General features: G+C 49.6%; 4 protein-coding genes, 1 long non-coding RNA gene and 1 other non-coding gene across 13 annotated transcripts; 5 read left to right on the plus strand and 1 right to left on the minus strand.

Moving 5' to 3' along the window:
• The first annotated feature begins 522 nt into the window (after positions 1–522).
• Positions 523–41,357, plus strand: PITPNA (phosphatidylinositol transfer protein alpha). The gene is made up of 12 exons (XM_022596190.3): positions 523–633; positions 4,893–4,923; positions 9,921–10,066; positions 14,336–14,427; positions 19,734–19,741; positions 20,841–20,915; positions 23,415–23,498; positions 25,577–25,654; positions 25,818–25,928; positions 27,258–27,380; positions 37,649–37,717; positions 38,773–41,357. Exons 1-11 carry the CDS (start codon positions 614–616, stop codon positions 37,691–37,693), a joined length of 813 nt encoding a protein of 270 aa, XP_022451898.1. The 5' UTR covers positions 523–613; the 3' UTR covers positions 37,694–37,717; positions 38,773–41,357.
• On the plus strand, positions 17,424–17,526 carry LOC115803611 (U6 spliceosomal RNA). The gene has a single exon (XR_004024369.1). It is a non-coding gene; the product is annotated as a U6 spliceosomal RNA (small nuclear RNA).
• Positions 33,706–42,490, minus strand: LOC149744824 (uncharacterized). The gene is made up of 2 exons (XR_016388894.1): positions 42,043–42,490; positions 33,706–41,445 (listed from the first exon to the last, which is right to left on the minus strand). It is a non-coding gene; the product is annotated as an uncharacterized LOC149744824 (long non-coding RNA).
• On the plus strand, positions 41,472–60,439 carry INPP5K (inositol polyphosphate-5-phosphatase K). Of its 4 annotated transcripts, XM_022596187.3 has the most exons (12): positions 41,472–42,683; positions 44,486–44,593; positions 44,925–45,033; positions 48,191–48,307; positions 48,658–48,833; positions 49,400–49,511; positions 50,222–50,331; positions 58,162–58,348; positions 59,217–59,354; positions 59,626–59,709; positions 59,879–59,983; positions 60,175–60,439. In XM_022596187.3, the coding sequence occupies exons 1-12, from the start codon at positions 42,637–42,639 to the stop codon at positions 60,232–60,234; spliced, it is 1,353 nt and encodes a 450-aa protein (XP_022451895.1). In that variant the 5' UTR covers positions 41,472–42,636; the 3' UTR covers positions 60,235–60,439. The 4 variants fall into 4 exon arrangements, with proteins under 4 accessions (XP_022451895.1, XP_022451896.1, XP_022451897.1 ...); XM_022596188.3 differs by lacking the exon at positions 59,626–59,709; XM_022596189.3 differs by lacking the exon at positions 48,191–48,307.
• A 3,452-nt stretch (positions 60,440–63,891) lies between these two features.
• Positions 63,892–87,625, plus strand: MYO1C (myosin IC). Of its 3 annotated transcripts, none has more exons than XM_022595624.2 (32): positions 63,892–64,001; positions 71,153–71,308; positions 71,424–71,539; positions 72,085–72,283; positions 72,365–72,445; positions 73,704–73,883; positions 73,964–74,062; positions 74,779–74,892; positions 74,978–75,049; positions 75,476–75,595; positions 75,708–75,790; positions 76,012–76,117; positions 76,230–76,310; positions 76,590–76,681; positions 78,382–78,476; positions 78,557–78,603; positions 78,718–78,798; positions 81,378–81,483; positions 81,589–81,706; positions 82,320–82,433; positions 82,509–82,585; positions 82,920–82,988; positions 83,076–83,160; positions 83,245–83,404; positions 84,059–84,142; positions 84,981–85,074; positions 85,164–85,219; positions 85,340–85,475; positions 85,554–85,624; positions 85,717–85,814; positions 85,890–85,989; positions 86,388–87,625. In XM_022595624.2, exons 1-32 carry the CDS (start codon positions 63,927–63,929, stop codon positions 86,412–86,414), a joined length of 3,192 nt encoding a protein of 1,063 aa, XP_022451332.1. In that variant the 5' UTR covers positions 63,892–63,926; the 3' UTR covers positions 86,415–87,625. The 3 variants fall into 3 exon arrangements, with proteins under 3 accessions (XP_022451332.1, XP_022451334.1, XP_022451333.1); XM_022595626.3 differs by lacking the exon at positions 63,892–64,001 and adding an exon at positions 64,785–64,921; XM_022595625.3 differs by lacking the exon at positions 63,892–64,001 and adding an exon at positions 69,162–69,779.
• A 6,669-nt stretch (positions 87,626–94,294) lies between these two features.
• Positions 94,295–127,041, plus strand: CRK (CRK proto-oncogene, adaptor protein). Of its 3 annotated transcripts, XR_016388893.1 has the most exons (4): positions 94,295–94,613; positions 105,436–105,971; positions 117,727–121,371; positions 122,205–127,041. XR_016388893.1 is itself a non-coding variant. In XM_022595461.3 (3 exons), exons 1-3 carry the CDS (start codon positions 94,373–94,375, stop codon positions 117,862–117,864), a joined length of 915 nt encoding a protein of 304 aa, XP_022451169.1. In that variant the 5' UTR covers positions 94,295–94,372; the 3' UTR covers positions 117,865–127,041. The 3 variants fall into 3 exon arrangements, 2 of the variants coding, with proteins under 2 accessions (XP_022451169.1, XP_022451171.1); XM_022595461.3 differs by having other exon boundaries at positions 117,727–127,041; XM_022595463.3 differs by lacking the exon at positions 94,295–94,613 and adding an exon at positions 94,637–98,692 and having other exon boundaries at positions 117,727–127,041.
• The last annotated feature ends 7,876 nt before the right edge of the window (positions 127,042–134,917 follow it).

Consider the following 134,917-nt stretch of genomic DNA (forward strand, 5'->3'; position numbering starts at 1 on the left):
AAGAAATAATACATTTCTGGTAGAGCTGTTGTAAGGAGCCCTTAGAAGAGCACGTGCACGTAAACTTGGGCATTATTAATATTTTTTGACACAACCTCTTCCTAGATCTCAAACCACACCACCGGGGAGGCCCAGCCGTACAGGGACATCTGTTCCGCCTGCAGAAAATCAGTCACCCCTAGGACCCTGCTGCACACCTCGGTGTCGGCCCCACCTACTGCCCGGGTCTTGCGCACGCCCCGGACCCACCCCGGACGCGGATGTCAGCGCCGCGGCCCACTTAAGGACGGGAGGGGGCGGGCCCGGGAAGGCTCCGCCTCCGCGCTTAGGTCAGCGCGCAGCGCTGCGCGTGACGCTCTGGTTGCCGCAGAGACGCCCCGCCCCCGCGCGGCGCTGCGGAAACTGGAGCTCCGGGCGGCGTCGGCAGCGGCGCGGAAGGCGGCGAGGCAGGGGCGGCAGGAGCCGGCGCGGCGACCGCAGCGAGAGCGGCGGGGACAGAGCAGACAACAACGAAGGCGCACAGGCAGCCGGGCCGGGACACGGGGAGAGCGGCCGCTGGGAAGCGGGCGGGAGGCTGGGCGGGCAGCGAGCAGCCGCCGAGCCGCGAAGCGACATGGTGCTGCTCAAGGAGTAGTGAGTGTCCAGCCGGCCGTGCGGAAGCGAGGAGGGAGGGAGAGTCGAGGATGACGAGCAGGGAGGGTGATGGCCTGGCGGAGGACGGACGGGGCCCGACGGGATGGAGAGCGCTGGATGGGCGGCCCAGCAGGGGCTGAGGGGACAGCGAGGGCCGGACAGGGCCCGAGGTGGGCCGAACGGGGATAAAGCGGGAGGGACAGCACCTGAGGTGGGGCCCAAGGGGCAGTGAGGGCCGAAGAGGCCTGAGGAGAGGCTGAGGGGACAAAGAGGGCCGGGCAGGCCTGAGATGAGGTCAAGGGGACAGTGAGAGCCGGACAGGGCATGAGGAGGGGCTGAGGGGATCGAGGGTGCTGGATGAGATGTGCGGTGGTCCTAGAGTGGAGGCTAAGGGAGGAAGGGGCCAGCCAGAGCTGCAGGACTGGCTGAGAGGACCCACCGGAGAGGGAGGAGTTGTCTGAGTGGCTGAGGAACGGTTAGACAAGGGCAGACAGGGCTGGGGAGCCGGGGAGCCAGCCAGAGTGGAGAGGGGTTTGGGGCTGAACAATACTAAGGGGCACTGGGAGATCAGATAAGACAGCTTCAAGAATGGAGTTGGGATGATGGGGCCGAGTGTTGAAGGCAACCTGGGGTGTGAGGAGTGGCTGCCTTAGGCATCAGGGGAAGGATTGTGATAAGTAGACACAGGAAAAGGACTAGGGAGTCAGCGTCAGGCTGAGCGACAGGGGAAGGGTATAAGGAGATAGCAGAGGGGACAGATGGTGTGACATGGTGCCCACGTGGTGGGGGCAGAGGACGAGGTATTTGGGAAAAAAGGCTTAGAATGATTGCTTGGGACTTGGAGACACTTGGGTGAGGAGTCCAGAATATATTGGGCAGGGGCTGAAGTGATATGAGGGAGTTATGGTGATGGAGAGAGCTAGGATGTTACCAGGGAGGAGAACAGTTTGGAAAAAGAGTATGTTTGTGAGTAAATATACATGTTATTGGAGTTGGGGTGGGGGACAGGGCCAACGTGTCTCTGGGGGATTCTCAGTCTTGGTGCAAAGAGATGGGGAAATTGCTCTGAGGCATTGATATTTTCATAAAGCCATTGACTGAGGAAAAATGGTGAAGAGTGAGGGAGTTTCTGAGTAGTTAATGGGTGGTGGAGATGAGTGACTTCTGGTAGGAGTTGCAGGGAGATGGGCTTGCTCGTGAAATCCACGGGACTGGATGACAGGTGGGGATGTTCGGATTGCTAATCTTTCAAATATGAGATGACCCATTCCTGAAGCTTATGGTTCCAAGTAATCATCTTAGAACTTTTTTTTTTCTTCTTCAAAGAGGAAAGATTGGGAGTTGGGGGAGAGGAGAGATTGGATGTGTACGTGCAGAACTTTCAGTGAAATTGTGCTTCCCTGGAGGGGAGGGCAAGTGGGCAGCATTCGGCCAGAAGCCCAGAAGGTCCGGAAGTGGGAGGTGTCCGGGTAGAGAGCATCTGGTGGAATTCACTTGGTAGCCAGGCAGGTGTGCTGAGAGCTGTTTCCATTTTGTCAGTGAAGGGACTTTGCCCCATCCCATCTGGTTTGCTCCTTGGAGGTGTTTAGGACTTTTGGACATAGTGTGGAGCTTTGGATAGCAAAGGGAAGAGACCCAGGTGTCATCCCAGCTTGACACCTCATCTGAAGAGTGTTATTTCAAAGCCCCTCCACCTCTATTTCTTTCTTTCTTTCTTTTTTTTGACCACACTGAGCGGCATGCGGGATCTTAGTTCCCCGACCAGGGATTGAACCCGTGCCCCCTGCAGTAGAAGTGCGGAGTCTTAACCACTGGACCGCCAGGGAAGTCCCCCCACCTCTATTTCTTGACATCCAATCTGATGCTGATCCAGCCAGAGTACAGAGTTTTGTGTGGTGAGGAGGAAGAATCTTGGGAATCCAACAAGAGGAGAGCATGCACTTTGGATTTTAATCTTGACTGTACAGATGACAGACTTTTCCCATTCTCCTGATTCATTTTTTTCTATTCCCAGTTGAATCCTAGAATCTGTAGAAACCTGTAGGTTTTGTAAAGAGGGTCAGGCAGGGAAAGGAAGGGACCTTCAGAAGAGATCTGAGTGAGTTTTGAAGAGAGGTCCTCCCTTCTCAGTCTTTGTTCTCCGCCCCTTGAAGCCTGCCAGGGAAAGGTCCAAGGTGCCAGGTGTGCAGAGCCTGCCTGGCATCTGCGTTTCCTTCCTGCCCAACTTGTGCCCTATGTGTGCTTGGGTGTGTGTGTGCACCCCTGGGCGGGGGACCAAGAGGGAGGCATCGGAGACACCTGGCTGTGGCTGCAGCGCTGCAGCTCTGGAGAGTGCAAGTGAAGGTCACACTGAAGTGAACACAGCTCCAGTCCCAGCCCCGCACTGCCTCTGTGGCCCTGTCCTTTGGAGTTGCACCCTATTGCTGCTGAAGTGGTTTTGCTCCCAAGGAGCCAGGGAGAAATGTCTGGGTGTGCAGCTGTCCTATAGCAGCCTCAGGGCATCCTGTCAGGAAGTGACTGATGCCCATCTCCTTTTGGGGGAGACTTAACTGCCTGCCCAGGGTCTGAAGTTTGTCCCTGTTGATTTTTCTGACACTTCCTGTAACAGGATTCTCCTTGATTTGATTTCTGCAAATTCTTGGATGTGATTTTTACTGCTGTTCTTGAAGATAAAAGGCTTATTGTTTTCTAGGAAGTTTCTCCTGAGGGTGCAGAAATTGTGGCCTCCAAGTTGGAAGTATTTTTCTGCACTGTTGGCTTTCTCTAATGGGAGGACAACATTAGTAGCAGCATCCAGTAACCTGCAGGATTTACATTATTTGAGTCATTCTGGAGGAAGGGGAGTTAGCAGGCAGTAGAGACTTGGAGCCCGTTTTGTTTTTCCTGCTACTTTTCTGCTCTGTGCCTTGCCTTGAGTGTGAAGTTTTTCTCAGATCCCTCTGGGTGTCTCTTGCTATCTGGGGACCTTTGTGGGACTAGAAGCTAGTGAGCAGGCTCTTTACCAGCCTGGAGCAAGGATCCCAATTGGCAGGACCAATGCATAGAAAGGAGAGCATAGCAGCACGTGCTTCACCAAGCATGCAAGATGCAGGAGGCTCCAGGGGGTTCCACCTAGGGTCTGGGAACTGAGAATCTAAGCTTGGGAGCTGACTTGATTCGTAGGAATACAACTAAGCGTTTTGTTTTTTGTTTTTTGTTTTTGCGGTATGCGGGCCTCTCACTGCTGCGGCCTCTCCTGTCGCGGAGCACAGGGTCCGGACGCGCAGGCTCAGCGGCCATGGCTCACGGGCCCAGCCGCTCCACAGCATGTGGGATCTTCCCGGACCGGGGCACGAACCCGTGTCCCCTGCATCGGCAGGCAGACCCTCAACCACTGTGCCACCAGGGAAGCCCCAACCAAGCGTTTCTGTCTCAGCTCTCTGACCTCACAGTTTTGAGCTGGGGGTTGGCCATTGCTCTGCATTACAAATGCAAGCCACCCAGAGAAGGGCCACTGGCCCTCACACCTCTGTGTGTGGAGTTCTGACCAGTGTGGGACTTCGCTGGCCATGGCTTCTCCATCAGGTGATTGATTGGTGGTACCTCCAACAATTGGTAGTCATTGAAATGGAGAAGGAAAAGAAAGTGATCAGTTGGGGTGTCTTTGGACAGCTTCTGGAGGTCAGGACATAAGTTAGGTGTCCTCTCTTGATGGCTTTGTGGTAGTAGCTTGTATTGTAATATCTGGCCCCGGAGCAGAGATGGTTGGTGCGTGCTCTTAGGGTGATTAATCCTCCAAGGAGCTTGGCCCCTCCCTAGCCTTTCACCTTGAGGGCTGTTGTTGGGAGGTTGGGTCCACAGAATTAAATCCCCAGGACCTGCTTCTTTGGGTCTGAATCCTCATCTTGGCTTCGGAGTTTGCAGGGGTGAGTCCTCCTGTATTAACCTCCTATGTTAACGGAGAGAGGTAGACCCATTGGCGAGTTTTGTTGGGGAAGATATGAGTGGGAGAGAGGGAGAAGAAGACAGCTCCAAATGTGAGTCAGAGGCCTGGGAAGTAGCTGGTGAGGGGACAGGTTTGCACCGAATCACAGGGTTCTAAATGAAGTGCCAGAAGGGACAGAGGGTCGTAGCCTTGAAGCACTCGGGGCCATTCTCTGCTGGGTTTTTGACAGCGAGCGTAGCGTCACGTGCAACGAAACATTTAATACCATTCTAAGATGATGCTTTAAGAGCAGGTTTCAGAGCCTGAAGTTGATACTCTTTTCCCTCTCTTGCAGTCGAGTCATCCTACCTGTGTCTGTAGAAGAGGTAAGTCCTTTTTCTTCTTTTTCTTCATAGTTGGATATACTTGCTTGTGACCCTTAGCTCAGTCGGGCTCCTGGCGGCCCACACTAGTATCTTCTTGTGGTTTTCATGTTTGTTCTAGCATAGAGATAATCAGTACTCGATGTGAATTTTCCTGGTGCAATTTTCAGTTGAAGGAGGGCGCTTATGTATCTGACCAACTATGTGCAACCTGCCTCAAGCTGTTGACCAGCGAGATAACTGAGTAGACACTAAACCAGCCCCTCTTACCTGCTAGAACTCAGCCTGTTTGGGGACATGTTACTGAGGGGATTAAGTACGTGCATTTCTGGGACCTCTGTGACTCAACAGGGAAGTGTGCCTGGCTCTCTCTGGTTGTGTGACAAACCAGCAGGACTGGAAATCTCTGAGGCCCTTCCTGGCCATACTCTAGGTGACTGCTAGGAAGACCGAGGCCCAGAACCCTTCTTTCACAGAGGGCAGGGAATGACAGATGGGCTTGGCTTGCCCTCTGTCCTTTTATGGTTCTTGGGCCTGACGTTCCTGTGTATAGGGATCTGGCAGGATTTGCCACAAGAAGGTTCATAGGCCGTGCTGACTCAGAGTTGGTCTCTGGGACAGCAGAAGACTGTCACAGAGCCTCCCTTGTCCCGCCCTTTCTCTGAACTTACTTCACTCTCCTCTCCCAGCTCAGCCTTGTTCTTTGCTCCCTTTGGAATCCACAGGTCCCTCAGCTTTCAGTTAAGCTCGACTTTGGGTGAAGCTGCTCAGCCAGTATGGTGCCCTCAGTCGCCCTCTTTCCTGCAGTGTCAGCTCTTGTGGTAACTTCCACCCTGTTCCAAATATGAAATGGACCTTTGAAAACTGAGATCAGGCCAACAGAGCCCGCAGCACACTTGAGATGAGACAAATGGCCTCTTGGCGCCCAAAGAGGGTGGGCAGGCATTGGCCCCCCAGAGGATTGTCTCTGGTGGTGGGCTGTACGTCTGTTAAGAGCTGTGGAGACCTGGGGGAGGGGTCAGGGTGGGCCTCGAACGTGATGTGGGAGTTCTGGGAAAGGAGGATAAGAGAAATGAGGCTGGGGAAGCTGGGGGAGGGGATAGCTGGGTAGATGCTGCGATCCCTGGAGGCCCCTGAGGTGTACATGGGGCCTGGGAACCATGGGCTTGGGCTGAGAGCTGTTGGCTCGGAGGAGCCCTGCTAGCCCATCTCCTTGGGGTCCTTGCTCTCTATGAAAAACAGCAAGTGATTTTCCAAACCAGGAGGCCAAGCAGGAAGGCCCAGCACGCTACTTGCCCTGAAACTTGGGGGTCCTATGCCTCTCTCTCTGCTGTACAGGAGGTTCCCACACCCCAGAGAGGAAGATGTCCCCCGGGAGTTCAGGAGCACCTCAAAGTGGTGTTTAGGGGTGAAGTGGATCATTTTTACAGGGAGTTTCTTTTTTTTTTTAATTTATTTATTTATGGCTGCGTTGGGTCTTCGCTGCTGCGCGTGAGCTTTCTCTAGTTGCGGTGAGCAGGGGTACTCTTCGTTGTGGTGCACGGGCTTCTCATTGTGGTGGCTTCTCTTGTTGCGGAGCATGGGCTCTAGGCATGTGGGCTTCAGTAGTTGTGGCACGTGGGCTTAGTTGCTCCGTGGCATGTGGGATCTTCCTGGACCAGGGATCGAACCTGTGTCCCCTGTATTGGCAGGCGGATTCTCAACCACTGCGCCACCAGGGATGCCCCTGCAGGGAGTTTCTTGATGGAATGACAGGTGGGAGTGTCTCTGAGAGGTGTGGCAGACCCAGGAGGGCCAGCACTGTCCGGGGGCACCTCTTGGCTGATTGCTTATGGTGGAGCCAAGCATGGAGGGAAAGGGGAACTCACCTTGAGAGCGTCCACAATTGGCGGTTTTCAGTTTGTGGTTGTTTGTTTTTGGAGCATTGACGAAATTGTGGGGTGAACTGAGCCTGAAAGCTGAAGCTTGGGAAGTAAGCACTGGTTACGATTCACCTGTAAGCCTGGTGATGGTCAACGCATTCTCAGCCATAAAACACTGATGAGAAAGCAGTGCTTGGCCTGTGCAGGGTTGAAGCAGGAGCTGCTCTTTTGATGTCTTGAACCTTGGTTCCAGGAGATCAGAAAATCTTGAATGCGGAAGCCAAAGAAGAGATAACTAATGACCAGCCTTCTCAGAGTCTTTTATCGATAACCCATCCTGACTAACGGTTCCCATGGGAACAGCCCAGTGTCATGTGGCTGTTGGATTCACTTCCCAATTGGAGGCCCTCAGAGCTTTCTGATTTGGAAGGGGAATGAAAAGAGAATAGAGAAGCCCCTGTCTTTATGACCATCCTGATGGCTTGAATCAATGTTTTGGGGTAAAATCAGCTTCTGGCTGGCCAGAGCCTTTGGCCTAATACTCACTGTGCAGGGTTTCTGGACGTTCTGCAGCAAAGCAAGAGAGCCCTGGCTGTTTAACGTGGTGTGTCCGCCAGTGGTTCCTTGCTCAGTTCGGGCCGCCTTTTCCCCCTACTGTGGGTAGGGCTGTTTTACTTCTCATTTCCAGAGATGCATGGCACCAGGCCCCTTTGGTGCCTGGGCTGGCAGGTCCATGGGGGTGGGACCAACAGCTGTGCTGTTTTTCATGACATGTTTCAGGTGCACCCACTACATCTTCCTGGGCTCCCACTCCCAGATTGCCAAAGTGGTGGAGTCTCTGTTTTCCTTAGCTGTCTTCTTTCTTGGGAACAAGGGAGCAGATCTCCAGGGCAGGGAGCACTGTCCTGGGCCAGAGGAGGCTGGAATCCTCGTCTCCTTGGGGCTCTTTATCTGATTTAATGTTCTGATCCCCATCCCCCATCTCTACCCCATCTGAGTCTGGCTGCTTTCTGCTTTCCCAGGGTGCAGAGCCATGGTGCCAAAGGGAACCCTCTGACATGAAAAGTGTCCCTCACTTGTAGCTTGTGGAGGCTAGTCTTATTCACCCCTTAGGATTAACAAAACTGCCTTACATGTCTCATTGGGATTAAAGGATCAGAATATCAAGAGAGATTAAAAGGGGAAGATGCCAGCCCAACACACTGATCCTCTTAGAGCCTGCCCTCTGATTCCTGCAGCTGAAGAGGAACCAAATGAAGGGGATTAGTCTCTGCTGGGGCCCCTCCCCAAGCAGCACCACCAGCCGGCCCCCCAGTCCCCTCCACCGGCCTGGTAAAACCAGCCTCCCCTTCCCTTTAGGACTGCTGAGTCAGTGGTTAGATGTTCTTATGACTCTTCTCTGAAACAGAATTACTGCTGCCTCCTAGGAACCCCTGGCTCAGCCAAACCCTGACCCACTTGATAGGGGATTTCATGTATGCCTCTGTTAGGGGGTGGACTTGGAAAGGCAGAGGGACAGCTTGGGGTTCCCTGGGGGCATTGAGGCAGCCCTGATGTTGCTCTGGATTAGCAAGGTCAAGGTGACTGGCTGTCACCCAGATGTTCCTCTTTACAGGATTAACCCAGCCTTGACGGTTTGCCTGGGCCTTTCCTTGGCATCCTGTACTGCGTTTTTGCTTCGGAAGTTAGGGCTCTTTCAGCTTCATGGTGAACAGTGAATTGTCCTGGTGTGCTGCCTCACCTCCTTCCATGTTTTGCCCAGAAACGTCTCTGTGGTGCTTAGGAGGCTGCCAGGTAGAGCAGGCCTCAAAGGGAGAAAGACCTTTGTCTTTCACTCCTGAGAGTACCAGGAGCTTGGGGAAGGGGCGTGGAGGGTGAGGAAAATCGATCCCCACCCCTCCCCAAACTATAATCAAGTTTCTTTTTCTCATACTCCCTAAACCGTTGTGCCTGGTGGCATTGGCCGTGATAGGGAAGATGCATCCTTTGGTATAGGCGTAACTTCCTGCTTTAATGGTTGCGTTCATTCTCTTTTCACCTCATTTTTCCCTCTAGACAGCTTCCCTCAGAGAGAAGGGAGCAGAAGGGCCAGGCCTGGGCACTGCCCAGGTCATTGGCCCTAATACTGAGTTGTCTTGAGGGATCAGAGGAGGCCAGTGATCTTGACTGGTGACTTGATAGGGTGGCATGTGACCCAAATAAAGGAAAACTAGGCTTTGGCCATCTAGTAAGTGCCAACATAGAGGGTGCACCCAGCCAGCACTGTGGGATAGGAATCTGTGCTATCTAATACGGGAAGCAGGGCGCTTGCTTCAGCCCCACCAGGAAGCAGGAAAGCATCAGGAGGTTTGGTTGCCTGCAGGACTGCTCTGGGAGCTGCTGTCAGGGTGAGGAGGGGCCCAACGCTGGAGAAGAAACAAGTAGATGAGCCAGTGTTTTTTGTTTTTTTTTTTTTCGGTACGCAGGCCTCTCACTGTTGTGTGTGGCCTCTCCCGTTGAGGAGCACAGGCTCCGGACGCGCAGGCTCAGCGGCCATGGCTCACGGGCCCAGCCGCTCTGCAGCACGTGGGATCTTCCTGGACCGGGGCACGAACCCGTGTCCCCTGCATCAGCAGGCGGACTCTCAACCACTGCGCCACCAGCGAAGTCCCGATGAGCCAGTTTTATAGCAGGGGTTGTGGATTTCACAGTGCACTAGGTACCTTTCTTTACAAGAAGTCATGTCTTAGGACCTGTTTAAATGAATGGGATAAAGAGATTTCTAACAACCAACCCAGATCTTGTTTGGGGATCTGGGACCAAAGGCAGGTCCAGGGTAAAAACTACCTTGGACTCTATTTTCTGGATAGTGGTGTGAGATTAAGCATATTCACCTGCCTCCTGAAGCCTTGAAGTAGGATGTGAAAATGGGAAAGATGAAATTAAACACACCTGATGGCTAAAGAGAGGCCACAGAGCAGCTTTTCTTAGTGGCTCTGGGTGGATTTGGGCAAGGCCACATGAGAAACTGCGGAATAAGCTCCCGGATCAGGGGGTCCCAGAGCGATCTAATTGGACACAGTTCCTGGCAACTGGACTGTGTGCAGCCATCGAGAAGATTCTGCGTTGGCAGTAACTCCCGTCTCTCTGTTTCTTCAGTATCAAGTAGGGCAGCTGTATTCTGTGGCTGAGGCCAGCAAAAATGAAACGGGTGGTGGTGAAGGTGTGGAGGTCCTGGTGAATGAGCCCTATGAAAAGGACGGCGAGAAAGGCCAGTACACGCACAAGATCTACCACTTACAGAGGTAGGTGGCTGCACGGCAGAGCGAAGGCGTCCTGGTATCAAAGTGGAGACAGCGGATCATTCGGGGTGTTTTCTGAGTTGTTAGCTGGTTGATCAAGTTGCTTCACCTGTGAGAGTAGGTAGAGGTAGTTCTTCTTTGCTCACTTAAAGGGTTGTTTGTTTTTATTATTTTTTTTTATTTTTATTTTATGTATTTTTTGCGGTACGCGGGCCTCTCACTGTTGTGGCCTGTCCCGTGGACACTCAGGCTCAGCGGCCATGGCTCACGGGCCCAGCCGCTCTGCGGCATGTGGGATCTTCCTGGACCGGGGCACAAACCCGTGTCCCCTGCATCGGCAGGTGGACTCTCAACCACTGCGCCGCCAGGGAAGCCCACACGTCGTATCTTTGAACAAATGTGCTAGAATTTGTTTCACCGGTCTTCTCTTGATGTATATTTACAGTCATTTCCAGATGTTTACATACAGTACTCCACTAAAACTCATTCTGCACAAATCTTTTGATGTACCCAATGTGTGTAAATCTATAGTAAATGTTCCTACAAGTAGAATTGTGGGGTCAGGTAGTATTTTAAATTCTGATATTGTGAAATCAGCTACCGGAGAAATTTTGGTACCTCTCTTTGGATCAAAGGCATAAGTATTTAAGAGTATGGCTTGAACTGATTGGTGTACCAAAATCCATTGCAAACCATACAATTGCTGAATCCCTAACCAAGACAGTAATGTTTCAGTAAACTGTAAGCTGGCCCAAAGGACATTGAAAGCCATGGTAAACATACACCAGCTTGAATGGAAATTGAATCAATCTAGTTTTAGAAACTACCCAGTACTGGAAAAAATAAACCTGCTATTTTTTTTTAATTGTGGTAAAACGTACATAACACAAAATTCACCATTCTTACCATTTCTTAAAAAATATTTACTTATTTATTTATTTATCTGGTTGCACTGGATCTTAGTTGCGGCAGGCAGGCTCCTTAGTTGTGGCATGCATGTGGGATTTAGTTCCCGGACCAGGGCTTGAACCTGGGCCCCCTGCATTGGGAGCACGGAGTCTTATCCATTGTGCCACCAAGGAAGTCCCACCATTTTTAAGTTCAGTGGCATTAAGTAACATTCACATTGTTGTGCAACTTAAACCTGAACCTTAATCTCTAGTCAGTTAAACTGAGCAAAGCAGTTTCATTTTCATTTGGTAAACTCGCTGATTTAATGTAGTCTGCTGATCTAGGGATGTAAAAGTGCCAGCCCAGAGGGGTCCAGGATTTTGTGAGTGCCAGAGCCAGGAAGAGAACAACACTGAAGTGGGGAAAAAAATCTCATCAAAGGACTTTCTGGTGGTCCAATGGTTAAGACTCCCTTCTTCCACTGCAGGGGGCACGGGTTTGATCCCTGGTCGGGGAACTAAGATCCCACATGCCGCGTTGTGTGGTCAAAAAGTTAAAAAACAAAACAAAACAAAAAAACTCACCAGGATCCCATTTCCTTGACATTGTGCTCTTTTCCCTCCATGCCTTCTCCTCGTCCTCCTCTGAGTTGACTGCCAACCAATCCTTACTGAGCCATTAACTGTTGATTAGAATAAGGCTTAAGACACACCTTCTGGGGCTTCCCCTGTGGCGCAGTGGTTAAGAATCCGCCTGCTAATTGCAGAGAACATGGGTTCGAGCCCTGGGCTGGGAAGATCCCACATTTGCCGCCGAGCGACTAAACCCTGTGCCACAACTACTGAGCCTGCACTTTAGAATGCGCAGGCCACAACTACTGAAGCCCTTGTGCCACAGCTACTGAAGCCTGCGAACCTAGAGCCCATGCTCTGCAACAGGAGAAGCCACTGCAATGAGAAGCCCGCGCACCACAACGAAGAGTTGCCCCCGCTCACCACAGCTAGAGAAAGCCTGCGCGCAGCAACGAAGACCCAGCGCAGCCAAAAATTAATTAATTAATTAAAAAAAGACACACTTTCCTCACAGCACATTTGTATTTTTTAAAGAGGACTTTGAAAAGAGATAGTGAGGCTGGTAGTAGGGGCCAGTTGGTTCCTCAAGACTCAGCTGGTCCAGCCAAAGTGGCAGAGAGGAGGTCTGTACATACGGAGGGTGGGACACGTCTCACCTTCTCCCTTATGGAGAGGGCGGAAACTTTGAACTGCTACCTACCACTACTCTTAACCCCAAAACACCCAGTTGCCAAGAAAAGAAAAGAAAACCAACAGTGCTGAATGCCATGACCACCTCCCCTCATGAGGACCAAAGCCGTTAGTTGTCCCAAATCGGAAACCATGGATTCACAACACCCTCTTCCTTATTTGTCTTATCAAGTCCTTTTTTTTTTTAAAGATTTATTTATTATTTATTTATTTAATTTTATTTTTGGCTGCATCGGGTCTTAGTTGCGTCACGTGGGATCTTTATTGAGGCATGCGGGATCTTTCACTGCGGCACACGAGCTTCTCTCTAGTTGCGGCGTGCAGGTTTTTCTCTCTCTAGTTGTGGCGTGTGGGTTCCAGAGCATGTGGGCTCTGTAGTTTGCCGCACACGGGCTCTCTATTTGAGGCTCAGGAGCTCAGTAGTTGTGGTGCGTGGGCTTAGTTGCCCCACGGCATGTGGGATCTTAGTTCCCTGACCACAGATCGAACCTGTGTCCCCTGTATTGTAAGGCGGATTCTTTAGCACTGGACCACCAGGGAAGTCCCTCATCAAGTCCTTTTGAGTTCATCTCCTTGGTTATCTCCAGCGTTTCCATTTCCTTCCATCATCTCTTGTCTGGATTACCACAGCAGCTCCTAACTGGTCTCCATGCTTTCCACTTCTCCGCACAGCTCCAAGCGTTCTGTCCAGAAGAAGATCTGTTGCTCCCTAGCTTAGAAGCTATAGATGGCCCTTTGCCCTCGGGATAAAGTCCATCCTCTTTGATGCAGCTACAAGATCTTTTATGACCCAGCCTCTGCTTGTTCTCCTGTATTCCCCACCTCATACCTTACACCAGCTACTCTGAACTTCTCTCTCTTCCCCCCAGCTTTTCCCACCCCACTTCCGTCCTCTTGTCTAGCTCAGTCCTACCCACTCGCTACTCTGTGTAAACCTTCCTTTCCCTGGGGAGCCTCCCCATGCACCCTGTTCTCACAGTGCTCTGCCTGGTTAGTTCCACTCCTCACTAGAACGGAAGCTCCCTGAGGGCAGGAGCCATGTCTGTGTGATTCCTACATGCATCCTGGTGCCTAACTCATAGAAATACTTACCTGAATGAGTGTGGCCAAGAGTGAGTGGATCTCAGTGGGCTGCTCTGTGTGTTCCCAGCTAGCTGTGTCCTGGAGGTAGCTCTTTTTCTTAGGCCTCAGGCACTAAGCTGATGAGGTTGTTGGAGCCTGCGAAGACTGCGTAGATTACCAGTTAAAAGCTGAGGCAGAGGAATACACATACCTTTTTTTAAACAAAAGAAACAAAAAGAGCTCATACGGTACCTGCTGCTCTGTAACCTGAGATAAGAATTGAATGGAAGAAAATATTTTGTCCTGGGAGGCAGATGGCCCTGAGGCCCTCCTGGCTGCCCAGAACTGACCCTAGGAGATCTAGTCATCTTGGATCCCATATTCCAGGTTAGTCAGCCAGTCACTGTGGTCCACTCTTGAAGACATCTCATCCTTGCAACGTGTAGTACCATGCCCTGGGCCCAGTGAGCTCTGGAAGAGTGCGTAATGATAGCGTAAGGACTGATAAGCCGTGGCCGGTAGCCCGGGGCCTCACCTGCTGTCCTGTTCCTGGCGGGTAGGGGGCCAAGTTGCGGGTGGATGTTAGTAGCCAGCTGAGCTGGTCTGAGGGGAACTTGCGTGTCAACTCCCCACAAAGAAGCTGGAGCTGCAGCCTGGAGAATGTGCAGTAGAAGCCCATTGTCTTCTTCTTTTTTTTTTTTTTTTTTTTTTTAATTATTTATTTATTTATTTTTGGCTGTGTTGGGTCTTTGTTGCTGCGCACGGGCTTTCTCTAGTTGTGGAGAGTGGGGGCTACTCTTCGTCGTGGTGCGCGGGCTTCTCATTGTGGTGGCTTCTCTTATTGCAGAGCACGGGCTCTAGGTGATCAGGCTCAGTAGTTGTGGTGCACGGGCTTAGTTGCTCCACGGCATGTGGGATCTTCCCGGACCGGGGCTCGAACCCATGTCCCCTGCCTTGGCAGGCAGATTCTTAACCTCTGTGCCACCAGGGAAGTCCTTAGCCCATTGTCTTCTAACTCTCTCCTCTGTTTCTCTTCGTAACCCTTTTCTCACTACAGCAAAGTGCCCACATTTGTTCGAATGCTGGCCCCGGAGGGAGCCCTGAATATACATGAAAAAGCATGGAATGCCTACCCTTATTGCAGAACAGGTGAGTGCAGAGCTGGAATTTGGGCCCCAGGGTGGATGGAGGGTGTGGTCAAGTAGGCCCAGGGGTGGCAGTGAATTGGGGTTTTGTGTCCCACCTTCATTTTCCAGATTAAGCCAGTGGAAGGATGAGCTTGGGGCCTCCCTTCAGGCCGGTGGTGAGTGCCAGTGTTGTCTAGTGCAATTTGGCAGCCAGCTGGGTGGGAGCCACCAAGTAGCCATGGCCCAAGATGGCATAGAACCAATCCCTCCTATTTGAGGATGGTATGATAATTTTGGTTTTTACTGATTACAAAAGTAATGTCCTCTGTCTTGGAGAATACATATAAACAAGAAGATAATCACCCATGATCCTTTCATTTCTAGTCACTGTTAACATTTTAGTGTCTTTCTAATCCTTTTTTAAAATGCTTTCATATACACGTGTATATAAAGTCTCCAGACACGTTTTTCAGCCAGATTTTGGGTCAAATCATACTAATTATTAAATTGTTCATTTTTACTTAGTAAATGGGAAACTTTTTCTCTGTCACTACATATAGTCTATTGTTTAAAATTTATTAATAGTTGCATAGTATTCCATTGTATGAATGTACTGGGATCTTTTTAAGCTACTCCCTTATTGTTAGATACTGAAATTTCCAGTTTTAATAGGATGTATTCATGTTTGGCTTGAAAAGCAGCAGTGAGGCCCAGGGACTTTTGAGAGAGGCAGTCATAAGAAGGGGCCTTGCAGGGTGACCTTCCTTCGCTGGAGAAGGGCCAGACCTAGACACCAAGGAAACATAGCAAAGAAAACCCTGATGTTGTTGGGGAAAAGTTGAAATAAGCCCAATGTTTGATGACAAAGGATTTAGAAACAGCTAGCCCCCAAGTATGTTATATAACACCTGCAGTCCGAGCCCTGAATCAGTGGCTTCCACTAGACCAGCATGGTGCATGGTTTGGTGGTCTTTTTGTTGTTTTTGTTTTTTTTGGCTGCACCATGTTGCTTGTGGGATCTCAGTTCCTTGACCAGGGATTGAACCCAGACCTTGGCAGTGAAAGCGCTGAGTCCTAATTAGCAGACCACTAGGGAACTTCCTAGACCAGCATGTTCTATAGTTGAAGGTGGGATTAGGACTGGAATTATTCTCTTAATCTTCCCTAGTCTCCTATCTGGAGTTTCTAGAAAGGAAAGATTTGAACCTTCACAGAGAACTTTCTACTCTAGACATTCTGGGATTCTAGCGGGGGGCCTCTAGAGGTCCCCTGGAAGTCGACTGTGAGCTAAGTAGCTTTTCCCCCAGCCAGTCTACATTTGTTGGCACAGTCTGCCTGCCAGCCTCCGCTTACACTTCTCTTACTTGTTGGGACCTGGCACTCCCTAGATTGTATCTGATGAGGAAGATACATGTGGTCCTTATCCCGTTGACTTTGGGAATGACTGAAGTCTAGATCACAGGGTCATTGCTCTCTTCAGTCCTATACAGGTTCAAGAACCTTGTATCAGGAGATGCACAGTCATTGGTGGGACCTGGGGTGTGTAATGCTTAGAGTTTTATTGCTGTAGCTGAAAATGCAAACATCACTATTCCCTAATCAGCAGGCAGGAAGCTGTTCAATTCTTGGAAAAGAGGCACATACACACTTCCTTAAAAGACACTGTGGGGGCTTCCCTGGTGGTGCAGTGGTTGAGAGTCCGCCTGCCGATGCAGGGGACACAGGTTCGTGCCCCAGTCCGGGAAGATCCCACATGCCGCAGAGCGGCTGGGCCCGTGAGCCATGGCCGCTGAGCCTGCACGTCCGGAGCCTGTGCTCCGCAACGGGAGAGGCCACAACAGTGAGAGGCCCGCGTACCGCAAAAAAAAAAAAAAAAAAAAAGTGTGCACAGTGGCTGGGTGTGTCTGGTCTAGGGCCAAAGATGAATTTTCTTGATGTGTAAGAGAGTTGCATTGAGCATGTGTCGTAAGAACCTTAGCCAACTTGGCATAAAGGAGGCAAATGGATAGGGTGGACTGCTGCATGCCTGGGGCGGGGTTCTGGGTACACAGCTTGTGCCAACTGAGAGATGCCACTGTCCTCTGTAATTCTGGGGAGAGTATGCTGCAGCTGACATGGGCATTTTTCTAGACACCACATGTTCATTCGCATCTTCTGATCCTTGGCCAAAAGAAGAAAAATGTAATTTCTAAATACTCCGTGAAGAGGAGAGGCAAGGAGCAGGGGAGAGGAGGCTGGCTTCTTCAATGGGTGCTGACTTCACAGTCACACCCCAGCTTCATTACAGAAAGAATGTCTTCTTTTTTATATATAAATTTATTTATTTTATTTTTGGCTGCGTTGGGTCTTCGTTGCTGCATGCGGGGTTTGTCTAGCTGCGGTGAGGGGGGGTTACTCTTCGTTGCGGTGCACGGGCTTCTCACTGCAGTGGCTTCTCTTGTTGCAGAGCACGGGCTCTAGGTGCACAGGCTTCAGTAGTTGTGGCTGGCAGCCTCTAGAGCGCAGGCTCAGTAGTTGTGGCGCACGGGCTTAATTGCTCCACAGCATGTGGGATCTTCCCGGATGAGGGATCGAACCCATGTCCCCTGCACTGGCAGGGGGATTCTTAACCACTGCGCCGCCAGGGAAGCCCAGAATGAATGTCTCGAATCTTAGATCTGTTCAGTTAGCCATTGCTCTTTTAAAAAGAGATATAAACAAGGAAGGCTATGTCTAGTTCCCTCTGGGGGCTGGTGGGAGAAAGATAATCAGTTCAAACTCTTAGGTTGGCCTAAGTAGATCAGAGTTTGAGGTGAGATGGATAAAGGAGTGTGGAGTGAAACTCCACATGCCTTTTGGAAGGCTCTAACCTTGTCCTCAGTGGAATGAAGTTGGCTGTGGAAAACTCTACTTATTATCAGCTCTTTCTATCCTCTTACCTTTTTTCTCTCTGTTTCTTTTCCCCTGATGCTCATGACTTGGGACATGAGGAGGGGGTAAGATGGGACTGGGTCTGTGAGTGAAAGTAGGAAGAGACACTTGCTTTAGTAGCACATGTACTAAAACCGGAACGATACAGAGAAGATTAGCATGGCTCCTGTGTGTGGATGACACGCAAATTCATGAAGCGTTCCATTGAAAAAAAAGAAAGAAAGTAGGAAGAAGAAAATAAATGTTTCTCCTCCTTCCTCTTCCTGTAACCTTAACCCTGGGCTGAATACAGTCTCAATAAAGCCATAGTTTGTTTGTTTGTTTGTTTATAGCAGTGCCACATGGCATGTGGAATCTTAGTTTCCCAGCCGGGGATCGAACCCTCGCCCCCTGCACTGGAAGCATGGAGTCTTAACCACTGGACCACCAGGGAAGTCCCAAAGCCATAGTTTTTAAAAAGTACCTTACTGGTCTCATTGGAGAGCCCTGTTTTCCAACTGCAGAGGGTTTCCTGAGACCTTTCCAGTGTACATAGGGTTGCAGTTTGAAGAAAAGGGAAGGCTCCGAATGCAGAGGTGTTTGGAGGCTAGAGAGGTGTTTGGAGGCATTGAGGCTAGAGAAGATTGGGAAAGATTGTTTGGTCACCCACATTGGCATTAAAGGCCAGGGAGGGTGTTCACCCTCGTAGGTTCACAGACCTAATTTGTCAGAACTAAATGGATCTGTTTCTCAGGATCTCAGAAAGACCTATATACGAGACCCCCAAATGCCAATATCTTAAGTTATATTGAGATACAAAATTACTAATGAAAACCAGGATATTCCTGTTTGCTGAGTAGGGCGTTCTTTCCTTGCGGACTCTTCTGTATAGAAAACCAAATTATAATCAGAAAGCCAACATGTAGTGAGAACATCCACTTGCTTAAGTGATCAGACCCTTGTGTCTGTGGTGTTTTGTTTTGTTAAACAAATTTATTTATTTATTTTTGGCTGCATTGGGTCTTTGTTGCTGCACGCGGGCTTTCTCTAGTTGCAGTGAGTGGGGGCCACTCCTAGTGGTGCACGGGCTTTTCATTGCGGTGGCTTCTCTTGTTGTGGAGCACGGGCTCTAGGTGCATGGGCTTCAGTAGTTGTGGCACGCGAGCTCAGTAGTTGTGGCACGCAGGCTTAGTTGCTCTGCAGCATGTGGGATCTTCCCAGACCAGGGCTCAAACCCGTGTCGCCTGCACTGGCAGGCGGATTCTGAACCACTGCGCCACCAGGGAAGTCCCGCCTTGTGTCTGTTGATTAGCACTTTCTGTCCCAACAGAGGCCAAACTAGGAGAAAGTTGCTCGGAGAGCATAGACTCAGAATCAGGTGGTTAGTGGGAGAAACTTGGGGCCTAGTGTCATCAAACCAGGCCAACCTGACACTGAGGATGGGGCTGCTACATGTGCCACGTACACAGCCCAGGGCTCTTGCTCCCAGAACAATGCTGGAGAATTTCTGCCAAACTGGTCTCTTTGGACTCGCCCTCGATGGATATTATACCCTTCATTTCCTTTTTTGTTAAACTAATAACAGGGCAGTTATTTCAATAGCCTTTTAGTTATAATCTTGATCTGGTGCTTTCTTGCAAGTATCTTTTGTTGGATTCAGGGAAATTACTGATAGTCTCTTGGGTTGTTTCTATACAGGGTGGATCTTATCCCTTATATTTCAAATTCTCCTCATCTCGATCTCAGAGGTAACCTTAGTTTCAGTTTTAGAGTTATGGAATTTGACTGTTAGCCCCATGTACTGTCAGATGGGGCAGTGTGGCATCCATCTGAAATTGCGATAACTGCCAAAGTCAGAGGGTACAGAATGATCTGGGCTGTGGTCAGGAGGAAGGCTAGTCTATTCCCCAGTGACATTAGAGCTGCAGTCATTTTCTCTGATAAATAATTGAACGGTGCTTTCCGAGGGGGTCTCATTACAATGATCAGGAGTGTGGAGGGTGAGAGGTTTGGTTACAGTGAGAGGAAGGCTGCAGAGGGCAGATAGACAGTGCCTGGCCTACAGTGCCCTGCTCTGTGCCCCGGGAAGTGGGGGTGGGGGGACACCAGGTGACACTCCGATGGCAGAGCAGCGGGTCTCCGCGCTTCAGCTCACCAGAACTGCTCCCTGTCTTTGCCCAACTGGGAAGAGTCCTGAGGAGCCTGTAGTGGCATCGCTTTAATTAAATTCCATATTTGGTCTCTGGGGACTTTGTATGAGTGAAACTTGAGAGTTGCTGTATTTGAGGTACCAGATGTACTCGCTGGGGCTTGGAGAGTGACTGGAGTGCCCCAGGGAGTGGAGAATTCTTCCGTGCTCCCTGGGGGTGAGGGGTGGATATTTTATTTATCCTCATTAATCTTTTTCTTTCTTTTTTCCATGTCCTTGCCTTGGAGCAGTTATTACAGTAAGTATTTTCAGGGGGGTTGGAACTGTAGATGATTTATAAGAAAAGGAAAAATAAAAATGGAACTGCCCCGGAGACTCCTGGGTATTCCTCTCTTTCTCTTGGGTGACTTTTGGAGCTTTTGAGGCTTAATCCTTTCCGTCCTAATGAGGAACTTGTTAATTGGCAAAATGGCTTCTTGCTTGAAGCTACATTGGCAGGTGGCTTTGTAGGTGCAGCAGTCAGGACTGTGGCATACTAGCCCCAGGTCTCACGTGTACAGAATGTCGCAAGGCTGTCCCCTGCTTGCCCCAGGTTTGGCCTTCCCAGGGTTGTACAAGAAGCTTCAGTTCAGCTGACCCGATTGTGACTTTCCCATTGGGGCGTTTGTTGACCCCAGTGAGCACTGACCCTTGGCAAAATTGAGAAATCAGCAAGGTTTCTTTTCCAGGCCCAGCCCCTCTGTCAGTGCCCCTTCTCTCCACCCTTCAGCATCCTCATCCAGGTGCCTTGTCCCTGCTGGTAAATGTAAGAAGTTTCTGGGAACCTAATTCCCACTGAGGAGTTAGGGGGTTAACGTTTTCCTCCTTTGAGTAGTTCCAACTTTTTAAAGGCACTAAGGGAGGAGGCTGATAATTAGCATGAAGGGTTAAATTAGCAAAAGGTTGGCTGGGGAGAACGGGCGCGGGTGGGGAACACGTTTGGTTGGCTGGGAAGTCTCCCCGTGCTCTTCCCACGCTGCCAGTCAGCCGTTACGCCCTGTGCATGAGGCAAATAGGAGAGATACATGGATTAAATACATGGATTTTGAAGCCGGACACAACTGAGTTTGAGGCCCAGCTCTGTCGTTATCTCTGTGCCATTGGACAAGTCCCCTCACGCCTTTGAACGTAACTTTCCTTGACTATAAGACGAGGGTGGTATTACTACAGCCATCGCAGGCTGGGGTGAGGATTGAACGAGATAACACTCACCCGGCGTACTGTAGGCTCCTGGTACAGTTAGCTGTTACTATAAGGCAGAGGCTGGAGTCTCTCGACTGCCCGTGAGCAAGTAGGGGGGATGGTTACTCTCCAACTTTGAGCCTGGTGACTATAAGGTATTTTTTTTCCCCTTCCAGAATGAATACATGAAAGAAGACTTTCTGATTAAAATTGAAACCTGGCACAAACCAGATCTTGGCACCCAGGAGAATGTAAGTAGCACTTCCCAGGAGCCCCGAGGACTTCCAGGCCCCAGGATGGGGTGTTGAGGCTCCATCCATGCCAAGGGGCCTGATCCATGGTCCCCTTTTTCCTGGCCAGGCAGGCAGTAGCCTGTGCCCAGATCTGTCCTACCAGGGTGGGATTGCTCTGTCTCTAATCTGAAAAATATGATCTCCAAGACTCTTTATAGGACCTCTCCTAGTGCTGGGATTGGTCTAAAATTGTAACTCCTGGCACAGAGGAGGTGAATTTTTAAACCATCAAAATTAGGGAATTCCCTGGCAGTCCAGTGGTTAGGACTTGGTGCTTTCACTGCCAGGGCCGGGGTTCAGTCCCTGGTTGGGGAACTAAGATCCCGTAAGCCGGGCTTCCCTGGTGGCGCAGTGATTAAGAATCCGCCTGCCAATGCAGCGGACACGGGTTCGAGCCCTGGTCCAGGAAGATCCCATATGCCGTGGAGCAACTAAGCCCCTGCCCCACAACTACTGAGCCTGTGCTCTAGAGCCTGCGAGCCGCAACTACTGAAGCCCGCGTGCCTAGAGCCCGTGCTCCACAACAAGAGAAGCCACTGCAATGAGAAGCCCGTGGACCGTGACAAAGAGTAGCCCCCGCTCGCTGCAACTAGAGAAAGCCCGTGCACAGCAACAAAGACCCAATGCAGCCAAAAATGATAAATAAGTAAAATAAATAAATTTATTTAAAAAAAAAAAAAGATCCTGTAAGCCATGTGGAGTGGCCAAAAAAAAAAAAGAAAGAACATTACAGCCTCTGTAGAGCACAATTTGCCAGTACTCTTTAAATTTAAAATACAGGGGCTTCCCTGGTGGCGCACTGGTTAAGAATCCGCCTGCCAGTGCAGGGGACACAGGTTCAAGCCCTGGTCCGGGAAGATCCCACATGCCACGGAGCAGCTAAGCCTGTGCACCGCAACTACTGAGCCCATGTGCCACAACTACTGAGCCTGCGCTCTAGAGCCCACAAGCCACAACTACTGAGCCTGTGTGCCAAAACTACTGGACCCCATGCTCTGCAATGGGAAGCCACCACAATGAGAAGCCCGCACTCTGCAGCGAAGAGTAGCTGCTCACTGCAGCTAGAGAAAGCCCGCTTGGAGCAACAAAGACCCAATGCAGCCAAAAATAAATAAATAAAATAAATTTATAATAAATAAAATAAAATACACCTATCCTTTATCCCAGCAATTCCACACCTAGGAATTTATACTACAGTTATGTTTTCACATGTATGAAATAGCTTATATACAAGGATATTCATCTCAGCATTCTTTGTGTACCCAAAGGTTACAAACAGCATAAAAGCCCATCAGTAGGACCCTGTTAAATAAATTGTTGTGCAGCCATTAAAAAGAACCAGTAGGGAACAGTCTTCCACATACACTGTTCAGTGGAAAAAGCACGATGTGAAGCAGTGTGTATACATGCTACCATCTGTATTAAAAGAAAAATCTCTACACTTGAATGTTTAGCAGTGGTGGTACTTGGGAGTGGACTTGAAGACAAGAGAAAGAGTTATACGCTTTATCATATCCTTTTGTGCCTTTTGTAAATTTATTTTTGGCCGCGTTAGGTCTTCGTTGCTGCGCGTGGGCTTTTCTCTAGTTGCGGAGAGCAGGGGCTACTCTTTGTTGTGGTGCACGGGCTTCTCGTTGCAGTGGCTTCTCCTGTTGCAGAGCACAGGCTCTAGGCGTGCAGGCTTCAGTAGTTGTGGCACACGGGCTTAGTTGCTCCGCAGCTTGTGGGATCTTCCCGGACCAGGGCTCAAACCCGTGTCCCCTGCATTGGCAGACGGATTCTCAGCCACTGTGCCACCAGGGAAGCCCCTTTTGTACATTTTGAATTTGTATCAGAATTTCGTAGTATGATTTTGTATCTGGTACCACCTATTTTGAGTTAGTTAATTTTTTTTTTTTTTTTGCGGTATGCGGGCTTCTCACTGTTGTGGCCTCTCCCATTGCGGAGCACAGGCTCCGGACGCGCAGGCTCAGCAGCCATGGCTCACGGGCCCAGCCGCTCCGCGGCATGTAGGATCCTCCCGGACCGGGGCACGAACCCGTGTCCCCTGCATCGGCAGGCGGTCTCTCAACCACTGCACCCCCAGGGAAGCCCTTGAGTTAGTTAATTTTTAAGAGCATCAAAATAAGCAGTATATGGCTAACCAGGCAACATCCCCATGAGACAAGTGTATAGTCTTTACAAAGGGGGAACATATGGAAACAAAATAGGTGCTAGGGGAGTCCTGAGAGTGTCTTGGGCTGTTGCAGTTGTACTTAGCTTGAAAAATCAAAGCATTAGTTCTCAAATGTATGTCCACTTAAAATCCATCCTCCCACTCCTTTGGATAGTTTTGTATGTACCAGTAGGAATCTCACATCTCTGGCTATGGGAACAGCTGCTGCTAGGTGTCCATTTTGGGTAAAGGGTGCTTTGTAGATGATAAAAACTACACAGTGGTCCTCCTTGTTCCTGCAGGTGCACAAACTGGAGCCTGAGGCTTGGAAACATGTGGAAGCCATATATATAGACATTGCAGATCGAAGCCAAGTACTTAGCAAGGTAGGAACTGTTCAGTGATATGGGTGGCCTTTGAGATGCAGAAATGACTTCTAAGTGTCAGAGAAACCAAGGAGCCATACCCAACTTGGCTCAAAGGGAGGTTCTCTCTTGGGTATTTTATTTTTTAAATGAGTGTTAAGAATTGCCTCGCTTTGACTCGGGGATACCACCAGGAAAATAGTGGCCCAGATGTATGTGTCCTGTTTGGTCTCTGGAAATTGTCACTGGATGACGCAGGTACTGTCGGTAGCCCTGGGGGTGATTTGCCCTGCTGAAGTGACACTTAGCCTGAAACTAGTTCTCTTTCTAACCTTGTGATTATAAATATATATTGCCTGCCTATTTTGTGTTTAGAATACTCTGTTCTGTGGGTTCCAGGTTGGGGGGTTGCCAGTTACATGAAAAGACAAGTCCCCTGCCCTCAAGACGTTGGTGGTCACTTCTCAGAGTAACAGACATGGCAGCAGCCACCTGGAAAGGACAGTCCACTGCTAGACCATAAAGTTGGAGAAATTGGGGACCAGGTCTGTCCTGCTCAGTGCCCAGGAGGTATTGGTTTAGGGAAGTAAAGGACTAGGTTTCCCCCATTCAGTACTCTTTCTATTTGACAGAGGCCTGTTGGAATCTGGGCACAGGAACTTGACTCTGCCCATTGGTAGGGAATAAGTGTTTGCTTTCTGTACCCCAGGGGTATGATACTTCTTTCCTGGAGTCACTCTTTGTGCCTAAGATATTTTGTTTTGTGCATTCCCAAATAGATACGAAAGCCATCTTGTGCTTCTTTGCCTAATATCCCCACCCTTACCCTCAAAAGATTAGTGGATTTTTCAAAAAAAATTTTTTATTGAAGTATAACATATATAGCAAAGTGAATAGATCATAAGTCTGCAGCTTGATGAATTTCCTCAAACTGAACATCGCCAGATATTTCTCAAACAGAAATACTAGCCAAAAGTATGGTGCTTTGAGTATTTTGTTGACTGTTTCATGTGAGTGGGGAGAAGCAGAGGCAGGGAAGATTTAATAAATAATCTCCTTAGCTTTGGGAAATGCTTTATGATTGTGTGTATGTGTGTGATTTGATACCTTCGTTATTTTTGTTAAGTAGATGCCATAAGGAGTTTGCTTTTCGTTGCCCACATTAGTCAATGCAGAGGAACAGCCCAAGAGTAAACTTCTGTTACTGTTAATTAACACACAGCTGACTGCATTTTAAATTAACACACTGACTGCATTTTAAATCAGTGAGGGGAGACTGACGATAGTACACAAGAGGATTAAGTCTGTACATTGAACATTTCCAATAATGATTTTATTAAAACAAGGCAGTTTAAAAACAAAAACAAAACAAGCCAGAGGGAGATGGGACTAGAAGATTTCAGGAATGACTGCGGCCAGTTGTTCTCAGCTCAGGCTGCTGTTTTAGAATCACCTGGGGAGTTAAAAAATGCATGCAACCCTCCCCTGCAAATGTTCTTATTCACTGGGTTTTAGGTGGAATGACCCAGAAATCTGTACAGTTGACCCTTGAACAACATGGGTTTGAACTGCGGGGGTCTACTTAAAAGCAGGGTTTTTTTCAGTATTAAATACAGTTCCACACGATCTGTGCTTGGTTGAATCCGAGGATGCAGAGGGACTGCGGGTACGGAGGGCAAACTGTCAGTTGGATTTTTGACTGCGTGGAGGGTCAGCACCCCTAACCCCTGCCTTGCTCAGGGGTCAACTGTATTTTGAAAACACCTTCCTTGGTCATATGAATGTTCACTCCAGGTTGCAAATCCCCACCTTAAACAGTGGAAATACGTGCCTGCTCACACAGTCTGGTAAAAGTGAAAACAGGCCCTGGCAGACAAAATCACAGAGAGCTCTCCTCTGAGGCAAATGTAAACAGTTCTGTATCTTGTTTATAACACCTTCCCAGATTTTCTGTGAGCCAGCAGCGTCAAGAATGGTATGAACTGTACTCTGGTGGAAAATCTGATCTGTTTCTCTCTCTCTCTCTCTCTCTCTCTCTGTCCTCCTCCCTCCCCTTCCCCCTCTTTATCCCTCCCCGCTCCAACTCCAACTTCTCTCAGGATTACAAGGCAGAGGAAGACCCAGCAAAATTTAAGTCTATCAAAACAGGCCGAGGACCCTTGGGTCCCAATTGGAAGGTGCAGTTCACACCCTCACCACCGGGTGGGGTGGGGGGTGGACTGGGGCCAGTGTGTGTGGGCCTCCCCAGTGGAGGAGGGGAATGGCCCGCCTGGGCTAAGGGAGATCCAGAGGTCTGCCCTCTTAGTTAACTGCTTGCCTGTGTGTGTGTTTCTAATACAGCAAGAACTTGTAAATCAGAAAGACTGCCCGTACATGTGTGCATACAAACTGGTTACTGTCAAGTTCAAGTGGTGGGGCCTGCAGAACAAAGTGGAAAACTTTATACATAAGGTAAGTGACCAGGGTAGGAGGCCTTCCCAGTGTGTGTTGGTGGGGGGTGTTTTGCCCGACAAGAGAAGATCATACAACCCACGTGGCATATATCAAACCACGTGGCTTGATATTTTGGTTTCATTTCCCAGACCCCCACTCCCCCTTGCACTGAACTGTCTTACAGTTTAATACTGTCCATCCAAGGGTACCACATGTGAAAGGTAAGGAAACTGAGGCAAAAGAAGGAAACAGGAAGGGGCTTTGCGGTGATTAAATGACAAATTCAGCATCTTTTTATTTATTTATTTAGTTGCGCTGGGTCTTAGTTGCAGCAGGTGGGCTCCTTAGTTGTGGCTTGCGGGCTCCTTAGTTGCGGCTCGTGGGCTCCTTAGTTGTGGCATGTGAAGTCTTAGTTGTGGCATGCATGTGGGATCTAGTTCCCTGACCAGGGATCGAACCCGAGCCCCCTGCATAGGGAGTGCGGCGTCTTAACCGCTGCACTACCAGGGAAGCCCCTCAGCATCTTTTCTTGATGCCAAAAGGCAAGAAGCACTATGAAACAAATTCTCCAGTGCCCTGAATTACTGAACTAGACAGACCTAAGGAGTTTTTTCCTCTTTTCTTTTTTTTTTTGCGGTACGCGGGCCTCTCACTGTTGTGGCCTCTCCCGTCGCGGAGCACAGGCTCCGGACGCGCAGGCTCAGCGGCCATGGCTCACAGGCCCAGCCGCTCCGCGGCATGTGGGATCTTCCCAGACCGGGGCATGAACCTGTGTCCCCTGCATCGGCAGGCGGACTCCCAACCACTGCGCCACCAGGGAAGCCCTCTCTTTTCTTTTTTTAACAAGAGAATCTCAAACAAAAGTATAATAACATGTAAAAATGGGAGACCCAGGAAAACTGAGCAACTCGCCCAAATGACACCTAAGGAGTTTCTATAGCCTTATCTCTGATGTGTGAGTCTGGTGAAACTGGGCAACATTCATAGCTGTTGGCCAGTTTTAACCTGGCTTTAGGCTCAAGAGACAAGGAGGAAACTTGGCACAGTTGTTTTGGGACCTTGACTTGTGGACTGCCTGTCTTGGTAGCATTTTGGGCACAGAGCCTCGCGGTGAGGTAGGCACCAACTCTCTCCTGGGGGCTTCCCCTACTTGAGGCCATACCCTTCAGACACATGGAGGCAAAGGTCACTGACCTGAGGGACTGGAGGGCTGATCCAGATCAGCCAGCCAGGTATCACTCCCCCTGCCCCCGTAAAGTGTGGGTACTGGCACAGAGGTCGTGGGGCGGAGGGCTGCAGCAGTGGCCTGCACCTTCCGGTTCTAACTTGGGTCCCTCCTTTTTATAGCAAGAGAAGCGTCTGTTTACAAACTTCCACAGGCAGCTGTTCTGTTGGCTTGATAAGTGGGTTGACCTGACTATGGATGACATTCGAAGGATGGAAGAAGAGACGAAGAGACAGCTGGATGAGGTACGTGGGAGGCCAGACGAGACTCTGGGTCTGTCACCTAGATAACCGTGAACATTATGGAGACTGTCGTGCCAGGGCAGTTCACTGAGGGCACCGTCCTGTGGTTCTAGGAACATGTCAGCGTCCACTGTGGGTAAGGTCTAATGCCAGGCGATATGGGAACTACAAGGAAGAAAGCAGCCTGTGCTCTTGAACTTGCAGTCTAGTCGAGGTCTTGGCATATCCAGAGAGACAAATATGGCGGGCTGTGCTGAATGCCAAGTGAGTAATACAGTTGCTGCAGTGGTTCTTCAGAGCCGGTGGCGGGGGGGATGGTGCTGGGCGGCAGAGATGGAGGCGGCCTCGGAAGGAGGCAGGCTGGGCTGGTCCACGAATGCCACGCATGTCACCCACAGAGGACGCCAGCGGCACACAGGACTAGCCCCTCTATAAGGGTGTTGGGAGCTATTTTTAGAGTTTGGAGACTGCGCCTTTTTTCTTTCTTGCCCATGGCATGGATCCCAGAAGGAGAGCTATCTGCTGTTCCATGGAAGCCTGAAGAGCTAACACTCCTCTTGCCTCATTTGAGGAATTTGGGGCTGCTTCCCTGCAAGGCTCACTCTGAGGAGATGGTCAGTAAATAACATTCAGGCAGCCACTGTGTGTGAGACACTATTCTGAGGGCTTTTCCACGTCCTGTCCCATCTCCTGTGATCCTCACAACCCCTGTGAGGATGCGCCACTGTTACCCCCACTCTCAGATGAGGATGTAGAGGTTCTGAGAGTTCAAGGCCATACCCAGGGTCACACAGCCTGCAGGTGACACAGTCAGGGGAAGAGCCGTAGCACTCAATCACTCCGTCTCTTCTTCTCCCTCTAAATGCCATTTGGGGCTCCCTCCTGCCTCTCGGGGCTAAAAATAAGGCAGGAAGCTCTGTTTCATAGGAACTGCCATCCATTGCTCCCTCCTTGCCTTGGGAGGGTTGGCATGGAGCCTGGATGTCTGGCAGGCATAGCTTTGCACAGCCTTGTCTGGCACTCCAGCAGGGCCTCAGGTGAGACGCAGGCCCGGGTCCACGGTGCCCCACACTACACAGGTGCTCCTGCTGCACTGTGCTGGTCTCGGTGGAGAATGGGCCTGCGAGCTCTTCCTTCCTTGATTTTACCCTCCAGGATGACACTTCCTGGGCTGACTCACTGGTTACAGTGGTTTGCTGAGTTAGTTCCTGTTATAGGCAGACATTTTAGTTATTCATTCAGGTACATTTGGCAGGGAAGTGGCAGGATTTTGGACACAACTCCTGATTCTTCTGCTAAGGATCTTCAGGAAGTGGTAGATTTTAATGTCCAGGTCCCTGGCGATTCTAAAAAATGTAAGAGGGAGGCCTGAGTCCTGTGGTCACCCGATTCTTCAGAAAAAGAAAAGAAACAGGTTACGAAATGGAAGAACACAGAGCTTTCGGGGTTTAGCCTGTAGCTTCAGCTGCCCACTGCCTGACAGGCCAGCCAGAAATACACTGGAAGTGTTTGCTGACAGCCTTTCACTCTTTGGGTCGAATTCGCATTCTTGGTGCTGGGAGAACTCTCCTGAGTATTCACTGGATCTGCCTCCCTCAGATCCAAAGTTTGAGAGCACTTGTCCTCGGGGAGTTCTTTTTTTAATCCCCACCCCTTGTCTTTGCCTGTTTCTCCATTCTGTGGATAACTGTGCCAAAAACTTAGATGATCTCTGTCCTCCAAGATAATTGCAAAATGCAGAAAACCCTCTTTGGAATTGGAATTTTTTAAATAGTTGGCAGTGGAAGAGAAAGCAAAGCCACTGGGGGACATGTTCTGACCCCTTTAGCAACTGTATGGGACCTCTGTGTGCTGACTGTACCGCTGGCTCACTTCTCTTTCTTCTTTATTTTTCCTCTTTCTAAAAATATTTTTATCAAAGTTTTATTTTCAGAGTTTTACTTTTTTCATTTTTAATTAAAAAAACACTTTATTGAAGTCTGATTGACATACAAAGAGCTGCACCCATTTAATGTGTACATCCTGATGAGCTTGCAGATAAATAGACATCCGTGAGACCAACACCACAGTCAGTGCCAAAAGCATATCCATCACCTCCACAAGTACCCTAGGCGTATGAGGAAGATGCCGTCCTCCTCCGCCCTGTCCCTGTGGTCCTGCCCCCAGAAGTAGCCCCTTGCAGTTCTCACAGTTGTTTCTTTTGTTAGTTACCTCCGAGTTTCTAAATAATAGGTTTATCCTCTTAATTCACAGTTTTTGAACTTTAGCTGTTAATTGCTCACTTCTTCCTGTGGAAGGTTTAGGTCTTTTACTCCACCCACCACTCACACGCTCCTCCTCTCCATCCTTCAGTGTCACAATTTGGGGTTAACTGGTCATTCAGCATTTATCATTATTACACCTTTGTCATTCTTTTTCCCAACTGAACCCTTTCATCTACTCTGATCTTCATTCCTTCCTTGGATAATTTTCTTATTTTGTTGGGAAGTTCGTAACCGCGTTCCTTCTTTTTGTTAGCTTAGTTCTCTGTATCATTAAGTTTTTTAGTCTCAACAGGGTGGTTGGTTGGGTTGTTGGTAGTTGACTTTGGTTCATTCTCGTTCATTTTGCTCCCACTCGGTGGGCACTTGGAGCTAAAGATCTCTTTAGTTCTGGGAAATGTTTTTGTGTTACCTGTTTCATCATTTTCTCCCCTCTGTTCTCTTTCTGGATTTTTTTTAGTTAGAAGTTGGACCTCATGAATTGACCTAATTTTCTTGTTGTGTCTCCTTTTTCGTCTCCTTCCTAGGGGAGGTTTTCCGAAGTTAACTTTTCTCTCCTCTGTTGAACTTAAGACGTTTTAAAGCATTTCTTGTGCTGTGTTCTTTTTTTAAGTATTTTTTCTTTTTTTCTGCTTGCATCATTTTCCTTTTCTGAAGCTCTGGGTTTTGGTTCTTGTTTGGCTTTGAGATATCTCTGCCACCTGAACATTCTTTGTTTTCTCTGAGCTCCTTTTTCCTATGGGACTCTGTGTTTTCTGTTAGGGGCTTCCCTCAAATGACCAGGGGTTGGGGGTCCTTGGCTGTCCGTTCAAAGTGAAGAGTGAAGCTCCAAAAAGTGGTTGGAAGCTGTCTGAGTCAGTGGCTGGGCTTATTGAAGGGTAATCAGGTGGTTCCATTGGGGTCCCCCACTTCAGGATCCTGAGTCTATTTTTCTTGGGCTGCTCATTTTGCTTTGAGAGGACTCCCCAGTCTTTTGCTCATGGGGATGGTCAGGGCCAGCATTCGGGGAGCTGAGCTGGAGAAAGGTCCTGCTGGGCTCACTATGCCATGGGGTGGCTCTAACTTAATCCCATTGTATTCTGCATCGTGCCCACTTCACCCCTAGCTGAGCCTGGGATCCTGAGTTCAAGACCTCAGTGCCTCCAGAGAGTGAATCCCTGGGCTTTGCAGGAAGGGGGCGTTACTTGACTGTGGAAACTGGGGGAGGGAACACCAGGGCACGGCAGGCCCAAATGGTTCTTTATTCCCACTTTCAGTAAAGGCACCTGTTCTCACCCCTGGCTGCACTCCCACTTTTAGAGGCACCTGATGCTGCCAGTTCCCAGGCCTCTGGGTGACCTGCAGCACCAGTGGGTCCCCTCCTCACCGGCAGCCCCTGCTGCTCTGCAGATCAGTCATTGCTCATCCATCCTTTTTCATCTTCCAGAATGCCATTTCCATCTCTTATCTGTAGTTGTCTCCTCTGTTCTTGTTGTCTTTATAGTTTTCTATCTTTTTTATTCCTTTACTGTCATTGTGGTAGGGTCTTGGGGAGGAATAGCAACAAATGTATGTATTCAATCTGCCATGATTAACTGCAAGTTTGTGATAGAAGATATGACTGTTAGGGAGTTCCCTGGTGGCCTAGTGGTTAGGATTCCAGGCTTTCACCGCCGTGGCCTGGGTTCAGTCCCTGGTCGGGGAACTGAGATCCTGCAAGCTGTGTGGCACGGCCAAAAAAAAAAAAAAAAATCAGAGAAATTATGACTGTTATTCTTTAAACCAGTGCATAGTAGTCTGGAGTGGGTGGGTTGTTTTGTGAGTTATGAGAGGTCACTATAAGGCCACAGTCACCACTGCCATAACTCTTGTCCCTCTGTGGGGGTGGACCCACCATTCTTGGATTGAGGCTCAAGGATTTGAGAAATGAGATCAAGAGATTAGTCCTGGGACTTCTCTAGTGGCGCAGTGGTTAAGAATCTGCCTGCCAATGCAGGGGACACGGGTTCGAGCCCTGGTCTGGGAAGATCCCACATGCCGCGGAGCAGCTAAGCCCGTGTGCCACAGCTACTGAGCCCACATGCCACAACTTCCGAAGCCCGCGCACCCAGAGCCTGTGCTCCACAACAAGAGAAGCCACTACAATGAGAAGCCGGCGCACTGCAACGAAGAGTAGCCCTGGCTCACCGCAACTAGAGAAAGCCTACATGCAGCAACGAAGATCCAGTGCAGCCAAAAATTAATTAATTAATTTTAAAAAAAGAGAGATTAGTCCCTTTACCTAAAAACAAAAATGTCAGGAAATGTGTGCCTGTAGGGGACCAGTGGTTCTCCCTCCTTCCCTCGCTCCTGATCTTAAGAAACTCAATCTTAGAAGTGGAGGAGGGTACCTTAAAGGTCATTTAGTCCAATTATATGGCCAGTGCTTGAGTCCTCTCTGCAGCCTTCCCACCAGCTTGTGCTTGAACACCTCCTGTAATGGGGAACTCACTGTCTTATGAACATGGTGGTAATAAACATATCTATATTATTTTTTTAAATTGAAGTACAGTTGATTTACAATAACATATCTATTATTAAGAGAAGCTAACATTGAGGTCTTACCATGTGCCTGTCATGTGTGGTAAACATTTGACATGTATGGTCATGAAATGCTCATGGCTACCTGTGCCATAGGTATTACTTTCAGAGGAGTTAAGGATACCTTCTAGTTCAGAGAATAGGTACCTCCTGGGCCTTGGTCATTAACTCTAGATAATGAGACTGGGAGAAGAGGACTCATTTTAAAAATTTTAAGAAAACTTGTTTCCCTACTTACTGGACTCTCTAGAACATTTGCTGAGAAACAGCAAAGAACACACAGTTAAGATCCTGCTGCATTTTCTTCCCCAGCCTTCCCTTGTGGGTTTTCCTCTCTAAATCTGTTGGCTTCTCTGATCCCTCCATAGCCCATTCCTTCTGGACTTTGTACTTTGGGATGGAGCTCAGAGGCTACATGGCGCTCTTGCTCTGCTGGCCCACCCTGGGAGCTGTCTCTGAGCCTCCATGTAGCCGGCCTTCCTGTCTGTTTGCTTGTGTGTGAATGTGCCTGTCCCTTTCTCATCACCTGAACTTTGATGAGGAGGGCCTTTGCTCCATCCTATGGCTTTTTGACTGATGGATCACCATCAGTTTTAGATTTTAAGTCTTAAACTCTGGACCGGTTACACAGCGATTGTATAAGTGTCCCTGTGCAGTGGAGTGCCTGGCAGGACACTACATCCTAGTTTCCCGTTTGGGTTTGTGGTAGACAGAAGGTCTGAGGATAAAGAGAAATCACTCAGTGCCTAGCTCACCTGCTGGGCTGTGGGAGATTGGAATCTGAGATTCCCATAGCGCCTGCAGAGGGCAAAGCTAGGTCTTTTGAGGCCAAGGGATCCCTGTCTGTGGAGTCTTAATTCCTTCCGCCCTGCCCAGAAGTGATTGACCCCAGGGCAGGCCACCTGCAGCATTGACCAGCATCTTGAAATATAGGAGCAGCTTTTCTTTCTTTTAAAATAGTTTCATTTTTCAATATTAAGGTAATATATAAGCATCAAACATTTTTTGGAAAAGAGTAAAAAGTAGAAAGAAAAAAAACACTTGTACTCTATTTAAAGATAAGTACTCTATTTAAAGATAACCATTTTAAGAATTCGTACACACTTTTACTTAGCTATGACGGTATTCCATGTGCCTGGGTGGTTCTCTCACTTTTTTCTCTGAACATTGTAACAAAGCATTTCCTGCTAAAAAAAAGTTTCTTCACATACATGTTTCTAACAACAGTGTACGTATTGCTGTGTACTCTTGTCATCACCCTGTGTTGGATTTTCCTTCATGTTGTTGTAGGTTCTCACTGTTTTTAAATAATGCTGTGATGAAAATTCTTTATGCACTCAGTTTTTTGGGTAATTAGGATTATTTACTTAGAATAAATTCCTACAAGTGGAATTAGAGAATTTAAGACTCTTGTTACCTATTGTCAAATTTCTTCCCCCAAAGGCTGAATCTGTTTATAGAGTGGCTTTCTAGAGAGGTTCTTCTTTTTTGTAAGATTTTTTTTGATGTGGACCTTTTTTTTTTTTTTTTTTTTTTTTTGCGTTACGCAGGCCTCTCACTGTTGTGGCCGGACGTGCAGGCTCAGCGGCCATGGCTCACGGGCCTAGCCGCTCCGCAGCATGTGGGATCTTCCCAGACCGGGGCACGAACCCGTGTCCCCTGCATCGGCAGGCAGACTCTCAACCACTGCGCCACCAGGGAAGCCCGATGTGGACCATTTTTAAAGTCTTTATTGAATTTGTTACAATATTGTGTCTGTTTTATGTTTTGGTTTTTTGGCCATGAGGCATGTGGTGGGATCTTAGCTCCCAGACCAGGGATCGAACCCGCACCCCCTCCATTGGAAGGCGAAGTCTTAACCATTGGACTGCCAGGGAAATCCCTAGAGAGGTTCTAAAAACAATTCCACATTTGCCTCATATCTGTGCACTTTCAGAACTAACTGGTTTGTGGTTACTTTTCAGTGTCTTAAACTGATTGTTTTTTGTTGTTTTTTTTTACTAGCTTTATTTTTTTATTGAACTTTTTATTTTGAGATGATTATAAGATTCACATGCAGGTATAAGAAATAATACAGAGAGGAGATCCCTTTCTCCCAGTGACATCTTGCAAAACAGTGTACAATATCACACCCAGGAAATTGACATTGATACTTATACAAGTTTCTTTAAGTAAAGGAGTATTTCATACTTATAGTAAAAACAGTTTTCAAAAGATAGAGAAAAATGTTAAAAAATAGAAGTCCAAATAAATAAAGAAAACCAGTAGATAAAAAAGTCCCTTTCTTCCAACCTTAGGCCTCATTCCCTAGAGGAAACCACTGCTAAAAACAAACAAACCAGGACTAGAGCTTCTATTTTCATGTTCCTCGACTATATGTATATATATATAGCCTGCAGTGGTTTGATCCAAGGAACACTACAAACATCAGATAAAATCTCTTGTGTCATTTAGGCCCCAGGAAACAGGAAATAAGCATTCTTAGAGCATTTCATTATAAGAATGAAATAATGCATTTTTATTTCAGTGGCACCCTCTATGGGGGGGACCTTGTCTCTGAGAGTAAAGGAAGCTATCGTGTTTCCTGATAGGAAGTTGCATCTTATTTCAAGCAGTAGGAAAAGAGGACCTGGCTTCGCGTTAGTAAATTAAAGCCAGGTGGTGGACTCTCAGGGTATACAAGGATCTGCTTGAGGCCCAAGGAGCTTTGGTCCCATGATACTAAATCTTAGCCTCCCTGATAATTGAAAATTTACATGAATGGTCATTAGTGAGCAGACATTTAAAGAGTGCTTTTCTGTCTTAAAAAATTTTATTTTGAAAGAGTTTCAAACTTACTAAAACTGACAAGAAGAATACTGAGAACTCCTGTATACTCTTGAACCCAGAGAACCCATTCCTTTAAAGGAAAGGGTATGACCCGGGATCACACACTGCACCCTTCTAGTCTCAGTCTGGTGCAGCTCCTCAGTTTTCTGGGACTTCTATGACCTTGACATTTGTGGAAGTTACAGGCTAGTCACTTTGTAGAATGTCTTTCAATTTGGGTTTGTCCAATGATTCTGCGTGATTAGATCCAGTTTCTGTATTTTAGGCCGAAACGTCACAGACTTCGGTGTGCTTTTCATTGTATTCTGTCTTTCTGTCCAGTTCTGGTGAAGTTACCTTTGTTCACCTGAAGCACAGCAAGGTGTTCCAGGCTCGTCTTGCTCTTTCTATGACCAGCCCTAGAATCAGCTGTATCACCAAGGAGCCCTGGTTCCTTTACTGGAGGATGGTGTTTGGGTGCTGAACGTGCTCACTACTGTTGGGGTGTTGCTGCTCCCAGACTTTCTCATAGGATGGAGCTGGGGGACTTTAACATCTGTAGTTATTTCTATATCTAGCTGACACATTATGATCACACAGATACCTTCCCATTCCAACCTAACACCACAAGGTTAACTTCTTATCTTTTAAAAAATATGACAGTGCCCTTATCCTTAACAGATTTGTCATGTTGAAAAAATCTTGAATTTGTTGAACCCTTATAAAGTAGTATATTAACAGATAATAACTGAAGTTATAGGAGCACTATTAAAGATATCATTCAGGAAAGTGAGTTTTGAGCAAAATCTACAGGGAGAGGCATTCCAGGGGAAGCTAGGAATAAGCACATACTGGCTTGGTGTCAGAAAACAGACTTTCCTGTTTGGAGCAGAGGATCTTGGCTGGGGACGATGAAAAGTGAGGCTTGTGAGACTGACTGATTTTATGACTCATTTAGGGTCCATCTCCTGTAGATTCTGATTCATCAGGTCTGGAGCCCAAGAACCTACAAGTGCCCCAGACAATAATCTTGATCAAGTCTGAGGAAACTCTAGCCTAAAAGGCTAAGCTAAGACCTTAGGTGTAATGACAGTAATTGTTGTCAGTAAGGAGTGACTATGGGAACCTTTGGGGAGGACCAGGAGAATGTTTTTCTCATGTCCAGGTTCCACATGGACTTACTGATCATAATAGCTGGTGGGGCAAGGGGGTGCAAACAATAGACACGGGCTTGAAACGTAGCAGAGAGTGTATTTGAAGATGTTTCCCAGTGGAGAACTACTACTACTGAGATAGGATCTCTGCACAGTGGCAGTATTAAAGTCAAGTGAATAAAACAAAAACTGAGGAGGCTGTAGCTTAAAAGTGCAGGTTCTTGAGAGCTGTGTACACACACATCCCCTTCACTACGCTGTTTGGAATAAAGACATTAACAACACAGATAACATGTACAGAGTGCCAAGCACTCTGCTGTGCTAAGTACTCCACGTGAATATCTTAATCTTCACCACAACCCCATGACATGTGTACTATTATCTCTATTTTATTATTACAGTAATTGAGGCTTAGCAGTGAAGTCATTTGTTCAAGGTCACACAATTTAGTGATGGAGCCAGAATATGATCCAGGCAGTTTTATTCCAGTGCTTATGCTCTATGTGCTCAAAAGCTGTTGAATGAGTAAAGAATGAAAGTTGAGCAGAAAACTCACAGATAATGAAGACATATCTAATGGGAAGTTAAAATATACATGTTAACAGAATTTTCAAGTTGGAAAGGATTTGAGAGAGATGGCCCCACAGTATCCCCAACAAGAAGTTGTGTCCTCTGCTGCTTGGAAGGTGCCAGGGCAGGGACCACTCAGTGCTTCCAGAGAAGGTCCCACCCTGTTTTCCAGCAGCCTCGCACTTCTGCCAAGCTGAGATCCACTCCCTGCATTCTCGATCCCTGCGTTCTGATGCCGAACTCTGGTGCCAAACTCTGCCCACCTGGCTGACTAGGCAAAGCCTCTAGGCAGAGCTCAGGAGAGGGAATTGCTGTTCCCTCCACCTGGAATGCTCCCTGCCCCCCACCCCCCAGGGTGCCCACGGGATTTCCCCCCTCACTTCCTTCTGGTCTTTTCTCAAATGTCACTTATCAGAGAGGCCCTCCACAGCCTGCTCATAAAATAGCACTTTCCCACAGTCTCTCCGTCCCAGCAGCCCACAGCCCCACCCGGCATAGTTTGTTCGTTCTCCCCCCACCTTGTCCCAGAGTGTAAGCTCCTTGAGGAGAGACTTGGTCTGTTTTGGTTCACAGCTGAATTCAGGCTGGTTCAGGCCTGGAGCAGTTCCTTGCACAAAAAAAGATGCTTCATAAATATTTGTTGAATGAATGAAAGAGAGAGGAGCTTAAGAACTAAAGCCCAACAGTGGGATGCAGGGGAGAGAAATGGAAATCATGGATGGTGGGACCAATGACAGAGCTATAAATAGTATGACTTTGGCTGTATGTACACAGAATTCTGTTCTTCTGATGTGCTTTGTGCACAAAACAAATGCTCTACCCTATCCACTGGCAGGATTGAGAAGAAGGAGGCATGTATTTGTTGTAGAGTTCCATCAACAGCAAAAACCTTCAATTTTTCCTGTTTTTTCTGTTCCAGATGAGACAGAAGGACCCAGTGAAAGGAATGACAGCGGATGACTAAAGCCACTCCTCCCCCTTCTGCACTGTATGTACTGCATTTCTCACTGAGCATGACATAGACGCCAGAATTGGTTTGGGTCCTCAAGGCTCAGCAGCTCACTCTGGAGGCAGAAACCCTGCTTCTTTCCTCGTCCTGCCCTCTAGCATTAATGATGATCGCGATGCTTAATAGCTCTCAGGCTTCGGAAAGAGGAAGAGGTTATGACTGTTAAGATATTTCAGGGATCTGTGTGATTGTACAAAGAACCACTCAGAGACAAGGACAGGGTGGTGGGAAGTGCGGCTGGGGTGGGGGCAGTGGATGAGAATCAAAGCTTATCTGCACCTAATTACTCTTCCTCTCGTAACTTGAGCCATTTCAAGTTGAAGCTGGCATTCTGGGTGCTCCCTGTACCCCCCTGTGCCAGAGCTGTTCCCTACCTCTCCCTTGGAAAATTTGCCGTCCAGACAGCTTTTCCTAGTGGTCCTTGTTGGGTCTGGTGCTTCATTTCCTTTCTCTCTATACCCTCTGATCCCAGACAAAGTAGTTCAGAGGCAGCATCTTTCAGATACTTGGAGAGTGTTTCTGCCCAGGTCATAGGACCAGGATGGGATGTCTCTTGTTTCATGTGGTCACTCCTTCCCAAGACCCTACATTGTATTAGCACCCAGTGTCCTGCACACCTCCACACTTGCTGTTATTCCAGCAGCTCAGAGGGGATTAGGCATGGAATGAGAAGCCTGGTCTTGCTCCCATCAGGCTCTGAGGGAAAATTATGTTATCAAATAAAGCCTGGTTGTCCTCGAGCACTACGGTGCTAAGGAGGCCTGGGCTTTCACCAGCAGTGAAGCAAACCACTGCTTGCTCTCCCTGCCCTGTGTGCTTGAGTAGAACTTCTGGGAGATAAAACGGTAGGATGAAGTGGATTGAGGAGATGCCAGCTTCTCATCACTGCTTGGACCTTAGTTTCCTCTCCCCCCCCACAGCCCCCCACTACACTGCCTGGCATCCTTCCTCCTTTTGCAATTCCCCCATGAATGATTTACAGTGCGTTTCTGTTTTCCTTTGTTGCTTCCTTAATAATTGTATTTCTCTTCTAGTTTTGCAAGACAGTGGTCAACAGGAAGGCCCAGCAGCTCCACCCTCCTGAGTGACAGGCCATCTTCGGACGCAGCCTTTCTGTGCCCATTCTTCAGGCAACTTTGATCCCTTACTGTAGTTAATTCTAGATGCCCTTTAACATTGTGAACAAATAGACTGTCTGGTATTACGAAGCCCGTGTGTGCGGGAGCCTGCCCCTCTGAGATATGTGGCGTGTAGGTGGCTGTATTTACAGCTCCTCCCTCTCCAACCATTGTGTTCTTGACCCATTTCTGTGTGCCCCCGCCCCCTTTATTTCCAAGTGACATTTTTAGTCTTTCAAAATAGCTGCCTTTTGTGATGTGGTGATTTTAAATGATTTACTTTGTTAGTTTTCAACCTTGGGATAAACTTGAGGTATTTTGCTTCCTGGGCAGATCTTTGCAATTTTGAGTGCTCACCTGGGGAGAAGGGATGAGTTAGAAATACATATTTTTTTCCCTTCCAGTTCCACAGAACAGCAATGTGGCTTCATAACTCTGACCTCTGCTCCCAGTAACCCACTGTTAGAGTGCTCTGGGCACCATGGAAGTACCCAAGGCCCAGCCAGCCTGTTTTGAAAATTAAACAAATACAAATAACCCCTGCCCCAGGCATTGCATCTCTGGTCACTAGTCTTAGAAATACCTATGGTTTCTTGGCCCTCCTGTTGCCCACTGTGTATCTCCGCAGAGCCCGTAATGTGCCCGGGTCAACTCTACCTGGAGGGAACTGTCCCGTGTGGCCCTTAGAATTGAGTCTGCCCCATACCTACCTACTAGTCTGCCCCCCGAGGAGCTCTGTACGTCCACGCTCCTCTTCCCTTTTGGGCTGGTGCTGCCACTCAGCAATAATCCCCTTTTCTCTGTGCTTTCTTAGATTCCTGTCCTCTGTCTGAGGCTGGTCAGGACGCAATGGGTCTTGATCTTTTCATGCTGCACAAAACAAGCATGCAAAAAGCTTCTTCCCAGAACACGTTCCCCCACGTCTCCAGTTGCTGGAAAGGAATTTGGGGATCAAGAACTCAGCTCGTCCTGCCCCCATGCTGAGTTCTGCCCTGGACAATCAAAAGCAAGTAGCGATCGTAGTACGGAGCTCTCCCAAAGCTGGCTGGTGAGAAAGTCCAGGCTCCGGGGAACAGAAGCTGCCGAGTGCTTCACGGTTCCCTGTGACTTGGCAGAGCCCGAGTATGCCTTCCCAGTGGGAGAATCTGAGATAGCTGTGGTGTCACCTGACATTTCCCAAACCTTGTGAAGTTTGTTGGCCGAGTGTGCAGTGACTCAAGCCCATGCTAGCCTGGGTGCAACTGCTAATGCGAGACCAAATCTCTGTTCGGGGAGTGAGAAGTAGGATGGGATGATCTGTCCTTAGGTTTTTGTCAGTTTGTTTTGCCTTACTCATTTCTAAGTGCAATAAGGGAGTGTCACACAGGATGAAACCTGTGACTTCCTGATGGCTGCTTCCCTGTGGCCCTCCTGGGGTAAGGGTGGACAGACTCAGCGTGGTTAGCTCCCACCTTCACTGAGGCCCCCTCTGGGGCCAGGAGATATCCTGTCACAGTCTCCTCACCTTGTGGGGTCTATAGTAGTGGATCTGGGGCAATTCAGTTGGTTATTAGCATCCCAACTGCTGGTAGCATTTATTTGACTGGGAAAGTTGAATAGACATTCCTACTGGAGAAAAATATAAATGTTTTCCTACAAGCTCTGTATTAGCTATAATTATATTTGTGCTTAAAGCTTTTTCCCTTCTTAACATTCATCAACTAAGTTAAGTCCAGATGTGGGTTAGCCTGGGAGAAACAAACGGTGATATTCTAGGCAGACTATTGTTTATGTGGTTTGAGGGTCAGCAGTTGTCAGTCTCCTCCCTTCAGCTCTTCTCTGAGATCCACACATATCACTCCAATTCTAGGGGCGGGGCTCGCTCCTTGTCGGCCTTTTCTCTGGCTCCTCCCACCTCCACCTGTTGCCCCAGTCCAGCATCCACAAGAGCTGAACTGGTGTTTCCTGAGGTCAGCTGGATTTGGGGCTCCAGCCCACATCAACATAAGAAGGGACGTACCTGGTCTGTTCCGTCCCCATGGATAGTGTCGCTGCTGGGCAGCAGTGTTGGCTTCTTTTAAGTATCCCCCTTCCCTCCTTACCCACCCCCCAAACTGACTAGCACTCAGAGGGGCTTATGATGCAAGGCTCAGCTCCTGGGGTAGTACCTGAGGATGTGCCACGCCCCTTCAGACCAGCTGCTTTCAGGGCCGCTGTCCCAGTTGGAAGCAGCAGTGCCTCTGTAGGAGGGGTGCTGGGCTCTGGCCTTCTTATGGAGAGAGGTTGGGGACAGGGTCAGTATTGTGGACATGTGTATATCTTCCCAAATTCTCTTACAGTCCCTGCTGGGACTCCCTGACGTATTTTGGTTGGTTCCTAGTGCTACTTCTTTTACAAAATACACTTTGTAGAACTGATTAGATTACCTTGTTTATTTAATGTGAGTTTGTGCCTTTTTGTCTCAATCTTCCAATATGGGTTATATTGGGGGAAAAAGCAGTCTAATAAAATCCTAGACAGAGCTTTCTGGAGTCCAGCTTATTGGTGATGTCCTTATGTCCATTTTACAACTTAGGTATCCTCAAACTCTTGCTGATCTCCCCAGTTTTACTAGGGAAGGATTAGAAAGAAAATTGTTGCATGTTGATTTGTGTAAACTAAAACAATCCCCTTATCATTTTACTTATGCAAATATCACATTTCTGAAAGTAATTTGGCCATTTTCTACTGGCAGTATTTCCTTTTTGTTTTTGTCTTCCCTCCTCTCCACATCCCCCTCTTTTACCCATCCTACCAAGGAAAACATTTATTTAAGGTTGTTCTTAACCCTGGCTTCCGAGTCTGTAAACCTCATGAAGCTTGTTTGTAAAGTTGTGGTGCATTTTTCTGGGGAGAGTCATGGCTCTCATCAGTTCTTCAAAGGAATCCCATGCACTGTCCTGCCCCCGCCCCCCCCCAAAAAATTAAAAACCAGTGATTGAAGGAAATCATAGTTAGTCTTTGGCACAATAAATAATCTTCATTTCATGTTTGGTCGTAAACAGAGGCAGTGACTTATTTTTCGTTCACTGATGTATATAGCCTTCTGAGTCCAGGAGCCCCCAAACGTCCAATGTGTAATAGCTTGCATGAGTTTGAAGAGCGGAAAACACTTGAACGTGAGAGTGGAGAATGGAGGCGCTCACTGACCAAGAGGAGAGAGATTACCTGTAGTTGGGAAAGAGACTGGATTACAGGCCGGACAGTGGGTGGCTGCGCCGCCTCCCCTCGCCTTCTGCCCCTCGGGACGTTGGGAACCTGGAGGGAGACAACGCCGAAGGCCGAGACCTCACGTTCTGTGCTAGTGAAATGCGACGCGCCGGGGCGGGGCGAGGCGGCGGCTTCCGCCGGAAGACGGCCCCTCCAGGCCGACCTCGCGCGAGGCACGCTGGGAGCCGCCTGGGCGGTGTCTGGGCCACGGCGCGCCCCGGCCGCTGGGCGGGGCAGTGTTGTATCGGGGTCTGGTGACACGAGGACACGCCTCTCTTACGTCCCCGTCCCCTAGGCCCCTTTCCCCTTAGCCTTTCACCGTTTCGCGCTCCTTGAAGAGTTCCGCCTCTTCCCCCCGAGCTCGCCACCCAGAGCCCTCCGTGCGCTCAGACCCCGCCTCTTACGGAAGCCGAAGCGTAGGGTCTAAATCCGGAAGAAAAACAATCGGGAGAGGGAGCTGGCCGGCGGCACCTGCTGCCAGAGGCGGGGCAGATTGGGCCAGGATAGGCTGCGGCGGGGAGAGCGAGCCGGCCGGGCCACCGCGTGGGGACGATGGCGGCCATGAACCCACAGACCGAGCTGAGAGTCAGGACGCTCAGGTGAGGAAGGCGACTGCGGGCAGGCCGGCCTGCTCGGGGTGGGATCACTGCCTCCGACCCAATCGGGGCTGCGGGTCTGGGGCAGAACCAGACTGAGAGAGAAGGGCCAGACCTACAGGGCTGCTTCTGGTTCAGAGGCCTCCCACATTCTCCCAGGCCAGTATCGAGAGGGCTGTGTTGGGTCGAACCCCGCGCCCCCTCCAAACTCAGGCCACCAAGTTCTTGCCCACTTGGACGCCCCAAGCAGGTGTCCCAGTTGGGTTCTGGAGGAGGCAGCAGTGTTGGGCTGTTAGAAGTTAAAAACATAACGAAGCACTCTCCCTTTAGCTCTAGAGTAGAAACCTTGTTCTTGCTTTGGATCAGCACATACATCATGGGGTCTGCCTGACCCTGTTGTGACCTCCTGAAACCCAAAATCAGATTTAGATAAGATCCTTTAGTGAAGTGATAATAGCCTGGTCTCATGCTTGTTCTTTAACGAGGAACAACGCTAATCACCAACTTAGTGCCGGTCACGATGCAAGGATTTGCTGCTAATCGTGGGACCTAAAAGTGGGTACAAGAAATCCCGGCTTTGGCTCTCCATCCACTTAGAGCAGGTCCCTGGGAAAACAAGGAGCCTTAGAGTAAAAGAGCTGCCTCTTAATCCTCCGTTGGACAGCAGGGGGAGACCGTAAACAAACGAAGCACGGAACCTCTGGCTGAGTGCCTGGGAAGGTGGTTATTGTATTGTTTTGTTGATGTTCACATGGAGGGGCAGGAAGTTGCTTTAAGCTGGCCAAGAATTTCTTCAATTTGTGCTCTTTAGAACATGGACCTCTAAGCACAGGGTCTGGTGGAGAAAAGATGTTTAAGGACATCCTGCCCTTTCCTTCCCCCCTCTGCCCCCATTCTGCATCTTACACTGTTACAGGTCCTCCTCCTTACGGTGTGCCTAGGACTCACCTGAGGCTTGGTGGTTCTTCTTGGTCTCTGCAGGGTTTGTAGCCCCTGCCTGTTCTGTACTCAGCACAATCTGGGGGCTTCCTGGGAGCATTACTGTAACTATTCAAATGAAGAGATTTGCAAGTCTGTCCATCCCCTGAGCTGCTGATTAGATCTGTTGTTTCCCTAGGGTTTATGTGAAGCTGAGGTGGATGTTATCCAATTGATGACTTTTCCCAAAAGAGGGTAGAGTCTTGAGAGAGATGTTGAGAAACCCGTTATTTAGAATCTTCTTAGGCTCTTCTGAAATGCTTGGCAGAATTGGTTGTGCTCCAGAGATGAGTGAGGAAGGAAATGTGGTGCTGTTATCTCTGTTATTTTTGAAATTCCCGTCTTGCAGTACTAAGGCCTCTCACAAGGTGAAAACTGAACCTCCAGAATCTTTCTGGTGGTTGTAGGATCCCGTGGATTGAAGAGTGGGGGCGGAAAGTTGCTTACTGAGCCATAGATGAAGGTCTGGTGGAATTAATAAATTCCTGACGGTCCACCCCATCCACACCCCTTCCCTTGCCTGACTCCAAAACCTTCAGCCCCACTTTGGCAGCTCTCCTAGTGTCAGCAGCACCAGTGCTGCCAGGTGTAGGGAGCTGTACGCCTGCACGGAGGAGCCAATCCAGGGTGGGAACTTCCTGCTTCGGGGACAGAGGTGAAGATGAAGGGCTTGTAGTTCAGTGGCCCTATTCCCTCCACCAGATGCAGAAACACACGTTTCCCATTCAGACTACAGCGGGTTGTGGTGCAGCCGTTAGCAGGCGCAGCCCCCTGTCTGTTACCTGGATGAGGGCTCATCCTCCTTCCTCCATGGCTTCCCTTCTCAGCATACATGTCGTGACATGGAACGTGGCCTCTGCAGCACCCCCTCCAGACCTCAGTGATCTGCTTCAGCTGAACAACCTGAACCTGAATCTGGACGTGTATGTCATTGGGTAGGTGTCTGCAGGGCCCGTCACGCATCCCTATATCTGAGATCAGGTAAGCCTGACCAGTCCCAAGTTGTCCCTGTGGGGAACCGCTGTAACCTGTACGCCCTCACTCTGGAGTCTGAAGGCCAGGAGCTTTCAGCCTGCATCAGGGCCAGGCAGTGTCTGTTGTCCTGGATCAGCAATGGCAAGGGGTTGGCAGTCAACAGCCAGGGGAGGGAGAGACCATGGTCATGAGAGCCCAAGGCTGGAAAGTCGGCTGAGGGCAGTGCTAAATGTCTGCGGCAGAGGCAGCGCCCTCCAGGCCAGGGGGAAGCCTCTGACCTGGGATGGGCAGTTTGCAGGAAATGAACTGTGGGATCATGAGCCTCCTTTCTGACACTGCCTTTGAAGACCCATGGAGCAGTTTCTTCATGGATGTGCTTTCCCCTCTGAGCTTCGTCAAGGTAACTTATAAGTTCATGGGCAGTTGGGAAATGTGTCTCACCTCTTATCACTAATCCCTAGTCCTTTGGTCTCCCACTCCAGCTTTCATGCTCTTTCCCTTTTATTTAAAGGCCCAAACCTCAGTTGCACGTGGCTCCCTGGGGCTCCTGCCTGCCTTGTGTGTTCAGAGGTAGCTGGAGCTGAGCTGGAACCCCAGGGGCTAGTTTAAGACCTTGATATTTTTCAGGTTAGGAGAATTCCTTGGGGAGGTGCATCAGGGCTTAGTAACACCTCAGTGCCTACCCCACCCCCTGCCTCCAATCTCTACTCTCAGGCCCAGCCTGAAATCTCAGAGCATAATAACTGCCACCATCTATCGAGTGCTTACTTGGTGTTAAGCATTATAAGCAAACTCTTTATATACGTTATTTAAAAATCTTAACTCTTTTGAAATACAGGTATTATACAGGTAAAACCAAGACTCAGAGGTTTCACAGGATATCTGGGGTTCAGATCCAGATCTTTCAAACTTAATAACCCATGTTCTTGGCTTCTGTACTTTATTGCTGTACTGATGATCTCTAAGGCTGACAGGTATCCCACGACTCGCCTGCTGGTATCAGAGGGTATCCTCTGATCATAAGGGATATGCACCTCAAATTCTCAGGGGCGAAGAGGTTAGGAGAGGGGACACAGGTGTGGAGGAAAAAGGTTCTCAGTCTGTAGGGCCAGTATTCTTTGGGGAATGTTTAGACCATAGGAGCATCTACAGGAAGGCTCTAGGTTGCTGGATCTCACCCTTCTGCCCTGCACAGCCAAGGGATGAAACACACTCCCACTCAAAATACCTCCAAGAAGCAATGCTTCCTGGAAATACCAGAATTCCTTTCTTCCCTTCCCTGGGTGACTGGATTTCTTCAGAATTAATTCTGTTACCCTAGTTTGCCTAAGGGTGCTGAAGCAAGAGCTGTGAGTCCTCCCGAGGAGGGCAGAGCCAGGAGGACGGCAGACAAGGTTTGGTCCTGCTGCTGAGGCTAAAAAATGCCAGCCCCCAAGCCCTTGGCTCCCTCCACATCACACTCGGGCCTCTTGCTGCAGACTTGGAGCTGGACCTTCTCGGAGGGCAGAACCGCTTCTCTCTCACCACCCACTCCCTTTCCAAGACTGGAGGCCTCCTTGTACCTTGGCTAACTGGCAAGGGATTGGCAGGATGGAATTGAGCCAAGGAAGTGAGCTCATCTTGCGGCATGGACACAGCTCATTCTATCCATGCGGCCTCCCGAGGTTGGGAGAGCAGCCTGAGGGCCTGGCACCCAAAGCAAATGACCTTTCTTCCCCAGGCCGAGAGTGGAGGTGAAGGGCGAGCCCTGCCTGCAGCCTATTCCTTAGCCAGAAGTTGCCAGCCATGGGTTGAGAAGCCTGGGGCTAACCCCCTTGGCCGGCTCCTAGGCTCCCAGCCACCTCCCTCTAGTCCCTTCCTTAGCTCCTCCTACTTCATTTCCTCCACTGGAACTTCCCCTCGAGCCTCCTGCCTTTCCCCACAGCCCCACCCCCACCTCCATCCTCCCTGCGCCACGCCCCCTTCCCTGCGGCTTCTCAAAGCGAGCTGGTGCCTTTGTGGTAGAGCCCATCGCCCCAACCCACTCTATGGGTTCAGATTCAGCTTGAAACTCTTCCTGAATCTTTATCAGCTCCCTGGGAGTCAGTCCCTCTTAGTCCAGCCCTTCGCCCACTTCCATTGTCATATTTGCATGGGAAGGGGAGAGACCGAGACCGGGGGTGGAGAGTGAGGCAGGGGACACATCTGTAGCAACCTCTGCCGAACCCTAGTTTCTCACACCTCCCTCCCTCGGCCTTGGATTTGGGGTTCCCCCTGCTTTGACTTCTCCACTGTCCCAGAGCTCCTGGCCTGTGGGATCAAGTTTCATAATTCCTGGAAGGCCCCAGTACACACTCCCCACCCGGGGATTTCCTCCTTGGCCTCTGCACCTCATGCTCCGGAAATAGCTACTCGGGTGGTGGGTGTAGACAGCCTGCAGCTGAGAGAGAGGGTCACTGGCCCATTCCCACCCCACCTCCACGGCCACAGAGAGCAGGGATTTTGGCAGTCCTGGTCCTTTGAATGAATATCCAGGTAGTCCTACTGGTTCCTTCGTCTCCTTGAGCCTCGGTCCTTCGGTGCTGCCTTGAAGGGTTGGCTAGAAGACTAAATGCGCAAGGCAGTGTGTCAGTGGACGGTAGCTACTCTCCCCAATCTGTGAACACACGTCCTCTGTGCTCGCTCTCATCCCCTCTGCGTGGCCTTCGTACACACCAACTGCCCACAGTCTATATTATTTTTCAGTAGCATTTTCTTAATTTTTTTCCACTGAGCTATAATGTATACAGAAATTAAGTCTCCAGTTTGATGGATTTTCTTTTTTTTTTTTTTGGCCACACCACGCAGCATGTGGAATCTTAGTTCCTTGACCAGGGTTGGAACCCGTGCCCCCTGCAGTGGAAGCTCAGAGTCTTAACCACTGGACCACCAGGGAAGTCCCCAGGTGGATTTTTATATGTATATGCAGAACATGTTACCACTGGTCAAATCAAGATACAGAACATTTTCAGCACCCTAGAAGGCTCTCTCATGCTTCTTCCCTGCATTTACTTTCAAGAATCCCTAAACCAAAAAAATAACAGCTGCCAGTTAATCCAGCGTCTTTGAGATAGATTCCTGCTTTATTAGTGAGAAGACAGGCTGAGACTTGCCCAATATCAAATACTAAGAGCCCGAGCTGGGATTTGAACCCAGATCTGGCCCTTAGCCACTGTCCCGTAGAGTATCTTTGACGTTCTTTGAGCCCCGGCGCACTGTACCCATGGAAACTCAGGAGGACACTGAGGAGAAGAGCACCTGACCGTGCCTGGGCCAGGGCCGAGGAGTCGGTGACTTCCTGATGGCAGTGGGTCCCTGGCAGCCTTGTCTTCTCTGCCCTCCACCCCCAAGCCCAGGAGCAGAAACTGGAACTTGCTTAGCTTCCAGTTTCTGCTCCTGCATCATTTGGCAGCTGAGACTCCATCTGCAGAGATGCCATAGACCCCTGGGGCAGGACATCCATGTGGATCAGGGCTCTCTAGAGCACCCAGCACAGGGCCTGGAGGGACACAAATGACCATTGCCCCTCTGTCCTGCAGGTCTCCAGTGTCCGCATGCAGGGGCTTCTCTTACTGATCTTTGCCAAGTATCAGCATTTGCCCTTTATCCAGATCCTCTCTACTAAATCCACCCCCACTGGCCTCTTTGGGTACTGGGTAAGGACTGAGCTGTTGTCTGAGTCAAGAGCTGGGGGGCCGTCTCACTGGGATGGGCAGGGCTGGGGGCTTTAGAGCTGGGCAAATGAAAAAGGGGGTGAAATGAATCTTGGCACTCCGTCCAGGCCAGTGCCCTGCATAGCCACCTTCCTGCCTCAGGGGGGCTTAGCATCCCTAGGATGGCAGGTGGATGAGCTGGGCTCTGTGGATGGAGAGGCCACTCTGGGAGCTGAGTGTCTGACTCTGGGAGATCCTACAGGAGGTGAGACCATCTGCCCTCAGGTCTAGGATGGGGAAAGAGAGGTGTGTCCCCCCTAGAATGGCTTCCCACCCTTCTGCCCACCTACCAGGGGAACAAAGGGGGTGTCAACATCTTCCTGAAGTTTTACGGCTACTATGTCAGCATCGTCAACTGCCATCTGCCCCCGCACGTGGCCAACAATGACCAGCGGCTGGAGCACTTTGACCGGATCCTGGAGATGCAGAATTTTGAGGCACAGGATATCCCCAACATCCTGGACCACGAGTGAGCATGCCGTTGTGAACTGCAGCCCCTGCCCTCTCCCCCAGGCCAGCCCAGGCAAGCATGCTCTGCCCGGTCACTGCTCCCCAGCCAGAGGCAGTCCGCCCCATCTCCCACCCTCTCCCAGCCTCTTTCCTGACACCCCATCTGCTCTCCTATGCAGCTTTGCCTCCCTGAGGTCTGGAACACCTTCCCTTTCCCTGGCCCCTCTGCCCTGCCTGGAAACTCTGGGCACTTCCGAACATCCCAGGTCAAGAACCTCGTGGTTCCTGAGGTCCCCGGAAGGGCTGGTTCTCAGCCTTGCCTGGTGCCCAGTTGAGGAGGGAGGGCTAGAGCCTGCTCCATATTTGCCGCGTGCCCCTTGGGGCTCATCTCTTCGGCTTAAATGGTGGCGGGGTAGGGGCCGTGAGAACAGTCCCGTTGGGCCCTGCTCTTGTCTTCACCTGATCTTCTCACCCACCCCTCGAGCTTTCTGCTCTCCCGCAGTGAGTGGCCAGAACCCCTGTGGTCCTGCCTTTTCTGACCTCATCACAAACCTTCAGGCCACCTGCTTTCCTTTCTTTCTGAAGCCTCATTCTCTGGTTTGGAGACATGAACTTTCGGATTGAGGACTTTGGGTTGCACTTTGTTCGGGAATCCATAAAAAATCAGTGCTACAGTGACCTGTGGGAGAAGGATCAGGTATCTGATGAGGGGAGGGCCGCGAAGGGTGGTCTGAGCCCGTGGTGGGTGGAGGTCAACATGAGATGTGGGGAGGTTCTCTAGTGCCTGTTCTCCTTTCCCAGGCCGCCCGAGTCCCTGTTCCCAGGTAGGGTGGGGTCTAATAGGGCTTCACCTCTGCGGGTAGGGCAGCCAGTCCTGTCCGGCCGCCCCGGTCTCCAGCTGGAGGAGCGAGGACGCAGCCACTGGGTGTGCATGAGATTAGGGAGTGAGAAGGGCTTCGGCCTGCTGTGGCCCTGCACCATTGCCAGCCCTCTTGTGTCCCTGTTGTCTTTCCCACCCCCAGCCTGGCTTGCCTCCTAGAGGATGAGATACCACCCCTTTGGGGTACCCTGGCTACCCCAGCCTCCCCTCTGACACACGTCTGCTGGTGGCTGCCAGGGAGATGGAATTCAGAGCCTGGTCCCTGTAGTCCAAGAACTGGGAAAGGGCAGGCAGCTGCCTCCCCTGGGACCGTGGGGTAATGTCTGCAAAAGGATCCAGCTGATCTCCCGGGGGTGAGGGCGCCGGGAGCTGGGGTGCCGAGGCTGCCGCTGGGGCAGTGAGGAGGTGGAGTGGCCGGGTTTGACTCTTGCCCCACTGCGATGGCTTGTGCCAGCCCTTGACTGGAGCGTGGTGCCAGGCCGTTGGGGCAGGACTGCTGGGAGATGGGACTGTGCCTTTCCCTCCAGCTCAGCATTGCCAAGAGACACGACCCGCTGCTCCGGGAGTTCCAGGAGGGCCCCCTGCTCTTCCCGCCCACCTACAAGTTTGATAAGAACTCCAACAACTATGACACCAGGTGAGGGGGCTCCACCAGGAGAGGATCAGCCTGTCGCAGATCTGGGCCTGGGAAGTCAGATCGTGCTGGCCCTAGTGGCAGTGGGAGCTGCCTCCGAATAGAAGTGTCGGGGAAGCAGGAATAGATCCAGCCATCACCTCTCAGGAGTGGCACCACCCGCCCCCCTCGTGAGATGCTGACCGTAGGAGCTGACCCAGATTGTCCGCAGAGAGAGCAGGAAGGGGAGACACACTGCTGGCAGGAATAGGGGTTGGGGGCAGGGCAGGTAGAGCCAAAGGGGAGGGAAGACAGTTGATTGCTGACTTGAGGGGACTGTACTTCAGCATTCTGGGGACCCCTGCCCCAGAATGTTGTCCCTGTTGTCCCCGCTCCCCAGGACTTTCTGATCCTACCCAGACAGGGGGGCAGAAAGCTTGGCTCAGCCAATTACTGGTATTACATAGCCCTGCCCCAGCTGTGAGTGGGTCGGGTACTGTTTAGGAAGGTGAAGTAGTAGTTGTCGGGGGCAGTTAATGGGGAATAATGTAGAGATAGTGCATCTGGTAGTTAGAAGCACAGCTCTGCCCTTCATCAACTGTATGACCTTGGACACGGTATTTAAGTCTCAATTTTGTCATCTATAAAACGGGGATGATAACAATACCTATTTCACGGGGCTGAAGATTAAATGAGACCTTGCATGTGCCCAGACCAGTGCCTGGCACCCGGTAAGCACTGTGATAACTGCTGTTGTTATTTTTATTTTATTTTATTATTTATTTTTTTATAAATTTATTTATTATTTATTTTTGGCTGTGTTGGGTCTTCGTTGCCGCAAGCGGGCTTTCTCTAGTTGCGGCGAGCAGGGGGCTACTCTTCGTTGCGGTGCGTGGGCTTCTCACTGTGGTGGCATCTCTTGTTGCGGAGCATGGGCTCTAGGCGCTCGGGCTCAGTAGTTGTGGCACATGGGCTCAGTAGCTGTGGCTCGTGGGCTCTAGAGCACAGGCTCAATAGTTGTGGCGCACGGGCTTAGTTGCTCCGCGGTATGTGGGATCTTCCCGGACCAGGGCTCGAACCCGTGTGCCCTGCATTGGCAGGCGTATTCTTAACCACTGCGCCACCAGGGAAGTCCCTGTTGTTGTTTTTAGATTCATGTCTTCAGGTGGCAGTTTTACTGAAAACTTTTCTCAGAAGCTGAGAAAGGACTAAGTGACCACCAAAACCTTAGGCTTAGGCAGAGGGGCAAAAGTAGCTCTGGCAAGAGGTCCCTGGCCCAATGTAGGGCAAGGATCCTCATCTCTTTGAAGAAAAAGAACCCCCTACATGTTATGAGGCTCTTTGTTTCAGCTGGAGCAGCTCCTTCACGTATTCCCCTAGCAAGACTGTCTTATGAGGGAGGTAGGAGGCGCTTCCAGGGCGGCCCAGGCCTCTGGGATTTAGCAGGTGAGTAGGTATGTCCACAGCCAGCCTGGGGTGAGAGGAAGAGCTGCTGGCCCAGTGCTGGAAGCCGTGTGGCAGAGCCACAATGTCCCCACCAAGCAAGGGGGAGAGCATGAGCCATTTCAGGTGTGTGGAGCAAGACAGAGTGGGGTCACAGCCAGGGCAGTGCACACAAGAAGAGGCCACGAACACTGGAAACAGGGTCCAGCCTGAGCTACAGTATAAGCCAGAAAGAAGGGAGGAGGTCAGGCTCCAGCTGGCCTGCTGGCCAGGTCCACCGCTGACAGTCTCCCCAGCCATCCATTGGAAATGAAGTTCCAATGGACTCACTGTGGAAATTGTCAGGCCTCAGTGGGACAGGCTGGGGCCTTGGGGGCTGGGACCCTCTACCAGTTGACTTCAAAACCTCACTTGCCAGCAGGAAGAGAGCTGCTGACAGACCGTATGGCCAGGTGTCCCTGTGCCCACACCCCTGGTTATGGGAGGGAAACCAGCAGGAGACTGGAAGTTACTGAGATGGCCTAGAGAGGCTCAGAGATGTTCAAGGTCTTACCCAGGTGGCTCAGCTAGCGATGGCGGAGCTGGGGCTCAGACCCAATTTTCTGGACTGTGTTGCCCACGATGCCTTCCTCTAGCCCACAGTGCCTCTGGGTTCACAGCCAGTCTTGCCAGCAGCAGCAGAAAGGAGGGCAGGATTGGGATAGCAAAGCCTTGCTAAGGAGAAGGCAGATACTGTTTCCACATAATAGGTATAATCCACATTGTGACTGACATTATTGAGTGCTGACCATGGGCCAGGCATTGTGCAGAGTGCTTGGCCCGCATCACTTCGCTTCATTCATACTGTATCTTCATTAGGTAGGCGCCATTGATACTGACTTTTTACATATAAGGAAACTGTGTCTCAGAAGATCTAAGTAAGGTAGTAACAGAGTAAGTGACGGAGCAGGAATTTGAACTGGAGTCTGTGTGAATCCAGTTCCCCTTGCCTGGAGCCCAGGAAATGAAGGAATGTCTGGACAGGAACAGGGGCCTTATGGGGGGACATCGTAACTGAAATATTCCCAGCTGGGAGCTCCTGCGGTGGGCAGGGCCTGAGCCCCACATAGTGAACAGAAGCATTCCTGTCTGATCAGTCTGTTATTCATCCTGAAAGCCCAGCTGAGACATCATCTGAACCATCTGAAAAGCCTTTCCTGACCCTTGCCCGTTTCACTGAGAGTTCTCTCCTTCCCTTATGCTGCCTGCAAGCCTTGCACACACCATGCTTTCAGTGTTGCTTTTAAGACACAGTGTGCCTTTCTTGCTGTGCTATGAATGCCCAGTGCACAGAGACTGGATCTGATTTATGACCGTCCCTGGGGTGTAGCGTAGTGCCTGGCATATGTTTAAACTGGGAGCCTGAGAGGACAAAAGGAAAAGATAAGGTATTTAAGGAGCAGAGGGACCCACCCAGAGTGAGAGAGCCAAATAAACACTCTCAAGTCCAGGAGTTGGCCCATAGAAGGTTCCAGAACTCTGTGTGGAAGTGCCGAAGGAGGGTAAAGCAAATGGTAAGGAGGCGGGCAGCTGAAGCCAGGAGGAGTCAATGAGAGTTATTATCAGGGAGCCAGAAAGGAGCGCAGGCATTCTGATCAGTCAGCAGCGCTGCTGAGAGGCATCTTGAGTGGAGTTGACCCGCTGTACAGAGGGACTGAGCTGCATGCAGGGCATGGTACGGAGCTTTGCCCAGCCTCGGCAGCGTCCCGGAGCCAAGATGTAATGAGAAACGAGGTCAGCTCCATTACACGGGAGGGTGAAAGGGCTGAGGGCAGGAAATCCTATTAAAGTCAGGGATTGCAATGGTTTTGTTGCAGTCAACAGGAACCCAGTCCACCTCTCTGCTAGGCAGTGAGCAGAGAATGTTATGATCAATCTATTCAAGACTCGAGTCCAGAGTTCAGCGAGACACTTAGAAGCCATCTATAGGGAGCCGAAAGGAAAAGTGCTCTCAGACCCAAAAATGGAACACATCACTACTTTTGGGTCAGTACACTAGCTCAAGTTTTCTAGGCTCTTAAGCCAGGAGAATCCTGCAGAGCTACTTGGTTTTAATTTTTAGAAAGTAAAGACATACTACAGGCATACCTGAGAGATATTGCGGGTTTGGTTCCAGACCACCGCAGTAAGGCGAATATCACAATAAAGAGAGTCACACAAATGTTTTGGTTTCCTGATACATAAAAAAGTTATGTTTACACTATACTGTAGTCTGTTGAGTGTGCAATAGCATTATGTCTAAAAAAAAATGTACATACCTTAATTTAAAAATGCTTTATTGGTAAAAAAATGCTAGCCGTCATCTTAGCCTTCAGCAAGTCATAATCTTTTTGCAATAGTAACATCAAGGGTCACAGATCACTGTAACAATTGCAACAACAGCAAAAAAGCTTGCAATGTTATAAGAACTACCGAAACGTGACTCAGAGACATGGAGGGAGCAAACGCCGTTTGAAAAATTGTGCTAATGGTCTTGCTCGACGCGGTGTTGCCACAAACGTTCAATTTGTAAAAATCACAATATCGGCGCAGTACAGGAAAAGCGAAGCACAAGGAAACGAGGTGTGCCTGTAATCTCCAGATATAATTCTTGTACTCAGTCACGACCATTCAGCCAAAAAAAGCATTAGTGATGGGACTTCCCTGGTGGCGCAGTGGTTAAGTATCCGCCTGCCAATGCAGGGGACACAGGTTCAAGCCCTGGTCCGGGAAGATGCCACGTGCCACAGAGCGACTAAACCTGTGCGCCACAACTACTGAGCCTGTGCCCTAGAGCCCGCGAGCCGCAACTACTGAAGCCCGCACGCCTATGCCTACAGCCCATGCTCCGCAACGAAGAGTAGCCCCTGCTCGCAGCAATGAAGGCCCAACATGACCAAAAATAAAATAAATAAGTAAATAAATTTATTTAAAAAGAAAAAAAGCATTAGTGAGACCCGGCTCTGGTGACACACAGTGGGAATCGGCCACCACTGGCAAGCTGGAGGAGACGGGTGCAGTGGAAGGAGCACTGACTCTCTAGTCAGCAACGTGGGCAGGCACCCAGCTCCCACCTGCATAGGGTGACCTCACTCAACTTCAGTGTCCTGGAGAAGAAGGAAAATGTGACCCGTGGCATTCTTCCAGTGTTGGAAGGATTGGAACAATCTGATGCACAGAAGGACCCCGTGTTTAGTTATTATTAGGAATGGAGAACTGGGGGAAATGTATAATATTTAGTTGGTATGTATTTATTTTGCTCATTTGTTCCTTTTGTTTGTTAAACGAGCTCGTCAACGACTTTGACAATCCCATTTAGCAGATCCCCAGTTGCCTGGCGTATAATAAGGGCTCAGTAAAGCTCACTGAAAGAATGAACAATACAGGTGCCCAGTTATGAATGTGGACCAGTCCACGGAAAAGGAGGAAAGGGAGACAGGCTGAAGTCCCAAGGAGGAAGCAGAGCCAAGCTGAGGTACTGAGGGGGAAGGAGAGTCAGGCTGTGGTCAGGACTTGGGGAGGATCCTGACGGGATGGCAAGTTTGAGCTCTTGACCATAATAGGGAAGTGGAAGGGGGGAGGATGCTTTGAAAGGGAGAGTGGTACATTCATGTGGTTCATTACCAAGTTTTAAGAATTGCTAGGCACTGAATGTCCAAGATTGGTTTGGAGATTGAGTGTCTGTTGTCTCTGGGATGGGAATACCACATTCCGATTATCCCCTGAACACTTCTCAGAAGAGTGAAGGATTCAAACAACCCAGGAGCGCCGAGCAGAGGTGGTCTGGCCAGTTCCCACTTCCTGACCACTCCCTCGACAATGTTTCTTTGAAGTAAGCACTGTTATCACCCGGTCTTAAGAGTGGAAGAAACTGAGGTTTGGGGTGATGAAGCCACTTGCCCAAGGGCAGAGCTTGTTTTTAAACTAAGTTACTGGTTTGTTGTAAAAGGATATAACTCAGAAGCAGGCAGATGGAAGAGATGTGTAGGACAAGGTATGGGGAAGGGGAAGGAGCTTCCGTGCCCTCTCCAAGGGCACCACTCCCCAGATTCACTAACCTGGAACCGCATAGCTCTTAATTAACAGGGGCAAAACCTTCCCCCAACTGGTCTCTGATACTAGAGTCAGTTCGCCACCGAGGCACCATTCTGCCTCTATTGCTGGAAAACCATATTGCTATTGAAGTGATGGACGTATACCAGAAAGGTTTGTTTAAAATAGTAAGTGAATAAAGCAGGAGACAAAAATAGAATTTCAAACTGATTATAAGCATATGAAACTGTATATGTTAAGATTAGGTGGGCAGGGCTTCCCTGGTGGCGCAGTGGTTAAGAATCCGCCTGCCAGTGCAGGGGACACGGGTTCGAGCCCTGGTCCACGAAGATCCCACATGCTGTGGAGCAACTAAGCCCGTGTGCCACAACTACTGAGCCTGTGCTCTAGAGCCCGTGAGCCACAACTACTGAAGCCCACGCGCCTAGAGCCTGTGCTCCGCAACAAGAGAAGCCACTGCAATGAGAAGCCCGCGCACCGCAACGGAGAGTAGCCCCCGCTCGCCGCAACTAGAGAAAGCCCGCGCGCAGCAACGAAGACCCAATGCAGCCAAAAATAAATAAAAATAAAATAAATTATTTTAAAAAATGATTAAGTGGACATTTTTTGGGATAAATGGGCATTTTTTTAAAATATATTTTTCACTTTTTTAAACCATTTTATTTATTTTTTAAGATTTAATTTTATTTATTTTTGGCTGCATTGGGTCTTTGTTGCTGCGTGCGGGCTTTCTCTGGTTGCGGCGAGTGGGGGCCACTCTTCGTTGCGGTGCACAGGCTTCTCATTGGGGTGGCTTCTCTTGTTGCGGAGCACAGGCTCTAGGCATGCGGGCTTCAGTAGTTGTGGCTCGCGGGCTCTAGAGCACAGGCTCAGTAGTTGTGGCACACGGGCTTAGCTGCTCCGCGGCATGTGGGATCTTCGTGGACCAGGGATCGAACCCGTGTCCCCTGCATTGGCAGGAGGATTCTTATCCACTGTGCCACCAGGGAAGTCCCTAGGTGGGCATTTTTGAGGAAAGAGAATGAGCTTGGGTTTTTTTTTTTTTTTTTAATTCTTTGGGTTTCACGAGCACTTCTTGAGTACCTACTGCATGGCAGTCTCTGTGCTAATGCTGAGGATACACAGGAGACGCCAAGAGTCCGTCCTTACCTTCCAAGCTCACATGCTAACTGATAGGCTGACTGGGAAACAGTGAACTACAATATACTGTAATAGGAGATGTACTTATGTAGAATGCTTTGGAAGCAGAGAGGTCAGTGACGGCTTTATGACAAAAACAGCACTGGAACTGGGCCTCTCCCTGTGACAAAGGGAGTTATAGATAGCAAAAGCTGTAAGGTAGAGGCCCAGAGGCTTGAGAGATTCACCATGGTGAGGTGGGTCTGGGGCAGAGGAGGGAGATAAGGTAGCACAAGGGGTGTCAGGCTCCTGTGCACCTTGACAGCCACATTTGGAGACTTGAGCTTTATTCTGGAAGCAGTGAAGACTCCTTAAAGGTTTACAGCGAATCATCTGACCAGGCTATATGGTCTCTCTTATGCCCGTCAGGGAAGCTGGTGAGTAAAGAACAGGTGGGAGGTCTTGACTCTTGAGAACAAAGCATCACGATAGCCAGTATATGTAGAGAGTTTATGTTGTACGAAGCATGGTGCTCAACATTTTTTGTGTTTCGTCTCATTTAATCATCTCAGCAACCATATGACATAACTACCGTTATCTCCTTTCTACAGATGAGGAAGCTGAGGCCTAAGAGGGGTTGGCCTGGTGATTAAGGGCACATGCTCTGTGGTCATGCTGCCTGGCCTTGAGTCCTGGCTCTACCACTCAGTGGCTGTGTGACTTTGGGAAAGTTACTTCCCCTCCAAGACTCATTTTCTCCACTTGTGAAGAGTGAAATAAATAGTTCTGGTTGCCGGCATGTAGTGAGCCTTCCCTAAATGCTTCCCTTTCCTTCCCTAAGGTCGGGTCTTTAGTATGGGGGAAGCCAAATTCCAGCTCAGGTCTGTCTCACTCCAAATTCCAAACCTCAGCTTCTTTGATGTTCTGCTGCTTTTGTTCAAGAAATAAGAAAGGCTTTAAACGGGATGTTTCTGAGTCACAATTTGATTGTGACCCTCTAGTCTACTGAGGGTCCTTGGCTGAGTCTGACAAAGGCCAGCATACTTTTGGTTCCATTGGACACCCTCCTGCCTGCTGCCATGCTGGTCTCCAGCTCTGTCCCAGGGTGATCTCGTGACTGCTGACAGGCCCTGGTGTTAGGGCATCCAGCAAGCTCGTGGGTCCCTTCCTGCTCACCTGCCACCCCTTCTCTCCCCATTCTTCCTCTCCTCCCACCCCCAGTGAGAAAAAGCGCAAGCCCGCGTGGACCGACCGCATCCTGTGGAGGCTGAAGCGGCAGCCCCAGGCCGCCATCCACACCCCGACGCTGTCAGCCCCCCACTTCACCCTGTTTCTGAGGAGCTACGTCAGCCACATGCTGTACAGCGTCAGTGACCATAAGCCTGTCACTAGCACCTTTGACTTGGAGGTAAATTTCTGGGCTGCCCAGCACTTGGCAGAGGAGCAGCCATGCTGGGCCACATCCCCAGACCCTCCCGCCCTGGGCTCTCATGTCAGCAGATGCCCCAGGGGAGACCTGTGGGAGGACATGATTGCCTTTCCTCCCGGGTCAGGTATCCCAGCCCTTCTTAGGAGCTGTTGATGGCTCTGTCTGTCAAAAATGTGTTCAAACCCTTTGTCAGTAGGTTTCCATTTCCTCTTAGTACTGTCCCCTGGGGCTCCTGAGTTCCATTATGCTTATTACCTACCATGTGAAGTAGGACTTGCTTTCATTTGTCCTACACCTATCGGGCTCAGGTTGCAAAGGGAGCCCCCTCCATCCTTGTATCTTGCCATCTCATGACCAAGGCAGTGTTCACCTCCTTTGAGCTGCTGGCTGCCCTCTTACTGTTTGTCTGTCTTTATACCACAGTGTCCCTTCACATGCCTATAGCTGTTCTCACCAGAGGCCCCCAAATTGGATTTGGGCCTTTGGGTCAGGAACCGTGAAGGGCCTGCGAGCAACTCCTTGGCTTGTTTCTTCAACCCGCCAGCGGCGCCCCTGATCTCCCCCACCCCGACGTTGCTCAGCACTTGGCTCTCTGCTTGGTTACCCAGCTGGCCCCCAGTCTCGTCCTCCTGGCAGGGCCAGCCATCCCCGATCAGCCTTTGGCCCTTCTTTCCAGCTGGCCAGCCAAGGTCTGCTACTCTAAAGGCAGCCTAGTAGGGTTCACCTGTGGGTGCCCCTCCATCCCTCCCCACTGACCCTGACCGTTGCAAGGGCACAGTAAGGACATTCGTCTCAGGGAAGGGAATGATGCTGTGGGACTTCAACCCCTTCCCGCCCCTGTGTATAGCTGAAGCCATTGGTATCTGCCCCACTGATCACCCTGCTGCCCGAGAGCCGGTGCACCACGGAGAGCGACATGCTGATCAGCTACTCCCTGACCGCAGACTTCCTCAGCAGCCCCTGGGACTGGATTGGCCTGTACAAGGTGACGTGGCAGGCGGGCAGGGAGCCCATCAGTCGCACCCCCCCCACCGGTTTATCTATTCTGAGTGCTCATGGGAGTTGGGCACAGAGACTGCAGAGCTACCCTCATCCACCCCAAGGGTCCTTGCCCATCGAGGGGCTAGCAGTGAAGGGGAAGAGGCAGGTGGTATGATGGCCAGCCTTAGAAATGAGACCATCCTCTCCGTAGGACTTGACATGGGTCCCGTGTCCTCCCAGACCACTGACCACCTGCCCGATCCCCCCTCCCACAGGTGGGGCTGCGCCACATTAATGACTACGTGTCGTATGTCTGGGTCAGGGACAACCAGGTCTCCTTCAGCGACGGGCTGAACCAGGTACCTGCCCCCTTTCCTGAGATAGGTATTCCACATCTCCAGCAGGGGGGCTTGTCTGACCTCTCCCCTGTCTTCTGGAAGGAACAGAGAGCTGGATACCTAGTCTCTGAGAGCTGAATGGGGCCTGGGGCCATGGAGCTGATCCACTTCCGTCTGTCCTTCCCTCCAGGTGTACATCGACATTAGTGACATCCGTGAGACTGAGGATCAGTTTCTCCTTTTTTACTATAGCAACAACCTACATTCTGTGGTGGGGATAAGCACACCCTTCAAGGTAATGGATGCTGGTGGGTAAGAGGAAGGGTAGCCCAGAAGACTTGAGCCCATCACCGGTTCCCTGAGGTCACGGGCCGAGGAGCCGACCCCTACCATGGAGCCGAAGCCTTTGGGGGACGGGGGAGACAGAAGGCACGGAGTGCAGCCTGCCCTCGCCCCTTCCGCTCACTGCTTGTTTTACCCCTGCAGATCCAGCCTCGCTCCTTCTTGGCGGAGGGCCCCCTGGATGAAGCCCAACCACAGATCTGAGCCGGGATAGAGTGAATCCAGGGCGGAGGCTGGAGCTGGCAGCCAGCTCTGCCTACCACTGCCAGGAGTGCTGGGGGCCCAGCCCAGCCCCCTGAGGAGGCAGCGGTATTCTCCACCTCCCAGGGGGACCTCTAGCCACGCTCCTTTGCTCTCTCCAGTCCGGATCCCTGGAATTGGCCCCTTAAATACAGGTTTTTGTTGCTGAGGTGTGAGTGAAACCAGCTAGTTTGTCAACAGTGAAGATCTACACAGTCCACTGGATGTGGGAAGGATCCTCCGGCTCGCGTCTCATTTCTTGATTTCCCCCACACACACTTCCAGTCCCGCCCCAGCAGGCCTGCCAGGCACATGCCCCATCTGGCACAGGCCTGCATTCTTTGTCACGCCACCCTGGGCCTTAGGCTGCCTGGGAGGGGGAGATGCTCCCATTTGTACAGGCTGCAGAGACTGGTTGGCCCACATAGCACTGGGTTCCAGGAGTCTTGGCATCTCGTCGCCTGTCCCCCTGAGGGGTGGGCAGAGGATCTGGGATCCCTGCTTTCAGCAGAAGCAGGTGACTAAGTAGGCAGGATGGAGGAGCCCTCCGCCCAGGCTCTTCTGTAGGGGTTGTGGGCAGGCTGATGTGTGTCCTTCTGCCAGCAGCACACACACCCCCACCCCCACCGCCGGCCCAAGGAGTCCAACTCAGGAAGTCCCAAGGTCTGAGCAGAGGATTGGACCCAGGTTCGCTTCTGCTAGTGGGTCAGGCTCCATGGCCCCAAGCTGCCCTCTTGTGAAGGGCTGGAAGGTGGTAGAGGACCTACGGCCACAGACTTTTCCAGGGTGGTCCTTGCCCCATCCAGGTTGTCTTCCCCTACCCTTGCCTGCCATCACAGGCCAGAAACCTGCCCTTTGTCTAGACCACTCTGGGACCTAGAAGTGGGGGCAGGCGGAAAGGAGAGTCAGAATCAAGATGTTCTGGAGAATCTGGCCCAGGGGTCTTCAGAGAGCATTCTCCAGATGCCGTGTGGACACGGCCCAGCCCCACTCCCACCATTTGCCTCCAGCCGCTGTTGACGCTACATCCTGTTTCCGAGGAGAAGACACCTCAGGGAGCCTGCTCTGTGACTATTAACGCCCAACCTATGACCTGAGACTGGGGGACACTCCAGTTGCTCTGCATTCCTACTTCACCCTGGGAGCCATCAGGATCTATCCCTCTGGCTTCTAGCAGGCCATGGCCATCTGTGTTCTGTGGCTGTTGCATTGGGGGATAATTAGAAACATGGCTTTTACACTTGTGACTCCTTCATGATAGTGGTGGGAACGGGCACACGTTCCTGGGCCCTTGCTAGACTCCAGGACGAGGACCCTGTTATCCAGACTAGACTATGTCTGAGGATGACAGATGTTGCCCAGATGGGAATGGGATGAGGTTCTGGGATGGTGGCCCTCTTAGTCCCTGGTCCAGGTGGGGCATGTCTCTTATGCTGTTGGGCACTTCGTTTACTCTGCTGCTGAGCAGGTAGAATGGATTTCTTGGGACTGAAGTCTCAGAAAATGTGCATACTCTGCTCTCACCGATTCATCCCTCCTCACCCGGCACTCCCTCACACCTTAGTCTTGAGCCTTGGTCCTGGGTTAAGCTCTCCAAAAATGTCACCATCTCTTCTCTCTGCCCCATCTCTACCCCAGATCCCTGTACTCCGAGGTCCCCATGATAACTTCTATCCCTGCCCCCAACACACACATACCCGAGGGACTCTGAACCCTTGAACTCGCCACCTGTTTCCTTCTCACGCACAACCATCGTGGGTGCTGCTACAGAGCACCCTTCATCTGTAGACGGGGAAACCAAAGCCCAGAGGAGTGGCATGATCCCTCCGGACTTAGCCAGGGAGCTGTGGTGTCATGCAAGACCAGAAACACAGGAATGGGGTCAAGCCCTGCATTCGAATGACAGTTCCACCTCCACCTACTCTAGGAGTCTCAGTTTCTGTAAAATACAGTGTTCCGGTTCACAAGATTATTGTGAAAGAACAATTACAAAACAAAAACAGGGCTTCCCTGGTGGCGCAGTTGTTGAGAGTCAGCCTGCCGATGCAGGGGACACGGGTTCGTGCCCCGGTCCGGGAAGATCCCACATGCCGTGGAGCGGCTGGGCCCGTGAGCCATGGCCGCTGAGCCTGCGCGTCCGGAGCCTGTGCTCCTCAACGGGAGAGGCCACAACAGTGAGAGGCCCGCGTACCGCAAAAAGAAAACAACAAAACAAAATAGTCTATCCAGCTCTTCATTCTGATTGATGTAGCCCTGGGGCTGGACCTCAGGGCTCCTGACTCCAGGGGTCCCCCTGTTTCTTCTGTTTCTGGATCATGCTTGTCTTCTAGGTGCCCACCTCTCCCCTTTGCCCTTAAGTCTTCACACACCCCTACCCCTGCCTCCTGTTAGCAGGGAGGGGTGAGTCCAGCAATGATTGAGAGGCGGGAAGGGGAAGGGGGGGTGCTCTCCCTCCTCTTGGCCCCAGTCAGGATATGGCCGCTCTGGGCCCAGCCCTGACCCGCTGGGTGGAAACAGGAAATATGTGAGACTTGGTGTGCGCTGGGTCTCTGTGCCTGGCTCCACGGCTGATAAGGGCCATTGTGTGGCCGCCGGGGATGATCCTGCCCTGGATAGATGTGCTTCCCAGAGGAAGGAAGGAAGGAAGCTTTGCTGGCCTTTCCTGGGCGGGGGAAGCTGAGGGGAGGGAAGGAAGGGTGCCCAGGGAAAGTGCCTGCCCGAGGGGGCCGGCGGCGCAGGCCCACTGGACTCCACCCCTCCCCTGCCAGCATCTTCCTCTGGAAAGATCGCTTTCCCCAACCACTTCCCCCTTTGCACTTCCTATAAGGAATGGCCGGAGACCTGAGGGCTCAGTCCCAGGCCAGGAAAGTGTCAGCTGTGATTTAGCAACGATAAAGATAGGAAAACAGGAACATTTGGGGGTGGGGAGCACCTGAGGGTGCTGCGGAAAAGTAAGGGGCAAACAAGATTAAGGCTCCCCATCGCCAAGCCACCCAGGAACCAACCTCAAGCATTTGAGGCTCCAGAGGAGGGTGGGACAGGGGCCTCCTCACAATGCCCTCCGGCCTCTCCAGCTAACCCCTCTGCCCAACATGGCCAGTCCCCAGCAGCCTGGCGCCTCAAACTCCAGGGGCTCACCTGCCGCTGTGGGAGGCGGACAAGCTGGGGGGGACTGTGCCTATTCATGGATCCTCTTGGCTTAGGGAGGATGTACATTCTGACTTGGGGAGTGGTCACTGTGCTCTCCAGCTGATACCAGCGAGAGGGCAGCTGGAGAGGCCTGACCATGTAGCTGTTGGGGAGAAAGGCTTCCTACACTTTGACCTGGAGCCCAGGGTCCCCCATGGGTGGCTGCATCAGCTCCTCCGGTTACCTGGGACAACAAGCATTTCCTCCGTCCCTCAGCCCCTCCTCTTCCTGCCCCAACCCTGCTGGGCCAAGAGGCCTCCCAATCAGACCTGGGCTGCTCCAGCTGTGTCCTGAGGCACTGGACCAGACACATCCCCCGGGGCTGGAGTTGAAGCTGAACCAAGCGGCCATCCCAGCGTGAGACTAGATTCCTGGTTCCGGGAGCAGCCAGAACCAGCGGGCGGGCAGGCAGACGGGCTTTTGCTCAGAGGCCCCAGTGCTCAGCACGCTGGCTATCCACAGACGGAATGGCCCTGCAAGTGGAGCTGATACCCACCGGGGAGATCATCCGTGTGGTTCATCCCCACAGGCCCTGCAAGCTTGTAAGCTGGGATGCTCTGGGCTGGGAGGAAGGGTGGCAGTGTCTCGCCAGGGCCCAGCAGCTTCCTCTCAAGCAAACCCCTCGGGAAAGAGGTGAGCAGTGGGGGAAGCATTCTGATCCTTGGTGGGACAGGAACAGACTGGACAACAAGGGGTAAATGGAAGGAAGAGTGTAGGGTTTAAGCCCACCAGGAGCAGAGTGTTTCAAAGCGGGGATCTGGGTTTGAATCCCTTCTCCTCCAGCTCCCTGATCCTCAGTGGGCTGGCCTGTGAACTGGGCTAACAACACCGAGGTGACAGGGCCGCTCTGAGATCTAAGGACCAGCGCATGCAAAGCTCCAGGTGCACATAGTACAGGCTCAGTTAATGCCGCTGCTTTCCCGTCTGGCCTGAAGAACAGACACTGGCCGGCTCAGAGCAGTAGCGTGGGTGGAGAAGGAGGGTGAATGGAGCGAGGCGGTCAGAAAAGGGGAAGAACTGACTTGGCCTGGCACGCAGGGCAGGGTCGGGTTTGCTCTGGTGATGCAAAGGCGACCTAGGATAAGGGAGAACCCCATAAGACACACGCCGCCCAGCACTACAGCGAGTGGGCCCGGTCGTCAGCCAGAGGAGGGTGCGTGTGTGCATGTGTGTGAATGACTGTGACGCGCCTCGTCCCCGGGAGCTGGCTGCGGAGTGTGCTGCACTAAGCCCCCGCGGACACGGACGCGGGCCGGGGCCGGGGCCGGCACCGGGGCGGCCTGGGCGGGGCCGGAGGGTGCGCGCGCGCGCGCCGGGGCCTGGGCCCTGACCGGGATGACGACAGGGAGCGGCCCGGCCCCGGGCGGGCCCTGGGCGGGGAGAGCGTGCCTGGGCCGCCGACTCCGGAGCCGTCCACGCCGACTAGCCTGGCCCCCGCCCGCGCACCCGAGAAGCCAAGCCGGTGGGTACGGGAAACTACGTGAGGGCCGCAGCCGCGCGGCCCCGGGGGTGGGGGGGCTCCGCTGGCGGGCGGGATGGAGGAGAGGGTAAGCGGCCGGGCGGCGAGCCAGGCCCGGAGCTACGGTTGGGGAGGCGGGGGTCGCCGGCCCAGGGGCCGAGGGTGGGCTCGGCCCGGCCCGTGCGGGGTCCCAGGACCCGGTGGCCCCGGGACTCGGCCTGTTAGAGACTTAGATTTCTTGCGGGTAACGTGAGGGCGGAGAGGAGCGGCTGGGATCGCGTGACCCAGGCGCCCTGCGCGCCCTCTGGGGCCCTCCGGCTGCCGGCTTTGCCTCCGGGTTCCGGAGAAGCCGCCCGGGCCCCGCCCCTTCCCGTTCCCCGCCCCCCGGCCCAGCCGCGCCAGTGGCCCCTGCGTGTGAGTGCGGCGGCTGGGGGGCTCCGAGATGAATGAGAGAATGAATGGCTGGCCCACGGCCTATTCAACGCCCGGCACGCTCCGGCCTTCTGCTCACACTCCCGGGCTCTGTGATTCATTCATTCACACAGGCGTCCACGAGGGGTTATTGAGCTCCCACTGTGTGCCGGCCTGGAGCGGGAGCAGTCTCCTGGGAGAGACTGACAAGGAAACCTTCGATCAGAGCGGAATGCGATAAGGAGGGGGCTGTGTGTTGCGGGGAGTCAGGAAGGGGTTCTGGAGGAAGTGATACCTGAGCCGAATCTTCAAGGATGACTAAGAGTCAGTCAGGTGGGGAGGGGTTTGGGTGCGAGGGCCAAGGAAGCTGCAGGTGCAAAGGCTTGAAGCTTAGAGCCACGCGGCTGGTGGCAAAGGTGGAAGCAGCTCCTCCTGGCTGTGTGTGGTGGTGAGGGAGACATGGGGAGAGAAGGGACTGGAGACGGCTGCCCCTGTAGCCACATAGGAGCACAGGAGCAGTGGGGTAAACTGAGGACACAAGGGGCTTCTGGAGTCCACATACAGGGGCCTGGCGAGAAGCAGTGGGTGTGCTTGGCATATGGACAGGTGCCCTATAAACCTTCACTCTATTAACATGAGATGTTAATTGATCGGATTTGCATTTGTAAATACCACAGGTGGCTGTGGGAAAATGGATTGGAGGGAGGAAGGCAGAGAGGCCAGTTTGGAGGTTGCTTGCTTGGTCCAGGGGCAGAGCAGTGGTGCAGGAGCCAAGGGGAGGTTTTAGCAGGTAGTGACTCCTTGGTGTGAGGAGTGGAGCGAGGAGGGCGGGCCTTTTTTTTTTTTCCCCTCTCTGTTGTGGCCTCTCCCGTTGCGGAGCACAGGCTCTAGACGCGCAGGCTCCGCGGCCATGGCTCACGGGCCCAGCCGCTCCGCGGCATGTGGGATCCTCCCAGGCCAGGGCACGAACCCGTGTCTCCTGCGTCGGCAGGCGGACTCTCAACCACTGCGCCATCAGGGAAGCCCGGGTGGGCCTTTTGATGCCAGGCGGTGATGACTAGCTGGAGGTGCCTGCCTCCTCTCATCTTACAGGATACTGAACAAGGAGGATAGGTTAGTGGGCAAGGCGCTTTGTTTACTTCTGCTGGACCCCCAGGCAGAGGTGTCTGGCAGGCAAAAGGCCCATGGTTCTGGAGCCAGAGTATACAGCCCTTGACTGGGGCCCAGTGAGATATCAGGTAGAACCCCTAAGTCTCCAGCTTTTCTTTCCATTCCCCCTCGTAACAGTTCCCTTCAGTCTGGAACAGTCCTTGGTGGGGCAGCCTGGGCCCAGACCTAAGATATGTTTGATAATAAAAAAGCTGAACACCAGTTCTGTGCCCAGCATGCGCTGTGGGTGAGATAGGCTGTGGTTCTTTCCGCTGCCCCAACAGGCCATGAGGCTGCCTCAGTGGAAATCAGTTTCTATTAGCAATCTGGGGGTCCTCAGAACACCCTCTCCAGACTCGCATAGACCTGAGCCAGGGGAACAACTGAGGCTGCCCACTGCCCTCCCCACTCCTCCAGAGGGCAGGCTTGGGGGCACCTGGCCCATACTAGGTAACGGGCACTGGATGACCCAGGTCTGCTGGGCCTGCGCCACCTTTATGGGAAACACCTCCCCAGGTGGGAGGAGACTCAGAGGCATCCTTGGGAAATAAGTCCTGGGTCACTCAGGGGTCACAGCTGCACCCCAGCTTGAGGCCAGCCCCTAGGTCCAGGGCCATGCTGGGGGCACAGGTCATGGCCCACTCCCTAGCTGCTATTCCTAAGGCCTACATGTCAATAGTCACACAACACCGCCAAGGGTGGGTACTGGGCACTGCTAAGGAAGTTCGCTAAGGAAGGTCATGGCCTGGCAGGTAGCATGTTAACCCTGACAGAGAAGCTGGGAAATCCTCCAGCCGCTAGGCAGGCGTCTTTCCCTCAGGGCAGCCCTGTAGGAGTAGACAGTGGTAGACTTCCCGGTTCCAATCCCAGCCCTCCTTTTACTAGTCCTGGGATCTTGAACACGTCATTCGCCTGCCCAGCCTCAGTTTCCCCGCCTGTAGAATGGGGGTAATAATACAGACCTCATGGCTCGGCTGAGGGCATTGAAAGGAGTACAGTACCAGAAGACAGTGCTCCGAACGCAGGAAGCGCCCGGCGCTGCAGTCTTGGCCGCGGTGTCTCTCACACGCTCTGTCCCCCGCCTCCCTACCCCCTCTCCCGGGCGGACGCTTCCGTCCAGTGAGGCGAGGCGGCCGGTGGCGGTGGCCAGGGGCTGTGGTCGGGGAGCAGGCCCTCTGGCCCGCCTGGCAGCGGAGACGCCCCCTCCTTCCGCCGCCGGGCGGTGGCTGTAAGGGAGTCAGCGGGCATCCGGGGAATGCAGCGGCGGGGCTCGGGCGGGGGTGGCCGGCCGGACCCCTCCGCACGCGGATTCCCCTCATTCCTGCCGCTTGACGCGGCGGCGGCGGGAGCGGGCACTGCGGCCGCGAGGCCCCGCCCCTCTGCCAGCTCCTCGCCTCGGGCCCGCGGGCGGCCGCCAGCCGAGCCAGCCTAGTCCTTGTACCAACCCCGGAGCCGTGCTCCTGCTGGGGACCGGCTGGACCCCCTTCCTCCAGTCTTCCAAGGCCCTTCCCACTCCGGGTGAGCGGGAGGCTGAGGTCCCTCCCGCCCTTAGCCCGAAGCTGGTGGCATTTAAGGCCCCCGCCCCCTCCGCTCCCACCCATCTCCCAGCTGCGCGCGGTGGCACCCAGTCCCCTCGCTCCCTCCAGAGGGCCCCATCTCCCAGCTGGCGCCCCCGCCGCGGGGTCCCCAGGGCCGCGGCTCCGGCCGGGCTGTTGTTCTCGAGGTAATGAGCCTTCCCCACGAGGCTACAACCCGCACCTGCCGCAACCTCCCTCCCTCCCCGGGGAGCCCAGGTCTGAGAGAGGGGCACGCTGAGGCTTTGGGTCCCAGCCCTGCCCTTTTGCCCCCTAGGTCAAGTCAGCATCCGGCGATTGCGCCTCGGGTTCCTTATCTGTCAGGTGGGGCACAAGTAAAGTTCGAGAGCTCTTTGTTAACTGGCAGGCAGACACGCCTGAGGGGCTTTCCCCGCTATAGAAGAAGTGTGACCTGTCTGGCCCAGGACCTGGCTCTTAGTAGGTCTGCTCCAAGCGTGTGTGCAAAGTGTCTGTCCGAGAGGGAAGTGGTGTTTACTGAAGGCCTGGGAGGTGCCTTGGCGGCTTATCTTAGCCTTCTCAACAGCCCTTTGAGACAGGTATTAGCCTCGTTTTAAGGCTGAAGGAGAGGCTCCCAGAAATTAACTGACCTGCTGGCAGTCATACAGCTTGTGAGAAGCAGCCCAGCCTTTTGGAAGAAGCACTAGCCATCACACCCCCACCAGCGCTGGGATCTGAGCTAGAGTTTGCCCCCCAGGCTGCTGCCCACCGAAAGCCCAGCGAGGGCGGGGCTGCTGGGGGGCTGGTTTGGGTAGAGGGAGGATGTCCTGGGCAGAAAGTATGGAGGGATCCAGAGGGACAAGAGAGGGAGACCCTCTCCAGAGGAAGGAGAGAGGTGAAGAGCCCCTGGGCACAGGGGCCCTAGTCGGGATGTCCTCGATAGGGGAGAAAGGTATTGCCCCAAATGCTGGAAGTCGGACGTGGATTCCCCAGATGGAAAGCTGAGCCCTCCATGGAGGCCGGGCACGCACCGCGCTCGGCAAAGGTGCTCTGGCTGCCTTCGTCCCTGGGGTACGCGCTCTGTGCTGACGCGGGAAACTAAAGAGATTTCCTAGAGACTTAAAGACACGGGATCCACCCTCCAGAGAGTGTACGGGGGTGGACAGTGTCCCGCACGGAGGCTCCGCCCGCCTGGGCGCGCCGGCCGTATTTGGACATTTCGTTCTATTTTTAACTTTCCCGGGACTCGAGGTTGGAGTGTGGGGGTGGGAATCCTGCTTCCTCCGGGACCCACGGGCCTCTGCCTAGTGAGTCCCGCGCCTGGCCTAGTGCGTAGTGTAGACACAAGCCCGGAAGTGAGTTCCGGGTCAGTGTAGACGCGGCGGCCGCGCGGGTTCCGGGCCCCACCCTGGAACCAACGAAGTCCCTCCTGGAAAACCTGACTCAGGCGGAGCCCCTGCCCGGCGGGGAGCTCCGCCCCCGCGCCCGCCCCCACCCCACCCTTGTACCCACCCACGCCGCGAGATCCCCCTTAGTTCCTGCCCCACCCCTACCAGCTGGGGAGGGACCCCCGAGTCCAAGCACCGAAGGAGGCGGGGGCGTCCGGGGAGTCCCGCGCCTCCGAGGCACACGGAGGGGGCGGAACGGGGGGCGGGTCGGCCCCTCCCTCGTGACGCCGCCGCCGCCGCCGCCGCCGAGCCCCGAGGCGAGAGCTCGGGCAGCGGAGCAGGGCGCCAGGCCGACCGGGCAGGATGCGCTACCGAGCGTCGGTGAGCGGGGCTGGCGAGCAGGGCGGGGGTCCCGGGCGTCCCTCCCGGCCTCGCGGCGCCGCCTCGGCCTCGCCAGGAAGCGGGCGCGGCCCAGGAATTTCGGGTGGAAAAACGTCCCGGAAAGTTGCAGGGGGAGGAGGCCGAGGCAGGGAGGGCCGTGAGGCTCTCGGACCCGGGCCGGGTGAATAGCTCCCGGGGAGGGCTGAGAGCGCCGAGACCCGTCACCCAGAGGGCAAGGGGGCTGGAGCTCGGGCCAGATTTGGCAGCAGCTTCGGGACAGTATTGGAGGGGGGAGGGGGCAGTGAGGGACAGGCCTAGGAGAGGCAGGCCCCTGGCCAGACCCTGAGGGGTTCCCCGGCCAGAGATCTGGGTAGCCTGCGGTTGGAGGAGGCCTAGTGGCCTCTTGGGGATCTACACCCCCCTCCCACCACGGTGGCCACCTTGCTCTTCTCTGATCCTTGACACTCTTGGTGTCAATTTTCTAGAGCCCTCAGACCCTTTTGAAGAGTGTGCTCTGGGGTGGGGGCCTTGTTGAGCCTGTACTTCTCCCCACCCTCTAATGGGGTCCGGAGAGAGCTGTGTTTTCCGCGGTAAAATCCCCACTCCCTTGAGGCTTTTCGGGGCTCTCAGGGGAGGAGGGTGTCTGTGAACCTGGCAGCTGGAGGGGAGGGTGTGGTTCAGCTGTGGGAGGGAGGGCCCCCCTTCTGGGGTGGGTGTTGAACCCAGCTGGGATGGGAGGTCCCCTGGGGGAATCCCTCTCCTGTGGCCTGGGGTGGCATCTTGCTAGGTCCCTAGACACTCTCCCCCTGGAGACTCTGGGAGTGGGTGTGGGAGAGATGGCCCCACCCTGCCTGTAGAACTCACTTTGAGCTATTTGTCCTACAAAGCACCTGTCACACGTGGCCCAGAGCTAAGGGACTTGAGGTCACCTGGTCTATCTCAACTCCTCCTTCTTGAGAAGGACACAGCCCAGAGAGAGGAGGGGTTTTGTCCAAGGTCAACAGAGCATTCTTTCTCTTACTCTCATGACCCCCCCTTTCTCTGCGCAAAACCAGCATCTCCCTGGATTCAGTGGCCTTGCCCCCGTGTCCTCTGGGTGCTCTGTGCTCCAGTGTCCTGTGTTCAGGTCCCATGTGGTCTTTGTTCTGGGACCTGCGTCCTCAGTGTTCCATGCACCAGCTTCCTGCCATCCAAGCCCACTGTACCCAGCCTGGTACACCCGTCTCCTGGGTGTTCCCTGCGTCGTGTGTCCAGGCCCCCTGTGTCCATGTGCCCCTGGTTGTCCTCTCAGTCCCGCAGGCTATGCTGGAGGGGAGAAGTGGCCTTCCCTTACCCTGCTGCCGCTGACCCTCTCCCATGGCCCCTCCTTGCAGGCCCTGGGCAGTGACGGGGTGCGGGTGACCATGGAGAGTGCACTGACCGCCCGTGACCGGGTCGGGGTACAGGATTTCGTGCTGCTGGAGAACTTCACCAGCGAGGCAGCCTTCATTGAGAACCTGCGGCGACGCTTCCGGGAGAACCTCATCTACGTGAGGCCCGAGTGGGAAGATGCAGGGGGTGCTGGGGGCACAGATGCAGGCTGTGAGGGAAAGAGGCTCAGGGGCCTCTGGGAGAAACTTCTGACCCTCCTCCCCTGACCCCCAGACCTACATTGGCCCTGTGCTGGTCTCTGTCAACCCCTACCGGGATCTACAGATCTACAGCCGGCAGCACATGGAGCGTTACCGGGGCGTCAGCTTCTATGAGGTGCCACCCCACCTGTGAGTGACCCCCCCCTCCTATGAGTGACCCCCTCATCTCCACCTGAGATGACTCCACCCGACCTCCCACTTGGAATGAATCACAGTTCACATCTGTGAGGAATGCCCAGTGCCCACCCAAGGTGAATCTCTACTCCATCTGGGCAGGACCCCGCCAGCCTCCACCCCAACTCACACTCATGACTTATTCCCCCAGCTCTACCTGAACATGGCCCTCCAACCTCAGTGACCCTCTGACCCCCACCTCTGAGGGACCTCCCAGCCCTACCTATGAGTGACCTCAACCTTCACCCGAATGACCTCCAATCCCCCCACCCATGAGTGATCCCCTCAATCCTCTGTCTGAATATGACTCCCATCCTCAGCTGGGAAGGATCTCTCTTGACCCACACCTTGGAGGGTTCCCCCATCCTCAAGGGTACACCCCCTTGTGAACCCCACCAGACATGGGAGCGCCCACCCCCAGTCCTACCTGTGGAACTCCCACCTCCTGCAGCCACTTGACCCCTGGCCCCCTAAGCTCCTGACGGGCCTCTCTGCCCTAGGTTCGCGGTGGCTGACACTGCCTACCGGGCACTGCGCACGGAGCGCCGGGACCAGGCAGTGATGATCTCCGGGGAAAGCGGGGCAGGCAAGACAGAGGCCACCAAACGGCTGCTGCAGTTCTATGCTGAGACCTGCCCAGCCCCTGAGCGGGGCGGTGCCGTGCGCGACCGGCTGCTGCAGAGCAACCCCGTGCTGGAGGTGAGGGCACAGCAGCACCTGGGGGGCGGAAGGGGCAGAGAGAGACTGCCAGGCATGCCTCACGCCCCTGTTCTCTCCTAGGCCTTCGGAAATGCCAAGACCCTCCGGAACGATAACTCCAGCAGGTTCGGGAAGTACATGGACGTGCAGTTTGACTTCAAGGTACCTGTGGGTGGGGCAGGGCAGGGGTGGTGGGATTCCCATTCAGCAGGCGCCCACTGGCCAGGTCTTTGGCACCAGCAAATATTTACTGAGCACCTACTGTGTGCCAGGCGCTGTTCCAGGTGCTGGTGGTACAGCAGTGAAACAAAACAGACAGAAATCCTGCCTCCAGGGAGGTAGACAGTAAACAGAAAAATGTAATTTAGCTGACAAGTGTCACGGCAAAAAATAAAATGAGGCAACGGGCGGGAGCAGTTGCTGTTTTAAATGAGGCAGATACAGTAGGCACTGAGAAGGTGGCATTTGGTAAAAGTTTGACGGAGACAGAGGGATGAGCTGTGCAGATACCTAGGAGAGTCCGGGCAGAGGGCACAACCAGTGCAGAGGCTCTCATGGGGAAAGTGCTTGATGTGTTCATGAACAACAAGGAGGCCAGAGTGGCTGGAGAAGAGAGCAAGGGGCCAAGGAATAGAAGAGGAGGCTAGATGCTGTGGGTCCTTTCGGGTCTGTGTAAGAACTTTTTTTAAAGCTCTGAGTGGAAGGGAGGCGAGAGAGCTGGGGGGGGGTTTTTTGTTTGTCTTTTTGGCCGTGCCCATGTGGCTTGTGGGATCTTAGTTCCCCGACCAGGGATCGAACCTGTGTCCCCTGCAGTGGAAGCGCAGAGTCCTAACCACTGGACCGTCAGGGAAGTCCCGAAAGTTTGAAACAGAAGCGTGTTGCGACCTCACTTTCCCCTTAAGATGATCACTCTGGCCGCTTTGTTGAGAGTAGACGGCAGAGAACCAGGCCGAGCAGTTGGGAAGCTGATGACTATTAAATCTAGATGACAGATGATGGTGGCTGGGCCCAGTGTGTTGGCAGTGGTCGGACTCTGGAGGTTCTGAAGGTTAAGGCAGCAGGATTGGCTGTCCGATTGGATGTGAGGTGTGGGAGACAAAGAGGCTTCCAGGACCGCAGACTGCTTGGCCTGAGCACCTGGAAGGTTGACCGAGATGGGAAGAGGGAGCTAGTTTGAGGAGGGGAGAAGAGGAGTTCAGTTTCAGGCCTGTTGAGACTGAGATGCCTGTCGGACATCCAAGTGGAGCCGCCAGGTAGATAGGGCTGAGCGTCCTCATTTCTCAGAGGAGGAAACAGGCCAGAGGGGGCGACTTGCCTGAGCCATGGGCAGAGCTGGAATTCGGAGGGCAGGGGAGGAAGGGGAAGATGGGCTCTGTCCCCAGTCCTCCTGAGCAGTCGCTACATCCTGCCCTGCCCACAGGGCGCCCCTGTGGGTGGCCACATCCTCAGTTACCTCCTGGAGAAGTCCCGGGTGGTGCACCAGAATCACGGGGAGAGGAACTTCCACATCTTCTACCAGCTGCTGGAGGGGGGCGAGGAGGAGACACTGCGCAGGCTGGGCCTGGAACGGAACCCCCAGAGCTACCTGTACCTGGTGAAGGTGAGTAGGGGCCAGGCAGGGCGGGTGCCATCCAGGGAGCCCAGTGCCACGGCTAGAACCCAGCTCTGCCCATCCTCCAGGGCCAGTGCGCCAAAGTCTCCTCCATCAACGACAAGAATGATTGGAAGGTTGTCAGGAAGGCTCTGACGGTCATCGACTTCACCGAGGATGAGGTGGAGGTGAGGCCTCTGCTGGGACCCTCCCTTTTCTCCTGTCATACCCTGAAAATCTCCGTCTACCTTTACACCCCATTTCTACTCTAGCCGCCTTTTCGTCTCAGATTTCCTTTACCACCTCTCCTGCCTCCTTTTTAAAATTTATTTGTTTTATCTTTGGCTGCGTTGGGTCTTCGTTGCTGCATGCAGGTACCATAGTCTCTGTTTATATGAAAATAAGAAGAGGCAGAAGGAGTTCCATTTCTGCCAGAGACAAGTCTGTCTTTTGCTAATTTTTTGAAAGCAATGGGTTCTCTTTTTTAAATTATTTTTTATTTTTGGCTGCATTGGGTCTTCATTGCTGTGCACGGGCTTTCTCTAGTTGCGGCAAACGGGGGCCACTCTGCATTGCAGTGCGCAGGCTTCTCATTGCAGTGGCTTCTCTTGTTGTGGAGCACGGGCTCTAGGCGTGTGGGCTTCAGTAGTTGTGGCACGTGGGCTCAGTAGTTGTGGCTCGCGGCTCTAGAGTGCAGGCTCAGTAGTTGTGGTGCACGGGCTTAGTTGCTCCGCGGCATGTGGGATCTTCCTGGACCCGTGTCCCCTGCGTTGGCAGGCGGATTCTTAACCACTGCGCCACCAGGGAAGCCCCTCTCCCGGCTCCTTCTGACCATCCACTGTGTGCCCCTGTGGGGCTCTCAGCCCCTCCTGTAACCCCCACCTACCCCTCCCTGTCCCCCCAGGACCTGCTGAGCATCGTGGCCAGTGTCCTGCATCTGGGCAACATCCACTTTGCTGCCGACGAAGAGAGCAACGCCCAGGTCACAACCGAGAACCAGCTCAAGTATCTGACCCGGGTGAGTGGGGCAAGCAGAGGGCGAGGACAGGGCAGCTGGGGCGGGGCGAGTGCACCCTCACCAGGCCCACCCCTTCCCTTGGCAGCTCCTTGGTGTGGAAGGCTCAACGTTGCGGGAAGCCCTGACGCACAGGAAGATCATCGCCAAGGGCGAAGAGGTGAGGGCCAGCCTTTGCTTCAGGGGCTAGTGGGGGCGGGAGCAAGTATTGTACGGCAGCCCTCCGCCCATCATCCCCCTTCCTCCGGTCTGCTCAGCTGGTCTTCTTAGCAATGCTGGAAGGACATAAGGCGGGTGGCTCAGGGAGGCTCAGGGAGCTGGCCAAGGTCACACAGCAAGAGGGTGAGGCTGGAAGGAAGACTCACCTCCAGGAATGGGGCCTCTTTTTTTTTTTTTTCCCTCCAGGAATGAGGTCTCTTGTCTTATACCACCTTCCCTCTGGTGGGGCCACTGTGTCCTCCCCTGGTGCCCCCCAACCCCAGACTCATTGTGGGCAGGGAGGGCAGAGTGGTCAGTTTCCTGAGTGCGAAGGGACCGGGGTGGGAAGGGGCTGCATTCATTTCCCCATCTCACTCTCCACCCCCAGCTCCTGAGCCCGCTAAACCTAGAACAGGCTGCCTACGCGCGAGACGCCCTCGCCAAGGCCGTGTACAGTCGCACCTTTACCTGGCTGGTCGCGAAGATCAACAGGTCGCTGGCCTCCAAGGTGAGGGCTTGGCCCCTGCTGCTCCCAAGGTGGCAGGGAGGGCAGACCAGGGAGGCCCGGGGCTGGGAGCTGGCGAACGTTGGGACCCATGCTCTTGGTCGTCTGGCCCTAGGATGCTGAGAGCCCCAGCTGGCGGAGCACCACGGTCCTCGGGCTCCTGGACATTTATGGCTTCGAAGTGTTTCAGAACAACAGGTCAGAGCCCCACTGTCCCCTTCCTGTCCCTCCTCCCGTCTCCCCTGTCCTGGTGCCTCTCCTCTTCCCCAGCCTCTCACATTCCTGCCAGTGTCTTCCCAGCCACCTGGGTCCTGCTCTGTGTTTCTTCCCTTAGAGCTGTGGGGCCTCATCCCAGCCCTCCCCCGCTTCTGGTCCCGTGTCCCCTGGAATTACTGAGGGCTCCTCTGTTTCCCTCATAGCTTTGAGCAGTTCTGCATCAATTACTGCAATGAGAAGCTACAGCAGCTCTTCATTGAGCTCACCCTCAAGTCGGAACAGGAGGAGTATGAGGCAGAGGGCATCGCGGTGAGTGCAAGCCTGTGGGCATCCCCACCTGCCATGGAAGCCCGGGCGTCGGTCTCCCCAGGAGAGGTGCCAGGACCCCATGATGATGCCTTCCTCCCCTCTTGCCCCTCAGTGGGAGCCTGTCCAGTATTTCAACAACAAGATCATCTGTGACCTGGTGGAGGAGAAGTTCAAGGGCATCATCTCCATTTTGGTGAGCCGTCTGCTCCTCCAAGGCCCCGTGTTGGGGGCTGGGTGGGATGACATCACCCCTTTCCCCTTGTTCTCCGGACCTGTCCGCAGAGAGCCAGAGTTTGAGCAGGGACAGGACAGGGCTGTCTGTGGAGGGTGAGGTGAGGTGCTGGCCAGGTCTGGGGGGCTCCCTGTGATCTGCCCCTTTCCTCTGTGTCTGCGCCTCCCATGGGGACCCCTGAGTCCCTGTGCTCTCCAGTCCCTCCCCCACACGTCCTTCACCCTCTGCCACACCCCCCAGGATGAGGAGTGTCTGCGCCCCGGGGATGCCACGGACCTGACCTTCCTAGAGAAGCTGGAGGGCACCGTCAAGCACCATCCACACTTCCTGACGTGAGTGGGCTTGTGGGGCTTTCCTGGGGCAGAGCCTGTGGAAGCCTGCAATCCCCCCTAATCATTGAACACCAGTCACAAGGGGATGACCAGAGGAGGCACTAAGTGAAGGACAGGCACACAGAGCCGCGGCTCCTAGTGTGTCCACAGAGTCACAAGCGAGGAGCACAGCTTCCTCCTTTTCCTTTTGAGAATGAAACTTCCTAAGATTTTCCTAGCTTCCTTATTTGGAAATTCCTTTATATTTAAGGAATCCCCTAAAGCGGGGTGAGGGGAGAAAAGAAACAAGCCTCTCTGTTCCAGCTCTGCCCTGTGTATCTTGAGTACATCAGCTCCTCTAATCTGAAGCAACCCCTAGAGGAGGTTTTACTGAGGTTCAAAGAGGTGAAGCCCTTTGCCTGAGGTTATCTCACATCTAGTTAAGTCCAGAGCTGGGACTCAGGCCCAGGGCTGCAGATTAGTTCCCCGACTAGGAATCAAACCTGGGCCCCGGCAGTGAAAGTGCCAAGTCCTAACCACTGGACCGCCAGGGAATTCCTGAGCAATTTTTTTTTTTTTTTTTTTTTTTTTTTTGCGGTACTCGGGCCTCTCACTGTTGTGGCCTCTCCCGTTGCGGAGCACAGGCTCCAGACACACAGGCTCAGTGGCCATGGCTCACGGGCCCAGCCGCTCCGCGGCACATGGGATCCTCCCAGACCGGGGCACGAACCCGTGTCCCCTGCGTCGGCAGGCGGACTCTCAACCACTGCGCCACCAGGGAAGCCCCTGAACAGCTTTTGCTTAAGAGAATATTAAAAACCTTTCTCTGGAGCGAGCAAGCAAGGGAACCTGTTGTTTGTTCTCGCTCCCCGCACCTGCTGTAGCAGGGGCCCCAGTAAAGAAAGCCTTGCCTGAAAAAAAAAAAAGAAAAAGAAAAACTTTTTTTGGCTGTAAAAATAATGTCCCTCATCAGAGAAAAGTTGGAACGTGTGCAAAAGCCACTTGTAATCCTGTCACCTAGAGGTCACCACTGTTAATAATTCGAGACATTTTCTTCCTGCCTTTTTCTATACATTTTTGTTTCGTAGTTGAGAACTTATTGTGTGTAAGGCCCAGGATGATGTTATATCCTGAGTATCTTCCTGTATCATCAAACAGAAAAATTTCCTCAGAACACTTCCTCCAGCGGCTCTAAAGCAGATACTCCACTGCTCTCACCCAGCCTCTGGGGGCCCTGTCCAGCCTCCAGGTTTCTGCTGGGAAAACAGGGCTGCCACGAATATCTATCTCTGTGCCTTAAATCTCTGCCTGGTCTCTCTGGTTAGTTGCTTGGAATTGTTCTTAAAAGTAGAAAACGGGCTAAAGGGTATAAACATGCTTAAGACATAAGTAGTCTCTTGGGGCAGATTCCAGTCTTAAAATGTAGTGGGCAGCACTCAGCCCTCTGAGCAGAGACATGTAACAGCCAAAAGCAACGCCAAGTAGCCCTCCACCCAGCATGCCCTGGCAGTGCGGAGGCCAAGGTCCCCGTCCTGGTGCTGTGTGACCCAGGACAAAGCCATCTACCTCTCTGAGCCTCTGTGGCAGCCTCTGTGCAGGGAGGTGGCCCCGCCCTGTCAGCTTTTTACTGGATGCCTGGTTCCTCTCTTGAAGTCTCTTCAGCAGGCAGGGTGCATGGCTTAGGCCAGCAATCTGCAGCTTCCTCTCCCTGTCACCCCCAGGCACAAGCTGGCTGACCAGCGGACCAGGAAATCTCTGGGCCGCGGGGAGTTCCGCCTGCTGCACTATGCTGGGGAGGTGACCTACAACGTGACCGGTGAGGATCCTGGGGCTGGGTCCCCACAGTGGGTGGGGAGAGGGGCTCTCCCTCCCCTTACCTCTGCTCTCTCCTTCCAGGGTTTCTGGATAAAAACAATGACCTTCTCTTCCGGAACCTGAAGGAGGTGCGGAGGACCAGGGGGAGGGCTCGCGGTCGGGGCTCTGTACGACGTCTGCCCCAGGAATCTGACAGGCCTTACCCTGTGCTCCCACCATGACGCCCTGCTCTGCCCTCACAGGCCATGTGCTGCTCGGAAAATCCCATCATGAGCCAGTGCTTCGACCGGAGCGAGCTCAGTGACAAGAAGCGGCCAGAGACGGTGTGAAGGCTGTGGGACCCGAGGGGGTGTGTGTGTGCACGGGAGCGGGACCAGTGCCTGCATGAGCTGCAAGTTAGCAGCGTGTGTTTGAGTTCGTGTGTTCACTGGTGCCTGGCTGTGCATCGGTGTGTGTCTGGGAGGCTGCCCGTGGGTGCATCTGTGCTTACTTCCATGTGTACCTGTGTGTGCACTGTCTCTAAGTGTGGACGTGTATGTGTACACCTGTGTCTGTGCGGGCGCTTGCGTGCATTCACCCCCACAGCAGACATTTGTAGTGGACATTGCTGGGCACTTCGGATACAAAAATGAATAGGTGCTCTCCTAGAAATGTGCGCAGGGTGCTATGGAAACTTAGGGACAGCAAATTGCCTGAGGGAGTTGAAGAGGGGAGGTGGTCAGGGAGGGCTTCCTGGAGGAGGAAGCATCTGAGATAACTTGGGAATGAGTAGGTGCTTATCAGATAGACAGAGGGCCCCACACAGGTACACAGTCCAAAAAAATCCAGGAGGTGGACCGGAAAGTGACATTTAGAGGAGAGAGACGGGGAAAGGCAGATATGGCCAGTGGTGCCAGATGCAGGGAGAGCTCCAGTGAGCTGTGGTCAGAGGTGTGGCTGCTGGGCTTGGCAAGAGGAGTGCCAGGGCAGTCCCAGGAAGAGCAAGGTCATGGAGAGGTAGAAGCCACAGCGCTGCAGGCCAAGACATGCAGGCAGGGAGGCCATGGAGGCAGCATGTTGTCCAGAGTCTGACTCCCTGGGACCCTGCCCTCTGCTCCCCACCCCCGCCCCTTCCCTGAGCATTCTCATCCATGGCCTCATATCCCCCTCCTTGACGCTCGTGAGGACACACCCACTTGATCCAGGCCTCTCCAGCAAGCCATAGATTCCACTGATCTCCAAGTGGCCTGCAGGCACTCCAGACCCCAGTAGTCTATAAAGGGCCCTTGACTACCCAGTGTCCCAGGCCTGCTCCTTCTGTTTCCCTAACTCAGGGCAGGGACCACCCTCCACCCAGTCCTGAAGGACAGAAACCTGGGGGCATCATCCCTGATTCTTCAGCCTCCCCCATTGCCCTCATCCTAACAACCGTTGGATCTTGCCGGTTTCTGCTGCCCGAATACCCTTGCCTCTCGGCCTCTCTGTATCCCTTACTCCAGTTTGGTCCTCTGAGCCAGCCACAGCCTCCTCTGTGGTCTCCTGGCTTCCCAGTCTGTCCTTACCAACCATCCTCCACCTGTCTGCTGTAGAGCTATTCCAAATGGCAGATCTTTTCCTGTCATTCCCTCCCTCCAAATTCCTCTTTCGCTCCCTATTTCCCTCAGGATAGAATTTAATCTCCCTAATGTGACTCTCGAGTCCTACCGTGATACTGCCTCTCTGACACTATCTTTTTTACTCCCTCTGTGGATCCTTGCACTGCTTGTAGTGCCCCGTGTACACCAAGCCTTGGCTCACTTGGTTGCTCTGCCTGAATGCCGTCCCCTCCTGCCTGCCTTCGGGCTGTCTCCTACTTACCCTTTAATTCTCAGCTGAAGGGTTATTTTCAGAAGACTCTTCCTGATGCCCCCTACCCCACAGACTGAAATAGTTGCCCCTTCTTGATGCTTCCAGAACCCCCAGACATACGCCCCTGGCATTAATGGGACCGCAGTGGATTGCAAATCTTTGCTGAGGCATCCGCTTCTCCCACAGGCCTGAAGTCTTTGAAGGTCCTGCAGTGCAGTGTACAGGGATAACGGTTGAACGCATAGGAGTAGGACACACTGTTTAGGAATGCGGCCCCGAAATTCTAAAAAGAGAAAGAGTGGCTGCCAAAGGAAGACATAGGATTGAGGTTGCCAGGAGACCTGAACAGGATTTTTAAGACGGGAATGAGGTTCTTCAACTGAGGTCTCTAGCTCGGCCAGAGGGATGCAGGTGATGTAGTCTGGCTCCTTCCTCTGTTGTGAGGGAGGGGTGATGGGAGAAGGGGATCTGGAGATTTTGTTGACCTTCATGGGTTTATAGCCTCTGTCTCTAAACAAAGTATGGAAATAGTAGAGCTTTCATTTTGCTTTCGTTTTTGTTTTGTTTTGTTTTCTCCCCACTAAATAGAAATGAGGGTTCTTAGCCTGTTTCTGGCAATCTGTTAATTTACTAGGATAGTTGTCTTTCATCTGCTTTCCAATAGGCACAGTAAATTTAGTTGAAGAGCACATCTATATGCTACAACTTGATTACATCTTTTTTTCTGGCTCTTTTGCATTTTTTCTTTTACCAAGTTTCAGTTCCTGCATATAGAATTAAATAAGAAACAAAACTTGTAAAGTTGTAACATTTCACTTGGAAATGCTGCCCAGTCTTCAGGAGCTTCAGAATTCTGACCTTTGCCGATGCTGGAATAAAGTGTTGTAATTAAAAAAAAAAAAAAAAAAAAGTAAGGGCCCACGCAGGGCAGGGGTAGTTGTGGGAACTGGTTCTGTTTTGCCCCAGGGAGGGGTCTCTGGGGGGTTTCAGAGCTCCGCCACGGGGAGCGACATCTGCAGGGGTTAGCGGCCTCAGCCCAGCTCCGACCAACCTTCCGTTCATCTTGGCTGACCAGGTGGCCACCCAGTTCAAGATGAGCCTCCTGCAGCTGGTGGAGATCCTGAAGTCTAAGGAGCCTGCCTACGTCCGCTGCATCAAGCCCAATGACGCCAAGCAGCCCGGTAAGCCCTCTGCCCCCTGGGCCAGTGCAGGCTGTGCCTCCCCTGCAGAGGCAACGGCCATCTGGCGGCAAAAGCCCTCTGACCACCCGGTTATCCCTCCCCCAGGCCGCTTTGACGAGGTGCTGATCCGGCACCAGGTGAAGTACCTGGGACTGATGGAGAACCTGCGCGTGCGCAGAGCCGGCTTTGCCTATCGCCGCAAATACGAGGCTTTCCTGCAGAGGTGGGGCGGGGCCTGGCTCAGCGCCAGGGGAAAAGGGTGGGAGGGTCGTCGGCGCCTCCTTGATCCCGGGAGGGAGGACAGCGATTCTCCGCCCCATTCAGGGACGGGCCTCTGAGCTGCTGTGGGATCCACACCAGGGGCCCCTCCATGCTGCAGGCCTAATGTCAAGCTTGGTAGGGCAAAGACCAGCCCCCCCCCACCCCCACAGGCCCTGCCCTCACAGAGCAGCTGCTCAGGGGTCCATGAAGCGTGCATCCACATGCCTATCTCTCACCAGCGGAGATAGTAAACGCCTGTGAAAAGGACAGAGTTTCCAATCAGCTCAGAAAGGATAGAGCAGCTTTGGGGTTATCCTGAGTTAGGGGCCTGGGGAGTCAATCAGGTGTGAATTCTACCTCTACCACTTTCTAGCCCCATGACTTTCAGCAGATGAGAAACGTCAATTTCCTCATCTCTAAAGTGGGGATAGTAACAGAGCGACCTCTCAGGCTTTCTGTGAGCTGTGAGTCAGTGGGAGCACCCAGCAGATGCCCGGGAAAGCTGGTTTGGGCCCCCAGAGAAGGATGCTGGCAGGGGTGGGGGCTGAGTGCATTTCTACCCCTCCTGTCCCCAGGTACAAGTCACTGTGCCCAGAGACATGGCCCATATGGGCAGGACGGCCCCAGGATGGGGTGGCTGTGCTGGTCAGACACCTCGGCTACAAGCCGGAAGAGTACAAGATGGGCAGGTGAGTGGCTCCCACGCCTGGTGTTTGGGGGGCACGGGGGTGGCAACCAGGGGCCGATCAGTGCTGCCTTCACAGGACCAAGATCTTCATCCGCTTCCCCAAGACCCTGTTTGCCACAGAGGACGCCTTGGAGGTCCGGCGGCAGAGCCTGGGTGAGGGAGGGGCCCCACCCTTCCTATCCCAGTGGAGTCCACTCTGGGGAGCAGGAAAGAAATCACTGCATTTGGGCTCCTTCTCCAGGAAGTCCGCCACGCCCACATTCAGCTGCCCTCCTCGTCACCAGCCCCAGTCTCCTGCCCTTGGCTACACACTCTGCATGTTCTCATGTTGCTTTGCTCGCTCCCTTGCTCTTTCATTTACTCTCCCTTCACTTAATGCTCATTCAGCCACTCCCCTCACTCATGCCACTCAGTGAGCTCTGACAGTGCCCGGCCCCCAGCCGGGTCCCTTGCGCTCTGGCCAAGGGACTTTCTTTCCCAATTACAGCCACGAAGATCCAGGCCACCTGGAGGGGCTTTCACTGGCGGCAGAAATTCCTCCGGGTGAAGCGATCAGGTTTGGGGGCCCAGGGGTCTTCAGGAGGGCAGGGGCTAGGGTAAGGGTGGGGAGGAGACAGAGGTCAGCCGTCTGTGGCCTCTGCAGCCATCTGCATCCAGTCGTGGTGGCGAGGAACCCTGGGCCGGAGGAAGGCAGCCAAGAGGAAGTGGGCAGCACAGGCCATCCGGCGGTGAGCCCTGGACGCCATGGGGGGCGGGGTGCAGAGTGTGTGTGTGCGGGGGTCCGTTACCAGGCTTCTCACCCCCCCACACAGGCTCATCCGCGGCTTCATTCTGCGCCACGCACCCCGTTGCCCCGAGAACGCCTTCTTCCTGGATCACGTGCGCACCTCTTTTTTGCTCAACTTGCGGCGGCAGCTGCCCCGGAATATCCTGGACACTTCCTGGCCCACGCCGCCACCTGCCCTGCGTGAGGTCCGTGGGCCCTCCCTGCTGAGTTAGGAACCACCAGCAGGCTCAGCGGAGGGACCTAATAACCATGTGACCAGAGGAGCCATCAGGGAAGGGAAGGGAACTGGAGCTGGGCTGCAGAGAACGAGTTCTTTTTTTTTTATATAAATTTATTCATTTTATTTATTTGTTTTTGGCTGTGTTGTGTCTTCGTTGCTGCACGCGGGCTTTCTCTAGTTGCAGCGAGTGGGGGCTATTCTTCGTTGCGGTGTGTGGGCTTCTCATTGCGGTGGCTTCTCTTGCTGCAGAACATGGGCTCTAGGCTCGCGGGCTTCAGTAGTTGTGGCACGCGGGCTCAGTAGTTGTGGCTCACGGGCTCTAGAGCGCAGGCTCAGTAGTTGTGGCGCGCGGGCTTAGTTGGTCCACGGCATGGGGGATCTTCCCGGACCAGGGCTCGAACCCGCGTCCCCTGCATTGGCAGGCGTATTCTTAAGCACTGCGCTACCTGGGAAGTCCCAAGAATGAGTTCTTTGCAAAGAAGCAACTCAGGAATGGAAGAGTGGTCCAGGTTGAGGGGGTGTCACTTAGGCCAAGGCCTGATGGTAGGCACATGCCTGTTGTCTTCAGAGGGAAGGGAGCCAGGCTGCCTGGGTGCCCTGACCTCGCTCGCGCCCACAGGCCTCGAAACTGCTGCAGGAGCTGTGCCGGAAGAATATGGTGTGGAAGTACTGCCGGAGCATCAGCCCTGAGTGGAAGCAGCAGGTATGGGGCTGGGAGGCAGACATTGGGGGACTAGCCAGGGGGCCACTCGAAGAGTGCTGGCCTGGAGGACCTTCACCCCAATTTACCACGTGCCCTCAAATGGATCCCAGCCCGTTTGGCCTCATGTATGAAGCCGCGGCTGGAGTAGATTTTGCACGGCAAATAGGGTTTATCTTCTAGACCAGCTCCGCTGGCCTGGTAGAGGCTGCCCAGAGCCCTGTGTTGAAAAGGCTGCAGCTTGAGTCTGATAGAGTAGTTCCAGAGAGAGACGTTGGTGGCTGACATGCCTGTATTTGCCAACTCAGTATAGGATGATGCTAAAGGACGCACGCAGCAGAATTAACCTGCAGTAGTGGTTTTTTAAAAAATTAAAAAATTTTTTTGGCCGTACCTTGTGGCACGCAGGATCTTAGTTCCCCAACCAAGGATCGAACCTGTGCCCCCTGCAGTGGAAGCAGAGTCTTAACCACTGCAGTGCCAGGGAAATCCCAACCTGTGGTAGTTCTTTGAGTATCAGCAACCAGCCAGATCTCAGGCTGGAGCTTTATCTCAGGGGTTCCAAGGCCTGCTGTGATGGGGAATTATCCCCAAAGTGGGGCCTGAACCCTGACAGTACTGTCTGTCATGACCCTTCTGAAGGAGCCTGTGCCTTGGTCAGTGGGGATGGGGGTAAGGGAGAGAAGGGGCTAAAGGGGAGTGTTGGTGGTAGGGCTTAGCCTCTGGTGCTGGGGCCAGAGGAGGGTGAGGGAAGCTGTCTCAGTTCCTGAGGCTGGGCCTGTCCCTGCTGTGATGGCCGCCATCCCTCTGACCGCCCCCCTCCCCGCCCTTGCCTCCTCAGCTGCAGCAGAAAGCCGTGGCTAGTGAGATCTTCAAGGGCAAGAAGGACAATTACCCCCAGAGTGTCCCCAGGCTCTTCATTAGCACACGGCTTGGTGAGCCCCTGACTTCCCAGCGCGTAAGCCCTCCATCACCATCCTAGCCCCCTCCTCCTCTCACCTCCCCTCCCCCATCCGGGTTGCAGGTGCAGATGAGATCAGCCCCAAAGTGCTGCAGGCCCTGGGCTCTGAGCCCATCCAGGTGAGACGCTGCCTGCAGGCGGCCCTCAATCCCAAACAGTTCTGCTGCCCGAGGCCTGGGTCGGGGAGTCAGGGCCTGGGCAGAGGGTGAGGAGGCCCCTCAGCCACGCTCTGTCCCCAGTACGCAGTGCCCGTCGTGAAATATGACCGCAAGGGCTACAAGCCCCGCTCCCGGCAGCTGCTGCTGACGCCCAGCGCCGTGCTCATTGTGGAGGATGCCAAAGTCAAGCAGAGGATTGAGTACGCCAACCTGACCGGTGAGCCGGAGTCCAGGGCTGGGCGCGGAGGGCCCCTGCTCTGACCCTTGATCCCTGACCTCTGCCCTTCCGCCTCAGGAATCTCCGTCAGCAGCCTGAGCGACAGCCTCTTTGTGCTCCACGTGCAGCGTGAGGACAATAAGCAGAAGGTGGCCCTCGGGGGACTCGGGGGGGGGGCCGGGGGGGGTGCTTCTCTAGCTCTGGGCAGGGCCTGACCCCCTGACCCCGTCTGGGCCCCCAGGGGGACGTGGTGCTGCAGAGTGACCATGTGATTGAGACACTGACCAAGACAGCCCTCAGCGCCGACCGCGTGAATAACATCAACATCAACCAGGGCAGGTGAGGCGGGGAGGGGCGGGGAGGGGGCTGTGCGTGCGTGGGGCGGGTGGGCCTCACGCACCACCTTCCCTCCAGCATCACGTTCGCAGGGGGTCCCGGCAGGGATGGCATCATCGACTTCACGACCGGCTCGGAGCTGCTCGTCACCAAGGCCAAGAACGGGCACCTGGCTGTGGTGAGTGGGGCCTGGCAGCAGCACCCTGCCTCCCGCTGAGGGCCCTGGGGCCAGGGCAGAGCCTCTGGTGGCCGAGCCTTCCAACCTCAGCAGTGCTGGGCAGAGCCTGGGAGCCTCGCCGTGGGTCCTTTGAGCTCCCACAGTGCAGAGGGTCATAAACATGGCAGCGCGGGGGCGGGGGGGATCAGGGGGGTGAGAGTGTGCTGGGGGGAGGGGAGGCCCGCTCTGGCCAGGGCAGTGGCTCCCGTGGGAATAGGGTTGGAGTCTCCAGCGCCAAGGCCTCTAGACCACTCCCCCAGCTTGCCCCCGCGCGCTGTGACATATCTAAGCCGTGAAGACAAGTGCTCGAAGCACCTCTGCTTCCGGCTCACCACCTGGGCTTCTCCCCCGTCCCACAGGTGGCCCCACGGCTGAACTCTCGGTGATGAAGGCGCCCACTGGACCCCCCTCCCGCCTCCCAGTGCTTTGCTCATCCCCTTCTCCCCTTCCCAGTTACCAAAGACTCGAGCTTCCAGACAGGGACCCAGGGACACCTTGAAGCCCACCAACAAACTCCTGCCTGCCGCTCGCCCCTCTCTTGAGGGAGCAGCAGGGACCAGGGAGCTGCCCCAGGAGTGGGCCAGGCCGGGCCACAGCAATAGGAAAGCCGGGGCCAGAGGCAGCCACGCCAGCCCCACTGCCAATGCCAAATATTTGAGAGAAGGGAACTTTTGCTGAGGTTTTCTCTGAGATTTTTTGATGCTTTATAGGAAACTATTTTTTAAAAAAGCCATCTTCCCACCCCCAAGACACACTGGATGTGTTTTCCCTGACTCCAGCAGGGCAGGGAATGGAGCTGAGAGGGTGGGCGGTCTGGGCCTTGGTGCCCTCTTCCCTGCCCAGGCCACCCTCTCCTCCTCGTTTCCTTGGCACCTTGTCCGTCTGCCTGCCCACCTGTAGCCCACTCCAACATCCCCCTGGGGGCTGAGACCACCCTTGCCTGCCCCCTCCTTCCTGCCTTAAAAATGCCCTTCTAATATCATCCCAGCCTGAGGGCATCCTGGAGTAGGGTACAGGACCCCTAGAGCATAGAATTTGGACGACTCTGAGAGATCACCTAGTCTAGTCTCCTGGTGTGACGAGCAAGAGACAGAGGCCCAGAGAGGGGAAGGGACTTGCCCAAGGTCATCCAGCAGGTTGGGGCAAAACCAGACTGCAACCCTGTCCTCAGCACACCTCACTGCCTCTCCCAGGGATGGGGGCCCCGTGAAACAGGCTCATGCCTTAAGGGTGCATGTGGCTTCCTGACCAGCAATCACCCTTGGGGGCCACCAGGTGGGAGGAGCTCTCCTGCCTGAGTCCATGCCTTAGGTTGACAAACACCCTGCCCATATACTTTGGCCCCAATTCAAGGACATAGGGCCTTTACTGGCCCCTGACCCCCCTCCCTATCCTGGGAGCCTGGGGAAGGGGCCGGCCTTGGGAGGAGCTGCAGGGGCGTCACCTCTTTCTGCTGCTTCTCCCCCTCCCCCCCACCTCCCCAGAGGGGCTGGGGGACTGCCCAGCTGCCTCTGCCCTCCTGGGGGGGGGTCTCAGCCCACTGCTGACACTTCTGCAATCCAGAGAAACACTAAATAAAGCAATACGTGTTTGCCAACTTCGGTCTCCTTGTGAATGTTAGAAAAGGGAAGACTTCCCTGGTGGCGCAGCGGTTAAGAATCCGCCTGCCAGTGCAGGGGACACGGGTTCGATCCCTGGTCTGGGAAGATACCACATGCCGCGGAGCGACTAAGCCCATGAGCCACAACTACTGAGCCCACGTGCCTAGAGCCCGTGCTCCGCAACAAGAGAAGCCACTGCGATGAGAAGCCCGCGCACCGCGGCGAAGAGCAGCCCCCACTCGCCGCAACTAGAGAAAGCCCGCCTGCAGCAACAAAGACCCAACACGGCCAAAAACTAAAATAATTAAGAAAAAAAAAAGGGAGAGGACCCCTAGAAGGCAGCCAGGGGTCTTGTATTATAATTTTTGCCTTATGCCCAGAAGGAAGGAGGCTGGGCTCCCTCCCTGGGGGAAAGAGTAGGAGTGACCAGTAGCTGCAACGTGGCCTCCCTCTTTCATTGACTGTCCATGGAAAGGCCACTCAGCCTGGCCCAGTGCTGTGGCGGAGGGCGGGTCGTCACACAGTCCCTGCCGTGTGGTCCTCAGCCTGGCAGGCAGGCCTAGTGAATGGAAACAGCCCAGTGTGGGAAGTACAGGCATCAAGGGCACAGTGACGAGAGATTGACTCAGGTGGGGATGAGGGTTGCTGACACTTCAGAGAAGAAAACATTTGAAGTGGGTCTCAAAGGGTAATCTCCAAACTCCACTGCAAGTGACAAACCCAATTCAAACTGGCTTAAACAGAAAAGGACGTTTATTAGCATTAGCAGCTTAACAGTTCCAGGGTAGGGCTCCTTCCAGGCACTCACTATCAGGAATGTGTCTGGAACCATCTTGGCTCAGCCTTCCTGGGTGGTGGCTCCATTCTCAGGCAGGTTCTCCACTCATGTGGTGGCGGCAGCAGCTACGGGCAGCTCCAGGCTTGCATTCTGTAATTCAGCATCGGAAGCAGAAAAAGAAAGTGCCTCTTTCCCAGTGATTCCAAAGCCTCAGCTGATTCTCAGTGGAGCAGCTTGAATGAGGTTGAATGAGGTGCTCTTCCCTGACCCGGTCCGTGTAGTGAGGGAGAAGAGCTCATTCTGATATATGCCTGCCGGGCCTGGGTCATGTGCCTGCTCCCCCCCCCAGGCAGAAGCAGGAACCACACCTGATTGCAAGGACCAAGACTGCGAACAGGTGATTTCCCCCCAAATCAGAGTGCTGCCTGCAGAAGAAAGGGAGTAAGTGTTGCAAGCTGCAACCACAGAGCTCCTCGGCAGGCTAAGAGTTTTCCCAAAAGAGAAGGGCCTTGTAGGTAGAAGGAATGGCAGGTGCAAGGCTTAAAGGCAGGGAGAGGTTTAGTTTGGAGTCAGGCTACCTGCCAAGGGGTTTAGATTCATCACCTAGGACAGAAGTTCCCAAAGAGCAGATACCGCGTAATGTATGACTTATCTTGGGTTTGGCACAATCCTGTGAACACACCTAGATTTGGACACCTCCCTGCGAATTAAGTTAAAGAAAAATGAAAGCACCACAATAATTTGTTCACTCTGTCAGTAGTAACTGCGGTTCCAAGAAGCTGACACCAAGAAGCCGACAGATAAGATAAGCATTGTGATAGGTGCAATTACCAGCTTTACAACTGTAACAACACGCCTTCCTCTAGCAAGTTGGAGCACATGTGAGAGTGACGCCCCAGACATAGCCCAGATGCAGCCGAGGACACGTCCTTTTGAGAAGTAACCAAGAATGCTTTGCACCCCTTGCTCACCTCCTGTGGGAAGTGCAGTGCCCTCCAGGAGATACCTGACAATTACAGGAAGCTGACTTTGAACAAGTGCCTCCACTGGACTCTCCTTTCATTCGTTTCATCATTCGACCAATATTCACTTAATGCCTATATGCCAGGCTCTCTGCCAGGCACTTGAGATATAGCAGGAGCAAAAAGACCAAAATCCTTGCTCTTACGGAGCTTGCATTCTATAGGGGAAGAAAGGACAACGCATGAAACAGATCTGTAAAATTAGAAGGGGATAAGTGCAAGGAAAATCAAGCAGAGAAGGGGGAGTGGGAGAGTTGAGTATGCAGTTTGCAGTGTCAAATGGGCGGGTGAGGGAAGGTCTCCCTGAAGAGGCAACGTTGGAGCAGAGACCTGAAGGAGGTCTCTGAGGGAGTGACTGTGGAGATCCGGGCAGACGGAACAGCAAGTCAAAGCATGGAGGAAGAGGATGGTTAGTGGGACCAGAGAGGAGTGGGCAGGAGGAGAAGAGGAGAAGATAGGCATACTTGCATCTCACCGCCTTCAGATGTTCTCGATTTTTCTCAGCTCCACGAGGACAGAGACAAGGAAGTTGGCACCCTCTCCTTTCTTTTCTTTTCTTTTTTTTTTTTTTTTGGCTGCACCGTGTGGCATGCAAGATCTTAGTTCCCCTGCAGTGGAAGTACAGATCTCTAACCGCTGGACCACCAGGGAATTCCCAGACACCTTCTCCTTGTTTCCTCCCTGCAAAAGGCATCTGTGTGAGCAGCTCTCCTAAAGGATGGGGCAATCAGGGGGAATTACATCGTAGCAAAGCAGACAAGTGATTCTCAAAAGCCCTGCAGCATGTCACCCCTGAGAACATCTCACTGACCTTTCTAGGAAGGTCTCATCTCCTGCCTTGGTTCCCAGCGTGCTCTCCTCCCCTCCACCTGCCTTGCAATCCCCTCACTTTTCTCCCCAGAGTTTCCCCTAGTGTCTGCCTCCAGACCCTACCTTTGTACATCTTTAGACAGGTCCTTGTCTCTGCAAAACTATGGGCTACCCACTGGGGGTGGGGCATCTCTCTTCTTCATTATCCAGAAACTCCAGCAGAGACTTGGAAATTTTTCTGTCTCCTTTCTCTCTCCTCGTCTCCATCCATGGATGAAAACTGGGCAGAAGTTTACTTTCCCACCAATACCAATGGTGCCTATACACCCACCAACTTTTGTCTCTCCCTTTCTCTCTCACACACACTTTGCAATATGTGTCAGTTTTCTCTCTAAATAGCAATTGTTGTCATCTTCATAAATAATCTTTTTTTTTTAAAGGAAAAGCGAGTGTGAGTAGCCCAACTCCAGAGGGCTTCATTTACATAGTACCCTGGAGTTGTGCAGCGCACGACTTGCACAGATGTACGAGGCAGTTTTCATCATCTTAGGAGACATAGGCAGGAAAATAGGTCCTTGAACCTCTGCTCCTCGTCCTTTGCTAAAATAAGAAATGTGGGACTTCCCTGGTGGCACAGTGGTTAAGAATCCGCCTGCCAGTGCAGGGGACACGGGTTCGAACCCTGGTCCGGGAAGATCCTACATGCCGCGGAGCAGCTAAGCCCGTGTGCCACAACTGCTGAGCCTGCGCTCTAGAGCCCGTGAGCCACAACTACTGAGCCCGTGTGCCGCAACTAGTGAGGCTGCGCTCTAGAGCCCGTGTACCACAGCTACTGAAGCCCGCGCACCTAGAGCCCGTGCTCCACAACAAGAGAAGCCACCGCAATAAGAAGCCTGTGCACCGCAATGAAGAGTAGCCCCCACTCAACGCAATTAGAGAAAGCCCGCCTGAGCGCAGCAGCAGACCCAACTCAGCCTAAATAAATAAATTTATTTTAAAAATAAATAAAATAAGGAATGCCTTTCTTCTTCTTCTTCTTCTTTTTTTTTTTTTTGCCACACCGCTTGTGGATCTTAGTTCCCCAACCAGGGATTGAACTGCCCTCGGTAGTGAAAGCACGGAGTCCTAACCTCTGGACCGACAGGGAATTCCCAGGAATGCCTTTCTTTGGTTAGAGGGGAAGGAGTAGAGGACTTTGATGTGTTTTTCTCTTGAACAGGGAAGTCTTCCCTTTCTTTTCTCCTTTCATCTCTGCTTCTCCTTCAGGCAACTCCAGGAGCATCTTCCTAAACAAGAAGGTCACATCCTTTACATTCTTTGTAGGGCAGATCTCAGGCTTATCAGGGGCCAAAAGCCACCATTATAGCTGTAAATCCTTATGTATGAAGGGGAGAGGAGGAGAAGAGAAAGGAGGAAGGGGCAGAGGGGCTTGCCTTCTTCTTGTCCCAAGGCCATTCCTGTTCCCACCTTGTTGGCCTCTGCATTTATAGGTTCTCTGTGCTCCAAGGAAGAACACATTTGAATAGCTGCTTGGTGCTGGGTATCCCCTCCTTACCAATCTCCTTGCTTACTTTCCAGCTTAGTTATGATTTGTTCTCTCCTCCCTCTCTCTGTCTTCTCTTTCTCTCTTTGTTTCTTTCCTTCCTTTCTTCCTTCATTTCTTTCTTTCTCCCTCACCCCCTCTTTCTTTTCTTTTCTTTTAAGGTATTTTCTTCTGTCATGTCCATGTGCCCCAGAGAGGGGGCTTAGAGGCACGGCTTCAGATCCCCATAGGCAGGACCTTACCCAGTCATCCTGGGGAAATGAAGAGCAGGCATGTCTCTTTCCCAAAGGACCACAATTCACCTTGGGCTGGCTTCTTCTGCTGGCTTGTGGTGACATGCTGTGACAAAGCCAGGGTCACGATGAATCACCCACAGCAGGGAAGTTGTCCTTGCTCCCCAACCCTTTCCAGAGTAGGCCCAGGGGTGTGTGAAGTGGGTCTGGAATAGGTGTGTTATTCATATAAGACCATAAAACCCAGGGCTGACTGATTAAAAAAAAAAATCTATTTCTGCCATCCTTTCCCCACCCCCATCTCTTGCCATTCCTATCCCAGAAGCCTGAGGATAGAGCAGAGTGACCATAGTTCTCTTCTCCTCCCAGGATTTGAATCCTGGCTCCCAACTCAGTGGCTATGTGTATCTGGACAAGTCACCTAACTCTCCGGCTTCATCTGTAGAATGGGACCAACCCATAAGGTTGTTGAGAGGATTAAAAGAAATGATCTATCTAAGGGCAGTTAGCTCTATGCCTGGCAAGTAGTATTCCCTGAATAAATGTTAGCTGTTTGCTTTTTTTTTTTTTTTTTTTGGCTGCATTGGGTCTCCGTTGCTCTGTGCCGACTTTCTCTAGTTGCGGCAAGTGGGGGCTACTCTTTGTTGCAGTGCGCGGGCTTCTCATTGTGGTGGCTTCTCTTGTTGCAGAGCACGGGCTCTAGGTGCACGGGCTTCAGTAGTTGTGGCACTCAGGCTCAGTAGTTCTGGCTCGCAGGCTCTAGAGCGCAGGTCAGTAGTTGTGGCGCACGGGCTTAGTTGCTCCACGGCATGTGGGATCTTCCTGTACCAGGGCTCGAACCCATGTCCCCTGCACTGGCAGGCGGACTCTTAGCCACTGCGCCACCAGGGAAGCCCTGTTAGCTGTTATTATGAAATGATTATGGAGTGTGTCCTACACTAGATGCCTGGCCTTTGAGGAGATCTAGCATGGAATGCAGACGTGTAAATGAAAGATTACAGTATAAGAGGTACGAACTCTAATAGAGATAATATGGACATTGTGCTGTAGATGCAGAGAGGGAGTGATGTGATGGTCAAGAAAGGGGAGGCATTTGAGTTTGAGATCCCAAAAGGAGTGAAGGGTATTCCAGAAAGAAGAAACACAAGATTCATGTAGGAGCGGTGAAGATGAGACTGTGGCCTCGTTTCATACTGTGAGATAAACTGGGAGTTCTAACACCTGGAGACTGTTAAAAGTTTTACACAGGGTAGCAGCAGACTCAGAGCTATAATTTAGAAAGTGCAAACTGGCAGATGTGTGCTATGCGATTAGGGGCAGCAAGAGTATAGAACACCAGTGAGCAGGCTGTCACAGGAATACAGATATAGATATGGGATGCAGAGATAGAAATGATCTTGATGGCAGGGAGAGCAGAGGATACCCATGACCACAATTAGAGTTTAGAGGATCTGGGCAGATGACTGCGAGTCTCAACGGAGAGGAGAACTCCATACTTCCACCTGGCTTGGCACACTCTGTTCCCTTTGTCTTGAATGCTCTTCCCCGATTGCCATTCAATATTCAGCTCAAGCCACCTCCTCTGGGAAGCCCTCTTGGATTCCTCTACAGAGTGGATTAGGGGGCCCTGCTCTGTATTCCTAGAGCCCCTTGTCCCTTCCCCATCGTGTCACTTGTTATTCCTTCGTCATTGACTGTTTCCTGGTTCCTCCTACTGTTCTGAGAATTCGGTGAGGAAAGGGCCCAGCCTTGATGACCTTTGCACCAGCAGGACAAATGTGGTCAACTGTTTGCTGAATGAATCAATGAAAACAAGAACTTTAGCAGGCCTGGGGAGAAGCTGGAGGAACCATCAGAAAAAGACTGTCTCAGGGAACTCAGGCCCTGGGGCCACATCACCTTTTTACTCTAATTTTGTCTCCTAGTCACTGCCTAGAAAACCTGGGCCTTCCAGGAACTTGAAACCCGGAGAAGCGAAGAACCGTGTGGCCATCAGTGGACTGGGAGCTGAGGCCCCGCCCCTCGGCCCTAGACTCCGCCTCTCCACCCTCTGCAATCCCGGTCCCCGCCACGCGACGACGCCCAAGAGGCCGCATGCGCAGTGCGCGCAAGAGCCGTGCCTTGCCCTTCTCCCAATGGCGGGCGCGGTCCCCTTCCCGGCATCCTCCCAGGGGCAGGGAGCGCGTCATTTCCGGTGGGGAAGGCCCGCGGCCTCCGCCGCCATTTCGGGCGCTGCTGAGAGGCTGAGACCCGAGCCGGTCCGCTGGGCGGCGGGCGTCGGGGCTGGAGGGGCGCGCGCGGCGGCGGCGGCGGCGGCGGCGGCGGCGGCGGCCCAGCGTGTAGGCGCGGAGGCGGCCATGGCAGGCAACTTCGACTCGGAGGAGCGGAGTAGCTGGTACTGGGGGCGGCTGAGTCGGCAGGAGGCGGTGGCGCTGTTGCAGGGCCAGCGGCACGGGGTGTTCCTGGTGCGGGACTCGAGCACCAGCCCCGGGGACTATGTGCTCAGCGTCTCCGAGAACTCGCGCGTTTCCCACTACATCATCAACAGCAGCGGCCCGCGCCCGCCGGTGCCACCGTCGCCCGCCCAGCCTCCGCCCGGTGAGGGACGGACGGGACGGGAGGCCCCGGGCGGGGGTGAGGGCCGCGTAACTCCCCAGCCTGGCCGGCTGCTCCTCGAGAGCTGAGCCCCACGAGGGACGTAGGCAGAGGGCCGGAGTGACCGTGGCCCGGGGGACAGCCAGCTGCCGGGGCTCGCTCCCACGGACGAGCGGGAGTGTGTGGGGGAGGAGGAGCCGCTGACCCAGGCCTCTGGGTGTGACTTGGGAGGACAGCCCAGGGGAAGGGGAACTGCTTCGGCCCCAGGGTGGGGCTAGCGCCAGAGCAGGGCCGAGCAACGTGGGGACAAAAGAGCTGAGGGGGATGTTGGCACTGCGGGGGCATCACTTGGCAGCGGTGCCCGGAATGAATCCGATAATCCTACAAGTGGCTTTTTAGGCTTGAAACATTTCCTGCAGTGTTGGAGAGCCGGGTTTGGCCATACTCCCCTGGTGGCCTTTGGTAGGAAGTCACCGCATACTGGCCGGGAGGGATGGAGACACCCTCAGGAAACCGGTCAGCTTTTTCCTTTCTTGGGCATTTTTCCAAAATACTTTTACCGTCCTCTTCCCCCGCGGAGGACGAAGGTGGTGAGCTCAGTGCCTTGGTTATAAAAGAAAGCCCTCTGTGACCAGCCCAGAATAAGCTGATGACCGGCTGACTGTGTTCAAGAGATCTTAGCGTCCAGAGACTGCCCTCCACAATGAGGGGGTTCTAGTTTTCAAAGCGATTAGTGGAGGAAAGATTTTTTTTCAGGAAATAATTCAGAAATAAGACAGTGGAGACAATCCCTTCCCTGAAAGTGAATGGAACTTAATTTTTTTCTTGGACCTCAGCATTGTCTGTCCTGTACTCCAGGGCCTCTCCTTGTTCAGTAACTTTGAGGACTGTGGCCTGAGTCTTCCTAGATGTTGGGAACAGACCCAGCTGAGCTGATTCTCTGAGAATTTAAATTATCTGTACCGGATCTTCCTTGCCAGAGATTGAGATGTGACTCTCTTACCCATGCCATTGGAGTTGTTTGGGGAGTATTAAGGAGATTTAGGCACTTAGTACTTGAGATTTGTGAGGTACAGAGTAATTCTGAGGTTGTTGTTATCTGTGTAACAGCGCCAAGAGTCTTAGCACCTTCTCACTGTTCCCAAGTTGAAGCAGTTTCGTCCTGACCAGCTGAGACGAGATCCAGGCCAATCTCCTGTGAATTAGGAGGCTCCTGAACCAGGCTTTGCAGACTTGCCCTTTTAGGAGAGTCCTAATTTAGATTTATTCACTCTGGCCAGAAATGGGGAGATGGGGTAGTCTCTTTGTTGTTAACACATACCAATTTTAAAAAGAGAGTGGAGATTTTTTTTTAACTTTTTTTCCTTTTTAATAAATTTATTTATTTGTTTGTTTGTTTATTTTTGGGTGTGTTGGGTCTTCGTTGCTGTGTGCGGGCTTTCTCTAGTTGCGGTGAGCAGGGGCTTCTCTTCGTTGCGGTGCACGGGCTTCTCATTGTGGTGGCTTCTCTTGTTGCGGAGCACCAGCTCTAGGCGTGTGGGCTTTAGTAGTTGTGGCGAGCGGGCTCAGTAGTTGTGTCTCACGGGTTCTAGAGCGCAAGCTCATTAGTTGTGGTACACGGGCTTAGCTGCTCTGCAGCATGTGAGATCTTCCCAGACCAGGGCTCAAACCCATGTCCTCTGCATTGGCAGGCGGATACTTAACCACTGCGCCACCAGGGACGTCCCAAGCGTGGGGATATTTAAGCCCACAGTTATCTGAGGTCTTTCTCAGTCTGGTTGGTTTAATAGCATTATAACATGAGATGGGAATATTTTTGTATTTACCCTAAATCAAATATGTTCTACTTTTTACCACCTTCATGGTGTTTAGGGTTTTGCATTACTGTGCAGTGACATGATGGCAAACGGTCCCTGAAACTCAGTTCTCAACACTTTGTTTGTGTATGTGTTTTGTTGGTTGCAGAATGTGGAAATAGCAGCAGGCAGTTTTATTTGAGCTTTCCCCACATCTTGGTGTTACAACTTTAATCTCAGCTCTTACCTTAATATTGAGCTCCACCTTTTCATAACAGATATGAGGTCAGATCCTTGGCCCAAGAGAGAAGGTGTGGATTGCTAAAGTTTGTGCATGGGGTGTGGAAAGTTCATGGGCATTGTGGTCATTTTTCTTTCTGCCATGTACCCTGTTTTCCACATAGGGCAATTGATTCAGTTGCTGTCTTTATAAAAACTACTTAGTCTCTGTTCTCCCCCTCCCCGTCCAGCTCTTATTCTTTTGAAACCACACAGAAGAATTTCTTGAATTTTAGAAAGGCATATACAATATTAATAGCTAACATTTATTGACTGGTTATTCTATGCCAGGCAGTTTGCTGAATACTTTTTTTTTTTTTTTTTTTTTTTTTGCGGTACGCGGGCCTCTCACTGTTGTGGCCTCTCCCCTTGCGGAGCACAGGCTCCGGACGCGCAGGCTCAGCGGCCATGGCTCACGGGCCCATCTGCTCCGCGGCTTGTGGGATCCTCCCGGACCGGGGCACGAACTCGCGTCTCCTGCGTCGGCAGGCGGACTCCCAACCACTCTGCCACCAGGGAAGCCCCCTTTTTTTTTTTGCTGAATACTTTATGTGCCTTGTCTCATTTACTGTCTATAACAATCTAGTGAGGAAAGTACTATGATCTCCACTTATTAAAATATTTCCATTTTATAGGTGAGGAAACTGAGAGAGATTAAATTGCCCAAAGTCACACAGCTAGTAAATGACTGAGCCAGAATTTGAACCTAGGAATTGTGACCTGAGAGCGGACACTGTTACACTGCATTCCTTTCTGTCAAAGCCAGTTTTCTTTTGAGATCCCACAGTGCACTTTGAGGACTCAACACTTCTGTCGCTGCCCTGGGTCCCAGGTTCTGTTTAAAGACCAAAAGGAAAGAATGACAAGAAGAAACTGGCTTTAGTGTTCAGAGAATACACATCTGCTATCTGAAGTTGGTGACAAAGAGGCTTTTAATAACCTTATTTGGCAGATTGAATACGGGAAATGAGCTTTTTGTTTAGGGTTATATAGTGTATTTTGTAGAGATAATGTAGAGGATGAATTTGTATGGAATGGCTTAGATATAGATTTTAGAGGCATAGGGACAAAATAGACCAGGTATTCTTAACCTTTTCCAGTGAACCTGTTTGGTGTTTTTTTGTTTTGTTTTTTTAAATATTTAATTTATTTCTTTGGCTGCACTGGGTCTTAGTTGCGGCATGCAGGATCTTTAGTTGTGGCATGTGGGATCTAACCTGACTAGGGATCAAACCCGGGCCCCTGCATTGGGAGCGTGGAGTCTTAACCACTGGACCACCAGGGAAGTCCCCACCAGTGAACTTGTTTTTACCATAAGCGTTTAGCTCCCACAGGCTACCAGTGCTGCCATTGCCTGGAAGTGACCTGACTGTGCCCCAGGGCCATAGGACAGGGCTTGGTCAAGTCTACTGGTCACATACTCTGTCAGCTGTACCTCTTGGAAAGACTTTGCAATCATTGATGGATCCACTAGTTTTTTCCTCTTGGAACATGAGGTTTTACTAGACCTTGTCCAGTAGACAGTCAATAAAACTGAGTAAATATGAGTTGGGAAAGTAGTTATAAGCTTGTGCTCTGAAGCCTGGGTTTGAACCTTCCTTACCTGCTGCTTACTAGTCATATAACTTTGGGCAGGTTCTTTAACGTCTCTCTGCCTCAGTTTCCTTATCTGTGAAAGAGGAGAAATAGTAATAGTGACCTCATAGGGTTGTTTCGAGGATTCAGTGAGTTTTAGTGTATTAGGAACGGAACTGGCATACAGTTAGTAAGTACTCAGTAAGCATTAGGTATATTAATCTGTGTGGTTGAGAGGGAAGAGTTGAAGCAAGGTGGAAAACTGTTCTCAGCTTTGAGAGGCTTACAGCATGTCTGAAGGAGTAAGTGCTGGGTGGAGGGGGGTGGGGTGCATCAAGAAGCGTGAAAGAACCTTGGATCCAGTACATGGAAATAAGATGGCGCCTGCCGTCACCTGCTCAACCCAGAGCCTCCCACCTGTTGCTCTAGTGGGTGAGTGGAGCATAAAACTTGCCTCGTTTTGGGGGTGGGGGTAGAAGCTAGGGTGATAACTGTACTGCCTCTTCAAGGTGGTGCTGGGTCAAGACACTTCTGGAGATCTTAGGGGACTGCGCGTTATTTACTGCTGCCTTTTTGTACCTTCAGCATCTGTTTCATTTGTTTACCTCATCTTTGTAGTTCTCAAATCTGGTCCTCATGATTTGCTCTTTAATATCAGAGTATCCCTCCATTCATTGGTTCTGGAGAAGTTCTTCAGTGAGTTACTTAAAGGTTTTAGACCAAAAAAAAAAAAGAAAAAATTGCTTGGTAAAAGGAGGTGGGTTTATTTATTGCAGAACTTCTCCAAGCCTTTACTATGCTCATGTGAAATTATGACTCTAAGGCAGGTATTGGATACTGGGTCTTTCAAACCAATTTGACCACGGAACTTCTTGAGAAGCATCTTGAGATTCTGTGGAAGCTTCTCTGGGAAACAGTGCAGCAGACTCTGGATTTGGGGATGAATTGAAAACTTCTAAAGGAATTCGGAGGTTTGGGGGGGGTGTGTTAAACTGATTTGCTTTTTATTGGGCACCTATAATATACCAGCTACTTTCAGGAACTTTATTAGTTAGGAATTAGGCCCTGTGAGAAGTTAAATAACAGCTAATATAGCTAGGAAATAGAGATAGAATTCATCAAACCTAGTGAGTCTGAATCTGCAAAGTATACCATGCTGACATCCACCATTTTTAGGAAGTTCTATTTGCTTAGGAAACCGTACATCTTGATACTTTCTTTTTTTTTTAACATCTTTATTGGTGGATGATTGCTTTACATTGTTGTGTTAGTTGCTGCTGTATAACAAAGTGAATCAGCTATATGTATACATATATCCCCATATCCCCTCCCTCTTGCGTCTCCCTCCCACCCTCCCTATCCCACCCCTCTAGGTGGTCACAAAGCACCGAGCTGATCTCCCTGTGCTATGTGGCTGCTTCCCACTAGCTATCTGTTTTACGTTTGATAGTGTATATATGTCCATGCCACTTTCTCACTTTGTCCCAGCTTACCCTTCCCCCTCCCCATATCCTCAAGTCCATTCTCTAGTAGGCCTGTGTCTTTATTCCCGTCTTGCCCCTAGGCTCTTCATGACCTTTTTTTTTTTCAGTATACTTTCTCAAATGGAAGTCAGTGGCCTTGTTAGCCCTTTGTATTGGACAGGTAGTGAGAGTGCTTAAGCAGCCTCTATAAATAGCATAGGCAGAGGAGAAAGAGGGAATGAGAATTAAAGAGGAAAGAAAAGAAGAGGAAGTGCTGTGAGACTGAGAGGCTGATGATGGAGCCACTGTGGTGGTGCCCATGCCAGAAGTGACCTGGCCTGTTAGCCCACAGAGCTCTTGGGTGTTCTTCATAAAACCTCCAGAGAGTGGTCTTGTAAAAACTGATGTAACTTGAGGGCTGAAATGCTTAGAAGTAATGAGTTGAGCATGTACAACTCTTTTGGTTAAAAGATACTTCTGACTGCATTGATTTTGATTTCTGATTGTGTTCATAACTGCACATTCAGAATCCAGCACAGGTTTAATGTAAAACAAGTCAGCGAGGTTTTCCAAGTCCCAGCTATGAGAACTCTGTTGTTCTGTTCTCTAGACTGACTGACTGTATCTCCTTCCTTTCCCGCCCTTCTATTTCCTGCCTTTGGCTGTTTGTGGTTGGAAGGAGATGACCTAGGGAAAAGGAACCAGAACGCATAGTTGTGGTGAGGTTTGGGCTTATCTGGGGCTTATGTATGTTCTGTTCCCCCTCCTTCTCTTCTTCTGGATCAGCAAAGCTTGATTGCCCCATATATCTAACTGTAACTGCTGCAGCAGTACACAAAAACAGGTATTCCTCTATGGAATAATTATAATGTCATTAGAATAGGAAAAGAGGGAATTCCCTGGCAGTCCAGTGGTTAGGACTCCATGCTTTCATTGCCCTGGGCCTGGGTTTGATCCCTGGTTGGGGAACCAAGATCCCATAAGCAGCTTGGCGTGGCAAAAAAAAAAAAAAAAATATATATATATATATATATATATAGTTTTTTTTAAAGAAAGGAAAGGTAAAGCATTTATAGGTAAATTTTCACTTGGTGTTTTCCTTGTATTTTTGTGTCTGTTGGAATTGCCAAGCAAAAATCAAACAAAAAAAATAGTGGGCCCAGTTCACATCATGAAGCATTTGAGCAAGAGGTGAATTGAACCAACTGGCTACCTTTCTGGCAGATGAACTGACGGTTTGTTTTCAGAATTCTCACACTGATCTTTTTAAGGGACTTGGCTTAGTCATCTTATTTGTTCTTCTAAACCCTATCCCACCCCCTCCCCCCCCAAAAAAAAAACCAAAACACATTTCACTTGGGATAGTACAGTAATTGGAGAAACCATAACAGTGGATGAAAGGGAGTAGTTGCCATCTTAGAATGAAAAGAGTACCTTAGAAGCACTCAGGGGATTTCCCTGATGGTCTAGTGGTTAGGACTCGGAGCTTTCACAGCTGGGGGCCTGGGTTCCATCCCTGGTGTGATCCCTGGTTGGGGAACTAAGACCCCCAAGCTGCACAGTGTGACCAAAAAAAAAAAAAAAACTGTTCAGGAACGGAAAGAGCTGCTCTTTTATTGTGATTTTGTTGTATCTTAGAACATAATTTGTTGTTGCCACTATTTTTTGTAAGAGCATGTCTCCAGTTGGAAGTGAAAGCCAGGGGAAAAAAATAATGTCTTCCTAAGACATGCTGCTACACTCCTTGCTTACTAACCACACTGTGTATGCTTGTATCCCCAACTACGCTGTGAGTTTCTCAAACTGGGAACAGATTTTGATTTAACTTTTCCTCACTTCAGAGTTATGTTCATTAAGAATAATATCTAACATGGGATTTCCCTGGTGGTCCAGTGGGTAAGACTCCATGTCCCCAATGCAGGGGGCCCGGGTTTGATCCCCGGTTGGGGAACTAGATCCCACGTGCCGCAACTAAAGACTCAGTGCAGCCAAAATAAATAAGTAAATAAGTAAATAAAAATATTAAAAAAAAGAATATCTAACACTTAATAAGTACGTACAGTCTGCCAACCACTGTCCCAAAAGGGTGACTAGTGAAAAACCATGTTAGCTGTTGTACCTTGGAATGTAGTTGGGTAAATTCTAGCAAGGGAGCTTTTCTTCCCAGGTGTCATCAGGACCATTTTCTAAGCTGGGGTGCTCTGCTGGTGTGAAGGTTCTCCCTACCACTTTGCCCTGGAGGCTTTCTTGACCAGGCAGTGCTAAGTAGGTCTTCTTGGAGCCCACACTGACCCTGTCCTTAACATAGTTCCACAGACCTGAAAGTTCACTATAGCCTACCGGTGATAGGTGAGATAGCCATGCATCTCGTTGACCAGACTTGAATAGGAATAATTGCCCATCAGTGATCCGCTTTAGTGAAGAGAAACTCCAGAATATAGTACCACCATGCTCTGGTATGGTCATAACCAAAATCACCTCTCCAGTCCTGTACTTGGAGCTATTGGGTTGCATTATGCTGGTGTCTGATGAGTGTTTGCCATAGATGGACAATCCTGGGTTTGGGCATGTATTTCAACATCTTGAGTTGGAGAGACAGCCAACATTATTGAATGTGGGCTATTAACTTGTTTTAGTTTACAGCCATGAATTCCACAGATGGACTTTTGCAATATAAGAAATGTGCATCTGTCCTCTCAATTGTGTCTTGATCTTTCTTTCATTTGGGTGAAAAGAGAAGGCACTCATCAGTACTCATTCTGTATTGAGGACTTTTGATTAACTTCCAAAGTTTATCTCCTCACCTGTCTCCAGTAGAGAATCTTAAATGTACTTTTTCTGGTCTTTCTGGAAGAAGTGTTTTCTTCTAACATTGAACGAAATAATTTGGTCTCATTTTTTTAGAGTGGCGAAGTGATTTAGACAGCTGGGCTACCACAATGTTCCTGTTTCACAGCATTAATGGCAAAGGGTTTTAGATGGGTGGGCTGGTCTTAATAGGAGTGGAGAGGGTAGATTGGCTGTTTCCCTTAACAAAGGAATCGAACAAGTAACTTTCACAAAAGAAGTACAAATAGTCAATAAACATGAAAAACATCAAACAATCAAAGATGTTATTTAAGAAGAGATATCCCTGCTGTTTGGCAAGGATATGGGGGAAATAGGAACTCATAAACTACTGGTGGGAATGTAAAACTATACAAACTTTTTGGAGGACAGTTTGGCAACATAAACCTTAATGTAATTATTATTTTTTAAAAAAACTTTATTTATTTAGGCTGCGTTGGGTCTTTGCTGCTGTGGTGAGGCAGGCTTTCCCTAATTGCGGTGAGTGGGGGCTACTCTTCGTTGTGGTGTGCGGGCTTCTCATTGCGGTGGCTTCTCGTTGCGGAGCACGGGCTCTAGGCGCACAGGCTTCAGTAGGTGCGGCCTGTGGGCTCAGTAGGTGCGGCCTGTGGGCTCAGTAGGTGTGGTGCGTGGGCTCTAGAGCACAGGCTCAGTAGTTGTGGCGTGCTGGCTTAGTTGCTCCGTGGCATGTGGGATCTTCCCAGACCAGGGCTCGAACCCGTGTCCTCTGCGTTGGCAGGCGGATTCTTAACCACTGTGCCACCAGGGAAGTCCAACCTTAATGTTCTTAATGTTGTGTTTGTTTGTTTGTTTGTTTGTTTTGATGTGGACCAGTTTTAAAGTCTTTATTGAATTTGTTACAGTATTGCTTCTGATTTATGTTTTGGTTTTTTGGCCTGCATGTGGGATCTTAGCTCCCCGACCTGGGATCGAACCCGAACCCCCTGCATTGGAAGGTGAAGTCTCAACCACTGGATCGCCAGGAAGTCCCTAAACCTTAATGTTCTTACCCTTTGATCCAGCAATTGCATTTCAAGGAATTTATCATAAGGAAGTAATAAAAATGTTCATTAGTAGACCAGAACAAAAACACTCATAACAGCATTGTTTGCAATAGTGAAAAGTTGGGAATATTTTATAGCCATTAGAAGTCATATTCTTGAAGAATATGGGGAAATTTTTATTATATAAATATTATATAATAGAATATTGTATAAAGTAAAACATTTTTATTTTACAGTAGGAAAAGGGGCAAGGTATAAAATTATAGTAATCTAGTTATAAAAATGTATTTATGGGCTTCCCTGGTGGCGTGTTGGTTGGGAGTCCGCCTGCCGATGCAGGGGACACGGGTTCGTGCCCCGGTCCGGGAGGATCCCACATGCCGCGGAGCGGCTGCGCCCGTGAGCCGTGGCCGCTGAGCCTGCGAGTCCGAAGCCTGTTGCTCCGCAGCAGGAGAGGCCACAGCAGTGAGAGGCCCGCGTATCGCAATAAAACAAAAAACAAAAAAACCCAACCAAACAAACAAAAACTGTATTTATGACGTGTGTGTGTATATATACCTATATAAAAAACCTGGGGGGCTTCCCTGGTGGCGCAGTGGTTGAGAGTCCGCCTGCCGATGCAGGGGACATGGGTTCGTGCCCCGGTCCGGGAAGATCCCACATGCCGTGGAGCAGCTGGGCCCGTGAGCCATGACCTCTGATCCTGCGCATCCGGAGCCTGTGCTCTGCAACGGGAGAGGCCACAACAGTGAGAGGCCCGTGTACCACAAAAAAAACAAAAAACAAAAAAACTCCATGAAAAAGTTTTTGTAGAGCTATGCATTCCTTTATCAGGAAACCAAATACTAAAGAATCCAATTAAGATGCTGATATTTTGGGTGCTTAGCAGAGTGCAAGTTAAAGGTTTGTATTCCTCATTAGAAACTTTGTTTCTTATTTGAAGCAAAATACATTCATTTATTATCCTTCAATTCTAGAATCTCAGGATAGGGAGGGAACGCAGTTTAAAGTATGCCCTGTGTCAAAGGCCTCACACATCTTTGTGTCATGTGAATTTTAAGCATTCCTAATACGTCCTTTCTCTTGGACCCTCAGTGTGTCATCAGTTTGAGGATTTTAACACTTCTTTATTTTCCTGAGCATCCTTATTTACCTTTTTTCAAGACCTGTTTGTTTCTAAGGGAACAGTCCAGTTTCCATGTTTTATTTAAGTGAAGATCTTATGAGTTGATTTTCAAGCAGTTAGCTTCTTAGTTTTTCTTTTTAGTTGTCAGAAGAGAGATTGAGGTCATTAATTGTAGATTAAAAAGATAGTCTAAAACTTTTTCTTATTAGGAATTGTACATTCTGGATGTGAAGATACGAATGTATGATCCTGGTATAGATATCAAGCTCTCCCCACCTCTTTCTGGGATAGCTGCTGTGACTTATGAAAAAGGAGAGCTTGCTACATTTCCTGAGGTTGAAAAGAAGATTGTAACACAGCCTTGAACCGTTTGTACCCTGTAAATGGAATGGCAACAGAACACTTGGGGAGAATGAGCAAGAAGTCTCCATGTTGCTCTGTCTCTGATCCAGTATGAGAGCATGTCATGACTGGCGTGGTTGGTCTATCATAGCCTTCTGACTCTGCTGCAGGTGGTGATAGGCATCTTTCTTCCTGGGGAATGTTTGAGCTACAAAGTATGATTTTAGTTTACTATTAGGAGAAGCAGTTATTTATTCTAGACAGGTTTTTTTTTGTTTGTTTTTTTCTTTCTTATTAAATATTGACTAAATGTGTTTGGGAAATGCTTACAATCTACATTGCATCTCCAGTATAATATATCTTTAAATAATACCCTGCTCTGTTTTTTTCCAGGGGTGAGCCCCTCCAGACTCCGAATAGGAGATCAAGAATTTGATTCATTGCCTGCTTTACTGGAATTCTACAAAATACACTATTTGGACACTACAACATTGATAGAACCAGTTTCCAGATCCAGGCAGGGTAGTGGAGTGATTCTCAGGCAGGAAGAGGCAGAGTATGTACGAGCCCTCTTTGACTTTAATGGGAATGATGAAGAAGATCTTCCCTTTAAGAAAGGAGACATCCTGAGAATCCGGGATAAGCCTGAAGAGCAGTGGTGGAATGCGGAGGACAGCGAAGGCAAGAGGGGGATGATTCCAGTCCCTTACGTCGAGAAGTATAGACCTGCCTCCGCCTCAGTATCGGCTCTGATTGGAGGTAACCAGGAGGGTTCCCACCCACAGCCACTGGGTGGGCCGGAGCCCGGGCCCTATGCCCAACCCAGCGTCAACACTCCGCTCCCTAACCTCCAGAATGGGCCCATTTATGCCAGGGTAATCCAGAAGCGAGTCCCTAATGCCTACGACAAGACAGCCTTGGCTTTGGAGGTACATAACGTGTAAAATGTAGAAAGAAGAGATCTGCTACAGGGTCTCCCTTTCAGACCTCTTAGAGCTTTGTAGGAATGCTGAATACAAGCAACAGCATTGTGATGTTGTTATAGATGTCGAATGGTACTTTACCATTAAGTACTGATTTTGGCATTTAATGTCAGGTTTTCTCTTTTTTATGGAAAACCTATTTTGGAATGAGTAAGCTTAAAACTGTATAACTGAATGTTCTGATTGATCTACTAAACCATACTTTGACTACTTTAATAACACTACCTGAATTCACAGGAATTAACCTAAAATATTTTTTCTCATCTTCTGTGTTCTAATCCGTTTCTTTCTTTCTGTTTATCATTATCTAAAACAAGGTGGGCTCACACAGATTTGAGTACAGTAAGTGGTGTCTATGAAAATACTTAAACTAATTTTCTTATAAAAATGTAATGTTTTTACTTTAGGGGGTATGGGGTTTCTTACCATTGATTGATTGTATTCATCAAGTAATTCAGGAGGAATGGTAAAGTGTATAGGTATGAAGAGATACATACCCAAAAGTATTAATTCCCAGGAGCAGCAGGTTTACTTGGTCTTTGTTGTTTAATGCATTTTTTTTTTTTTTTGCGGTACACGGGCCTCTCACTGTTGTGGCCTCTCCCATTGCGGAGCACAGGCTCCGGACGCGCAGGCTCAGCGGCCATGGCTCACGGGCCCAGCTGCTCCGTGGCGTGTGGGATCTTCCCGGACTGGGGCATGAACCCGTGTCCCCTGCATCGGCAGGCGGACTCTCAACCACTGCGCCACCAGGAAAGCCCTCTGTTTAATGCATTTTATAGACAAGAAGCCAGTTCCTCCTGAGGAATAAAATTTTGCCTTTTACGGGTGGATAGTTATCCTTGGTAGCCCACCTCTCGCCAGCCGTTGCATTGTATTTATTCCTGTCTTTAGCACTCACAGCTTTGTCCCTTATCTCCTCTCTTTCTCCTTCCCTCCCTCCCTTCTTTTCTTCTTCCTTTCTGAGTTATGCAGAGCTAGTGGTTCAGCATAAAAGCTAGTGTAGAAGTAGCATGCTTTCCAATCTTTCAGAGCCTTTCAGATATGGTAACTTGAACGTAAGTAGCTAAATTTCATAAGCACAGGCTGAAGTTTTGTGAGCACAAGTTAGCAGAGAAGGTGCAAAAGTATATTCTTGTAAACTGAAATCTCTAAATTTTGTTTCCTTTGGGTCATGTTTATACACTGAGGTGGGGGAGCTGCCCTTTAAGTGGGAGTATTAGCCTGTACAGTGAGCTGGAATTTATTTGAAGTAGTCTCTGATGTTACTGGATTTGAAATTTTTCTTTTACATTCTGAATTATAGATGCAAAGTAGGGTTAGTTAGGTCTTACAGGTTTGACTGAAAAATGTGTGTTTTTAAGAGATCATGTTGTGACTTAATTGTGTCCTGGTTTTGATAAGAAATGAAATGTATATTGTCTAGGTCACACCACTTTTTCCCACTTAGAGTTTGGAGGGTAAGGAAAACAAGTTTCTAGCCTCATGTTTTCATTTAAGTTCAGATGATGGCAACAACCAACACAGTGCTGTGCACATGACAGTTGTGACTCTTGACATTTATTGCAGACTCTGTTAGCACTGGGCTGGAGTGTGAAAATAGCATTCTTGGAACAAGCCAGCTGACACCCAGTAGAGAATAGTTATCACATTAATTTTGCTTCCATTTGCAATTCCTTTCTCAAAGAGAATTGTTTTGTTTTGTCTTTTGGCTGCACTGTGTGGCTTGCAGGATCTTAGTTCCTCGACCAGGGATTGAACCCGGGCCCACTGCAGTGAAAGCACCAAGTCCTAACCACTGGACCACGAGGGAATTACCAGAATTGTTTTTTGTTTTTTAAATTAATTTATTTATTTTTTGGCTGCGTTGGGTCTTCGTTGCTGTGCGTGGGCTTTTTCTAGTTGCGGCAAGCAGGGGCGACTCTTCGTTGCGGTGTGCAGGCTTCTCATTGCGGTGGCTTCTCTTGTTGCGGAGCACGGGCTCTAGTTGCGTGGGCTTCAGTAGTTGTGGCACACGGGCTGTAGAGCTCAGGCTCAGTAGTTGTGGCGCATGGGCTTAGTCGCTCTGCAGCATGTGGGATCTTCCCGGACCAGGGATCGAACCCGTGTCTCTTGCATTGGCAGGTGGATTCTTAACCACTGCTCCGCCAGAGAAGTCCCACCAGAGTTGTTTTGAACGATGCCTGCCTTGATTAGAGGCTTTAGTGCCCAAAGATGGTTGAGCTGTTCTGCTACTGTGAAACCTAAATCTTGCAAAGTAAAAACTAAAGTGGAAGACTAGTTTATGATTTCAGTAAGTTTTCTTTTTTGATTGGATATTAGTTTTGAGCCACATATGTTGATTGATGAAGATAGCTTCTTTCAAGTTAGAACAAATACCCCAAATAATAGCTTTAAAACACTGTATGTACTTAATAAAACATGATGTTAGTTTAGCATCATAGAAATCTAGAGCTGGAAAAGACCTTAGATATCCTTATTCGTTGTATGAAAAAAACTTATCTTGAGACAAATCGAATGGGTTGTTTAAACTAGCTGGAGGTGGAGATATGAGGAACCCAGATCTACCTTGGTGCCTTTTCAACCATACCCAGATTCAATCTCTGCTTCTTTTTGTTTTAGAACAGTGATGCTGCCCTCCTCAGTGTAAGTTTTGTGTGGTTTCACTGACAGCATGTCTTCAGGTGTATTCTCTATGCAGGGAGGCAGTTTTCCTTTCCCATCTCTGGTTTTTCATAGGAGCTGATGCCTCATCCCTATTGAGATGAGGCTAGGAGGTAAGATTAGGAGACTTTGGCTTTCTGACTGTAGCATTCTGATAAGAAAAATATTCATTGCTATATTTGACCCACTATAAATTTAGATCTGTAGATGAGCTAGGCACGTTTTAGTGGAGTCTTACAGTTAACTTGAAAATGATAAATTAGAATCATTGCATTTTAGAATTGAACAGAACCCTAGACATAATAGGGTTCAGACTGCTCTACAGTGCCCTAACATTTCCCAGGAGGTAGCTGAGGATGCAAGATTCTGGGTTCCCTCTCTTGCTTTTAATCAAAGCAACTCTGTTTTTCACTGTGTTATATATCAGGGTCTCTCTAAGATTTTTTAAGTACAGAGGGTTTCTGTACTTTAAAAAATAAATTTAAAAAATTGTTCAAGATCCACCTGTCCTCATCTTACAGATGGCTGTTTCCTGCATGGTATATTTGCTGTGAACAGAGTTCTCCAGTAGAATATAAGTTAATGCCTATTTTCTCTTTTCCTGCCCATCAGATTTCTCTAGTAGGAATGAAGCCTGTTGGAAAGAAGGGATTAATTCTAGCTAACAACCAAAGTAGGGGTATTCCTCTGCCCACTGTAATTCTGGGGGAATATAACTGAACCAGGAAGACACCATCTGTTCCATCCGGAGCTTCTAATGAAGACGGATTTTAAACAAATGTAGATATGCTGTTTTGAAGGAGAAACACTGGAATTAACACTAGAACAGTGCAGAGGCACCTTTTATCTTTTTGATCTTAGATTTGATCTAAGTTTTTTGGTTTTTTTTTTTTAAAGAAATGGAAGTTTATTTTTATTTTTTTCTGGCTACGTTGGGTCTTCGTTGCTGCTTACAGGCTTTCTCTAGTTGTGGCGAGCAGGGGCTACTCTTTGTTATGGTGCACGGGCTTCTCATTGCGGTGGCTTCTCTTGTTGCAGAGCCAGGGCTCCAGGTGCATGGGCTTCAGTAGTTGCAGCACACGGGCTCTAGAGCACAGGCTCAGTAGTTGTGGCGCACGGGCTTAGTTGCTCTGCTGCTGATCTAAGATTTTGATTTGATTGGTTTTTGTTTCATGCTTATGACTCCATGAGAACTTGAATAGTGAATTTATCTTGTAAATTGCAGGTGTTAAAGTTTATTTTATGCCTCTGTAGACTGTCCAGAATAATCACATTATATATTTTTTCTTTTTTTAAATATTTATTTATTTTTTGGCTGCATTGGGTCTTAGTTGTGGCACGCGAGATCTTCATTGAGGCGTGCGGGCTTTTCTCTAGTTGTGGCATGTGGGCTCCAGAGCGCGTGGGCTCTGTAGTTGCGGCACTTAGGCTCTCTAGTTGTGGCGCTTGGGCTTAATTGCCCTGTGGCATGTGGGATCTTAGTTCCCTGACCAGGGATCTAACTGGCGTCTCCTGCATTGCAAGACGGATTCTTAACACTGGACCAACAAGGAAGTCCTTCACATTATCTTTTTTAATAAATTTATTTATTTTTGGCTGCATTGGGTCTTCCTTGCTGCACGTGGGCTTTCTCTGGTTGCAGTGAGCGGGGGCTACTCTTCATTGTGGTGTGCAGGCTTCTCCTTGTGGTGGCTTCTGGGACACGGGCTCAGTAGTTGTGGCTCACGGGCTCTAGAGCACAGGCTCAGTAGTTGTGGCACACGTGCTTAGTTGCTCCGCGGCATGTGGGATCTTCCCGGACCAGGGATCGAACCCTGTCCCTTGCATTGGCAGGTGGATCCTTAACCACTGCGCCTCGAGGGAAGCCCCCCCCCATTATCTTTAAATGTACTAATCATGTAACTTCCATTTTCTGGCATCTTGCCTTTGGTAGATAAGACTTCTGAGTAACCAGGGAGCTTCTCAGGTGGACTTAGGCATGGACCTGTCCTGCAGAGCACAGATAAGGGACGGTGTAAAGTGTTTTGGGTCCCTGATTATATGCAGCAGTGACTACATCAACTCTACATCTCCCCATGTGGAACTCTGTGAAACTTAAGTTATTTAGGCCTTTTGACCTATGTATGGAAAAGCGGAGTGAAGACCTTAATTTTCCCTGTGATCCAGAGAGAAAAAATGAGATTAGAAAGTATAAGAACCTGAGTGACAAGTCTTGGCTGTGTTCAGTTTGTCTTTTTCTGGAATTGTAGCTGTAGATTTCTGTATTGTTCATTGAGACAGGTGTCTACTTTCCGTCTCCTTCCATCCTTTTTGGACTTCTTCATTTCAGATTACAGTATCTCAATGGGAAGAGAGTTTGGAAGTAACTAATCCAGCTTCTTGGACATTGAAGGCAGGCCCTCTGGTATCCTTAGAGATAAATTAAAATAATTTTTTAAATTAAAGTATAGTTGATGTACCATATCATGTAAGTTACAGGTGTACAACATAGTGATTCACAATTTTTAAAGGTTATACTCCATTTATAGTTATTAGAAAATATTGGCTATGTTCCCTGTGTTGTAAATATATCCTTGTAGCTTATTTTATTTTATTTTTTGATAGTTTATTTTTGTTTTTTGTTTGTTTGTTGTTTTTTTTTGGCCACGCCGCACGGCATGTGAGATCTTAGCTCCCCGACCAGGGATTGAACTCGTACCCACTGCGGTGGAAACGCAGAGTACCAACCACTGGGCTGCCAGGGAAGTCCCCCTTGTAGCTTGTTTTGTACATAATAGTTTGTACCTTCTTAATCCTGTATCCCTGTCTCTCTGCCCCTCCACCCCCAGATGATTTTTTTTTTTTTTTTTTTTTTTTTTGTGTTACGTGGGCCTCTTACCGTTGTGGCCTCTCCCGTTGTGAAGCACAGGCTCCGGACGTGCAGGCTCAGCGACCATGGCTCACGGGCCCAGCCGCTCCGCAGCATGTGGGATCTTCCCGGACCGGGGCGTGAACCCGTGTCCCCTGCATCGGCAGGCGGACTCCCAACCACTGCGCCACCAGGGAAGCCCCCCCAAATGATTTTTAAACATGTATTTGAATTATCTCTACTTTTGGGGAGCTCTCTATCATCCACAACAGTGTAGTCTAGAGGTTCCAAACTTTCTTGGATCATAGAACCCATAGTGTTTCAGTAATATTTTACAATGTTCCAGGCCAAATGAAATACTTAACAGTTCCATTTATTAAGTCAGTAGGTTCAAACAGCTTAAATATTTATATCTTAATAACTTAGTACCCACTTGAAAAAATAATAAAAATAATTGGAAGAAAATAATATTTTTGTTTTAATAAAATAACTTCAGTTATTTAACTAATGAGATGTGTACACCTCATTTTCTCAAACCTTGGGATCATGTGGAACATTGCCACCTTCATTTCCGGTTCTACACTTATTTTCATGAGGTACTTGATTTTTATCATAGCAACTGCCAAAACCCAGCTTTACAAAGATATGACATCTTTGAAAGGGATGTAGTATAATCTGATGTCAAAATTTTTAACTGCCTCTAGCTGGTAGTTCACGTGGCATAAGAGATGTCAAGTATTGCTGTGTTTCCCTCAAAAATTTAAAATACTTGGTGGCACCCCTCTGAATTTGCTGCAGTGCCTCTGACACTGTACAGTTTGGGAACCTCAGGTCTAGTTCGCTGGACTAGTTCTTAGAAAATTCTTTATGTTGAGCTAAAATGTACCTGCTCTATGTGGTCATCTCTCCACCTCTCACCAAGGGGATGAGGAACTTAGTTGCAGTCATTATTAGTTGTTGGTCTATAGAAAATCTTTTCTGACTTGGACTAGAATCAGGGTAAGACCTATCTTCAGTGAGGTGCTTTTGCTCTACACCAGGAAGCCTACCTACCAGTTAAATCTCAAAGACCTGCAACTTTCCACCAATATGAGCCATGCCCATTTCAGTCCATCTCTGAGGCAAGTGAATCATTAAGGCTGAATTGTCGTCACTTTGTCTTCACTTATTTGAAAGATTTTAGATGGACCCTAAATATCACCTATTCCTTAGGTCAGGGGTCTGCAGACTTTTTCTTTCTGTAAAGGACTTTTAGGCCATCTGGCCTCTGTCACTTTGCCATTGTAGCTAGAAAGCAGTCGTAGAAAACAACAAATGAGCTTGCTGTGTTCCAGTAAAGCTATTTACAGAGGGGGCAGCAAGCTGGTTGTGGCTTATGGGCCATAGTTTGCTGACCCCTGTCTTAGATTGCTGTAGCTTTCTTACCTTTTTTTCCTCCTTCAGTCAAATCTTGAAATATTTACTAAATGTGTTCTTGGTGTGTTTGAAAATATTTGAACACAAGGTCCCTGTACTCCATCTCAGTACTTGGTTTCCCTGGTTTTATTTATATGAAGTTATGTGTGTTTCCTGCCCTGAGCTCACTGGAATTGTGCAGCAAATCTGGATCAGAGGAACGTTGGCAACTGTTGATGCCTTTCATGTTAGAAGGCAAACTAGAAAAGCAGTCACCTGGGGTTACAGCAGCTGACTAGATCACACAGCTCCCTGATGTCTCCTGTTTAATGCCATTTGGGCTCCAATTTCTTTCTCATTATCACTGGAACTCACTGGTGAAGGTGAACTGGGTAATCTTTTGCTCCAATTCTTTTTTTTTTTTGGCTTGTAGATCAATTCTAGGTTTGACTAATCTGTACCAAGATCATGATTGACCTTGGGAACTACACAGAGCTAGGGAACAAACCAGTGTGTTCCTCAAGTTCCCTGGGAGTGAAGAAACTGAAGTAACCACATTCAGTCCTCTTTACAGATGGTGCCATAATTTACTTGTGCACTTGCTCCTGAGGATGTGGTATATGGTTGAGAGGCTAGGAACTGACTGGGCTCTAAAATAGTACCTTGGTGAAAGAATCATCACTCTCTCTCCTTTACAAGGTGTTAGTGAGGTCTGCCTCATGAAGGGAAGGGTTAAGTGCTTCATAGCGCTTTAGGCCCTTTGTAAGTTCTTTCTTTTTCATTAGTATGCAGATGAGGATTTTTTTTCCATCTGTAACTTGAATTTTGAAATCAGTAGTGTTAGGACTAAGTTATTACTGCACTCACTGATTAGTACATTCCTTTGTGTCTTAAAATTGTAACATTTCTGGGGCAAGCATTCAGTTTTGCTTTCTTTGTCTTTGAAGTAGTACACCAAGCTTCAAACCTATATGCATCCCCTGGTCTGGCCTTGGGGAGTTCTCCTTCAGAGTGTTGTTGCTTAACAGGAAGAGGAGCACAAATAATGGTGTTATGTCTGACTTGGAGAAAGAACTGGACTTAATGGAGCACCATGTTCCTAGACTGCCCCATCCCCTCCTGCACTCAGCCCCAGGCTCGACAGCTACCCTTTCTTCCACCCTGTTGGAGCTCGAGGGCCTCATGTGTCCTAAAGGATAGTCATGTTGCCTTTGGGACTTGTCTGTTCTTGACCCCCAAGAGTCCCCATGTGCTTTGAATATTTTGGAAGAAAGAACCCATAGGGTATTATACATAGGGTATTTAATTTTAATAAGGTCTTCCTCAAAGTATTTGTACTTCAAGGCAGCTTTGTGCAGGTTAATTAGCCTATTAACCACTTACAACTTTCTTCTTTTATCCATTTAAAAATCAGAATCGTTTCAGAGTCATAACACAGCTTTTTTTTTCCCACCCTGTGGTGTTTGGACTTCTCTGCCAAGAACCTAAGCAACTGTAAAAAAGGATTTTGGATTCTGGAAGATGGTGTGCTTTTCCTGAGCCCTTCTCTGTAGGGTAGAACCAAGAGAGTGTATACATCAGAGATGTTGTGTGATGTCAGACTCTGATGTTGTCCAAAGGACTAATTTGCACTTCATTCGTCCCCCCAGTAACATCTTGCCGTATGGGAGCCCCAACTCATTTCTCCTTTCGAACTCTGAAGGAAGAAAGGCCTGAGGGCAGGTCAGCAGGTTTTGCCCTGTTTGTGGAGAAGCTAGTGTGGTTTTGTGTCGCTGATTAACAGCAAGGCGGTGGGTGGTCCACACTTCTACCTGCCCGTCACTGAGGGCTCTTTGGGATGTGATTTGAGACAACACTTTGAATGCTTAAGAATAATGGCAATCTTATAGTAAAAGAGAGGTGTTTAAACCTAGATTTCGGTATCAAGTAGAATGGTGGGCTTAAGGATGTATCCTGAAGAACCATCTTTTACAAAACACCTAGAAAAGCTGGATAAAACATAACAAACATTCTTTTCTTTTCACTTTTTAATTTAGATATGAAATCATTTGGTAGAACGTACCAATCCTAAGTATATAGCTCAGTGAGTTTACATGTATATATACCTATGTGACAACCACCCAGATGAAAGTATAGAACATTTTCAGCACTCCAGAATGTTCCCTCATGTCCCTTGGGTGTGTTTTTAATATCAGTAAAATGATGGATTCAGATATGACAGCTGGGATGTCATTAAACCAGCTTCTTGAAAGAAACTGGCCCCTTCATCCCCATCTGGAGGAGAATCTAACATAAGTGGCAATTTAGATTTTTGACATGAGCAAACACATCCCCGCAAATGTTTTCTTCTTTCTTAAGGTCAGGGACTTGTTATTATTCTGGGTCCAGCTACCTGAATAGCACTTTAGTATGACATGAGTGTTTTAACAGATAGTACAAATAAATAACAAAAACGGCAGTGGGAGTGCTGCACTTGATATAATTTACTGTATCATAGCAAGGGGCTAGCAGCACACGGGCAATTATTCCAGTAACATGTTGTGTGTGTGTGTGAAGAGTGGGGAGTCAAAGGTAGTTGACAGTTCAGAAACAAGGAAAATTCACTAAGGAATAGTCACATTATGGAGCTTATGTAGAGGCTAACTTCTTGCAACACTGCAAGAATTTTATTTTATTATTATTATTTTTCATATTCTTTCCCTCGCACTTTTTAAAAAAAAAATATTTGGCTGCATTGGGTCTCAGTTGCAGCACTCGGGCTCTTTCGTTGCGGCACGTGGGGTCTTAATTGCGGCGTGGGGGCTTCTCTCTAGTTGTGGCCTGCGGGCTCAGTAGTTGTGGCGCGCGGGCCTAGTTGCCCTGCGGCATATGGGATCTTAGTTCCCCAATCAGCGATCGAACCCGCATCCCTTGCGCTGAAGGCGGATTCTTAACCACCGGACCACCAGGGAAGTCCCAAGGATTTTAAAAAGAAGAGAACAAGTGAGATAGTCTGAGAACTAGAATTGGGGATATAGGAAGAAATCTTTTAGATTGTGTTTACTACCAAGGAAATTTTCACTTGATGTTCCGGGCTTCCTCTCTTCAAAGACTGTTTGAAAATTTTTGCTTGTCATAGTTGGCCTGCTTAGATGTCAGGAACTGAATTGGAAGATTGCTGGGAATAAACAGAACCCTGGTGCTAGCAGCCTATGGGAACTGGATCTGTTTGGAAAGATGTACATGCAATATCATTTTTCCCTCTCCTCCCATGACACCATTAGCCTTCACTATCAACAGATCAAGCTGCTTTTTCTCACACTTGTGTCTTATCCCTTGTCTCTCTAATATCCGATGGTTTCTGTCTTCCTTTTCTCAGCATCCTATGACCCCCACAACCACTTTAGGCCTCTGCGGTTTTCAGATAATTCTTTAGGAGATTGTAGACTGGCCAGTAGGCAACCTGTTTCCTCTGTGAGTGAGATCAAGCTGGTTTTAGAGAAGGCCCCGGCCTAGACTTGGGTTGGCTTTGGCCAGTAGTTGGCCTGCATTCTTAGGGAAGGAACCCCCAGGGCTGTGGGAGCATAATTTGAACGTTCTTGGTATAGCAGAAAGAAGATAAATGGGCTTGGGAGCCAGGTATTTCTGGCCTCAAATCTCAGCCCTGTCATTGGCTTTGTGACCTCAGGTATAATATGTAATTGCTCTGAACCTCAGTTTCTCATACGTAAAAGGAAAACAATTCCTGTCTTATAGGGGTATAATGATTATTAGAAAATAATTTATATAAAATGCTCTCTATAGTACTTTATGAAAGTTAAATATGTAGTAGTATTAATTTAATAAAACCAAATGAACAGTAATGTTTAGAAACAACTTGCCTGCTCAAAACTCAGATATTCATAATTAAAGGATGGTCATAAAGTTCTTTAGTCCAGTGACATTTGGGGACTTACCTCACCATTGTTAAATACTTTGCTACAGGATGAATCCATTCATCAGACTGACCTTGTCTTAAGATTCATAATAAGATAGAGGTATATCCTAGATTGTCAAAAATATCTGATGTTGCAACAGGAAGCTTTTTGTAACAGCAAAAACGTGATGTCCCCTTATTGTTAATGGACAAGTACCAAGTGGCATTGAGGGAGCAACAAGGTCTGTCAGTACATGGTGGGGTGGGAGTGGGGGGACTGGCAGGCAGTGGCCTGCCAAGTAAAACTTGCTGAAGAAGGTGGGGTCTTTCAGGGAGCTGATGGAATTCGGAGTCTTGGCCTGTACCTGCTCAAGTGGGAAAAGCCTTGCCTTGGCAGGAAGGTGATGAGAACACTTCATTTTCTGGGACCAAACGAAGTATGCTTCCCATGATTGCCTTCTGCTCTACAAGCAGCAGCAGGCCAGGATATGTGTACGAGAGTGGGCTGGGGGTTTGTGCTGCTATATGCCAGGGATAGGAGGGCCAGTATGGGTCAGGCAGGAAGCTAAGAGTCGTGGGTACAAAGATAAGAAATACTAGATCATTCTAGGTAGGGTTGCTCCTCCAGAGACAGTTGAGATTTCTAATCATGTTTTAGGATCCCTTCTATCTTCTGTACTCTGTGTTTTTCTGCACTGCTAAAATCACTTCTTCCTCCTGCCTGCATTAACCACAAGTAATCGGTCTGGTGGCTGGGGCTTGGGAGGCAGCGAATAGCCATTTCTGTGATATCAGCCCTAGAGCAATCACGTGGGCAGGGTATGGCTAACCAGGAATGGAGTTTTTCAGCTTGCATTCGTAACTGGAAATAAAGTGTTGTCCTTATTCTCCTCCTGCAGGTCGGTGAGCTGGTAAAGGTTACGAAGATTAATGTGAGTGGTCAGTGGGAAGGGGAGTGTAATGGCAAACGAGGTCACTTCCCATTCACACATGTCCGTCTGCTGGATCAACAGAATCCCGATGAGGACTTCAGCTGAGTATAGCTCAACAAACAGTTTTGCTCACAGATGGGAACAATCTTTTTTTTTTTTTTTCCAATTGCCATCTATACAATTTTCTTACAGATGTCAAAGCAGTCTAGTTTATATAAGCGTTCTGTTACCTGTGATCTCTTTTAGACTGAACTACTCCATCCCTAGTCTTATTTACCATATTCAGGGTACGAAACTGGAGGGCTAGTGTGTTAACTTTTGAATTGGCAATTTTAGATGGTAGCAACGTTGCCTGAGTGTATCTGAAGGGATAGGTATCTTGCCTTCTTTCTCTCAGGCAATACAAATCAACCTGTGGAAAACTGATGGACAGGAGAGAGGTGTTGCACACTGCTTACCCTGATTTATTCAATGGTTTTATTTTCATTCTGAAATCATGCTATCAAATGACAATAGACTGTTCCCTTCCACCCCCATGAAGTAATCATGCACCGTGTGATAGTACCCAGTGGGATTGTGTTTTCATTTATACAACATGACCATGTATGACTCATTCTGACAGTTCAAATCCTGAGAATTCTGAGGACACTACAAGAGGCATTTGTCTTCCTTCCCAGTCAGTGCTTCATACTTTTTCTTGGGATTCTTTCAAGCCTTGTAATTCTTTTTCCCCAAACCTACAAATAGGTTGATTCTCAAGATAAGTGTTATTTTCATTCCAGATGATAAGCAGAGTGTGCAGAGCACTTTATTCAGTGCATAGCTTTAAGCCAGTATTGGATTCACTGCATGGACAGCCAAACTCCCAGCTCTCTGCCATCCCTCAAGGGGTCATAGTAGGTTCACATTGCTACCACAGCTAAATAGACTCCTGGCTAATGGGATCCATCAGGGCCATTCTCCTGAGTGCCAGTATACTATCAGGGGACTCTGGAATTCGTCACTTGTGTGTAGAGTGGAAGGACCAATCACTTAGAATATTCCATAGACGGTTGGGGGGCCAAATTCTGCCCTTTGCTTTATGTACAACTTGTATAAAAGTCAAGTTAAAATTACATGAGTTTGGGGATAGGGTTAGTGGTTTGAGAAATGTTTGAACCAATCATGAATTACTTATGTATTATTAATTTCATATGGCCAGAATAGTGCTTGAAGTACATTACGTTATAAACTGCCTTCATTTGGGGCTCTTTTTCTTTGTGTTCAAGTTTAGTTTACAAACCCTTTTAAGTATGGAGTGGTTTATATAGGGTCAGGTGCTCCAAAGAATTGACTTTTAAGACCAGAAATGATCTAGGCTATTTAGACTACAGTATGAAACTTTCAAAGTTAGTTCACAGTCTAGAGGCACTTACTGGTCTGTGGTGTGATATGACCAATAGAAACACCTTGTTTTTTGCTTTGGGCCTCATTTTAGAAAAGTAATGTAGCTTTCCAGTTGTTTTGCATAGGTTAAGATTAATTTGCGTTCATTGAACATATGCCAAATCATGGTATCCCAGTGACTAGCACAATGCCTGGCACAGTTGGTGTATAGATACTTGTGTGAGTGAATGAGGGTTGTGCAGAAGCTCATTATATGGCACAGGGAAGCCAGCTGGCACAGGATTACATACATTACCACAAGCAAACTAATGAGTTGACGCTAATTTAATATATTTTTACCTCACACTAAGGTAATGCTTGATAAGGACCTTAATACTCGACTTTTAAAATGTTAGCACAGTGCTATGCACATAGTGGGTGCTCAATAATGTTGAATGGACAGATTTGCAATACTAGACTTCCATCTGACTACTCTGTTAAATTTTCAGTTAGAGCATAGACACTGTAAAATCCAAATACACATTAAATCTTGGTTTCCTAAAATGACATTTAAAATATTTGTAGAAAAGCTTTGTCACAACTGATTTGAATGTTTGTATTTTCTTTTGCTTCAATTTTGATATTGGCTTGTAATGTCTCTTTTCATCATATGTAATATTGGTGGAACATGCAACTCTACCCAAATCGTAAGAATTTCTCAATGATCGGTTGTCCAAAGCCATTACATGAACTGTTGGATTAGATTTGGCTGGGTGTGGCAGTTGTTGGACCTTAAGAAATCAAAGGACTTGTTAAAAGTATCTTCCAAAAGTAAATGCTAGAATCCTATTTAAGTGCATATGTACATTATCATAGAGCAAAGTAAACTGAAATTGGCTGCTATATTTTATATAATAATTTCTGCAAAAGCCCGTTTTTTGGATACTAATATTTGACATGATTAATTCTTATTAATTTGTTGGAATTGTTTATTGTTAATAATGCAAATAGATAATTTTTAATTATCCTTAAGTAACATTTCACTGTTAATGGTTTGAAATGGATGATAAGCAAACCAATTTGAAATAAAATATGAACATGTGCCATTGTATTATAACACTATACACTTTCTTGACAGTTAAATTTTTAAAAAAATGTTTTTTTTGTAGCATGTATTGTATATGTTTATAGTATATGTAGTAAATAAAAATATGGCCAAATGTTTGGCTTGGTGATCTTTTGAAGAAAGTAATCTTTGAATATTTTTCACAAAAGAGCTAAATCTTTTATGCTTAGGGAATAAGAGATAAAGAAACAATTATACACACTCTGTGGGTACTCATAAAAGATGGGATCAGTCATTGGTGTTACTCTGAAGAGTCTCCAGAAGTCATGAAATAATGATTTGAGGGGAATATAAGAAGAATGATTATGTAATGATTGGAAAGCTGGAATGATGTGGACAGATAACATCAAACTTGTCCAGAAATGGTTATATGTGGTTATAAAGAAAATATGGATGTGGTAGGGGCTTTGTAAAGCAGATGAGAAGTGTGGATGTTATACAATAGGTTTTTACAACGTTAGGGTAGATATTCAGTGTAATTCCTTCTTTTTTATGTAAGTAGCACTTTTTTCAGGGTAGATAATTTAGGAAATTTGAAAGAGTTAAACATTATGTTCTTCCCATCCTTTCTCAAAGCACATGTATATTTAGATGCATACACACAGTGTGTGAATATATATACCTAAAAGGTTGATTTTATACTCCATAGTCTTATGTCCTGTGGGTAGTGAAGTTTTAAAATGAAATGGACAAGCTTTGCCAGTCATTTATAGAGTATTCTGCCTTGGACCCAAAACAAACATCTAGTTACTGCTGTATACATAGCAGAGTATCAACCCAGAGTTAAAGGAAACTCTTGCAAGGGGGCCATCTTTGCTGTACACACACTTAACAGCAAGGTGATTTAAGTATGTTTCCACTTTTTATCAATAAGAAGCTGCCAAATCTTGTGATAGGTTGAGTGTTGGGTTCCTTTATATAGCCTGGAGTGCTCATAACAGCTGTTAAATTTTGTGACCTTTATCTTCAGATTAAAGTCTATTCCTCTTACAGATGTGGAGAGAGAAGTGGCCCTGTCCACAGATGAGAATATGAAAATGGTCTTCCAGAGTTTGGCAGGAGGAAGCTAAGAATTTGGAACTCTGCTGCCACACATATCATGAAGAAAAAGAAATGGGGAGGTAAGGTAGGGGACCAAGAAGAGCTAGCTGTTAAGAAGTGACGTTCAAAAAGAACAGGGCTTAAGGATCCTCTAGGGATACAGGTTGAAGCGAGCTTAACTTGCCTCCCCCTCTGGCTTAAATGTCGCTTTCTCAGAGATGTCTTCCCTGAACCCCTAAATCCCGTTTATAATCATCACATCATTCACCTTCACAGAGCTCCTCTCAGATTGTAATTATTTCTGTGATCTCATTCCACCTCCTCTGTTAGACTGTCAGTCAGTTCCATCAGGGCAGGAGCCACATCTAATTTGTTCATTATTCTATCGCCAGAGCCCAGCACAGAGCTTGGCTCACAGTCGGCAATACATATTTGTTGATCAAATAACGTTTTCCTTAGCAGGGTTTGAGTCTGGGGAATAGGGACCCGACCTGTTACCTCTCAGCTGCTGTCCCCAGTATCCCTGGTCTTATGTATGCTCGAAGGCTGTAGGTTCGTTTTAATATTGGTCAGAATAACACCCATTTCCGAAGGTCTTTCTGTTGTAGAAACATGAAATGCTTGACAAAGCCTAGTCTCAAGTTCTCGTGCTTTCCTGTTCTTTCTTTTTCCATAGAAAAGGAGGTGACTGGATTATTTAGAGGGGAGCTATATTCATACAATGAAGATTATTCACTGGGTGGTATTTTAATTTCTAGTTTTGACAATATTTTCAAAAGGCTGAATTTCATTAACAGAAGTGTCAAGATTATGTCTAAATTATCTTGTTCTAAAATACCAGTTGTAATGGAAGTAGCTTAATATAGCCTAAACAATATTCAAAGTAGTTATTCCTTATCCTGTTGTCATTTAGGTCTTTCAATAACAGACCTCAGATGCAGCAACTCAAGAAAGCATCTAAGAGGGGCAGGTAAATTCTCTCTGTGCATTATGGTAAAGGGCATGAACCCATTCTAATGTGAAAGTAGGTAGGAAGTAAAGACAAAATTGGCCTGAGTCTGAGGCCCAAGTCCTTTTATGAGCCTTGTGAAATAACAAGAGAAAAGGAGAAAGCCAGATCCCATCCCATCCCCAAAAAAGAAGGTAACAAGAGGAAGTGGTTTATGTAAATTCTTTGGCCACATCTTTTCTCCCACTAGAATCAAGTTCTTCCTCTACTTTCACTTTTTCTTTTGAATAAGAAATTGCCCCAGTTTCTTATTATTTCCCTGAGGGGTTAGGTTTATGGCTGAACCAGCCAGTTGTTTCTTGTTCCTTAGCAAGCTCTGCCATTTGATCAAGGGCAGTCTTTTTTGTTGTCATGGCAACCACCATTTACATAAGCAAGAACTAGGGGAAAACATTTGTTTGGAATGATTTGTGGTAAATTTCATTGCAGTGGAAAGATAAAACACCAACTTGGTGGGCTAGCAGCTAGAATTGGGAACAACAGGATGAACTTTTCCGGTTCTTTTTAGTGAGATCTATTTGATAGGTATCACTTTTGGCTATCAAAAAAACTCTGATGTCTAGGAAAAAAGGAATACATGTAATCTTTAGTTCTGTCCTTGATCACATTTTCAATAGCAATTAGGATATGGTGTATGTGTGGGTGCCTGTTCTTCTAAAGCAGAGGTTATTGATCCAGAATCTTGATCCCTGGGGAATCCACAGATAGACTCATAAAGGGTGTGGCAGAGATAGCTCACTCAAAGCCATGTTCTTTTCTTCCTGTGCATCGTACATTTTCCAGGCTTCCTTGTATTACATATGACCATGTGATTGAGTTCAGCCAATGGACTGTGTACACAAGTGCCTGTACCACTTTCAGGCCTGGCCTATAGAAACCTATAGAAACAGGTGTTCCTCCATGCTCTTCCTTTCCATCAGGTGGGAATGGAGATGACACCCAGGGCAAATCCTTCATCCACAGAGAAGGGCCTCTTTGGCTTGGTGACTGGCTCAATTAGCAAGAAATAAACTTTTGTTCAACCATATGTTTTAAGGTCAAATAGTTACATTAGTTAGCCTGCTCCGACTAATACAAGGGAGTTGAATTGGATAGATGAGAGGTTGACCAACTGGCAGGTTGTTAGGACCACATGATGCCAAAGCTTTGTTGAAATCAATAAGATGCTTCAGGCACCTCAGATAAATAACTTTTTAGTGTATGTCCTATGTAATACCTGAAATTGAAATTTAACTGGGCATCCTGTATTTTTATTTGCTAAATCTGGCAGTTCTATCCCTGGTCTCCCCTTTAGAGAAATACTGCTGCAGGGCTGCTGCTCTTTCCTCCACGGGAACTGAATTCTTCTGAAGGAAAAACAATCCAAACTAGGACACCTAGGGCCAACCAGCTCACTCCGTAGCTCACATTCTTGTCATCTTTGCTAATTGCCCCAAGTGTAAATCCCCCTAGTCACCTCTCATTTTGTCACTGGCATCCTCAAGCTGTACTGGGTCTTCTCTTCTGTCCCCCATTTTTGTACGTTACTCCATCTTTGAAGCTTTTGCCAACCTGTTAGGCTCCCTGCCACTTTACTGTTGCCAATCAAATTTCTCCTCATTTATTAAAGATTTTTGACGTCTGGCTCACAGTGTTTCTTTTTGCCAAGGTCTGCTGTCTTCTGGGGTTACCCATCCATCACCTAGCTTTTCACTTTATTGACCACCTCAAATCCATTATCTTGTACTGTTATATCCCCGGAATCTTAAAACATCTTACTCCCTGACCACTACTTTCTAGCCTTCCAGTTCTCTCACTGTCTTCCCAAAGCCTTTGCTCTTCCATTTCAAGGCACCTTCTAGTTCCTAAACTCTTCAGCTCTCAGCCATCTACTATCCTTTTTTTTTCTAGTTAGATAATGAAGAAATACATAAAATATTGTCAGGTCTCAGATATATCCAACTGCCCACTGGACACCTTTTGGATATCTTGAAGGCACCTCAAACTCAGTATATTCCAAACTGGATTCATCATCCCTTCCCTTATCTGCCCCTCATACACATTCCCTATCTCGGTGTCTATCACCAATTGGCTAAGCCAAAAACCTGGGGACCATCTGTTATTCCTTCCTCTCGAGAGTTCATCACCCCATTTCTAGTCATTTACCAAGTCCTAACTCCTGAGCATCTAAAATCAGTTTACTTACCTCCATCCCCACTGCTGCTACCTTAGTTCAAACTGCCAATGTTTCTCATCTGGATCAGCTCAAAAGCCACCTGGGTGCCTTTAGTTTTGGTCCCTCCAATCCCTTTGTTATACTGCAGCCTTAGTGAGCTTTCTATAATTTATATTAGATTAGATTATATTCTCCTTCAGCAGATATCTAGACTCCCTGCAAAGGGATACAGAGCTCTTTATGTTCTAGTTCCTGCTCCTCTCTCCAGCCTCCCCTCTCGTCACTTTCTCTGCTGTACTCTGGGCTCTAGCCATACTGAGTTTGTATACTATTTTACCTGACCCACCTGCTCACCCCTCCAGGCTTTCGTACAGTCTGTACCTCTGTCTGGCTCACCTTCGATTACTAGTCTTACCAGACACGCTGATTTGGGTTATGTATCTGTTCCATGTCCTCTCTTGGCAATATGTGCTTACAGTTGTCACACTGAACTGAAATTGCCTGTGCGCGTGTCTGTCACAAGACCAAGACTTCTCATTGTATTTCCAACACCCAGCTCTGCTTGACACACAGCAGATACCCAGGGTATGTATTTTGAACAAAAGAATGAAAAACAGGATAGGTGGGCTAGAGGTCATCAAAAGCCAAGTGGGAGCAGTGGGTAGTATTACTCCTAGGGACTTAAAGTTAGTGTCAGTTAGCTTTTGCTGCAAAATAAACCACATCAATACTTAATGGCTTAAAACAACCATCATTTATCTTAACAATTCTACAGCTTAGCAGTTTGGGTTGGGTTGGGTTCTGCTGGACAGTTCTTCTGGTCTGGTCTAGTCTCACTGATGTATCTGAGGTCAGCTTCTGGTTGGCTGGGGGCTGGCTGGTCTTGGATGGCCCTTAGCTGACCGAGTTTAGTCTCTGCTTCCTGTGATCTTCCATCCTCCAACAGAGCAGCCCACACTGGTTCTCATGGCTATTGACAGGGTTCCAAGAGAACAGATGGAATCACACAAGGCTTCATAAGGCCTAGCCTTAGAACTGACACAGTGTCAATTCCACTGCATTCTATTGCTTAAAGCAAGTCATAAGGCCAGCTCAAATTCAAGGAGTGAAAAAATAGATTTCACCTCTTGATGGGAGAAGCTATATAGTCATACTGCAAAGGGGTGTGGATATAGGAAGAGTGAAGGATTGTGGCTACTTTGGAAGCTACACAGCTACCCCAAAGAAACTATTTGACTAAAATGTGTGAAGAAGCACAGATTCCTAGGAAGCATCATCACTGGGTGAGTCAATACCCAAATGTTCATAGTTTTTCTTCATTTTATTTTGTAACTTGAACATTTTGCATGTGTAATCATGATTTTCAGTACCTGCTAAAATAGGTGTTTGGAACTGGACCATGGGGACTGTTTGAGAAGAAAGGCACTTGCAAAAATGTCACTGAGAATGAAGACTCTGACAGGAAGCTTCATAAGGGAAGGGGCTGTGTCCACTTTATTAACTTTTATCTGTAGCATCTCACATGATTAGCACATGGAAAGCACTCAGCAAATATTTGTTGAACCATTAATAGTAAACGTCTATTTACTGTTGTAAAGGAGAGCTGAATGTCTAGTCTTAACTAGCAGTATGGCTGCGTGTGGACGTGCAGGTGATGCCCTTTCCAAGGACATGCCGAGCAAGGAGGAGTGGAGCCGAAATCCAGCCTGCACTGGGCTAGCCAAGAAGCAGGCCTGGTCCCTGGCTTCATCAACCTGCAGGAGGCATCATTTTTTTTTTTTTTTTTTTTGCGGTACGCGGGCCTCTCACTGCTGTGGCCTCTCCCGTTGCGGAGCACAGGCTCCGGACGTGCAGGCTCAGCGGCCATGGCTCACGGGCCCAGCCGCTCCGCGGCATGTGGGATCTTCCCGGACTGGGTCACGAACCCGTGTCCCCTGCATCTGCAGGCAGACGCTCAGGGAAGCCCAGGAGGCATCATTTTAAATTCAAAAGCACATTTTGCTTGCTAAGCATTGAGCCCCTAGGGCTGCATATATGTGGAAAGGGCACCTATTTTATGTCTCAGAAGTGCCCTGTGGGCTAGCAGGGCCCCGATACTCAACCTCAGGTAGCAGGGAAACGGTTTCTGAGGAACATGAGATGGCACAAAATGCACAAAGCAAGAAAAGTAAGCACAAAACACTGTTCTTATAAGTGGATCAAGATAAATGAACGAGGGATTGAGAGAACCAGGAGCAAGAAAAAAAGAAAGACTTAGGTTAATATGTCTGAATCGAATTCAGAATCCAACTGAAAGTTAACAGATCAGAACATTGAAGCACCCCAAATGTGATTTGTTTCTACAAAAGGCAAATCTATATATAGAGAAAATAGATTAATGGTTGCCTGGGGCTGAGAGTAGGAATGGGGATTGACTGTAAATGTGCTCACAGTTTCATTTTAAGGTGATGGAAGTGTTCTAAAATTAGATTGTGGCCATAGTTGTACAGTTCTGTAAATGTACTAATGGTATATTGAATGGTATGCTTAAAATGGGTGGATTGTATGGTATGTAAATTATATCTCAATAAAACCATTTTAAAAACATTGTCTCTTCAGTGTTAACGTCACTAAAAGCGAACAAGACATTGTCTCTGTTGTGATACAACAGGAAGCTCACAGCAAGCATCACCTCTGAGGCATTCAAACCCCCCAAAATTGACCCTGACTCTAATCCAGCTATTAGTTTACAGGAAATGTGAGGAATAGGGGAACAAGTTAAATAACACCATAAGAAGCTGAAGAAACAAATCCAGGATGGGAGATATTCTATAAAACAAATGGCCCAGTTTCTTCTGAAATCAGTGACATGAAAAAGGACAGGAAGGGATATCTGTTATGGATAAAGAGACTTCACAGACCTATCAACTGACGCTCTCTGTGAATTTAGTTTGTATCCTGACTCAGGTAAACCAACTGGAAAAAAACACCAGACAAACATGGGAAAGTGAACACAGGTTGGATATTAGATGATGTTAAGAAATGTGAATCTTCTGGGGTATAATAATGTTATTGTGATTATACTGACAAAATCTGTTAGTGATACTGTGGGAGACAAAATAATAGTCCCCCAAAGAGGTCTACATCCTGATTCCTGGAACTTGTTACCTTACATGACAAAGAGGGTTTTGCAGTTGTGATTAAGTTGAAGATCTTGACCTGGGGAAATTACCCTGGATTATCTTGGTGGGCCCAATGTAATCACAAGTGGCTTTATAAGAGGGATACAAGAGGAGTCCGTGAGAAAAAGAAGATGTGACAGTGGAACCAGAGGTTGCAATGAGGCACATTGAAGATGGAGGAAGGGGCAGTCAGTCATGGAACACAGGCAGACTAAGTTGGAAATGGCAAGGAAATGGAAACCCTTATAGAGCCTCCAGAAAGAACACAGTCCTGCTGACACCTTGATTTTCTTATCCACCAGAAACATAAAATATTTGTGTGTAAACCACAAAACTTGTAATTTGCTGTAGTAGTTATAGGAAAGTATTACAAATATCTTTATGAATATAGCCTTTTGGTTCAACTGAATTATTTTTAGCACAAATTCCCAGGAGTAGGACTACTGGGTCGTGGCTGTTACCACCATGATTATATTGCTCTCCAAAGGACGTTTACCAATTGTCAACACTGATAACAGAATAACCTAGAAAGTGTGGACCACCATTAAACTTTTTTTTTTTTTTTTTTTGCGGTACGCGGGCTTCTCACTGTTGTGGCCTCTCCCGTTGCGCAGCACAGGCTCCGGACGCGCAGGCTCAGCGGCCATGGCTCACTGGGCCCAGCCGCTCTGCGGCATGTGGGATCTTCCCGGACCGGGGCACGAACCCGTGTCCCCTACATCGGCAGGCGGACTTTGAACCACTGCGCCACCAGGGAAGCCCCACCATTAAACTTTTAAAAGATAAGTTAGTGGACTTCCCTGGTGGTGCAGTGGTTAAGAATCCGCCTGCCAAGGCAGCGGTCACGGGTTCGATCTCCGGTCCGGGAAGATCACACATGCCACGGAGCAACTAAGCCCGTGCACCACAACTACTGAGCCTGCACTCAAGAGACCGAGAGCCACAACTGCTGGGCCTGCGTGCCACAACTACTGAAGCCCATGTGCCTAGAGCCCGTGCTCTGCAACAAGAGAAGCCACTGCAATGAGAAGCCTGCGCACTGCAACGAAGAGTAGCCGCCCCCAACTTGACGCAACTAGAGAAAGCCCGCATGCAGCAACGAAGACCCAATGCAGCCAAAAATAAAAAAATAAAAGATAATTTAGTATGCTTATAAGTATGCCTCCTATAGCAATGTGAACGTACTTAACACTACTGAACTCTATACTTAGAATTGGTTAAGATAACTGTTATGTGTATTTTACCACAATTAAATTTTTTATTTTAATTTTTAAAAAGAATTAAAACATTAAAAAAAATATTTAGTTGGTTGCGCCAGGTCTTCATTGCGGCTCGTGGGCTCCTTTGTTGTGGCACGTGAACTCTTAGTTGCGGCATGCATGTGGAATCTAGTTCCCCAACCAGGGATTGAACCCAGGCCCCCTGCTTTGGGAGCGTGGAGTTCCATCCACTACGCCACCAGCGAAGTCCCTAAAAATTTAAAAAAGTATATCTCAGCCACTTTTTTTGTATATTTTTATTACCAGTGAAAATGAATCTATTTCCATTTGTTTACTCCTTGAACTTCCTCATATATGAATTACCAGGTTATATCCTATGCATATGTTATTTATTGGACTTACTGTTTATTCAAGTAGTCGATTGTTACTTTTTTAAAAATAAATTTATTATTTATTTATTTATTTAGTTTAGGCTGCGTTGGGTCTTCATTGCTGGGCGCGGGCTTTTTCTCTAGTTGCGGTGAGCCGGGGCTACTCTTTTCGTTGTGGTGCGCGGGCTTCTCATCGTGGTGGCTTCTCTTGTTGCGGAGCACAGGCTCTAGGCACGTGGGCTTCAGCAGTTGCAGCACGCAGGCTCAGTACTTGCAGCATGCGGGCCCTAGAGCTCACGTGCTTCAGTACTTGTGGCTCGCAGGCTCTAGAGCACAGGCTTAGTAGTTGTGGCGCACAGGTTTAGTTGCTCTGTGACATGTGGCATTTTCCTGGAGCAGGGCTCAAAACCATGTCCCCTGCATTGGCAGGAGGATTCTTAACCACTGCGGCAACAGAGAAGTCCAAAGACACAATAACCTTTTAAAAAAAGTAAGCCCTAAACTGCAGGATCCTGTAGGCAATGAGTAATCATATTTTTTAACATCTTATTTCCTTCTTGCAGCGGTTAGTACACTGCCATGTGTCGGCGACTATTTCCTCAAGACAGGTCAAATGAGTTATTTCTATTAAAGGAGATTCTTCAATAAAGTTGGAAGACTCCTATTTAGGGGTGTGATCTATTGACCTGGTGATGTTGGTGACATATCCACCCAGCAGCATGAAAAGTGCAGTACCATACTGCGGGAGCCACCCCTCAGTTCAGCACCATGATTTTTTTTTTTTATCAGTTTATAATCCCAGATGCTATATCATAAATATTTCTCTTTATATTTTTGTTGCCCTGTCCACAATTTCTGTCCCTTTTAGTTCTGTTGGTTGAGAGAACAGGCAGTACAGTCAGAGGATCAATCTAAGGTTTTCAGATTTCTGCCTTTTCAGCAGTTTCTGAAAAGGCACCTTCAGATAGACTTTAGCCAGTCTTGGGAGACTATTCAGGAGAGAAGACCCAGTGGTTAAAAAGATGTTACTCCTAATCTCTGCATATCCCGTGGTCAATATGGCAGCAGGGCCAGCTTTGTAAGGTGGGGTGGGTTTTGCGAACATGTGGACCAACTCTATGATTTGGCTACCCCTATTGGGGGATCACCCCTATTAAATGATCACCTTCTACCTTTTCACTGCTACTCTTCTCAAGAGAACCCTACACGTAACCAATTCCACGTTCTCGCCTTCTTTGTGCGTCAACCAAATGCAGTCTGGCTTCCGACACCCTTTTGAAATTGATCTTGAATGAAGGTCACTAATGACCTAATTGCTATAACCAGTGGCTTTTCCTCAGTGCTAATCTTGATGTCTCTGGAGAATTTAATTCGACCATCCCCTTATTTTTGAATGCTTCTCACTTGTATTTTGACACTAACTTCTCCTGGTTCTTGCTCAAGCGTGAACCATACAAACATTAATAAACATAGCTAACGTTCATTGAGTATCAGGTTCTTTTCTTTCAATCTCCCACTTACAAGGAAAATTCTATTCTCATTTTATAGGTGAGAAAACTGAGGTGTAAATAAGTTGAGTAATAGGCTTCCACTGCACAGGTGATAAGGAGCCACTGAACCCAGGGATTCCAAGAGCAGAGCCCATCACCTTTGCTGTGATGTGTCTGGGAGGGATTTCTAGAGGTCAGCAAATTCAGCTGTTTCACTTCATTTCTGCAAAAAATGCCATTGGGATTTTGATAGAGATTGCATTGAATCTGTAGATCACTTTGTGTAATAATGTTATACTAACAATACTGAATCTTCTGATCGGAGAACACAGAGTGTCTTTCCATTCATTTAGGTTTCCTTTAATTTCTTTCAGCAGTGTTTTGTAGTTTTTCCAGGACATCTTTCACGTTCTTGATCAGTTTATTCCTATTTTATTATTTTTGATACTGTTATGAATAGAATAGTTTTTCTTAATTTCCTCTTTGTATTGTTCATTTGCGACTGTATAAAAATACAACCGACTTGTGTGTTGCTTTTTGTATCCTCCAACTTTGCTGAATTTGTTTATTTTCTTACCATTTTTTTTTTTTTGTAGAACCTTTAGAGTTTTCTACATACAAGGTCATGTCTGTGAACAGAGATAATTTTGCTTCTTCCTTTACAATTTGGATGCCTTCTATTTCTTTTTATTCCCCAATTGCTCTGGCTAGAATTTCTAGAACTATGCTTGAATAGAAGTGGCAAAAGGGCGCATCTTATCTTGTTTATGATCTTAGGGTGAAGCTTTTGGTCTTTCACCATTGAGTATGATGTTAGCTGTGAGTTTCAAATATGGCCTTCATTATGCTGAGGAAGTTCCCTTCTATTCCTATCTTATCATTTTTATCATGAAAGGATGTTGGATTTCATCAAATGATTTTTTTTTGCATCAATTGAGCTGATGATTTTTTTTGTTCCCCTTCATTCTGTTAATGTAGGGTATCAATTACATGGATTGAATTTCTTGAAACAGCCTTCCATTCCTTGGTTAAATCCTACTTGGGGGCTTCCCTGGTGGCGCAGTGGTTGAGAGTCTGCCTGCCGATGCAGGCGACACGGGTTCGTGCCCCGGTCTGGGAAGATCCCACGTGCAGTGGAGCGGCTGGGCCCGTGAGCCGTGGCCACTGAGCCTGCATCCGGAGCCTGTGCTCCGCAACGGGAGAAGCCGCAGCAGTGAGAGGCCCGCGTACTGCAAAAAAAAAAAAAAAAAAATCCTACTTGGTCTTTTAATTTTAATATGCTGCTGAATTTAGTTTGCTATTATTTTGTTGAAGATTTTTGCATCCGTATTCATTAAGGATATTGGCTTGTAGTTTTCTTTTCTTGTAGTGTTTTTGTCTGGCTTTGGTATTAGAGGCCAGGTAATGCTGGTCTAACTAAATGAAGTAGAAAGTTTTCTATTTTTTTGGAAGAGTTTAAGAAGGATTAGTGTTAATTGTTTATCGTGTTTTGTAGACACATTCACCAGTGAAGCCATCTAGTCCTGGGATTTTCTTTGTTGGAAGATTTTTTTTCTTTGATTGTGGTAAAGCATGCATAACATAAAATTTACTCTTTTAATAATTTTTTAGTGTACGGTTTAGTGGCATAAGTACATACATTCACATTGTTGTGCTGTTGGGAAGTTTTTGGTTTTTTTGTTTTTTTTTTTTGCGGTACGCGGGCCTCTCACTCTTGTGGCCTCTCGCGTTGCAGAGCACAGGCTCCGGACGCGCAGGCTCAGCGGCCACGGCTCACAGGCCCAGCCGCTCCGCGGCATGTGGAATCTTCCCGGACCGGGGCACGAACCTGTGTCCCCTGCATCGGCAGGCAGACTCTCAACCACTGTGCCACCAGGGAAGCCCTGTTGGGAAGTTTTTGATTACTGATTCAATCTCCTTATTTGTTATACATCAGTTCAGATTTTCTGTTTCTTCTCGAGTCAGTTTTGGTAGTTTGTGTGTATAATAATCTGTTTCTACACACAACATTTCTGATACCAAGTGTGTGTGTTTTCCACATCAAGTAGTTTTCCAATTCTCTGTGGATACCAACTGGGTGTTCTATTATTTAATTCATTTTTGACACTACCTGGAGTTAATACAACCAATTATACATTCAAATTAGGGGGAAAAAAAAGTGCTGCTGGAAAATGGTACCAGTAGACTTGCTTGATGCAGGGTTGCCACAAACCTTTAATTTGTAAAAAAAAACCCCACAGTATCGGGCTTCCCTGGTGGCGCAGTGGTTGAGAGTCTGCCTGCTGGCGCAGGGGACATGGGTTCGAGCCGTGGTCTGGGAAGATCCCACATGCCATGGAGCAACTAGGCCCGTGAGCCACAACTGCTGAGCCTGCTCGTCTGGAGCCTGTGCTCCGCAACAAGAGAGGCCACGACAGTGAGAGACCCGCGCACCGCGATGAGGAGTGGCCCCCGCTTGCCACAACTAGAGAAAGCCCTTGCACAGAAGCGAAGACCCAACACAGCAAAAATTAATTAATAAACAAACAAAACCACAGTATCTGCAAAGTGCAATAAAGTGAAGTGCAACAAGACGAAGTATGCCCGTACAAGAGTTCTAGGAGCTCTCTGTTAAGAACCAAGGACAAAGACCAAATATATATTTCTTATTGTATCATGATATCAGTGTGTTTCTAGGAATTTGTTCATTTCATTTGTTATCCAATTTATAAAACTCTTAACACTCCTTATTTCGGTAAGGTTGGTGATAACGTCCTCACTTTCATTTCTAATTTTAATAATTTGAGTCTTCTTTTTTTCATAGTCAATCTAACTACAGGTTTTTCAGTTTTGTTAATCTTTTCAAAGAACCAAGTCAGTTTGTTGATTTTCTTTTTTTTCTGTTTTCTATTTTACTTATCTCCACTTTAATATTTTTTATTTATTTCCTTATGTTGTACTTCTTGTAGTTCCTTAAGTTGTACAGTTAGGTTATCAATGTCAGAGCCTTCTTTTTTAAAATCTGTTTAACACATATATGTTTTAATTGAAGTATAGTTGATATACAATATTTCAGATGTACAGCAAAGTGAATCAGTTACGTGTATGTATATATATATGTATTCAGATTCTTTTCCATTACAGGTTATTACAAGGTATTAAATATAGTTCCTTGTGCTATATAGTAGGTCCTTGTTGTTTATCTGTTGGTTTTTTTTTGGCTGCGCCACGCGGCTTCTGGGATCTTAGTTCCCTGACCAGGGATTGAACCGGGCCCTCGGCAATGAAAGTAATGAGTCCTAACCACTGGACTGCCAGGGAAATCCCATTGTTTATCTATTTTATATATAGTAGTGTGTATCTGTTAATTCCAAACCGAAATTCCCAATTTATCCCCCCCCACACCGCTTTAACAAGTATTTATTGAACACCGGAAGTGTGAGTGCTTAGATCTGATCCCCAACTCCTACGCGCTAATTGAGATATTTACTCCTCACTCCCTCAGGTTTCCTAAGGATGAGACTGCTCAGTGAGACTCTGACTGTACCTGCTGCATCACAAAGATCTACGCAGAGCACGATGGGCATGGGGGCTGAGGGAGGAACACCCATGTAGGCAGTGTGGATCTCACCAGGTACTTTTATTCATGCCAGCAGGTCAGTGGCAGGTTCCCATCTGAGACAGCTTGCTGAAATCTACAGCCAGACTGACGTTCCCTCCAACTAAAGCTGGTTAATGATGACCATGAGCAGGCGCAGGACTGCTCACGGTCATCATGAGCAGTCAAATTTCAAAGCTTTACTTCTTTTATCAGTACTCCTGATTTTGTTTGTTTGTTTTTTGTTTTTTTTTTTGCAGTACACGGGCCTCTCACTGTTGTGGCCTCTCCCGTTGCGGAGCACAGGCTCCGGACGCGCAGGCTCAGCGGCCATGGCTCACAGGCCCAACCGTTCCGCGGCATGTGGGATCTTCCCGAACCGGGGCACGAACCCGTGTCCCCTGCATTGGCAGGCGGACTCTCAACCACTGCGCCACCAGGGAAGCCCAGTACTCCTGATTTTATAAATGAAGCCCACCAACTCCATTCCTACCCAAACCTCTTGGTAAACTTGTGTATAGTAGGGCTTCACAGGGATCCAAATATTTTTAATAAAGCTTTGAAGCATATAGGAGTAGGACCAAAGACTCAGGCTGACCCAACCTGCAAGATCCTTCTGCTTTTTAAAAATTTTTTTAAACAG

Source organism: Delphinapterus leucas, chromosome 19 (genome assembly GCF_059928025.1).
Source record: "Delphinapterus leucas isolate spDelLeu-1000000601 "Yukka" chromosome 19, BTC_Dleu_Yukka2, whole genome shotgun sequence".
Classification (NCBI taxonomy): Eukaryota; Metazoa; Chordata; class Mammalia; order Artiodactyla; family Monodontidae; genus Delphinapterus; species Delphinapterus leucas.

Coding starts and splice junctions, on each gene's coding strand:
- PITPNA (XM_022596190.3), top strand. CDS start 614: ATGGTGCTGCTCAAGGAGTA. Junction 10,067..14,335: donor AAGATCTACCACTTACAGAG/GTAGGTGGCTGC, acceptor TTCTCACTACAG/CAAAGTGCCCACATTTGTTC. Junction 23,499..25,576: donor GAAGCCAAGTACTTAGCAAG/GTAGGAACTGTT, acceptor AACTTCTCTCAG/GATTACAAGGCAGAGGAAGA.
- MYO1C (XM_022595624.2), top strand. CDS start 63,927: ATGGCCCTGCAAGTGGAGCTGATACCCACCGGGGAGATCATCCGTGTG. Junction 75,596..75,707: donor ACAGGTCGCTGGCCTCCAAG/GTGAGGGCTTGG, acceptor GTCTGGCCCTAG/GATGCTGAGAGCCCCAGCTG. Junction 75,791..76,011: donor GAAGTGTTTCAGAACAACAG/GTCAGAGCCCCA, acceptor TTTCCCTCATAG/CTTTGAGCAGTTCTGCATCA.
- INPP5K (XM_022596187.3), top strand. CDS start 42,637: ATGGCGGCCATGAACCCACAGACCGAGCTGAGAGTCAGGACGCTCAG. Junction 59,355..59,625: donor ACTGGATTGGCCTGTACAAG/GTGACGTGGCAG, acceptor CCCCTCCCACAG/GTGGGGCTGCGCCACATTAA. Junction 59,710..59,878: donor TCAGCGACGGGCTGAACCAG/GTACCTGCCCCC, acceptor CCTTCCCTCCAG/GTGTACATCGACATTAGTGA.
- CRK (XM_022595461.3), top strand. CDS start 94,373: ATGGCAGGCAACTTCGACTCGGAGGAGCGGAGTAGCTGGTACTGGGGG. Junction 94,614..105,435: donor GCCCGCCCAGCCTCCGCCCG/GTGAGGGACGGA, acceptor GTTTTTTTCCAG/GGGTGAGCCCCTCCAGACTC. Junction 105,972..117,726: donor AGACAGCCTTGGCTTTGGAG/GTACATAACGTG, acceptor CTCCTCCTGCAG/GTCGGTGAGCTGGTAAAGGT.